The sequence below is a fragment of the Schistocerca piceifrons genome, chromosome 2 (genome assembly GCF_021461385.2).
Source record: "Schistocerca piceifrons isolate TAMUIC-IGC-003096 chromosome 2, iqSchPice1.1, whole genome shotgun sequence".
Taxonomy (NCBI): domain Eukaryota; kingdom Metazoa; phylum Arthropoda; class Insecta; order Orthoptera; family Acrididae; genus Schistocerca; species Schistocerca piceifrons.
In genome coordinates this window covers 2,453,495-2,597,673 of record NC_060139.1, presented here as the reverse complement: position 1 = coordinate 2,597,673, position 144,179 = coordinate 2,453,495, and the positions used below count along the sequence as shown (strand labels likewise).

The 144,179-nt window shown below is 43.2% G+C and overlaps 1 protein-coding gene across 1 annotated transcript; it reads left to right on the top strand.

Annotated features, from left to right (window-relative positions):
- The first annotated feature begins 31,990 nt into the window (after positions 1-31,990).
- On the top strand, positions 31,991-134,233 carry LOC124777736. The gene is made up of 4 exons (XM_047253235.1): positions 31,991-32,054; positions 84,929-85,170; positions 105,662-105,808; positions 133,771-134,233. Exons 2-4 carry the CDS (start codon positions 84,940-84,942, stop codon positions 134,134-134,136), a joined length of 744 nt encoding a protein of 247 aa, XP_047109191.1. The 5' UTR covers positions 31,991-32,054; positions 84,929-84,939; the 3' UTR covers positions 134,137-134,233.
- Positions 134,234-144,179: the final 9,946 nt, after the last annotated feature.

The following is a 144,179-nucleotide window of genomic DNA, read 5'->3' as shown; positions in this document are numbered from 1 at the left end:
ACGCGTTTGTGGGGGAGTCGTGTTAAATCCACGCATGTGGTCATCAGCCAGAGATGTCGGAGATGTGTGTTGCGTTGCGCTGACCAGCTCGCACTGTCTGCCTGCTTTGTCCTGTGCAGTACGGTGTGCGATACACTGTTGCCAAAATTCAGCGTAATGGTATAACTGCACTCGTGAATGCTGGGTGTTGCTTACTTGTGTCGGTGGTGTTTTAGTTCAGCCCTTTGCGTGTTTGAATGGTGCGGCTGCCACACAGATTCCCCCTGTGGAGGGTGGAGCTCCGTAGCTGTGAAAACGCGGCGATCGTTCTGTGGCGCACATGTGTTTAAAGTTTGTGCGCAGCATTGGTGGGGGTCAGTAAGCATTGGAAGGGCGGCGGCCCTCAGCGCACTGGACCGGACTGGGTGTTGGTCCGGCACCGTTCACAAACTAAGGGTGCGATAATCCCCATAGGGGCGCCATGAATTGTCTTTTTTTTGGTATTAAATGTAACACCGACGGCCATGGGCTGCTCAATGGTCGATGCCGCAGCATGGCCTCAAACTCTGTCTTTGCTCCTGTAAGAATATCAGGCACGAGTCGACGTGGGTGGTCTCGATGTGGGGGCTCCTGGTGTGGTTATTATGTGGCGCACGATCAAATATTTAATGTCTCTCGGTGCACCAGCTGGGTGGGTGAGGTCGGGGAATTTTTCAAGGATGTCAGCGTAAGGTCCAGGGCACTTCACAGGTTTAACACTGGAGAATGCGGCCTGGCAGCGCTGTCCCACTACCTTTAAATTTGCTATCGCATCGATGTGCTGGCCGTTTTTTATGTCAGCTAGCAGCCTGTAGTGGCTGAGAAAGTCTGCGCCCAGGGTCGGCTCATTACCATCGGCCACAGTAAAAGTCCATGAGAATGTACGGCATAGACCTAGATCTAAATTGCAGCTGGTTTTTTTTTGTTTTGTTTTGGTTTTAGGGCGCAAAACTGCTATGGTCATTAGTGCCCGGTCCGTGACTTAGGAAACAGTAAAAACCGAAAATGGAAACCAGCAGCAATGGGAACGAAACTCAAAAAATTGGAGAAACTAAAAACAGAAGGAAGGCTTAAAAATCCACTACAGAAAGGGGTTGGTTGTCCCCAAAAAAGGCTTCAAATCACTGACGTCATATCACTGGCACTAATAAACTCGAAAACGCGATCGGCCGAGCGCGTGTCATCTGCTAAAATTGACGATATATCAGGCGACAGCTGCAGACGGGCGCGTAACGGAGTAAAATAGGGGCACTCAAGTAAAAGGTGTCTTACCGTCCACAGCTAGAGCAGTGGGGACAGAGTGGGGGAGGATCGCCGCTTAAAAGATGTCGATGGCTAAAAAGACAGTGCCCTATCCGGAGTCTAATTAAAATTACCTCCTCCCGAAGAGGTCCAAGCACAGGGAAGAGCTTTCACGTCTCGCAATTTATTATGGGGAAGTGTCGACCAATGTGCGTGCCATAAAAGAACAACACGACGACATAAAACGCTCCGTAGATCGGCGAAGGGAATCGATTGAATAGCTGGCCGAAGAAGAGAGACTGCAGCCTTGGCCGCTATATCGGCCGCCTCATTTCCACAGATACCAACGTGTCCCGGGAGCCAGAGGAACGCCACCGAGACGCCCCCCAGGTGGAGCAAGCGCAGACAGTCCTGAATCCTGTGGACCAGAGGGTGGACAGGGTAAAGAGCTTGGAGACTGAGGAGAGAGCTGAGAGAATCTGAGCAGATAACGTACTGTATCCTCTAATGGCGGCGGATGTAGTGGACAGCCTGGAGAACAGCGTAAAGCTCCGCATTATAAACCGGACACTGGTCGGGAAGCCGAAATTGATTTGGGGTGTCGCCAACAATATAGGCACTCCCTACACCTAACGATGTTTTCGAGCCATCAGTGTAAATAAACGTGGCTTCCTTCATTTGTGCACATAGAGCAGCAAATGCCCGACGATAAACAAGTGAAGGGGGTACCATCCTTGGGAAATTGACAAAGGTCACGGAGCAGGCAGATCCGGGGACGGAGCCAAGGCGGTGCTGTACCCCAAGTTGTCAAGAAGGTTTTAGGAAAGCGGAAGGAAAGAGAATGGAGCAGTTGACGGAAGCGGACTCCCGGTGGTAGTAGGGAGGAGGGGCGGCCTGCATACCCTACATCAAAGGAGGCGTTGAAAAAAATGTCATGGGCTGGATTAGCAGGCATGGAAGACAGATGGCTAGCATAACGACTCAGAAGGACTGCTCGCCGATTTGACAGCGGAGGTTCAGCAGTCTTAGCATTAAGGCTTTCCACAGGGCTGGTTTAAAAAACGCCAGACACTAAACGTAATCCACGGCGGTGGATAGAGTCGAGACGACGAAGAATAGACGGCCGAGCAGAGAATAAACTATGCTTCCATAGTCCAATTTCGAGCGCACTAAGGTGCGACAGTGGTGGAGAAGGACCACTCGGTCCGCTCCCCAGGAGGTACCATTCAGGACACGTAGGATGTTGAGGGATCGCAGACAGCGAGCTGAAAGATAGGAAACGTGGGAGGACCAGCACAGTTTTCTGTCAAACATAAGACCCAAGAATTTAGCGACGTCCGAGAACGGAAGGTTGACGTCCTAGATGTAAGGAGGGTGGAAGAAACTCCTTAAGCCGCCAAAAATTAACACAAACGGTCTTACTGGGAGAAAAGCGAAAGCCGGTTTCGATGCTCCAAGAGTGGAGGCGATTGAGACATCCTTGAAGACGTCGTTCAAGAAGGCTGGTCCGTTGAGAGCTGTAGTAGATCGCAAAATCGTCCACAAAGAGGGAGCCCGAGACATCAGGAAGGAGACAATCCATAATTGGATTTATGGAAATGGCAAACAGTACAACACTTAGCACGGAGCCCTGGGGTACCCCGTTTTCTTGGGAGAAAGTACGGGAGAGAGTAGTGTTCACCCGCACTCTAAATTCGCGAAGAAAAAGGGGCAGCCGACCTCGAATGCCCCAAGAGAACAGTGTGCGGAGGATGCCTGTCCTCCAACAGGTATCGTATGCTCTCTCCAGATCAAAAAATATTGCTACTGTTTGGCGTTTCCGGAGAAAATTGTTCATGATATAAGTGGAGAGAGAAACAAGATGGTCAACTGCAGAACGATGCTTTCGGAAACCGCATTGGGCAGGTGTTAAAAGACTGTGGGACTCCAGCCACCAAGCTAAACGACAATTCACCATACGCTCCAAAACCTTACATACCCTACTCGTGAGAGAAATGGGGCGATAGCTAGAGGGGAGATGTTTGTCCTTTCCAGGTTTCGGAACTGGAACGACGATAGCTTCCCGCCATCGTCTGGAAAAAGTACTGTCGGTCCAAATTCGATTATAAATGCGAAGGAGGTAACGCAGACTATGGGTTGATAAATGCAGCAACATTTGGATGTGGATACCATCCGGTCCTGGGGCAGAGGAGCGAGAAGAATAGAGTGGATGTTGGAGTTCCCGCATGGAGAAAACAGTATTATAGCTTTCGCGATTTTGAGAGAAGAAAGCAAGAGGTTGCACTTCCGCTGCACGTTTCTTCGGGAGAAGCGCTGGCGAGTAATATGAAGAGCTCGAAATCTCAGCAAAGTGTTTACCCAAGGAGTTAGAAATTGCGATGGGGTCCACTAACGTATCACGCGCGACAGTGAGGCCAGAGACCGGGGAGAAACTAGGCGCGCCTGATAACCGTCGAAGCCGACTCCAAACTTCCGAGGAGGGAGTGAAGGTGTTAAATGAGCTAGTAAAGAATTTCCAGCTTGCCTTCTTGCTATCACGGATGACGCGACGGCATCGCGCACGGGACTGTTTATAGCGGATACAGTTGGCCAAAGTAGGATGGTGGCGCAAAACGCGAAGAGCACGTCGCCGCTAACGTATTGCGTCACGGCATGCCTCGTTCCACCAAGGAACTGGGGGGCGCCAGGGCAATTCGGAGGTGCGTGGTACTGAACGTTCCGCAGCTGTAAGAGTAACGTCGGTAATATGTGTGACCTCATCGTCGACGCTAGGAAAGTGACGGTCATCGAATGTCGCTAGAGACGAAAAAAGTGTCCAGTCGGCTCGGGCAAACTTCCAACGTCGTGGGCGCATATATGGCAGTTGAGGCTGCAGCCAAAGGACACATGGAAAGTGGTAACTCGAGTGTGTATCATCAAGGGCGAACCATTCGAAGCGCCGAGCTAGCGGAACAGTACCGACCGAAAGGTCCAAATGAGAGAAATTTGTCGTGGAGGCAGACAAAAATGTAGGGACCCCAGTGTTGAGGCAAACTAGATCCGCTTGGTGGAAGACGTCTAGCAATAGTGAGCCACGTGGACAAGGATGTGGAGATCCCCAAAGCGGGTGGTGGGCATTGAAGTCCCCAACCTGCAAATTGGGGGGTGGAAGCTGACCAAGAAGATGAAGGAGATCAGCTCGTGCCATTGGTGTGGATGATGGAATGTATACAGTACAAAGAGAAAAGGTATATCCAGAAAGGGAAAGACGAACAGCGACAGCTTGGAAGGAAGTGTTTAAGGGGATTGGGTGATAATGGAGAGTATCATGGAGAAGAATCGTGAGTCCTCCATGGGCTGCAGTGCCTTCAACAGAGGGGAGATCAAATCGGACGGACTGAAAATGGGGGAGAACAAAGCTGTCATGGGGACGCAGCTTTGTTTCCTGAAGACAGAAGATGACCGGCGAGTAGGATCGTAAGAGGATCGACAATTCGTCCTGATTGGCTCGAATGACGCGGATATTCCAGTGGATAATGGGCATAGGGTGAACAGAAAATGGAGGCATATGACCAAGGTTGCCATCAACTCAACGACTGATCAGAGCTTGCGACCGACACCATGGAATGGCATTCAGCCGAAGGCAGAAGATCCTGATCCACAGGTTGTTCAGGAGCAGCTCCTGCCACCAGCGATTGGACGGTTGATCGGCCACCAGCAGTGCGCCTTGGCGACACAGAAGACAGCCGAGGGCGATTTCCGCCAGGTGGTGCCGTAGATGGGACACGCCTTGGCGGAGAAGGAGATGAACTGGGTTTTTTATTAGCCTTCTTGGAAATATGATGTTTAGATGAAGGAGGAACTGATGGGTGTGAAGTTGGTGTATGTAAAAAATCTTCCTGAGTATGCTCTTTTTTCGAAGTCTTGGTGTCTGACTTTTGGGCTCGAGATTTAGCAGAACCCGATGAAGGGTGAGCCATAGAGTGGGCATGCGAAACTGGTGAGGTTGAACGGGCGATCTTTGCGCTGGGCGATCTGACGACCATGGCACTGAAGGTGAGGTCGCAAGTCTGCGTGGCCGCCTCCTTTGTTGGCAAGGACAGTGCTGTATTTTCCTGTCTGAGGCATGGTGGGCTGTCGACTGGCGAATAATTTTCGAGCAGCAAAGGTCTACACCTTTTCCTTCACTCTAATTTCCTGGATGAGCTTTTCGTCTTTAAAAATGGAGCAATCTCGAGAGGAAGCAGCATGGTCGCCCATACAGTTGATGCAGCGAGGGGATGGAGGTGGACAAGCACCCTCATGGGCATCCTTGCCACACGTAATACATTTGGCCGGATTGGAACAGGACTGGCTGGTGTGATTGAACCGCTGACACCATTAGCAACGCGTAGGGTTTGGGACGTAAGGGCGAACGGAAATTATCTCATAGCCTGCTTTGATTTTCTATGGGAGTTTAACTTTGTCAAATGTCAAGAAGACAGTGCGGGATGGAATGATGTTCGTGTCAACCCTTTTCATAACTCTATGAACAGCCGTTACGCCCTGGTCAGGCAGGTAGTGCTGAATTTCTTCATCAGACAATCCATGGAGGAAGCGTGTATAAACGACTCCACGCGAGGAATTTAAGGTACAGTGCGGTTCCACCCGGACAGGGAAGGTGTGTAGTAGTGAGGTACGCAGCAATTTTTGTGCCTGGAGGGCACTGACTGTTTCTAACAACAGGGTACCATTCCGTAATCTGGAACAAGACTTTACAGGACCTGCAATTGCGTCGACACCTTTCTGAATAATGAAAGGGTTGACCGTGGAGAAGTCGTGACCTTCGTCAGACCGAGAAACAACAAGGAACTGTGGCAACGATGGAAGAACTGTCTGTGGCTGAGACTCAGTGAACTTACGCTTGTGAGCAGACATAGTGGAAGGTTAGGAAACCATTGCGAAAGTATCCCCCACGATTACCGGCGTCTCCGATGGCGCGCTCCTGCCTTGTGGGGGCCCTCTCTGAGGGCACTCCCGCCTTAGGTGATTGTTCACACCTCAGGTCACACCTCCTGACAAACGGACGGAGGGACCAATCGGCACTTTCGGAAGGTATCAGCTCGGCTAATCACCATTCTCTGGGCCTGGCCATTACCAGGGAGTACGTACGTGTCCTACCTGTCTACCCGGGGCGGGAAATTACGCGTTACCCCATGACCGGCTATGCGCAAAAATGCTTGGGTCGGCCTTCAGACGCACACGGGGAGGAAGAAAGAGAAAGGGAAAAACAAAGAAAAAAGGAAAGAAAAGAGGTCTCAAACGCCGCAGTAGAGAAAAGGGTAAAGAGAAGAGGTAAGGAAAAGAGAAGGACAAAGGAAGGATGAAGACAGACAAGCAGAGAAGGCGAAGAATGCATTACATTTACGAGCGTCTGTCTCTGGACATAGGCACAAACCATACTCCCAGAGGGGGAGAAAGGGGAGGAAAGAGCCAGAGGTGAGGGGAGGGGGGGCGAAGATGGGGGATAGGGAAGGATGCGGAAAAGGAAGGTATGCAGCCCGGAAGGGAAGGAGGGCCACATTAGCTCGGGGTCCCGTGCTTGCTACGCACGTATCCACAAAAGAGTTGTGGACCCCCTGGGGGGGAATTGCAGCTGTGTGTATCGTAAGTATTAATAGCTGAATTGTTCGCTGCTGTGAGGGAGAGTGCCTCGACCTGCCTGCAATCTTGTTACATAGAACGGGGAGTATCGAAAGGTCTGAACTTATGTCGATAAGGTACCTCAAGCCTGCACCCCGTTCTGCAACAATCAGACGCTTCAATACCATACTGCAGCCGGGTGCGCCTAGGTCCAGCCGCAGCTGTGTGAGCAAGGAGCACGACACCTGGTTGCTTTGTTGCTGAAACGTGCGTGGTACCAGCAGTAGCCGCTTTGTGCGTGCTCTGACATCTGCGGGGTACTGTTGGAGCAGCTGTTGCCGTGTTGCTGGCTGCGCGAGCTACGCCGCCTGTACCGTGATCTGCTGCCGCTGCGAATCATGCTGTCCTCTTTCTGTGAGGGCACCAACCGGTCGACATGCATGGAGAGAGCTGCCACCTGTGTGGCCAAGTTTTGCACTAGCTGGTGCAGGTTGGCATCGGATGTGGGTGCAGGAGGCGCATGCCACCACAGGTTGGGGGGGGGGGAGACAGTGTCATAAGGTACCGCGGCTGCAGTGCTAGGTGCCACTGTCAGCACATGCACCCGGGTGGCCAAGTTAGTGACTGCATCCAGCTGCATCTCCGTCTGTTCTGCTATCGATGCCTGCGTCTGAGCTGGGAGGCTGCGCACCTAGATAGTGCATAACAATGAATCTGGACCATATCAGACTGCGCGAGGCTCTGCAAGTGGTGCAGGAACTGTGAGGGCCTATGGTGGCTGCATTCCTCTTGCCACAGCAGTTGGTGGACTCGTTTTTTGGATGACGAGATCCACCGAATCAGCTCTTCCTGCAGCCATTTGTAGGGTGGCTGCATCGGTGGGGTGGTGATCACATCCCGCTCTCTGACTGCGTTAATTCTGTTCGAGCTGACTCATCACATGTCCAAATTTTGCCAGGTCTCAGGTTACATGGTTGCTAATAAAGACCGCCTCCACTTGGCTGAACCAGATTACAGGGTGGAGCGACCAAAAGGGAGGCAGCCTGATCAACACCTGTCCAGTGCTTGTGGGCACTCCGGCGATTGTAGGAGGCGTCGGTGTGGTGGGGACTTGTGTGCCAAAATTGTACTTGGAGCTGCGCATGTAGTCTGTGCTTGTAGCTCACTCTCCAGCCCCTTGATGCGTGCGAGCAGGTCTTCAACAGTCTTTTGCAACTCTTCTAATGTCGCCATCTTAGCTTAGAGTCGAGTCCTGGCACAAGGTGAATGCACACAATGAAAATAACACGAGAAAGGAAAACACACAAAAAAGAATAACACTAGTCAGTTCGCGAATGAAACAAACACACAGAAAACAATACAAAAAAAGAGTTCACTAAAAAAGGAATAGTTTATAACTACGGAGTACTGTTTGGGTGCAGGCACGTATGCACCAGCCTACTCGCGGTTCCACGTTGCTTGTACCAATGAACATTCGTCACCATGTGTTTTTAGCCTTCGATCACTTTGGGGTCACCAATGAAGTGGAGATGTGCGGTATCACCACTTACAGTCTTTGATGTGCAGCAAACCGGCTTTCTTGCCATGCCCATGCACTATGTTCAAGGGGGAGGCTCGGTGACTGAAAGAATTAGAGCAGTTTTGGTCGTGACGCATTTATTCTTCACAAGTCTTACACTAAGTTACAAATACAATTCATCACTAATACTGTCTGTACAGGCGTGTTGCACTAGCGGTATGGCTCGATCACCGATTCCACTGACCGTGGAGGGTATACAGTCCAGTGATGAGCCATGGCATGACCGCATGGACTGAGAGAGACAAAACCACGTCACAGAATGTTCAGGCGACCGGAGGTGCCGTGAAAGGGAGAAAGGCACTGCCAAACAGAAGGGTGCACACCGCGAAACGTCTGACTGTGTTTAAGACTGCACTTACGTATTTGCGGGGGAGTCACGTTAACTCCACGCATGTGGTCAACAGTGGGAGAAGTCAGATACGTGTGTCATGTTGCGTTGACCAGCTCGCACTGTCTGCCTGCTTTGTCCCATGCGGTCCGGTGCACGACGCACTTTTGCCAAATTTGGCATAACAGTATAGCTGCACTCGCGAATGCTGGGCATTGCTTACTTGTGTCGGCTGTGCTGTAGTTCAGCCCATCACGCGTTTGAACGATGCACCCGCCACAATGTCAGATTGGATTAAAAAGTGTTCACATATGAAACTTTAATAAACAGAGCTAAATGCAATAAAAAAATGAACTAGTAAGGTGATAAAGCACAAATCTATTACAAAACATTATTATATAGCAGTATGAATCTGCAAATATAGTATTGATGGATTTAAACTCAGTCAATAGATAAGACAGAAGTTTAGAAATCACATCATCTTACATACTACATTCCTAACAAACAAAACACAATTATATAGGCATATGAATCTGCAAACGTAGTGTATATTTTCTCCCAGACGAGACATAATTATGCATCCATGTTCAAATATCTTGTCTTCTACACTAAAAGTTAACAGTACTTTAGATTTTACAAATTAGTTTTGCTTACCAGTCGCTCTTTTTATCTTTACACCTACAAAGTTCTTACTATGCCTAATCTTGTCTGTTAACTGTTCAGATATACCAGAAATCGGGGTTCCTCTATCAGAAAACAGTTCCCTTCCCACTGATCAGTCTTAATCTTAATGTAAGGGCACCCAAAATCTGAATCGTCATCTCTGTTGTCAGACACATCATGCAAAAGATCACTTTTAGTTCCATCAAATGCTACATCCACACTGTCTTTTCAGGGTGTAACCTCCCCCTCACTTGTCGACCTTCATTACAGTGAAAAATTAAACCGCGTACACCTAACGGAAATTTGGGAAAAGCAATCGCCACCGAAGTTAATCTGTCAGAAAAGAGGGAGGAAAGGGTTACATCTAAATGAAAGGAAAATTGCAAATGAAATTGGTAGAAATTAATTTTGAAAAGGGGTAAAGTTGATAAAGAAAGTAAATGTGCGGTCATTACGTTGCCAATTAACTGGTGTTAGATGTTTGAGATTTGTGGAAAATTACAGTAGCCAGTCCTATGGACAACTACTATAATACGAGGTGCATTCAAGTTCTAAGGCCTCCGATTTTTTTCTAATTAACTACTCACCCGAAATCGATGAAACTGGCGTTACTTCTCGACGTAATCGCCCTGCAGACGTACACATTTTTCACACCGCTGACGCCATGATTCCATGGCAGCGGCGAAGGCTTCTTTAGGAGTCTGTTTTGACCACTGGAAAATCGCTGAGGCAATAGCAGCACAGCTGGTGAATGTGCGGCCACGGAGAGTGTCTTTCATTGTTGGAAAAAGCCAAAAGTCACTAGGAGCCAAGTCAGGTGAGTAGGGAGCATGAGGAATCACTTCAAAGTTGTTATCACGATGAAACTGTTGCGTAACGTTAGCTCGATGTGCGGGTGCGTTGTCTTGGTGAAACAGCACACGCGCAGCCCTTCCCGGACGTTTTTGTTGCAGTGCAGGAAGGAATTTGTTCTTCAAAACATTTTCGTAGGATGCACCTGTTACTGTAATGCCCTTTGGAACGCAATGGGTAGGGATTACGCCCTCGCTGTCCCAGAACATGGACACAATCATTTTTTCAGCACTGGCGGTTACCCGAAATTTTTTTGGTGGCGGTGAATTTGTGTGCTTCCATTGAGCTGACTGGCGCTTTGTTTCTGGATTGAAAAGTGGCATCCACGTCTCATCCATTGTCACAACCGACAAAAAGAAAGTCCCATTCATGCTGCCGTTGCACGTCAACATTGCTTGGCAACATGCCACACGGGCAGCCATGTGGTCATCCGTCAGCATTCGTGGCATCCACCTGGATGACACTTTTCGCATTTTCAGGTCGTCATGCAGGATTGTGTGCACAGAACCCACAGAAATGCCAACTCTGGAGGCGATCTGTTCAACAGTCATTCGGCGATCCCCCAAAACAATTCTCTCCACTTTCTCGATAGTGTCATCAGACCGGCTTGTGCGAGCCCAAGGTTGTTTCGGTTTGTTGTCACATGATGTTCTGCCTTCATTAAACTGTCGCACCCACGAACGCACTTTTGACACATCCATAACTCCATCACCAAATGTCTCCTTCAACTGTCAATGAATTTCAATTGGTTTCACACCACGCAAATTCAGAAAACGAATGATTGCACGCTGTTCAAGTAAGGGAAACGTCGCCATTTTAAGTATTTAAAACAGTTGTCATTCTCGCCGCTGGCGGTAAAATTCCATCTGCCGTACGGTGCTGCCATCTCTGGGACATATTGACAATGAACGCGGCCTCATTTTAAAACAATGCGCATGTTTCTATCTCTTTCCAGTCCGGAGAAAAAAAAATCGGAGGCCTTAGAACTTGAATGCACCTCGTAACTGAAAATGAAAGATTAATGCACATATATTTAGCACTGAAAGCGTGGCAACTGAAGGTTGACACATGTTGTGTGAAAACAATGTTTGTCAGAAGTAATAAATTTCACTACACTCTGACTTAATTTAGCAAAAGAATTAATAAAACCAGAAAATTGAAAGTTAATTTAGTGACTGAAATTAATAGTGAATTTTGTTTCTGAAGCACTACGAAATTCAATAAAATAAGATTAGTCTTGGGCTACCCCAACAATCATTTCAAAAGCTACTTGAAGCTGCGCAATTTAGAAATAAGAGATTTAACTTTGAACTTGAATTAAATGTTTCTGAACAATTGACGATAGTAAAATTTAGTACATACCAAGCTGAGCTGCAGTAACAGGTAAGGTAAAATATGGTAACAAAACTCGCACTCTTAATTTCTGCTTGTGTAATCTAAATATTGTAGCCAGCTATGAATACTTTAACTGAACTTTGAAATTAAAGCAGTGAAATGGAATGATATTACTTTAATGCTGGCGTATGAATTTCAATGACACTCAGGTTCATTCCGGAAAAGGAAGGGGCTCTGCTTGGTAATGCAATTGGGACAATGAGCAACAAAGGTTCACGCTAAGTTGCTGTATTTTTGTGATGCAACAGTTTGTAAAGCTGAGGTCTGCCATACAGTTCTAAAACTTTACGTGCTTTTAGTCTTCCATGTTGGTTGATTGAAGGTTTGCAGTCGTCGATTGGGGAACTGGCGACAGTCACTCATTGTCGGCCGTCACTGTTGCAGAAGCTGGATGTTGGCGCGCCTTCTTCTCGACATGGTCACCAGGCAAAACGGGCTCTTGATGTGCGCCAGCTAATGCTTCCCATCCGCGACACCATGTCAGAAACTATCATATCAAGTCGAGCGCAATTATATGCTGCCAAACCCCGAAAACGCGGCAACTCGCGGGAGTGTTACACAACACACCTGCTCCACTGCCCTCCTCCAGCCAGAGCCTCCTCTGCCCGCACTCCACGCGGCAGAGTTAACACTACCAAAGATCCTAAACACTTTGGTTCTCCACACGACCTATCGATGTAATCATTCGATAGCATAGTTTTCCCTAGGCAAGGCCCAGTGTAAAAATACAAATAATATTTACAAAACAAACCAATTATACATCGACATAAATGCATAAATATATATATACAAATAGTAAAACAATTACAATATATATAGACACAGAAATGTCATATCTTCAGGTAACAAAATAAGGAAAAAAATTATAGTGAAATAGATGGAAAGAGGAGGATATGCATTTCCAGCGTTACAAGGGTTTTCTCAGCTTCACTGGTATCATAGCATGGTTACTCATGTTGTCAGGTGTAGATTGAATATAGTGAATGGATTCCTTGGCACAACTAACATCACTTGCTACAGAAGGCACACAAAACACATTACTGTCAAAATTACACTTCCTGCTTAGATCTTTCACTTCATTCCACCAATTTGGATACAAATTCTAACTAACCATAGCTAACTTATTGCAGAATGCACCTTTATCTTTGTTATCATGAATCCGGTCCCAAACAGACTTCAAAAAGTTCTCGCTTTTATTCTCTATGCTCGCATATAACTCACCTTTACTGTTTGGTTCACTGCTCTGCGTGACATTAATGAAAAACTGTTTTGACTGGACTGTTATTCCATGACTCTCACTTACATCACTTATCTTACCTGTATTGTCAACCTCATTCATAGATGACTCTGAAACTTCATTACTCTTAAACATCACAAATATCTAATACTCATCATCATATTCCTCCAAAATTCCCTCATCAGCAACATCACTAACTATACAAGTCACACCTCCATCAAAGTCACTTACCTCACCTACATGAATTTGAAATAAATTGCCAGTCCCAGACCTACCAGACTCAGCCATTTCACAGCTCTCATTCACATCTACATAAAAAATACCACCTATTTCCGATCCAATACATTCATCACCTGATTTACGAGTACATAAATCAATGACACTGTTTTCTGTTAAATCAATAACACTGTTTTCTGATAAATCAATAACACTGTTTTCTGATAAAAAGTAGAAATCATTAGTACACACTGATAGAAGTTACCATTGTCTCTGTTTCTGTAATTATTTCCATTATGATTTCTATAATTCCAATTATTACGGTACATAATTCTTTCTACTGCCCTATCCAGCATTTCAACATATAGTAAAAATGGTTCAAGACAGTTGTCAGATCTGTGTACTAAATCCCACTGCAACCTTTCTGGTAATCTTTTATGTGCATCAATCAAGGTTATTTAGTCAGATCATTTGACAAGGTGTGTTAATTTCTTAAGTCGGTTCTTACAAAACTCTTTCAAAGTACCATCCCTACTCCTATAATTAGGACCATTCAAAAATTCACTTTTAATTCTCCCCTGTTCAGCTTCCAACCAAAATTTATTTAAGAAACTTCTTTTAAACTTTGATATGTTTCCCACAGACTTAACTTTAAATTTATCTGTGGTAGAGCTTTGCCTTCAAGACATCTTTTAACAAATTTAAAAACAACATGAAGGGAGCTCCACAATCAGGGAACTGTAGGGTGAGCTGGAAGTCCAAAACATTTCGTCAATGATGCAGATGCCCATTACAGGAAAATGTGGTGCCAAAGCCATAAAACCTGGACTACGGGGCAAAAGAAGAAAGATGTTTGGTCAGATGAGTCTTGCTGCACACTGTTTCCAACTTCTGGCTGAGTGTATGTCCCAAGAGTGAAATATGGTAGGAGAATCTGTGATGATTTGGGCAGTCACATTGTTTTACTGCACTGGCCCCATGGTTACTGTGCAAGGTTGCAAAACTGCCAAGGATTATGCGATCATTTTGGATGATCAGTTCCATCCCAGGGTACAATATTTGTTTGCCAGTACTGATGCTGCATTCCAAGATAATAGGGCCTCTGTTTGGACAGTTTTCATCATCAAAAACTGCTTTTGTGAGCACAAAAATGAATTGTCGCATCTCCCCCAGCCACAACAGTCAACAGACGTCAATATTATTGAGCCTTTGTAGTTAACTTTGGAGAGAATGATACATAATCACTATCGACCTCCCTCATCTTTGCCTGAACATGCCACTACTTTACCAGAAAAGTGGTATAAGATTCCCTTGAAAACCATACAGGTGATTTATTCATCAATTCCAAAAAGGCTCTAATCAGTTTTGAATGCCAACAGCTTTCCTACTCACATTAGACATGGTAATGTGTTGTGTTTTTGGTATTTCCGTATTTTTTCTCAACAGAAACTTACACAAGAGATACAAACATACAGAAATACAGGGTTTCATATCCAAGGTTAAAGAAAAAATTCATCCACAAAATTGGCTCTACAGAATTTCAGAACATGTAGGTAGAGGTCCACTTCATACAGTTATCTCTTCATTATAGTAAGTGTGGGTAACATAGAATACTCATTCACAATATCTGTTGTTACTGCTGGTATTTAAAAGTGTGAGCTAGGATATTAAAATATTTTTATGTTACTAGTCTTGTACTGCTACCAGAGCCCATTACAGTGTATATTATACTATTTGTGGCAATAGTAGAAAAGTTTTCAGTTACACTAATGCTTTGAGAAATACTTTTCTTCTGCGGAATGCACCAGAAATAAATTTGCCCATTTGGTATCAAAATAAACCATGGAATAGGAAGGATCACTTGAATATAGGCAAATGTTCTTAGTTGTGATGACATTGATCGAGCTGTCAAGAATATTGTGCCACCAAATAGTATTATATACCTTTTTTATATTGAAAGATTTGCCTATTATGTCCCATTTCTGTAGGAAAGCTTATTGTAATGCCACCTGCAGCATTGTCAAATTGTTGATGTTGGATCCATACCTCCTGAACCCACAATGAGAGTGGCTAAGAAACTGACCAATCTCAAGGATCTATGTCAGACATTAATTTTTCGCAAACTCTGAAGTCTTCTCTACTCAGATATTTAAGAGGATATTTTAGTCATTCCACGGTTTGAAGAAGGAGACCAAAACTGCCTCCCTCCTTGAGTTTTGAATTATCTTATCTGCCATATTTTATTTAAAAGTTCTAGAAGTACTTCCTGATTGTGAGTGGAAAACAATATAAAATTCCTCACGATGTTTGTTGATATAGACATAAATATAGATCATATAGTAATATTTGCAGAGACTCTTCATTCCACTTTTTCTCAAAAAGTGTGCATTACACAAGTCATCAGTAGTGCAGATGTTGCAATTATTAAAAATATATTTTACACAATACAAAACAGTTATTCAAAAATTCAGATCATGTCGCAAAAACCTCTACAGATACTCCGCAGAGCTTCATGTAGAAATTACTTTCACAATGTGCAGGCAACATGTAAAAGTTAGTATTTGCAAACAGGCCACACCGGTACAAATCATTGTTTGCTTCCATTGTAAAATTTGAAGAAAAAAAAACTGAACTAACATTTTTTTTTCAAAAATACAATATAATGAAGAAATGTGTTTGCCCTGTAACCATATATACATACTATGTACTAATGATTTTTATGTAAGATTTTTTCCACTGATTTTTTATGTGTTTCTGCTACATCTGTCAACAAACATCTAGTGCGGTTAGAATGTTGCTCTGAAACTGAAGAGTGTTTCATCACTGATTCAAGTGAAGCCAAAACCTTGATCACAAATGAAAGCTGAAAGAAGCAGAAATTAACATAAGGAGAACAATGTCAGAATCTTTCACTGAATTTGAAAGTAAAAATTTGCTAACTGAGCCAACCAATAACCCTAAGAGGATTTAATCTTATACAAAATTAAGAAGTGGATTGAAATAAACTATTCAGTTACTTAGTGACCATACTGGTGTCGAAACGCAATATGTCACAGAGAAATATGAAGTACTGAATTCAGTCTTCCAACATTAAAAGGATGAACTGTCTTACTTATCTTCTATAGTGAAACAATCATGTTGGGGACTGATGACCTCACTTGTTAAGTCCCTTAGTGCTCAGAGCCAACAATCATGTTTTTGTGGTATTCAGTCCAGAGACTCGTTTGACGCAGCCCTCCATTCTACTCTATCCTGTGCAAGCTTCTTCATCTCTGAGTAACTACTGCAACTTACGTCCTTCGGAATCAGCTTAGTGTATTGATCTCTTGGTCTCCCTCTACGATTTTTACACTCCACGCTTCCCTCCATCACTAAATTGGTGATCTCTTGATGCCGCAGAACGTATCCTACTAACTGATCCCTTCTTCTAGTCAAGTTGTGCCACAAATTCCTGTTTTCCCCAATTCTATTCAGTACCTCCTCATTAGTTACGTGATCTACCCATCTAATCTTCAGCATTATTCTGTAGCACCACATTTCGAAAGCTTCTATTCTCTTCTTGTCTAAACTATTTATCATCCACGTTTCACATCCATACATGGCTGCACTCCATACAAATACTTTTAGAAAAGACTTCCTGACACTTAACCCTTGAACTGTTCTGGATGTGTTAACATGCAAGCCTTTGTACCTGTCCCTGTGTGCTCTGAACGTGTTTATGCACACCACCAGTCCTTCTACCTAGTACTCTGAACGTGTCTACATGTAGAAATGTTCAGAGTACCAAGTAGAAGGACTGGTGGTGCGCGCAAACATGTTCAGAGCACACAGGGACAGGCACAAAGGTGCACGCGTTAACACATCCAGAGCAGTTTAAGGGTTAAATCTAGACTCAATGTTAACAAATTTCTCTTCTTTAGAAACGCTTTTCTTGCCATTGCTAGTCTACATTTTATATCCTCTCTACTTCATCATCAATGATTGCAACAATCATATGAATGCAGGAATGGCATATAAAGAGGTACCAGTACCGTAAGTGATTGCATCATATAAAGTCAGCTAAAACTGCTCAGTGGTGAAAAGTATGTGCACCTGATCAGCTATCTGTGAGAGTCTACACAGATTATGTGAAAAAACTGCTAACAATTATTTATCAATGCACCTTGGAACAGCAGGCGGGTAGCAAGCGATTGGAAGAAAGCACTCATTACCTTTTTCAATTTGGATAACCTATGATTTAGTACACAGAGTACTGGATCAGATTTGTGACTGGATTTTGGAATTCCTTGCAGTTAGAGCTGAGTAAATCTTCCTTAATGGGATGAATTCAACAAATGAAAAATAATTTTAGGTGTCTAATAAGGTTTTAATGTTTGCAGATGTAACAACAGATGAAGATGGTAAAGACAATAGCTCCTTGAGCCTAATTGCAGACTGTACTGTTGTCAATAGAAAGGTTACCACCCCAAAGGACTATAATAAAATGCGGAAAGGTCTGTGGAGATTTGATGACTGGCATAGGGACAGGCAATTGATGCTGAACAAAAATTAATGTGATGTGTTGTGCACAAATAGGCAAAGAGACCATTACTGTTTGATTAGTTATGCTGTTGGTGAAAAATTATGGGAGATAGTTACAACCACAAAACACCTAGGAGTGTGACCTAAAATGAAATGTCCACATAAAACTAAATGTAGGATAACAGATTTCAGGTTGAGATTCAGTAGAAGAATGTTGATGACACCCTATTCATCCATGAAAGAAGTGATTGCAAATCACTTGTTTGACTGATTCATGAGTATTGCTTTACAGATTGGGACCCTTACCAGGTTGGATTAATAGAAGTGTTAGAGAAGATCCAATGAAGAGCAGCATGTCTCATTATGAGATTGTTTAGTGAGCATGAAAGCTTTATGAAGAATCTGAAAAAATTTCAGTGAAACAAGAGAAATTTTCTGCAGCAATGAAAAGTTTACTATTAAAATTCCAGGAGTGTACGTACCAAGAAGACTTGGGCAGTGTATTGTTTTCTCCTACATACTTTTCATGAAATGACCATGGCAGTAGCTTCTTCCATATAAAAGTTGCAAGTGGAAGAGGGAAGAAATAATAGTACCTTATCAAAAGTACCCAAGACTACACGTGGTAAGCTCACTTGTGGAGCACGGATGTACACTTTGGCATTCATTCCTCAAACACATACAGGAAAGAAAAGGTCATATTAATAGTGACAAAGTGTTATAAATGACCCTGAAATGCATTATTGTTACATTAGAACTTATTTCCTAACGCTCTTCACAGTACTTTACTAAAAAGAAACGTGTTGCAACATAACATACCTGCACTTTTTTCCCTCCCCCCGTATGGATGGACTGGGGTGGGGGGGTATGTCAGCAGATACAATTTGATTGTCTTCAGCCACATCACAGTGAAAATTTAAAACATAGTATAAAAATTGGACATGGTGCTTGACAGAAATGAATGTGGTGCACAATAAAAAGATGGAAACTCAGTTATGTAAGTTAAAGTGTAAAAAGGTGATGAACTAAAATATAGAGATAGATGAATGGAAAGTGAGTACTGCACACAAATATATAAAAACACATGGATAGTTGGCATAAGTTAAAAGGTAAAAGGCCAAGGTGGTGACTTGCTATAATAGATAAACAGATGAGTGAAGTGAAGAATGGATGTAGACTGTCAGGAATAAGGGTATCATGAGAATGTAGCATTCAAGAGTAGTGTGTAGGAGGGAGTTTGTGTGGATGGATATTTAGAGGAGGGATTTTGGAAGAGTGACAAGGAATGCAGTTATGAACCAAGACTTAGGAAGTGAGTGGAGGTGAAGGGATCCCTGACGAGGGGAGGGTGGTAGGAATCTTTTAGATCTGGTAGGATGGGTATATATCAGAGCAAATTTCATGGTTGGATAAGAGAGGGCGATTAAAGTTCGATTGGGAGAGGACTTGGAAAGTGTGGAAGCGTAGTGTTTGGCGGAATGTGGTGGTGGATGTGCAGCAGAGTACGACAATCAGTGAGCAGGGACCAGAACTAAGGCATGGATAGTGTCGAGTTCATGGGTAATGTAGGATATTTGGAAGCGTTGAAGATGGAAGGGTAGGGTGGCGAATTTTATAAGTTGGTAGAAGATGTGAGTGGGGGAGGGTAAGTTGATTGCAATGGTTACAATGTGATAAAAGGAGGGAGGAGCAAAATTCCATGCCATATCTGCATTGCAGAGGGTGGGTTGGATTAGCTGCATATCAAATTAAAATGTGTTTTACATAAAATGTTGAAAATGTCCCTTTTATTGCAACTGAGTTAAATTATTGAGGACTGTTTTTTTACAACTTCAGGTTTGTCCACCCAGGTTCAGTCAAAGAATTTACAATGCTTTCTTGGAGAATACTCCACCTGATTTGCTACATGTGCCTTTAACAGTGTGACAAAACTTCTACTGTACTTAATACATGATGGAGCTGTTGCTCATCATAGTATTAATGTCCGTCGACTTCTAAGTAACAGATAGAGCTGCAGTTCATTTCAGTGCCAATGTCTGTCGACTTCTAAATAACACATTATGTGACAGATGGATAGGAAGAAGTGGGCCAGTTCTGTCCTCTTTGTTCTCCAGACTTAATGCTATTACTATTATTTGCAGGGACATTTGAGAGCTGCTGTGTATCAAACGTCGGTACAAGATGCTGCGAGTCTGTGCATGTATTCTATTCAGGGCTGGTTTATGGCATGAGAGAAACAAGCCACTGCTTGGAGTGCAAAGCTGAGATGGACTCCATAGAGGTCACAGCTGCAACATTTCAATATAGGACATACAATTAGTAGTGGCTGCTTGGGTTGCTAAACTGAAGTGAGGTCATGGGTGCCAAGTGCAATATGTATATACTGTGCATATCACACTTAGTAGCATAAACCCATATGGATTAAAGTGTATGAAAGAAAAGAGGGAAAGGGGTGGGGCACCGAATGATAAGTTGCTTGTGTGGAAAAATGTTCTTGAACCGACCCCAACTGTACTCGTAGAAGACTGTGAAGCAGATAAACCTTGTAATACACCAGTGCATCAAGGACTCAACGTGCCAGCAGATTGATGCATTTATGAGGGTGACACAAATGAAAAACTTAAAAAGTGCTACAATGTTTTTAACTGTAACAATGAACAAAAAATTTATATGACAGTTTTTGACGTAGTCTCTGTGATGTTGAATGCACATATTCCACCACTTCGGAAGTGCATAGATACTACCATGATGAAAGAATTTTTCTGGTCATGTGTGTAGCCAGTCGTGCACCACGGTTTGCACGTCTTCGTCACTTCTGAAATGCCTGCCTCCAATTTCTTCTTTTAATGCACCAAGCAGATGAATGTCAGTAGGAGCGAGGTCTAGTGAACAAGTAGCATGTGCCAGACATTTATATTTAATTTTCTGAATAGTCTCAACTGTGTCATGGGCTGTATGTGATCGGGCATTGTCATGTGTAGCAATACTGTGGAATTCAGAAGTCCTCATTGTTTATTCCTGATTGCGGGATAAAGTTGATTTTTCAGCATGTATGAATAAGAAGTACTGGTTACAGTAACTCCACTATCGCTGGCCGGAGTGGCCGTGTGGTTATAGGTGCTACAGTCTGGAGCCGAGCGATTGCTACGGTCGCAGGTTCGAATCGTGCCTCGGGCATGGCTGTGTGTGATGTCCTTAGGTTAGTTAGGTTTACTTAGTCCTAAGTTCTAGGCGACTGATGACCTTAGAAGTTAAGTCGCATAGTGCTCAGAGCCATTTGAACCAACTCCACTATCCATGTAATGCTCCAAAATTACTCCATTCGCATCCCAGAAGAGTATGGAGCATAACTTTTCGAGCAGATGGTTGAGTGCGGAATTTTTTGATTTCGGTGATGAACTGTAGCGCCATTACTTTCTTGACCTTTTCGTTTATGGTTGGTGATAGTGGACCCAGTCTCATCGCCTGTAACAATTTTTCCCAGAAATGCACCACCTATAAAGTGAAAATGATAAAAAAGATTTCACGAGCATCAAGGGCTCTTCATGGGCATCAATGTGATGGTCTATCAGTTCAGCAAGCAACTGACAAGGCACCCATCTTGCAGACACCTTATTGAAGTGCAGTACATGTGAAAAATGGGCCTATTCTGCGCTGAACCCATCATACTCTTCGAACTTGTGGCTACTTCGTTCAGAGTAATATGTTTGTTCGCGTTTAAAGGCTCATCCACGAATGCAATGTTCTCGTCTGTTACTATGTTGTGAGTTTGCCCTGTCTTGGGACATCCTCCACAGAATTTACATCACTTTTATACTTCCTATACCACTCATGCACTTGCTGCAATGACAACACAAATCGCCACACTGCACTGTCTTTCTGCTCTGAATTTCGATTGGTTTCACAGATCGCTGTTCAGCCGCGGTCACTTTCTGAACCTCATGGAACACTATTTCCTCCTACGCATTCCATCACACAACTTTTCGAAATTTTATGGAGCTTCTAAGGTTTATATTTGAATCACCCTCGTATCACTGCTAGTGGAGAGCATTTTTAACATTTCATATGCGAAAGAATTTTTCTTTCTTTGTGATTATCGTCGACTCATTCACTCTGATGGGTTGTAGAACATGAGCTCTTCACATGGAAATAAAGTACTTCTGTACCCACGTTCAAGTGACATATTTTCTTCTTTTATGTTTTTTAAATGGGTGCTGAAAATTTGGCCGTGCTTTTCCGTTACACATGGTACACAATTGTGCTTGTACAATTGCGTGCATGAGGTGCTGGGCGTGGGTGTATCAAAAGCATAATAGAATAATTTTCTAACATAGCTGTAAAAAAACTGGGGTGGCATTTGTTCAGGATGTAATTTATTCCACAATCTGTCAAGGCAAACTGCTGTGCTACACTAGATGCATCCAATATCACTGTATAAAGGAGTCAGAGGTCCACATGTTGTATAATATTGGAATATATTGTGAGCTAATCGTAATGAAGTGTTTCGAACAGAATGTTCTTGTCTATGACAGTCAGCATAGATTTCAAAAACATTTGTCGTGCGAAACCGTGGTTTGCTGACAGACATCCTGAAAGTCGTCGGGCGCTGATAACCTCGCTGTTGTGCGCCCTAAAACACTAATCATCATCATCATCTGAAAGTCGTGGATTGAGGCAATCAGGTGGATGCTGTGTTCCTTGAATTGCGAAATGCATGTGACTCAGTATCACGCTGATAGAAGTACGATCATATTGTGTGTCTAGCGAAATTTGTGACTGGATTAACGAGTTCTTTTGTAGGCATGTTGTCGAAGATGAAGTGTCATCGACAGATGTAGAAGTAAGGTCTGGTGTTTCCCAGTGCATGCTGTTCGTGTGCCACTGCTCCTTTAGACTCCGTGGAACTTGGCAAAAGGGCCGTGAGCACACCTTCACTTGCACACGTTTTAAGGAGGTTTTGCGCATGCGGGACTTGCGTGATGTAATTGCCTTACGGGCCAAATACATATGGATTTTATACACCGTTCGCTCGGCATAAATCCTGCTGGATGATAGCACACTCCTCAGATACCGGTATGCTAATTCTCTCACTATATAGTAACATTAGATCGTGTATACGTTAAAGTTGTACTGGCAATAAACCTATTTTGTGAGTTTCTGAATGAGTTATAGGATATTTAGTTATGAATTTTGTCATACTGTAATCCATTTCAGGCGCTAAGAATCATAAAGGCGTAAAGCATGTCACCGTCGATTGTGAGATTATGGCATTTATTCATGCTTCTGAAATCTGTTGATCTTATGATGAGTTAGGTTTATCTGTGTTGAAGGCCCACATTTTGTATATGAAAATTCACGAAAAGCTGTATCACTGGTTTCTCTAATGTTCACTTAGATGTGGGATCGATGGTGGTGTGCTTTAGGCCCTTATGGACCTCAGCGTCTCATTTGTGACAATGTTGGTAGACATTACTATTTGAGTTTAATCATTTCCATAAATGGCAGTTTGTGTATAGAATTTGTTGTTTATTGTGCTGGAATCGGCCTTCGTGTGCCGTGTAAACATGAACGATGTTGAATGTATTTTAAATGCTAACAGCAAAATAAAGCTGTGGGGACAGGTCGTGAGTGATGCTTTGTGTAGCTCAGTCGGTAGAGCAACTGCCCGCGGAAGGCAACGGTCCCAAGTTCGAGTCTCGGTCCGGCACACAGCTTTAATCTGCCATGAAGTTTCATATTAGGGCACACTCCTCTGCAGAGTGAAAATCTCGTTCTGGGAACGGAAAAATAAGTTACCAGTAAAAGTCAGCCGCAAAGGAACTAGGGTCTCCAATAACAGATCCTATGATTGAGAGAGTGACGAAATGAAATAAGTGCGACTATAAGCGAACGCTTAGCAAGGAAGTGCACAGTTAGCACAAGTTGTTGTTTGGGTGCAGCGCAAAAATATCTGATTTTCAGCATGGGAGTAAATCCGTGAACTAATACATCTGTTAGGGATCTTGTACATGTGTCTGAAAAAATAGAAACGCACGAAAACTAGCATTTATACAAAAATGCGAAACAGAGAGTTGCGAAATCTTACACATTATTTCAATATCGCCATAAACTGTACTTAATTATGTATAAAAAACAAAAACCCACAAGAACAATACTTTCTTTCGTCAGATAAGTTATGCATCTTATTGTTATTATTACTGTTATTATTGGCAGTGCCTGCAGTGGTATAAACTTGTTGATAAGCATAACTGTTATACAGCATATGCTATTAATTTCACATTCTCAAATTTATCTGAATCTAAAAATTTGTGAACACCCAGAATGTATACTCACTTGCCGCCACTGACGATAACATAGGCACAGTCGCAGGTTAAGCAGACTTCGGTCCACTGCTAAGATACTGGGAAAAAGCAATCAGCCTGCAAAGAGTAACGGTTATAAAACACTTGTGCGACCAATCCTAGAATATCAGTGAAGTGTGTGGGACCCGTACCGAATAGGACTAACAGGGATATCGAACATATACAAAGTAAGACAGTGCGTATAGTCACAGGTTCGTTTGGTTCTCGGAAATTCTGAGAAACCTGTTATGTCCAATGATTGAGGAAAGGCATCCCCACCCCCACACACACATCTCCCCCCCCCCTCCCCCCCCTCCCCCCCCCCCCCCCCACACACACACACGCGCGCACGGGCGCCCTTGCAACAATCGGAACAAGTTTTATTTCACTTCTGTTCGAGGTATCCATCGTACCATCAACATAATTGATGTTTTCGAAGGAGCGCCACACATACCAAATCTAAATGGCAAAATAACACAATAATTGTCCCGGTTTTGGTTTTAGCACATGAAAATTTCGGGGACGTAGGCCTATAACCTTTCAACCAGTTCAGATGTATAGTCTGATGTTTTGGAACAGAGTTCGTGTCTTAACAGTATCGAATGAAAATGTAACCTCCTTAGCAGCGTACTCGAGATCACAATTACCATCTTTGGCTTTAAAAAGGTCTCTTATGTTTGACGAAGCAGTAATATTAATAGCAAGGGGTCTGTGGCGCCCTATAATTGTCACAAACAGTGAACGGAAACAAAAAAATACTGTAATTAGCTGTTTTTCTTTCAAGAAAATGTTTTAAAAGTCGTTACTACATAGGGTTTTGATAGGGACAGAACTAGAATTTTGTTATGGTTACTTTCAAGTTGCCATTCTTCTCCCAGAACATTAAAAATGCACCTTATGGCCGGTCGTGCGGCCTCCCCCTCCCCACCCCCCACCTGCCCCCAACTACAAACCATCGTATGGGCGCACTTGATTGATACCACTCATATGTTTAACTTGTTTCATGTCGTCTTTTCTTTATGTGCAGTACAAAACTCCCTCGCACATAACGTGCAATAAAGACGTACATTGTTACTCTCATTACACAATTTCGGAAATTTGTATTCCTGTCACAGGTTAACAGTCAACACACATTCTTTTGGCCATTGATAAAAGAAGAATCAGAAACCGAATACGAATAAAACGATCAGAAGCGTGTGAACAGAGGCACGGCTATAAGAGTAAATTTAAAAACTCGGTGTCGAGCGTATAGGAATAAAATTAAAAAATCTTCGAGATACATAAAACTCTCAAACCCCGGACATTTTTTCAGATGCGGACACTACACTGGACAGAGCTGAGAAACCAGGACTGTGCGGGCTAAAACCGGACTTACGGGTAAGCCTGCACGTAGAGGCTCATACGCAGTCAACCAGCACTCCACACGCGAACGGAACGTGATGCAACCGTACTGTATGACACAATGGGAAGTAGCCTCTAGCAAATATTTCTAAGTGGTTTACCGAGTATGTGTAAAAATGTCGGCAAACAAATTAAATACATAAATTACGGAAGCAGGCGCTTTCCCTTCTCCAAACTCATTTAACCTGGTCACGAATCCAGTGCAACCAGAGTTCAGCGATCGTCCTGCGTAATATCAACACTTCCGTGCAGGCGAACCAACGAAGTCTGTCAAATTCAGTCTCACTTCTGAAGTAGATACCACGCTGTGTGTGTCGTGTCGCGAAATATTTGATACTAGTGGGCATGGCCAGATCTACGATATTTCCGAATCGGGGCAAAAGCTTGAGAGTGGTGCCCCCCCCCCCCCCACCCCACCTTAGCTCCTCGTGCGTTTGAAATAGGACGACAAAAATAAAAATAAAAGTTTTTCAAAAATACGTTGATTTTGTAGCGCAAATCTTTCAGAAGAATTTGATATATAAAACGTATATGTTCGAGGAATAAATGTAAGACATGTTATTTGGTCTTAAGTGCGCCAAAGTGCAGTGCCAGGCCACTTCACAAAGCATTTTTCTATCGCACGTTACTGTATTCCGCGCTGTGGAATTCAAACGCGTATATTTTGTAATGGATGCCATCAAACCTGCATTCAGGACAGTAAAATTAAAATGTTCTGCGGTGCTTCTCCTGCTGTCAGTCGCCTGGTTTGATATCCTACACCTAGACTCCTCAAAAAAAAAAAAAACTCAAAAATTAATACTGGGTGGGATTATTTGTACCCGGGAGAATAAGAACCCCTGAAAATTTGCACTCTTTGTTGCCTATTAGCTAATAACTTTCTCATTTGTGTGACGTAAAATTGAATATAAGAAACATAAAACCTGTAAAGACAAGAGAGAAGCAAGACGGTACACATTTCTTCCGTCCTTAGATCCCAAAAATTTTTTCTCTTTAATCTTGCTACAGCTTTACATTGCGTGCTTTCCTGTCTGCGAAAGACTGTATTCCCTCATCAAAGTTCGTCAAACGTTTTGCTAGGTGAAAAATCAAAATGTCGTTCTCTAATACCGAAAAAGCTGTTAAGACGAATAGTACCCAAGACTGGTGTGGTTTCTCAAGTTGATTACGTCTGTTTTGTCACTGTCTGTTAGATAAAACGAAATAGGCCTTTCTAATATTGCAGCAATTGTAACACACACTAAATAAGTTAGACTATTTTGGCACATATGGTCATTTTTATGTACCTCATTTACAAAAATAACACAGCATATAATTCGCGAAGTACCAATATCAAATGCCTATTAGGGCTACTACAAGCAAAAGGTTTTATGTTAGCTAATAGTTTCAAATTTCATTTACACGCTCCAGTTTCTCAAGCATGGGATCGAAAAGCTGTAGTACGAAATTTTTGTATAAATTTGGAATCGTCATGTTGTTCCATATACTTTGCGCGCTGTCCCCGTTTCTTCTCCTTCCTCGTTCTAACAAACAATTTTGTCATCACTAATTCTCTAGCTATTTCTGCCATTTTTAAAACTTATTCTCCGGTTAACTTGACTAACCCTTCCAGAATCAACGTTTTAGTTACCCCGCGTTTATTCTCCGGTTGGGCGTTATTACGCGTTCGCACAACGCGTTTTCCGCGCTATTCCGATAACTGAGCTTAAGCGGCTGCTAACCGGGGACTGTACAACTGGCCCTTAGTAGTGTAGCGATCTGGCAAAAATTTTCTGTCAAAAAAATTTTATTTTCTTGGCTACACCGAGAAGAAAATATGTAAACTTTGTCACATGTTATTCCGTTTCTTATGTGTTATTCCCCCCCATGAACCATGGACCTTGCCGTTGGTGGGGAGGCTTGCGTGCCTCAGCGATACAGATAGCCGTACCGTAGGTGCAACCACAACGGAGGGGTATCTGCTGAGAGGCCAGACAAACGTGTGGTTCCTGAAGAGGGGCAGCAGCCTTTTCAGTAGTTGCAAGGGCAACAGTCTGGATGATTGACTGATCTGGCCTTGTAACAATAACCAAAACGGCCTTGCTGTACTGGTACTGCGAACGGCTGAAAGCAAGGGGAAACTACAGCCGTAATTTTCCCCGAGGGCATGCAGCTTTACTGTACGATTACATGATGATGGCGTCCTCTTGGGTAAAATATTCCGGAGGTAAAATAGTCCCCCATTCGGATCTCCGGGCGGGGACTACTCAAGAGGATGTCGTTATCAGCAGAAAGAAAACTGGCGTTCTACGGATCGGAGCGTGGAATGTCAGATCCCTTAATCGGGCAGGTAGGTTAGAAAATTTAAAAAGGGAAATGGATAGGTTGAAGTTAGATATAGTGGGAATTAGTGAAGTTCGGTGGCAGGAGGAACAAGACTTCTGGTCAGGTGACTACAGGGTTATAAACACAAAATCAAATAGGGGTAATGCAGGAGTAGGTTTAATAATGAATAGGAAAATAGGAATGCGGGTAAGCTACTACAAACAGCATAGTGAACGCATTATTGTGGCCAAGATAGATACGAAGCCCACACCTACTACAGTAGTACAAGTTTATATGCCAACTAGCTCTGCAGATGACGAAGAAATTGAAGAAATGTATGATGAAATAAAAGAAATTATTCAGATTGTGAAGGGAGACGAAAATTTAATAGTCATGGGTGACTGGAATTCGAGTGTAGGAAAAGGGAGAGAAGGAAACATAGTAGGTGAATATGGACTGGGGGACAGAAATGAAAGAGGAAGCCGCCTGGTAGAATTTTGCACAGAGCACAACATAATCATAGCTAACACTTGGTTTAAGAATCATGAAAGAAGGTTGTATACATGGAAGAACCCTGGAGATACTAAAAGGTATCAGATAGATTATATAATGGTAAGACAGAGATTTAGGAACCAGGTTTTAAATTGTAAGACATTTCCAGGGGCAGATGTGGACTCTGACCACAATCTATTGGTTATGACCTGTAGATTAAAACTGAAGAAACTGCAAAAAGGTGGGAATTTAAGGAGATGGGACCTGGATAAACTAAAAGAACCAGAGGTTGTACAGAGATTCAGGGTGAGCATCAGGGAGCAATTGACAGGAATGGGGGAAATAAATACAGTAGAAGAAGAATGGGTAGCTTTGAGGGATGAAGTAGTGAAGGCAGCAGAGGATCAAGTAGGTAAAAAGACGAGGGCTAGTAGAAATCCTTGGGTAACAGAAGAAATATTGAATTTAATTGATGAAAGGAGAAAATATAAAAATGCAGTAAGTGAAGCAGGCAAAAAGGAACACAAACGTCTCAAAAATGAGATCGACAGGAAGTGCAAAATGGCTAAGCAGGGATGGCTAGAGGACAAATGTAAGGATGTAGAGGCCTATCTCACTAGGGGTAAGATAGATACCGCCTACAGGAAAATTAAAGAGACCTTTGGAGATAAGAGAACGACTTGTATGAATATCAAGAGCTCAGATGGAAACCCAGTTCTAAGCAAAGAAGGGAAAGCAGAAAGGTGGAAGGAGTATATAGAGGGTCTATACAAGGGCGATGTACTTGAGGACAATATTATGGAAATGGAAGAGGATGTAGATGAAGATGAAATGGGAGATATGATACTGCGTGAAGAGTTTGACAGAGCACTGAAAGACCTGAGTCGAAACAAGGCCCCCGGAGTAGACAATATTCCATTGGAACTACTGACGGCCGTGGGAGAGCCAGTCCTGACAAAACTCTACCATCTGGTGAGCAAGATGTATGAAACAGGCGAAATACCCTCAGACTTCAAGAAGAATATAAGAATTCCAATCCCAAAGAAAGCAGGTGTTGACAGATGTGAAAATTACCGAACTATCAGCTTAATAAGCCACAGCTGCAAAATACTAACACGAATTCTTTACAGACGAATGGAAAAACTAGTAGAAGCCAACCTCGGGGAAGATCAGTTTGGATTCCGTAGAAACACTGGAACACGTGAGGCAATACTGACCTTACGACTTATCTGAGAAGAAAGATTAAGGAAAGGCAAACCTACGTTTCTAGCATTTGTAGACTTAGAGAAAGCTTTTGACAATGTTTACTGGAATACTCTCTTTCAAATTCTAAAGGTGGCAGGGGTAAAATACAGGGAGCGAAAGGCTATTTACAATTTGTACAGAAACCAGATGGCAGTTATAAGAGTCGAGGGACATGAAAGGGAAGCAGTGGTTGGGAAGGGAGTAAGACAGGGTTGTAGCCTCTCCCCGATGTTGTTCAATCTGTATATTGAGCAAGCAGTAAAGGAAACAAAAGAAAAATTCGGAGTAGGTATTAAAATTCATAGAGATGAAATAAAAACTTTGAGGTTCGCCGATGACATTGTAATTCTGTCAGAGACAGCAAAGGACTTGGAAGAGCAGTTGAATGGAATGGACAGTGTCTTGAAAGGAGGATATAAGATGAACATCAACAAAAGCAAAACAAGGATAATGGAATGTAGTCTAATTAAGTCGGGTGATGCTGAGGGAATTAGATTAGGAAATGAGGCACTTAAAGTAGTAAAGGAGTTTTGCTATTTGGGGAGCAAAATAACTGATGATGGTCGAAGTAGAGAGGATATAAAATGTAGGCTGGCAATGGCAAGGAAAGCGTTTCTGAAGAAGAGAAATTTGTTAACATCCAGTATTGATTTAAGTGTCAGGAAGTCATTTCTGAAAGTATTTGTATGGAGTGTAGCCATGTATGGAAGTGAAACATGGACGATAAATAGTTTGGACAAGAAGAGAATAGAAGCTTTCGAAATGTGGTGCTACAGAAGAATGCTGAAGATTAGATGGGTAGATCACATAACTAATGAGGAAGTATTGAATAGGATTGGGGAGAAGAGAAGCTTGTGGCACAACTTGACCAGAAGAAGGGATCGGTTGGTAGGACATGTTCTGAGGCATCAAGGGATCACCAATTTAGTATTGGAGGGCAGCGTGGAGGGTAAAAATCGTAGAGGGAGACCAAGAGATGAATACACTAAGCAGATTCAGAAGGATGTAGGTTGCAGTAGGTACTGGGAGATGAAAAAGCTTGCACAGGGTAGAGTAGCATGGAGAGCTGCATCAAACCAGTCTTAGGACTGAAGACCACAACAACAACAACAACATGTGTTATTCCGTTTACTTCCACTCTGGTAGTCTCAATCTAAGGATTTCGCTAACAATTATAACAACGCCGATCGCTCGCACACCCAATAAAACACATAAGCAAGCAGCGATTGTCGTCCACCGTGCGTGTTTATTCGGCTCAGCTCGTATAGCCCCGTCTCCTTTTGTCTGCGGGAAAGTTTATTATTTATAGATGCGACGGGGACTCCCCTGGCAGAGGCATCACGTACATTACGCACGCATTCAAAAATCAACTTATGATTCGGTCAGAAATCAACTTAGACTTTGTTCAAAAATGTTCGAAAACCACCATGGTGTTTGAAAGTCAACGAATAATAGACAGCCAACGTGGGCTGGATGCTAGGCGCTTCGTGTCACAAGGTTCTTTTCTTCAAGAATATGAATTTAGCGCCCCCTGGAATTGCTGCTCGGGGCAGACACCCCGCTTTGCCCCTACTAGATCAGGGCCTGGGAATGTCTAGCAATGTAGACAGAGCATTTCTTGGGTTGACTTTAGCGCTGTGTACAATGAAAAGATAGAAAACAAGACGCTGGTCCAGGGAATGGTTGAAAGTTAGAGATAAATACATCGATGAAAACGCACCGAAGGAAATATTGAACTCAGACCTTGATGATTACATCAACTTCCTCCGCAAGTACAGTCACTCTTTTAGTAACTTTGTAGAACTACCTAGCAGTTACACTGAAAAAGGGGAACACAGTTATGCGAAATCTGGTGTCTTCTATTTGTTTCCCTAAGGAAAGTTCATTAAAAAATACACTTGGGAATTATATACGTCGTTCATGGAAGAATAGGAGATCATCGATTTTTTTATTATTTTTTTATTTTACGCACTCCCGCTTGCATGTTGTGTCTAGAATATTCATTTTCTTCTTCACGTATTCCTGCGTAATATAAGGCTGGGAAAGACGCAACACCTCTACCATTTCGGTTATTGCCAGTCCTCTTTTGTTTTTATCTTTGATCGTGTTTTCCACAATTGTGGAAACTCACAATACAATGAGATAAAATTGTAATAAAAAGTCTTTCTCGCTAAACATGCGCGACGAAACATTAGCAGAAACAGCGTCCGCCCTCTTCAAATCGACCATCAATCACAATGTCTTTCAGATACGTTAAACGAAATCTTTCAAAGACACACGCTGCCAAATAATTTGACAAAACTGATGAAGTCTGAACTAGGAATATTTTTCAAATTGTTTGATCGTTTATAGGGGTCTTTAGATACAGCATGAGTTAGGTGTGTTATTTACATGCAAGGAAAAAGTGGAGCCGCATCAGGTTTCGAGCCACGGCAGACAGTGACGTCACTCATCGGGGCGCATCGTATTTAGCTCTCTTCTGGCGTGGTCCACTGCGACGCACGGGCGGGAGTCCTGTGGAGGGGGCAAGGTCACTTACGTCGCCTCCCGCGTGAGTCTGCACGTGACCCTGTTCTTGTTCAGCGCCTTGGCGTGTCATCGTGCCTCTCTTGTTAAAAGGTAACTACAGTTCTGCTAGTCATTTCCTCTTTACTTCCGTACTGATTAAATTCCTATAAGTCTGCATCTCAAACACCTATGTGCTGTTCTGCATAGCGTGATACATACGGATGGAACAACTCTTCTTAGCGCCTTTGTGCTAGTGCTGTAACACTCATATCTTTCGCTCTGCTTGTTGAGCCGTGTGCCAACAATCGTCCTAAGACCCGGAGACCCTGCACTATTATAAATATGTTTCAATACGCTTCTTTTCACTAATCTAAAATCGTGTGGACAGTCGAGACCCGCGACGGCTTGCAGGTTCAGCATTACTCTACAGGGCACAGGTATTGCAGTAGACTAAGTGGAATACAGCCGGCTATACTTAATCCAGAAGTCTAAACGCTTCAGTCGAAACGGAGAATTCCATTTAACGCTCTGGAAGTGGGGGGAAAACGTGAAACCTCAAGGTCGAAAAGATGACCTCACCAGTAATTTGAAATCTCTTGTCTGTCGGGCTGCGATACAGCGCCACATGCAATCATCGAGCTACCAGTATGAATTGATCGGTCGAGTTGGTATGACTGTACGATAGTGTAAGGTGCTTTTCCACTACAGTCGCAGGTTCGGATCCTGCCTCGGGCATGGATGTGTGTGATGTCCTTAGGTTAGTTAGGTTTACGTAGTTCTAAGTTCTAGGGGACTGATGACCTGAGAAGTTAAGTCCCATAGTGCTCAGAATCATTTGAACCATTTGCTTTTCCACGCTCACCTAATCAGGTACAGGCCGTTGGCTAATCTTTACATAACCAAGAAAAAAATCGTTTTGAAAACGTATTTTGTTCAATTTTAGTTGTGCAAGTAAACACAGGGTCGACCTCTGTCCCTTTATATCGCGACCGCCACCATTACGGACCATCTTGTCCCGTTATCCCGACAAGACCCTATTTTGTCCTGATTTTGCAAAATACTATTACGAGCTCGCCCCAAGTACTGAAATAACACCATCTGTTAGCGCAACATGTAAATAAAGCCTCGGTTAATTTTATCTCAACAAGTTTATGTTGACGAGGTTGTCTCACAGATGTGTATCCTACATTGACGATGCAAGCAACTTCTAGATGTAGTGCTATAATTCGAGAAACTAGCAGACTTCTCCATTAGTAAGGGGTTGGAACTATTTAAGCAGCGCCACGCGAAAGAATCGAGCAGTTCCCATTGGAACAGCGATCTGCTAAGACCATTGTTTCGAAACGTAATGCGAACAAAGAGTGAAAGTTACTAATATCATAGATAGGGCATGAAGTGTACAGTGACTTGTACTTTGATGACTAAAGTGTTATTGTCTATTGTTTACCGTCTAATCAACTTATCATAGCTTACGAAAATGCCAAATGGTGGAAAGAGGAAGTTTCACTTTATGGAAGATTACTCCGAAGAGTGGTCTTTTGTCAGGAAAGGAACTACGGATCAGCTTATTAAGCTGTCAAGCATCATCAGTCCAATTCTCCTGACCGTACCGTAAATCTGAGTGCCGCGATGCATCATGATTCCAAAATCGCCGCAAAATAGTCTGTAGCTAGGACCAAAGCTGTAACGATTGTTAAAAATAAGTGTCCCAAAACAAGAAGTTTCATTTTACGGCATAGGCCCCGACACATCGAACCACAAGTCAGAAAAGGTATTTCCTTAAAATGTTCAGCACTTTACTGAATCTGACGGAATCCAACACAAGCTGTTGAAGTTTGATTCGCTGAATAACGAAACATCGGAGAAAACTGCAAAGTTTTGTCTAGACACTGTAAAACAACTGCGAATTCTATTAGATGAATTAACCGCTTTATATGGAGACAGTACCATGCCATTACTGGAGGGCTTCATTGACACGGCCAGCGGAATGTGTTTCACCAAATTAAAGAAGAACAAGGAAAAAATGTAGAATATTGAATGCCATGCCAATATTCTCCACAATGCTATATCAAGCGCTGCTGGAGTCTTTAACCACCGACGTTATAATAATGCTATGAAAACATTTATTTTTAATATACACGGTAAGGACAGAGAAGCTTAAAGTTTTCAGCTTTACGTTGATGTCAATCGTCAGACTCTTCTATCTCACCTAAAAACAAGATGGGGGCCGGTAATGCTCGCAGTTGAGAGAATTCCATTAAAACAAGGTTTGATACCGAAGACAGGCCATCTAAAAGAATTTCAGATTTTTTTCCAGTACTCCGATCACTGAAATTTACTTCATGTTTCTGCAGTCATATTTTGAAAAGAAATATAAAAATTTAGCAACAGATATCTGAATGAAAGGAAGACTACCAATTTTATTGGCATGCGAGCCAAGATGAATTCGAACAAATTAAAGAATGAGAACCCTAACCAAGAAATAATTAATTTAATGTCGAAATCTGAGGAAGAGAGAATGGCTTTCTATATCATAGCATTTGATTACTTAGAGAAATTGCCTGCTTCTTTTAATTAGTAGAAGGATGACGCTATATGAAACCCCAGATTGGGTGATGACTGAAAACACTGTTCTATACCTGACTGAAAATGGTGTGTCGGCTTTTAGTTGACAATTGTTTTCAGGAATATACGTATCTGAAGAGCTTTTTATAAACTAAGCGTGAGTCGGAAGAATGGAAGTCTAAACACTCTGTGGAAGAAAGATGGATTTACTTTCTTAAGGAAACTGAGAATCCAGACAGCAAATGCCAACTGCTAAAATTATGCGAGTATTTGTTTCCTATTCGCGCCCACAACGCCAACATGAAAGAAATAATCGAATGCTGCCAGGGACTGTGGAATTAGTCTTACACTGCCCGTTTAACTATCAGCTGGCTTGCATGGAGTTTTATAAATATATAAAAGGGAAAAAAGCCTCACTGAAAAAGGTGAAATCTTCTGGAAATGATGCACCAGCTACGTCAGACGTAACAAGTTCCATGCAGTTGTGCTCTAAATTTTTTACTTCGTTTCTACAACCCCATCTCAAAGTGTCCCAACGAAGTTCCAGATAGATATGGCAAATGTAAGTGAACATAAAAAAAGAGAAAGCACGAAACTGATGTAATACATCCATTAACGTGATAAGATGTGTTTTCCAAGGAAACAGCATGTCGTAGATGACATCAAATCTAATAGGGGAGAATAGCACAGAGTGAAACAAAAATTATAATTTTGATAATTTTGTGCAAATTACTTCTTACAGAAAAAACTTCGTATTTGTTTAAAAGAATAATTCCTTATCAATATTTTGGAATGAAACAAAAATAATTTGGCAACTAATTAACAAATGAACTTACAGTTTTAAAAATGTGCCGCAAGTGTTTTGCTGTGTACTACTCGCAGTACACTGTGAAACACTTATGATTTTTCGCATCATTAATGAACAGCCTATGTCACACATAGAACATTAATGCAATGTTAAATACGATTACAAACGTTTAAACTACAATTGGAGATGAAGAAGCTTGCGCAGGATAGAGCAGCATGGAGGGCTGCATCAAACCAAGTCACTGGACTGAATACCACAACAACAACAACAACAGGCTACAATACGTTTCCCTTCAGTGAACATCAAGTCTACCAAAACTGATTGGACGTAGAATATAATCTTTTGGTAGCCGTAGACAAAGCTGAAGTCAGAATCATTGCAGTGTCCTTATGTGATACACAAACTGTGCCTTCTGCTTCTGGCTACACAAAACCGTTTTTTTTCTTTTTTTCTTTTTTTTTTACTTTTGTATGGTATGAGACCATATATTCTTCATCACCACCTTCAACATTTTAGTTACTAAAAACATGTCATTTTACCAAAATATAATTGCTACTGACAAAATCCCAGTTCAAATCAAAAAGATTTTAGTATCCTGCCCACTCATCTAACATAGTGTGCCTAGGAAGCTGTTTCCTCAGATCGCTAGACAACAATTCAAGCAAATCGTATTAATGCAGTTTATTACAGTAAGATAAATTGATAGATTAGATTAGATTAGATTAGATTAATACTAGTTCCATGGATCATGAATACGATATTTCGTAATGATGTGGAATGAGTCGAATTTTCCAATACATGACATAATTAGGTTAATTTAACAACATACTTAAGTTAATATAACAACTTTATTTTTTTGTGTTTTTTGATTTTCTTTATTTTTTATTTTTATTTTTTTCAATATTTTTGTTTTTTTTCTTTTTTTTCTTAATTTATATTTAAAAATTCCTCTATGGAGTAGAAGGAGTTGTCATTCAGAAATTCTTTTAATTTCTTCTTAAATACTTGTTGGTTATCTGTCAGACTTTTGATACTATTTGGTAAGTGACCAAAGACTTTAGTGCCAGTATAATTCACCCCTTTCTGTGCCAAAGTTAGATTTAATCTTGAATAGTGAAGATCGTCCTTTCTCCTAGTATTGTAGTTATGCACACTGCTATTACTTTTGAATTGGGTTTGGTTGTTAATAACAAATTTCATAAGAGAGTATATATACTGAGAAGCTACTGTGAATATCCCTAGATCCTTAAATAAATGTCTGCAGGATGATCTTGGGTGGACTCCAGCTATTATTCTGATTACACGCTTTTGTGCAATAAATACTTTATTCCTCAGTGATGAATTACCCCAAAATATGATGCCATATGAAAGCAATGAGTGAAAATAGGCGTAGTAAGCTAATTTACTAAGATGTTTATCACCAAAATTTGCAATGACCCTTATTGCATAAGTAGCTGAACTCAAACGTTTCAGCAGATCATCAATGTGTTTCTTCCAATTTAATCTCTCATCAATGGACATACCTAAAAATTTGGAATATTCTACCTTAGCTATATGCTTCTGATTAAGGTCTATATTTATTAATGGCGTCATACCATTCACTGTACGGAACTGTATGTACTGTGTCTTATCAAAATTCAGTGAGAGTCCGTTTACAAGGAACCACTTAGTAATTTTCTGAAAGACAGTATTGACAATTTCATCAGTTAATTCTTGTTTCTCAGGTGTGATTACTATACTTGTATCATCAGCAAAGAGAAATAACTTTGCCTCTTCATGAATATAGAATGGCAAGTCATTAATATATAATAAGAACAACAAAGGACCCAAGACTGACCCTTGTGGAACCCCATTCTTGATAGTTCCCCAGTTTGAGGAATGTGCTGATCTTTGCATGTTACGAGAACTACTTATTTCAACTTTCTGCACTCTTCCAGTTAGGTACGAATTAAACCATTTGTGCACTGTCCCACTCGTGCCACAATACTTGAGCTTGTCTAGCAGAATTTCATGATTTACACAATCAAAAGCCTTTGAGAGATCACAAAAAATCCCAATGGGTGGTGTTCGGTTATTCAGATCATTCAAAATTTGACTGGTGAAAGCATATATGGCATTTTCTGTTGAAAAACCTTTCTGGAAACCAAACTGACATTTTGTTAGTACTTCATTTTTACAGATATGTGAAGCTACTCTTGAATACATTACTTTCTCAAAAATTTTGGATAAAGCTGTTAGAAGGGAGATTGGACGGTAATTGTTGACATCAGATCTATCCCCCTTTTTATGCAAGGGTATAACAATAGCATATTTCAGTCTATCAGGGAAAATGCCCTGTTCCAGAGAGCTATTACACAGGTGGCTGAGAATCTTACTTATCTGTTGAGAACAAGCTTTTAGTATTTTGCTGGAAATGCCATCAATTCCATGTGAGTTTTTGCTTTTAAGCAAGTTTATTATTTTCCTAATTTCAGAGGGAGAAGTGGGTGAGATTTCAATTGTATCAAATTGCATAGGTATGGCCTCTTCCATTAACAGCCTAGCATCTTCTAATGAACACCTGGATCCTACTATATCCACAACATTTAGAAAATGATTATTAAAAATATTTTCAACTTCTGACTTTTTGTTCGTAAAGTTTTCATTCAATTTGATGGTAATACTGTCTTCCTCTGCTCTTGGTTGACCTGTTTCTCTTTTAATAATATTCCAAATTGTTTTAATTTTATTATCAAAGTTGCTGATTTCAGACATGATACACATACTCCTGGATTTTTTTAATAACTTTTCTTAATATAACACAGTAGTTTTTATAATTTTTGATAGTTTCTGGGTCACTACTCTTTCTTGCTGTCAGATACATTTCCCTTTTCCGGTTACAAGATATTTTTATACCCTTAGTAAGCCATGGTTTGTTACAAGGTTTCTTACGAGTATATTTAACTATTTTCTTGGGGAAGCAGTTTTCAAATGCATTTACAAAAATGTCATGAAATAAATTATATTTTAAATTGGCATCAGGTTCACGGTACACCTCATCCCAGTCTAACTGCTGTAGGCTTTCCCTGAAATTTGCAATTGTTAAATTGTTGACTGAACGTACTACTTTGGAGGACTGTTTAGTATTGCTGAATGGAGCTATGTCATATATTGTAACTAGCTGTGCACCATGATCAGAAAGACCATTCTCAACAGGCTGAGCATTTATCTGGTTAAACTTATCTTGGTCTATAAAGAAGTTATCTATCAGTGAGCTGCTGTCCTTTACCACCTGAGTAGGAAAATCAATAACGGGTGTCAAATTGAAAGAACGAAGTAATACTTCAAGGTCATTTTTCCTATTACCCTCTTTCAGAGAATCTACATTGAAGTCCCCACAAATAATAATTTGCTTCCCCCTGTCTGACAGATAGCACAACAAGGAGTCCAAATTTTTCAGAAATAGATGAAAATTTCCTGATGGGGACCTATATACAGTTACAATTATAAATGTGCCTTTATTTAATTTAAGCTCACAGGCACATGCTTCTATATGTTTCTCTACACAAAACTTTTTTGTTTCTATACTTTTTGCACAATGATAACTTTTGACATATATGGCAACTCCTCCTTTCTCCATATTTTCTCTCATTACATGTGCAGAGAGCTTATAACCACTTACATTTACCTTATCCATATCAGTAACAATGTGATGCTCAGACAGGCATAGTATATCTATTTCATTCTCAGCTTCTAAATCTTCCAAACAAACCAGAAGCTCATCTACTTTATTCTTTAAACTCCCAATATTTTGATGAAATATACTTACATTATTTTTAATTATACTTTTATGAGAACCTTTCCTTATTCTAACATTTGCAGTACTCTCCTGTCTGAGTTTCTCATTGTGCTTAGGCCTAGTTCCTATACCAGTGGTCACATGGTGTTCAGAGAGGCAGATTATGTCAATTGGGTTGGGTGACTTTAGTTCATCAATGCAATTACCTAGGACTGAGATACAACTTGGTGGAGATAAAATTTCTGGTGATTGATGAAAATTTATAATTGATAGCTGTGATTGGTGATCCAATGTGCTAGAATTGTGCTGTTGAATTTCTTCCCTAAACTGAAGATTTGTTTCAATCCTGACCTCTCGTAGAACTTGACATCTTTCTGTCTTACCTATCCTAAAAAAGGTGCTGCTCCAACACGTGTAACCACTGGTATTTTACCATTCATGGCAGTGCCTCCCCCCCTTAAATTTCCTGCTATTACCCCAGCCAATTTTCCCTTCCCTTTCCTGTTGAGATGTAGGCCGTGCCTGGTATAGTCCCACCTACTGAGATAATCAACAGGAACCACACCAATATGAGCCCCCGCACCCGACACAAGCAGCCGTTCCAACTCCAAATTAACTCTCCCAACAGAAGAGTTCAAATGAGGCCGGTCATGGCGTCTCAGGACAGATACAAATTCAACATTGGTGTGTCTCGATGCCGACGCAATCTTTACCAGGTCACACTCTATACTGTACCCAGGATCTCTGTCGATGCTGTTCCCTGACCCTCCCACAATAACCACGGTGTCTTCCCTGGTAAATCCTTTACAGAGTGAACCTAAATCCTCTGTCACCTGATCCAGACTAGCACTTGGTTTGAAAAAATTTGTGACCTGGTATTCTGGTCCTAATTCCTCCTGCAGAAGTTGGCCTACACCTCTGGCATGAGAACTGCCGAACAACAAAACTTTCTTCCTTTTCGATGACTTTCCTACATTCTTTTTCAATTTCCTATTGAAAGTTTGTTGTGTCCTGTCTACACCTACCTCTGCTTGAGGCTCATCAGTTTCTAACTGAAGCAACAGGTCAAACTTATTTTTGACATTCACCACAAAACTGTCAGACTTAGTTCTAGGCCTGTTCCTTCTGCTACCTGTTGCCACTTCCCACCTCTCTTTGCCCTTCTCCCTCCTTAACCTGTCCAGATCTTCCCTAGCCTGATCTAGCTCAGCCTGAAGGGCAGCAATTTTCCTCTCCTGTTCCACTATCTTCCTATCTCTGCTGCAAATCCTACATAACCACTGATGAGTCTGATCCACTTTCCCAACACCCACGCCACTGCAGTCCCCCCAGTGAAAAAAACTACTGCATCCATCACACCAAACCCCGGAACTAACAATTCTACGGCAAGTCAGGCACTTCTCACTCATGGCAAAAATAATACTTTAGCTAGAATAAATCAATTAAATTACCGAAAATCAAAAAAAGACGTTACAAGAATTAAGCCTATTCACAAATGTATATAAGCAAGTTTCTGATTTAAAATTCCGCTGGTTTTCTGAGATCTGTATTAAAACAACGAAGGTATACGCTATTTATTATATATTTCACTCGATGGAATGAAAAAAGGGCAATTAAACGAGATACTTTAACTTTGATTCTCCAAAAACGTTACGAGAATAGGCCTATAAACAAATGTATATAGGCAAGTCTCTGATATAAAGTTACGCTGTTTTTCTGAAATCTGTATTAAAACAATGAAGTTATACGCTATTTACGGTAGTTTACTTATTTGTTACCGAGAAACTAGTTAAATTACCTTGAAACAAGAAACAAACACGTTTACAAAATTTAAGCCTAAGCACGACTTCGCGAAGTTACGATCTTTTCGTGTTTCCTGAAAAAAATACGCAAATAAAAGTCAAACCTTTAACGGCAAGACTAAACGATGCACTAATGCACGTATTTAATTTGTTGTCGGTGTTAAACTAAATTATATTCCTGTCTAAATCACTTAACTTTCTGGAAATGGTTTCTGGCGTCACTTACTCGGCGGCCATCTTGGCGTATTCACAATGGTGTGTCGCAAGCAAGTGGCGACAGGCAAATAACCAGTGTCCTTCGATGTATACTATTTCAATGTAAGCAAAACAAAACACTTCATAAGTCACTGCTGTAGCCTTGTAAGACGGCTCGTCTGCCACTGCGGCCGCGCCTAAGCTGCGCGTCTCTTATATTCTCTTCATGTAGAGACCGCTCCTGTCTTGGTGTCGTCCTAGTCAGCGTACTATTGGCTGACATCTCACAGCCGACTCTGCTGTAACGTTCCAGACCGGCGCTGCCGTCACAAACATCTAGTGATGAACTGCCCTCAGACTCATCAGATGAGACATCTGTATTACCTCGTTCGTAACTTTCGCTTGAAACCCTTTTACTTACACGTTACTTAGTTTTCTGCTTGTTAGTCTCTTCGTACGTTTTCCTCTTTTTCTTTTAGCTTTACCCTTTTCCTCAAAGCTTTTTTTCTTCAATAGCCGACATCTCAGGTGTTGAAGTCAATATGATGCTTCTGGGATATGAGTGTCTAAATCGGAGGATCTTCTGGGAAGTTACGAAACTCGTTCGATGAGATATATGGGCTGCTGGTTCTAGACTTATCAGTGTATAAACTTCAACTGACTGCCTCAACATTTTGCATATCGTCTTTCTAAGTATTTGGAGGGGTTACTAATCACTTTGAATCCAATGGCTCTACTGGATTAGGCACACAATGAGAATTTAGAGAGTGGTCTGAAACTGCAGTCACAAGGAAATCCGACTCGTCGATGATCTTGCCATTCAGTGGCTACATTCCACATCTTCTGAAATCAGAAGTTGCATTTGTTGGTGTCATGCCTTAAGCAAGCTTTCACCAGCAAATTCCGCAACTTCAGAAATTGCCGTAGGCATCTGCGAGTCTACACTGTTTCACTATGTACTGTATGCAAGTGTTCAACTGTGTACTAAAGACACGATAAACCAAAAATATTTTTAAGTTTCATAACCTACGTATGTACCACATCTGAAACTGGCCGTTATATAGCTAATAGTGTATATAAGATCACAAAATAACAAATTCTTCTTACCTGTGAGTATTACGGAAAATATTAAGTTTATAAATAGATGCTCATTGTAATTCCTGACTACCAAAAGTACCGTGCTTTACTGTATAGTACTCTCCTCTACGCCTTTTCTCAAAATTTGCAGCAGCCTTTTCCTCCACTTCGATCACTATTAATATTGGTTATTTTTGTACATGTCCAACAGAATTTTCAAAGTCGTTTCGATTTTTTTTCTGATGTAGATTTTTGGTTTTCGTTTCATACCACAATATGGGGCAATAAATAACGTTTTTGTAAATTGTTCTAGCTTTTTTCATAACTCTTTGCATACACTGGAATTAATCATATGAGCATGAAATATTAGATCGTTGAATCAAAGAGTGGCAACCTTATTAATATTAATAACATAAAAGATATAATTTGCACGTACAGTTCAAAGTGATTACCCTTTAAATATGAAGGTAATCTATCTTAAAGATGCTAACTACGTAAGTAGTAATCATTTGAGGTATAATAAATTTTGTGTGCTTCTCGTCAAATTTAGTTCCTGGCGCACGACACGTTTTCAGACGCACGTAGCCAGTTATTAAAGAAATTCAACTTTCAGAATTTTGCCCCTTGGAAAATTTCTGCGGACGCCTATGGACGTGTTGATAGTAACTGAAACAATAGTGATCCTTGTGTTGTGTTAGCCCATTACAGGGGAATCCGCATTTTCATGTGGATTCCGAACCGCGGTGCTACTCGACAATTTCACTAAGACAAACAATCCAGAGGTGAATGAAGTGGTAAGTTGCAGGTAAAAATACTAGGAGCAACCAGAGATAGAACCGGAGACGTTTGGATCTGTAGTCTAGCACTTTACTATGGAGGTAATAAATTACAACACGTAAAAATAATCGTCTTTAGTTCTTTTCGACTCATGCTATCATTTTTAATTTCTCGATTTTATCCTGAACAGTTTTCTCAGTTGTAAGGAGTTTTTGGCAAGTCTTACCTTTTGTGGTTGGTTGGTTGGGTTAAAAGGAAGGGGAAGGGACCAGACTGCTTGGTCATCGGTCCCAACCTTTCGTGCTATTGGTTTGTGATGGCGTGGAGCTTGTGTAAGGCTGAAGCAGATCACCTGTAAGGCGCGAAATGGAGGAGTTACACCATCAGAGAGAAAGGCTGGCCAATATACTGTATCGGACAACCACTCATCCAAATAAAAATTTAGAAAGTATTGTAAAAGAGATGTGAATTTCATCCGTATCGCACAGAAAATATTTCTGTAGTGAACTTAAACAAGATGCAGTGCGGTACGATAATTCCGTACTTGTCACAACATGCGACATAGTTGTTTTCTAAGACTAATAAACTTTGCCTGTATCATCTTAACAACCACATCTTTATTCCACCCCCGTACTGCACTTAGGAGAAAATATTTGCCTATTATGCGTTGACCTTTCTAGAACACAAGTAGCGAACTCTACTAGAAAGTATAAAGTCTTCTAGACAGTAGAAACTCTTCATTGGGATAACCGTAGATGACATGCTTAACATGCCGGCATTAGTTCCTTGTTTCCAGTGTAGTGGATTGATGTTCGTCTTTTGCAGATACTATTTGATTGTGCTTTGTCAATGTCAGATTAATGCACAAACACACATAACAACAGCGAATCCATTGTAGCATGCCTGTACTCTTAATCTAAATCAGCCAGCAATATCTGACTTAATTCGATGGAACTCCATTAGTCTTTTGCTTGGTTTATTCATCTTATAACATCTTTCCAAGACACTATCGATTCCGCTCAAAAGATCCAAATTCATTGCTGTCTCTGGTAGAACTAACTCGTCGGCAAACCTTAAACTTTTAATTTTTCTCTCCCTGAATGCCGGCCGGTGTGGCCGTGCGGTTCTAAGCGCATCAGTTTGGAACCGCGTGACCGCTACGGTCGCAGGTTCGAATCCTGCCTCGGGCATGGATGTGTGTGATGTCCTTAGGTTAGTTAGGTTTAAGTAGTTTTAAGTTCTAGGGGACTGATGACCTCAATAGTTAAGTCTCATAGTGCTCAGAGCCATTTGAACCATTTTTTTTCTCCCTGAACTTTTAATCCCGTTTATCAGTATCTCCTTTGTTTGCGTTGTGATTGCTCAACGTACAGATTATTAAATAACTGTGGACATAGGCTAGACTCATGTCTCCGTCTCTTCTCAGTTACTACCTCTTTCCCATGTTCTTCGGCTCTGATCGCTACAGTCTGGTTTCAATACGTGTTGTAGATAACCAACCGCTCCTGTATTTTGTACCTGCAAAACGTCACAGCTGCAAACCTGTTATAAATATATTCTTCCCGTCTTTTAAAATGAGTCGTTCATTTCTTCGAAACCATAATTATTCTTCTCTCAAGTCCCCTTCTGCTTGTTTCTGCAGAAAATTCGTCTCAGTGTTTTACAACCATACTTAGTGAACGGTTGATTCATTAATGGTCACAACTGTCAGCACTTCCTTTTATTGGTGCTGGACTGCTACAAAATTCTCGAATCTGAGGGCATTTCGCCTGTCTCATACTTCGTGCGTGCAAGCAGTATAATTGATGAAGGAGGAGGAAAACGTAGTGGGCTGTGTCACTTGAATGCGAGCAGTCTCGGTCTTTGTCTTAAGTGATTTAGGAAAGTCAAGATGACGGGCTAGAAGTTGGACCTCATTACGTTCTGAAAGCGCCGCAGGTGAGATTCAACAACGAGGAGGATATCAACATAATGTGCCGCTTGACGTCGATGTTTAGATCTTAATGCTCTTGAAATTAAAGGTTTCATTTACACTGATGGAGGCAGGTAATGTTTGGAAAGACTTCTTTAGTGTCGATATTTTTGACCATAGTCTTGTACATCCATTTCAGACGTCTTGTCATTGTTATCACTGTTGACATGAACTTTACTGGTTAACCAAGAGCTTTAAGTCGTTACTCTCTTTTTTTAATACCTCGCAGAATACTGACTGACTAGTGCAACTAGTCTGTTCGCTGTTTCTTTGCCATAGTTGGGTATACACTGTACTACCGCTGTTGTTGGCACTGTAGATCAGAGGGCGGCAAGTAATATTAGCTGGGGTCCGGAAGTTTTGAAAATTTGTATCGAAAAAGAAACTCATATTCCTTACTAATTTTTGTTTTGATTTTCACTCACAAAATTTTATGAGATACGATAGATCGGCATGACTGTATTAAAAATCAGTGGAAGAAATTACATTTGCGGCCTTTAAGCCAGTTTTCTAAAGTTAGGTTCACGCAGGGAGCTTATGGGAAGAGTGTCTTTCGAGATGGATGGCCGTTAATCTTGAGCAATATTATTTCTGTAAAAAATCCGTTTTTGAAAATGAAGTTTCACTAATGTGTTTGGAGCCGAACTTAGCAGCTAGGTAAACAGCAAATTTTTTGCAAATTTCCAAATTTGTCTGTGACATGTTTAAAATTCTTTGGAGGATGTCTTAACGCAAGTCTGTTATCTGCATCTGGAGTAAAGGCTTTGAAAGACAGAACAACTTCGCAGCCACGTCGGTCCATTCTGCCGCTGTAGAATATTCAAAAGACGATTTTAGGAATCCCGGTAACTTCTCCAACGTTGCGAATTCTTGTAATCTTGCTGCAATCTCCTTGCTAACTGTAGTATCTGACATAGAATCTGAAAATACTGCAGTGTCTATTTCAGATTTATTTTTATATTCAAGAATTGTTGAAAATTGAATAAATTCTTGACTTGCAAAGTCTTTTTCAGATATGTATAGCTTGCAAAGGACAGAAGATACACATTTATCAGACAACGTACACATTTCCTTGTAGTTCGGTACTGAGCGCCTTTAAATGTTTGAGAATGACTTTGGAAAGGAAGACGTTACTAGGAACTCCACATGCTTCCTTGATTCTTGCAAGTTGCCGTAGAAGCAGGTCACTTCTTGTTTTATTTGCCAGAACGTTCAATCACTTGACCTGTATTTAGCAACGAACACTGTTGTGCTGCAGTAAGTCAGAAAGCGCCGAATCACACTCGGATAGAAACTCTGAACTGTCTGTGCTGAAGGGACCAAACTGTCCTTTACTTCTTTCAGAGTGGACTAAGTTTCCTGCAAAGGAGTGCCTGGTGAATTATGCACTAACGAGATAGTAGCCCAGGATCCTTATCCTTGATGCCCTGTGCTAGTCCCTTTCTTCGCCGATTATCGCTGGGGTCCCTTCCGTTGAAAGAGACACAATTTTATCAAAACTAATGTTTGATTTTGTCACGAAGTGATCAGAAGTGCTGAATAAATCTTCTTAGCGAATCTGTCCTTCAGACGGCAATATTGCTAGCAGTTCTTCCTTAAATGCGTCACTTTCAGTATCCAAAAATCGCCATTTGTTCTTCATCAGCCGTCTGACGTGGTTCAACAAGTGATGGCGTATCAAGGCGTCTTCCGCTGAAGCTCGCGTGAATTACTTTTGTTGTCGACAGGCAAAATTTGGGTTCTCTTGTGTTGTGGCGACAATTGAATACCTTGAACTGCTTCGGCAATATCCTTTTTCTCTTTAAAAAGTGCCATAACAACTTCCAGCGTACATTTCTTTACTATCCCAGCGTCAGAAAATGACTGCTGGTGTTTATTAAGCGTCCAACACACAGGTAACGCTGCTTCGGTAGATTTTTGTTGCTCACTCTTAGGGGCGATTTAGTAAGGCTAAAAAGGAGTTAGCTATGTCTGGAGTATTTCCTACCGAGTTCCACTACTCAGAGGAAAATTTGTATGGAACTACAGATGAATTGTTTCGTAGTGTCGTCTTAAATTGACGCTTTTAACAAAAGCGACAGTTTTGTTGCATATGAGGCAAACTGGAACACATCCTGTTCTATCACGCAGCGTAAAACAATGCTGTTCATTTCACTAAATCAAATACTTCCTATTTTCACAGCAAATTTCACGCGTTTTACGCTTCCGTACCTCAATCGGTAAAAATGGAAACTTTGTAGGACCACTTTGCTGTGCGCCTGTCAGTCTGCCTCTCTGAATATTAATAATTTACTTTCTCAGGAACAGGTAGACGTGTAAAGTCGAAATTTATGTCACACGCTGAGGTCTGCGACGGAGGGGGAGAACACGGCGAGTTCCCAGCAAGAGCGAAAACAAGCGAACACGTGTCTCGGCGTATCCGTAGATAAATACCGTTTCTTAATTTTGTACCCCATTTTATTTTATTTTTATTGTTTTCATTTATCTACCTATGTCCGTAGGAGATGACTAGACAAATGTTTCTTTTCAGATTAAGGAATGTAAGGGCATTATTTCAACCGTAAAATTACGACTACGCATCACAATAGGTGTCATACATTTATTATGCATGTATGTATCGTATATTGAGTGTTACAATCTTTTTAAATTCTCATACTCTCATACTTCATTCTCTTATCAGTTCTCACATCTTTTATTCACATGTTTATTCTGGCGAATGATTTGGTGCATTTTCTTGGATGATGCCGATCGTGGAAACATTTGGAACACAGCTGTTTCGAACACCACGAGCATTGCCCGAGGGCAGGTTTGCCACGGCGTCGGGAAGGAGACGTCGTTAACGTTGTCGAAGATTTCTCGCGTTTGTAATAATTTCGCAGCAAACCATGCATAACGGGTCCGCCCCGGTAGCTGAGTGGTCAGCGTGACAGACTGTCAATCCTAAGGGCCCGGGTTCGATTCCCGGCTGGGTCGGAAACTTTCTCCGCTCAGGGACTGGGTGTTGTGTTGTCCTAATCATCATCATTTCATCCCCATCGACGCGCAGGTCGCCAAAGTGGCGTCAAATCGAAAGACCTGCACCAGGCGAACGGTCTACCCGACGGGAGGCCCTAGCCACACGACATTTCCACTTCTGTGGTGGCTCTGTAGCCGGTCATAGTTTCAGAAGTGTTACCAGTACACAATTTTGTGTACGAAGTGGCCTCTAGATTATGTCTCCTAGACGTCCAGTGGGTGACCATATCATTCGCTCGAACTGTTGTAAGTAGGCTGTTTATGTTTTCTTATTGCCAACGTTACGTAGCGCTCTGTATGAAAATCACTGGCTGTGCTGTGTGCAGTCTGTGGCTAGTTTGCATTGTTGTCTGCCATTGTAGTGTTGGGCAGCGGCAGATGGATGTGAACAGCGTGTAGCGTTGCGCAGTTGGAGGTGAGCCGCCAGCAGTGGTGGATGTGGGGAGAAAGATGGCGGACTTTTGAAATTTGTAACACTGGATGTCATGAACTACTATATATATTATGACTGTTAAGGTAAATACATTGTTTGTTCTCTATTAAAATCTTTCATTTGCTAACTATGCCTATCAGTAGTTAGTGCCTTCCGTAGTTTGAATGTTTTATTTAGCTGGCAGTAGTGGCGCTCGCTGTACTGCAGTAGTTCCAGTAACGAAGATTTTTGTGAGGTAAGTGATTTGTTAAAGGTATAGGTTAATGTTAATCAGAGCCATTCTTTTGTAGAGATTTTTTGAAAGTCAGATTGCGTTGCGCTAAAAATATTGTGTGTCAGTTTAAGGACAGTCGTGTATAATTGTTCAAAGGGGACGTTTCACTGTTCAAAATGTGCTTCAAACCAATGGCGAAAAATTGTGGCCCAGTGACATGACGTATTGTGATCACAAAAATTCTACCGTTGTTTGGGAACATGAAGGCCATGAATGGCTGCAAATGGTCTCCAGATAGCCGAACAGAAACATTTCCACCCAATGATCGGTTCAGTTGGACCAGAGAATCCATTCCATTCCATACAAACACAGCCCACACCATTACAGAGCCAACACCAGCTTGCACAGAGTCTTGGTAACAATATGGGCCCATTGTTTCATGGTGTCTGTGCCACACTCGAACCCTACCATCAGCTCTTACTAGCTGCCATCGTAACTCACCATAGGGTCTAACCAATGTGGTCACGAGCCCTGGACAGGGTCTGCAGGTGTTGTCGCGCTGCTAACAAAGGCACGCCTCGCATCGGTCGTCTGCTGCCACAGCCCAATGATGCCAAACTTCGCCACGCTATGCTAATGAATACGTTCGTCGAACGTCCCACATTGATTTCTGCAGTGTTTCGTGACTGTCAGCGCAGTAGCACTGACAACTCTAAGCAAATGCAGCTGCCCTCGGTCATTAAGTGAAGGCCGTCAGCCACTGCATTGTCCGTGGTGAGGGGCTATACCTGGAATTTGGTATTCTCGGCACAATCTTGACACTGTGGATCTCGGAATATCCAATTCTCTAACGATTTCCGAAATTGAATGTCCCATGCATCTAGCTCCAAGTATCATTTTGCATTCAGGACAATCTGTTAATTCCCAGGGTGCACCCACAGTGAGGTCGGAAACTTTTCCACACGAATGACCTGAGTTCAGATGACGTCTCCATCTGTGTGCTGCCCTTTTATACCTAGTGTACGCGGTACTGCCGCCAGCTTCACGTTTGCCCATATCTATACCACACTTTTGTCGCGTGTCCATCCACCGTGATGTTATATGCTGAACCGATACTCACCTAAGAGGCGACGTTGTGCCGCTACTGTGTCCAATTTGGTCGTCGGTCGCACAGCTGTCGGCTACTTCTCTCCGTTGTCACATCTACGGAAGCCGCTACGACCACCTCTGTGCTGACAGTCCGCGGTCCTCCAGAAGTTGTCACAGTGTCGATGTCGATACTTAGAGTGCTGTAACTAACATAAGTCAACTTCCTTACTCACGGTTGGTGACAGGATTTGTGATGGAACACGGCTGAGGGGCCGAGTAAACGGTATGTCTGCCCTCTCTCGGCCTGATCGCTTAGAGCCATTACTGTCCAGCACAGCGTTGAGTACGGCTCTCTCTTAACCCTTCGATTACATATTCCCGCGACAGGCCGATGGACAGACCGTCAAATTTGATTTGTGTGTAGTCATTTTGACTGACAGCCGGTCAGTTATGAGGATTTTCCTTGTTGGGATGTCGGTCGGTTCGGCCTAAACGACAGCTGGCCCCCTCCCCCTCCCCCCCCCCCTCCTCTCAAATTCACCCAACAAATTGTGTCTTGTGTAAAGCCGTCTTTTGTCACTGCGCGTGAGATTTTCAGTCCTGTTATCTCCTCCTTTTTTGGTCATGCTTATTTATTTCGAACATGTCATAACAGATGTTTGACAAATGTCGATCCTTAACGTTCCAGCTTGTTTAATGATCCAGAATATCAGTATTGGCACCATCATTTTAGCGACACAAACTGATGCGGCGCCAGGTCCTGTGAAATTTTCCGAAGCATACACAATGTGATTTGTGTGACTTCCTCGCTTACCACCATGTTTCAATTTGTCAGCAGTCTGGTACCATTGACTGGCGACATGCTTCTTATTTATTCCCCACGGGTAATCGCCGCATAATGTCAGATCTGGACTTCTTGGAGGCCACTCGATCGGCGCTGGCAGATACACCTCCAGGATAACACATCATCCAGGAATTCATGAACACCGAGAGCGTAGTGGACTGGAGCTGGAGCTCTGTCTTGTTGTAGCCACCTGTCACTGAGAATGTTCACTCTCTGGGACTCTGGAATAAACCGTCCACTGAACATTCGCAAGTAAGAACATTGATTCATTGAACCATCAAAGAAATACCGACAGAAGTAGGACTACCTTTGTATGGGGACACCCTGCATTGTTGCCAAATTTATTCAAGATGGCGGCGATGACGTCATCAAAGATGGCAGCGTGTAGACTTGGGAACAGTACCTGACATCATTCAAGATGGCGGATTTTGGTGGGAAAATAGACCAATTGGGCTACATCCACTAACCTAACTCCTATAAAAATGGCGGGAAATTTGATTTTTGGTGGGAAAATAGAGCAATGCGACTAACCTATCCCTCCAGAACAAATTGGCGCCAAATTGAAATTCCAACAGGATTGGCTGCAAAACCATACTTGTCTTTATTATTACTCATTATTATTCATTACCATTTATTATCATTTATTATTATTATTTATATGATGCACATGTGTTTGCTACGAGGTCTGGATTCCAACTGTGTTAGTTCATACCCCTGCCACCTAGGAGCGCCGCCATGACGTCATTCAAGATGGCGGATTTTGGTGGGAAGAAAGCCAGTTGGGCTGCCTCCACTAACCTAACCTCCCAGAAAATTGGCACGAAATTTGAATTTTGGCGGGAAAATAAGTCAATTGTGTTATGTCCACTAACCTAACCATCCAGAAAAAATTGGCGCCAAATTCAAATTCCAACACGATAATGGCTACAAAAACCTTACTTGTCTTTATTATTATTCATTATCATTTATTATCATTCAATATCGTTCGTTATTATTAATTATTATTATTATTATTATTATTGTTATTATTATTGACCTACCTCCACTAGAACATTGCGCCAAATTCAAATTCCAACACGATAATGTCTCGAAAACTGTACTTCTATTTATTATTATTATCATTTATTATTTATTCAAGATGTCCGATTTCGGTGGGAAGAAAGTCATTTGCGTTACATCTAAAACAAAAATCTGTCAAGTTCCAACACCATAATCAATCACACGTACATAATAGTCCACATGCTACGAACTTTGACTGTCACTCATCTTTTTTCACTGCTAACCTATCAAAATCGTGTCAAATAATACACTGCACTTGTGCTAACATAATTCACATCCTCTGATTTAGCAAGGAAAAAGGACTGAAGTGTTTATTTCAAGCAGTACAGTCATCACTTGTTCTCAAACTGACTCAGTACACATCCTCGAGATCGCAGCAGGTCCCAGTGCACTCGCCACTAGGTCCAGGCTCCAACTGACTTAGTTCAAATCGTCGCCAGCAGAGGAGGCTACCCCTGGCGCCACCAGTCAGTGGTAGCCCGCCACAGGTCCAGTGGCCGCCCGGACTGCGCTAGTTGCTGGACCCTGTAAACATGTTTCCGCCGGACACACTGGAACCCGCCGATGCCGACATCACACACACAACCGCCCTTCCGTCCACGATCCACCATGTGGTCGACATAGAATGCACTGCTACACTTTTGGCGCCAAATTTGTTTTGCTGGACAGGTTGGTGCCTGTCCATGCCTACCTCACGACGGCCAGTCGGCAGCTCTGACCACTAAACATGTTTTGCTTGTTCGAACCCGCCGATTCTGACGTCACGCTCTCCGAATGTGGATGTGACTGGATACAGTCGAGTGCAGTGCTATATTACATGTCCTGATCAATTCATTTGGGTTAGGTGGTGGCATCTGTGCTACATTTACAATCAGTTTTAGAACACAGAACGAGATGTTATGTCATGATCGCATATATAGATCTGACTTCAAATCGATAGAATTGCGATAAGTGGCCAGGGAATAGGTATATGTCGACCGAATATAGAGCCTGATGCGGTGAACTTGAGAAGGTACTTTGCCATCTTCTGGTTCGTATCGAACAATTTGTATATCGGACCAAGTATGCTCCAACAGGAGGAATCCTGGAAAAACGGGGACATCGAAACGAAGGGAATAAGGGAGGCAGTCAATTTTTTTTCCCATTGAGGGTGCATTATGCTGTATGTCTATTGAGGTACCAGATGCATCAGTCACGTGACATAGCCTGTGTTCTACTCGTATACAGCTACGTGTCCCATATGTGTTTTAAAGCACTGTCTACTTGCGATCGTTAACGGTAAACCTGTCGGACATCAGAGGACTTCCATCTTATGTGTGAATAAACTTGACACACTCCTCTAAAGGAGCTTTCATTTATGCGTTCAACCCTGTTGCATCTTTGGTGTAAAATCGAGACTTCAGGGTCATAACTAACTTAGCGGTAAGAGCTTGTGACGCGCTGCAATCGCTGTGTATGCATTGCCCGACTGATGCGCTGGTTACAGACTTAGTGACGGAATGAGTTGTAATTTCCACATGTCTCATGCTGCTGCTTTGCGTTTATCTGTCTCCTTGTAGGATGTATCCCCCGCTAGTAAGCATCATTTTATGTAGGCCTTATAATTTCTAAACCATGATCGGATGTGAACAATGGACACTACACGTCTCCGCAAAGCTATATTGCGCACGTATCATGAACAGGAAATGTTTTACGATTCGATAAGATAATTCAGCGTAGAGAAACTATGAAGAAGGAGGTATGTCTGAAAGGGGTGAAAGGTTTTCGATCTAATATTGTAGACAGCTTTTGCCGGCCAGAGTGGCCGAGCGGTTCTAGGCGCTTCAGTCTTGAACCGCGCGACCACTACGGCCGCAGGTTCGAATCCTGCCTCGGACATGGATGTGTGTGATGTCCTTAGGTTAGTTAGGTTTAATTAGGTCTAAGTTCTAGGGGACTGATGACCACAGAAGTTAAGTCCCATATGCTCAGAGCCATTTGAACCATTTGTAGACAGCTTTTAAGTGCAGAACATCGTAGTCTTAGGAGCGTGTGTGTGTTTATGTTCTCTATCTTACGAATACCTTCCAAGTACAGATCCTAGACTCTAGAACAATAATTTAGAGTTGATAGCTTCGTTGATTTAGGTAAACATGTATCCAACTCAATTCGTCTCGAAGTCCATTGCGTATAAAAATAAGTCTTGTCTTGTCTTGTTCTTCTTAATTGTATGCTATTACATTACGGCACTTTGAAATCTGTTACTATACATCGATAAGGAGGGCTAAGCTCCTCGACATGGTAACATCTCGAGAAATCTCGGCTTCTTGGATGGTTTGGGGCTTGGAGAGCTATATTCATTCACGAGACGTGGAGTGTAGCGCTCTTTTTCTAATCGCTTGGAGTTTAATTCTCTAGCGGTGCTGCAGGGTGTGTTGGTCAATGACTGTGTGAGGTTGGTCTTTTACCCTGAGTCGGGGAGAATGGTCTGTGACACATACGCTGAGAGATAGATCGTAAATTAAACACTCTGCTCGAATTGTTACAAATATGTAGAGCGTTGTCTGATGCACTTTGATCATGTATGTGTTCGAGAATTAACAATGAATGCACGTGCTGCATAGTAATCTACCCACATTCGCAATCATACTGTAAGTAGGCTGTTTATGTTTTCTCTATGTAAGTAGGCTGTTTATGTTTTCTCTATGTAAGTAGGCTGTTTATGTTTTCTCTATGTAAGTAGGCTGTTTATGTTTTCTTATTGGCAACGTTACGTAGCGCTCAATACGAAAATCACTGGCTGTGCTGTGTGCTACAGTGGAAAAAAACTATTTTTGACAGAGGATGTGAACAGAATACAGAAAGCAGGCTTAGATAGGACTTTTTGGGAATAATGATGAGCGAAGGGAGATCTCCATGCAAGATACGGCAGAAAAACAAACCCTGTCCTTTCCCTTTCTGTTATTCCGCTATATGTTTGTGTACCCTTGTGTATTTGTGTTCATCCTGTCTTTATGTGTTTAGCTGATGTTGTTATGTTGTAGAATTTTTCAAATACTATGTTATTTTCTTTGTAAAGATGTTTAGACATTATTTATTCTGTTTTGTTTTAATGCTCATGTGTGAAGTTGATGTTTCAAAAGTTATTGTGATCTTTTATGTATGTACTCATGTCATAATTCCACTGATGTATATGTTAGTTCGATTCTTTTGTAAAGCCTGTACTACAAATGTTATCTATATTGTTATGTTTTTAATGATGTATTTTGTACCTTTATTGTATTCTTATGTTATAAAATTGTAATTGTCACCAGTTCATGATATTATTAACTTGTTAGTTACATTTCACTGCACACGTTTCTGTTGGTCATAGTATATGGACAATATGTGAGAAGTAGGGACTGTTAGTGTTTGCACGTGTGTTAATAATTCAGCAAGGGACTGGATAACAGCATTGTTGGTTCTAAGGACAGTTCCGAAAACTTTGTGAGTGCACAAGTGGTGGTTTATGGACTTGCTATATTATCCGCAAGACTCTTCAATGGTGATTGTGCACCTGCACAGTCACAACAGATGGCTGCTGGCCATCTCTACAAGGACTACAGTGGGTCTACATCTTTGATGACCCACCAACGCCATTATTTCTACAAGGTCTGCAGTGGGTCTTGAAACACGTATGTAACGCAGCAGCGATGGCGAGGCATTGCAGCGTCTCTGACCAGAGAGTATGCGCTTGACCGCGCGAGTGTTGCGAGCAGTTCGCTAGTTGTCGCTATGCAGAGCAGTACTCTGTCTGTAGTCGTGGCAGTCTGTAGCTCGATTTAGTTGCGAGCAGTCGGTCAGTAGTAGCAGCCCAGTGCGGTTGTGTGATGTAGGCAACACTGGTCAAGATGCTGACTGAGGTATACTGTTAATTAATATAATCATTAGATAATGTAAAATTTATTTATTGTAATTAATCTCTAACAAGTCCCCCAATAATAATTTTGATTTCAAAAGCATTTTTCAAAAAAAATTTTATTTTTTATTGAACTAAAGATTTCGTTGCACTTCCCTTTTCATTCCATTTCCGTTAAAGAAAAATTTCAGTAAAATCACAAAAAAAAGGAATATTATTATTTGCAATGCAGTTCCTCCAAGCCGTGCGCATGAATAAGAGCAGAAATTTGACATCCAGTTATTCTGAGGTAAGACTTTAATTCTGATTGTTTTGCACAGGGCCAAAGACCGATATTTGGGTTTAATTGAATTTTCTTATCACTGAATAAACTTAATTTTTTTGTAAAGAACTTACATTTGAGTCAGATTGCGAATTTCACATTTTTGTTGCCATTGTCAGTACATTTCATTGTGGGCAGGTTACGCTTAGCGCAATGTCCATTAGCATTTCTGAATAATATTGACGATCCTTTTAAATTTTTGTGGGGAGGTTACACTCGGCTCCCATTTGTATTAAGTATTGTGTCTTTTCCTTTTAAATTACGGTGGGGAGGCTACACTTGGCGACACCCAGTCCAGGATCGAATTTCGTTGAGAGTCTTTTGAACAACAGTCAGATATCTGCTCTTATTTGCTTAGATATAATTAGGATTTGGCGCTACGCTTTTACTAATCTTGTGACTTTCTTTCCACAGATCAACGACAATTCGTTTGCTCTGTTGTATTTGTGTGTTGTTTTTGCATTGTGCTTATTTGTTTTGTGAATATTTGTGACTATTGTAAAAATGCCGCGAAAGACTGTGAATAGTGTATCGCGAGGTATTACGAACGAAATTACCGGCTCAAACGACTTTACCGATAGGACATGTGACACGCAGTGTAATGATGACAATCCTGCGTTCACTGACAATCAGTGCGTTCCAACCATTAATAATGATGTAGACCTTAATGATGAACAAACGAACTCGATTGTGTCTTGTGTTGATTTGACGACAATCGATGACGCGGGACGCTCTATTATAATGAGCGCTGCCCAGCTTAACACACCCGATTTGGAAAATTCAAGTAGCATACAAACAAATTTTTCGAATGAAAATGGTCAGTGTAGTGAAAGTACGACGGATTTATTTAATTCCGAAATAGGGTCTGACAGTGTATGTTTAACTGGCAAACCTTTTTGTAAATTACAGAATGACCAAATGGTCACGCAAAACGAGACAATTCCAGATCCAGCATTAATTAGCACAGAGAACAGAAATGCTAATTTTTTATCGGATCCAATTATGGCATTTTTGCTACACAATTTCAAACAACTTAGCGAACAGGTCAGACAACAGAGGGAAGATAACAAACAAGATAACGAAAATCTCAAACAACAATTTAGTGAACAGAACGAAAATTTTAGACAACTTAATGAACAGGTCAAACAACAGAATGAAAAACTTGACAATAATGACAAAAAACAAGACAAACTTAGTGAACAGGTCAAACAACAGAGTGTAGATAACAAACAAGATAACGAAAAACTCAAACAATACTTAAATGAAAAATTAGACGACAATTCCAGACAGCTTGGCGAACAAATTAGAGCCGTTGCCGCGCAGTGCCATGACACTAAGGAACAGTTGCGCGCGGAAATTGAGGCTTGTTCAAAAAAAAATAGCGAAGAAATTAGGTCTGTTGCTCAAGAATTAAGGGAAATGCAAACAGCCGCAACAGAAACACTCAGAGACGAAATTAGCGGAGTCGCTAAACAATGCTCTGAAAAAGCTACACAATTACGGGACGAGTTTAAAGCAATGACAGCGAAACTTTCGCGCACAATGGACGCAAAGATAGACGCGAAATTCGTACAGCAGAACACTCAGATTGACGAACGCTTTAATCTTCACATACAAAACAGTGATACGCGCTTCCGCAAATTTATTCAGGATCAAAACAAAGTAAAACGACAAGTCATGGAAACAATCACGGCTCAGAGACAAGAAGACAAACGTAAAATGTTTGCGAAGGCAAAAACGTATGTAGACAATAATATTGCTACAGTGTCCGACGAAATTAATTCCATCAAACAGTCGAACACAGAATTACGTGACGAAATTTCCAATCTTAAGTCGAATACAGACACATACACAACCGACTTTCAAACAGTGACCGACAGACTAGAACAATTAGAACTAGCACAGGATTCCGATGTCGTCAAATCTGACGTTAAAAAACTGAATGAAACTACGCGTAAATTGCAAAAACAGATTAATGCTACTGACACTAAAACTGACGATCAGGCAAAAATACTGACTGAAAAATATGATGAATTGGCCAGTCGTATTGATGCTATCGAAAGTGCTAATGATAATAAATCAGACGATACTGCGCCGATTTCATTTAACCAAACACCTGAATTTCAAAACTTACAACAGACAATTAATGAGATCGATTCATCTAACAACACGTTACGTAGGAAGTTGTCAAGTTTACAACAAGAAGTAACAGAAATGAAAAACACTTCAGTTAATAACATACAACAGACACCACTTTATGAACATTTGTCAGATACACGCAGCGCGTATAATTTGGGTAATCTACAGAGAGTACGGGACTTAGATTGCGATCAACCACAGTTCAATAGATTCTCTTACGATCCTGAACATGTTCCATCACACAGAGATGATAGTTTCGACTACAAACATTTTCTGTCAGTGAGAAAGTTTAAAGTTTTTAAAAACGATAGAACGCAGATTCACCCACTGGATTGGATTCAACAATTTAGCTTTGCTCTTCCACCGAATTGGCCTGTAACACACAAACTTGAATTTATTTGCAGTTTTTTGGAAGGCGAACCGGCAACTCGTATGAGACCGATCGCGAGGCAATGCTATTCAGTAGAGGAATTTCAGAATGCTTTTCTGTCAGCGTACTGGTCGAAGACGACACAGCGCGGAATTAAAGACCAACTAATTAGTTTGCCAAACTATGAAAACTCAAATTTTCCCAGTGTAACGCAATTTTTTGAGCACATGGTACAACAAAACCAGTACCTAAGTGAACCGTACAGTGAATCCGCACTTATACAACTATGCATCTCTAAATTACCACGGTCATTACGAGTGTCACTTCTAACGGGCCAGCAAAAAGAAAACATTTCAGCATTCAGAGATCTTTTACAGCTCTGGGAAGTACAGCAATCCGATTATTCTTTTGTAAACAAAAACTTTTCGAGTAACAACCAAGGTCAACAACAGTACTGCAATTATGATCAGGGACGTAATTTCAATCGGAAAGATAACAGACGCTTTAGGAACGACAACTACCAAAACTTTAATAACAGGCAAAATTCTAATTATCAATACCGTCAAAATTTTCAGCAACAGGAACAACACTTTAGTAACAATAGAGGTGTTTCACAACAACAACATCAAAACCAGCCGGTTAGCATACCTAACCAACAATGGAATACACAAGGTCAACCAGGCTTTAATGTTTCGCCGCGTGCACGTATAGTCCCTGGTGCAACAAATAGTAACGCACGGCAGCAAGGAAACAACTACGTACAAAGAAGGCAGTATTTCAATTCCTATCGCAATACACCGTATAGGAATGACTATTACGACAGACGTAAAAACGATGAGCACAATTACCAGCGTACATATAATAACAGTCGGTCTCACCAACAGCAAAATCATATGCAAGAACATATTCTCATGAATGAACCCGACAGTAGGTACCATCCAGAGCGTAACACGTCTGGAAGAAGTAATAGGACAGTTCAAATAGTCGAAATGCCACAGAATCCTCCTAATAATAATAACACGTCAGATAGAATCTGACTAGATAATGTACAGGACGCATCTTCCAATAATACAAGCACTACCTTAGACACGCAAAATGTTGTTCACGAAAATGTAATTACTTTTGACGATATCAGAGACACTCTCTTGCAGGAAAGACCAGTTATTCAGAAAACCATTTCACATCCTGTTATCGAAATTAAAATTGGTTCATCGAAATTCTCAGCAGTAATTGATTCCGGATCACCTATATCAGTAATAAATGAGGAGACTTTTAATGAGTGCAACAAAGAGAATACCTATCCGACATTACCTTTAGGCAAAACAAAAGTGAAGGGAGCAGTATCGAGTAAAGGAGTAGACGTTAAATTACAGACGCATTTATCATTTTGTATTGCAGGTCATACTTTCCACTCAAATTTTTGGATTGTTCCTTTATTGACAACAGACGTTACTTTAGGTACGAATTTTCTGGTACAACACGACGCAGTCATTGATTTTCAGAATTCTTATTTAATGTTAAAGGATGAAAATGTACAATTGGCTTTAGAAATTCAGCACTCTTTATCTGCGGAAGAACAAACAATTAACCGCACAGAGGTCATTTCCGCAACACGTAACATAGACTGCAATCCCACATTGTTCACGGATACATACGTACACAACTATAATACTCCAGACGAAGCTGACTACGACGTAATGCAATTGATTTCTGATAAGGTTAAAGAGAGCAGTGCAACTACAGACGACGAACGAACGCAATTACACGAAATTCTCTTACAGCAAGCTCCAGTTTTTGACAACATTCCTGGTACTATGTCCGGCTTTATGTATGAATTTCAAGTGAAACAGCGCGACACATTTAAAGCAAAGCATTATCCCATCCCATATATTCACAGAGAACAAGTTAAAAAGGAATTGCAGGATATGCTTGACCAAGGAATTATAGAACCGGCAGTTAGTCCATACATAAACCCGCTACATATTGTTAAGAAAAAAGATGGCTCACTTCGCCTTGTACTTGATTCACGTCACATTAATGACATTATTATTAATGAAACAGATCGACCACAGACATTAGAGGAACTTCTACAGAAATTTCATGGTACTGCTATTTATTCTACATTAGATTTGAAATCGGGATTTTGGCAAATTCAACTTCATCCAAATTGCAGAAAATACACAGCTTTTCTCTGTTTCGGCGACTGTTATCAATTTTGCAAATTACCGTTCGGCTTAACTATTTCCTCTGCAGCTTTTATTCGCGGTTTGAACACAATACTTCCGACAGAACTTAAGGACAGAATTACGACGTACGTAGACGATATTCTTATCGCAGAAGCTAACTGGTCTGAACACAATCTGATTCTTGAACAACTGTTACAAACTTTCCATGCACAAGGACTTACAGTTAATCTTAGTAAATCGCATTTTGGCAAAACTTCTATAAAATTTCTTGGACACGTAATTTCAGCAGAAGGCATTGCACCTGATCCGGAAAAACTTCAAGCTCTACGTGACATTACCGTTCCTACGACGAAGAAGCAATTACGCATTTTTTTAGGCTTAATTAACTTTTTTCGCAAATTTATTCATCACTCTGCTTTAGATACACCCAGATTATGCCAATTAACAGGTAAAAACACTATTTGGTCTTGAGATAAGCAAGCACATTCTGAATTCATGAACCTGAAAAATGCTCTGTTGAATGCTCCACTTTTATCGCACCCAGATCATACCAGAAATTTTTCCATTGCTACCGACAGTTCCAACACCGCTTTAGGCGTACATATTTTCCAGGAAATTGAAGAAGATGGTTCTACAGTAATTAAAAACATCGCATTTGCAAGCCGCATTTTGTCACCTGCTGAACGAAATTACTCCGTTACAGAACTTGAAACATTATGTGTTGTATGGGCTTTCACGAGATTTAGGCACTTTCTTTATGGCAGACATACCACCGTTTACACAGACCACAGAGCGATACAATTTTTACTTTCGGCCAAATTCACTCACGATAGATTAAGTAGATGGAAACTGTATTTACAGGAATTTAATTTTACGATTGTTCACATTCCCGGCACGCAAAATGTTATAGCAGACGCACTATCGCGTTCTCTCGGCAACAATCAGCAAGACGTAGCAACCAACTTCTGCAAAACAAATTTCAGTGTCATGTACATTCAACAAGTTGCATTTGAAAACTTTATTTCATCATCATTACAGGACATAGCACAAGAACAAAATAAAGACAATGTGTGGAAAGAAATTAAACACCTTTGGGAAGATAGGAATAATGTTACGATTAGAAACCATTACACTGTGCGCAATGACATTCTGTTTCGCCGCTCTCATCCTGACAGCAACAATTGGTTATTATGCATTCCTGACGAACTGGTTAACAAATTAATCTGGTACACTCATTTAAGTTACGCACATTACGGAGCACGAAAATGTTTTCTTATACTGAGACAGAACTGTTATTTTACCAACATGGAGAAACGTATTCGACGAGTTTTAGCGTCTTGTAAAATTTGCCAGAAAGCTAAATCAGACACCACTTCACATATTCCTCCTTTATATCCCATTATACCTGTTAAGACACATGGCCGCTGTAGACATTTTTGGTCCGATTCCGAGAACTAACAGAGGTTTTTGCTACATATTTGTCGCTGTTGAGCTCACTTCAAAATTTGTTACTTTCACTCCATTACGCAAAGCTACTGCTAAAACTGTTTCAAAAGCATTTGTAAAACATTTTCTATCTCAGGTAGGGCATGTGATGAGAGTAATTTCTGACAATGGGTCTCAATTTCGTAGTACCGTATGGACACGCATGTTACGAGCCAGAAACATTTCTCCGATCTATATATCCAAGTACCACGCTTCTTCGAACCCCTGTGAAAGATTAATGAAAGAAATTGGTAAGCTGTGCCGAATATACTGCCACAAAAGACATATTGATTGGGATACACACATACTCTCATTCCAAGATGTAATTAATTCCATACCAAATGAATCCACTATGCTATCTCCGTCTGTTATACTGAAAAACGTTGAACCGCCAAACAAAATTAAAGAATTAGTAGAATTCCCCAAAAGTCGTCGCCTACGACACCACGAAATAATTGACATTGCGCTGAACAACATCAAACGTGCCGCAGAGCGCCGGAGAAGACAGCAAAAACAGGTTTGTACACGCCGCGACTTTCAAGTTGGACAGAAGATACTAGTACGTACACACTATTTATCCAGTAAATTAAAAGGTAAGTGCAGTAAATTTGAACTTCTATACGCAGGTCCATATCGGATTCGCAGCATTCCTCACCCCAATGTTGTACACGTCGAAACTTTGAGAACCAGAAAATCGAAAGGCAATCACCATATCTCAAACATTAAACCGTTTATTGAGTGAAACCACTGTATGATTCAACACACTATGATGCCATTTACTAATGCAATTATTTCACCTGACTAATTACTGATGATTATCGTATTTTTTCTTGGCAAGTGCCCGGCAAGGTAAGGTTAGCAGGTCGCTTTTCTTGTCGTTACACATCAGATCGTGCATATTTTTCCAGACGAACTTACGTATTTTATGACTAATTATGCAATGTTAGCTAATGACATGTTAATTTCATTACATTTTTTTTCATTAAAGTCTTTAATTCTCGCCTCTATTAACTACACTACATACAAGCTGAACACAACGAACGTCACATTTGTCTTTTTTATGTACGATTGTATTCCAGTTTTGTTTATATGCACTGTGAAATAGTTAAGATATAACACACACCAGTTGACTTTGACATTTTTTTTGCCCTATGACATCTCAACATCGTGACTGTTTTACATTTTTTGCTGCTGCAGTGTATTATTCTGTGTACATTTTCACATCTGAACACTGTCAATGTCTTTGACATATTACGTTTTCTGTCATGTTATGCTGTATGGTTAATTATGTCACCATAAACCAGTCATTATTTAGTGGGTATATGATTTAAATGCAAGACATTAATCTTTGTTCATGAATTTCAGAAAGAAATGATGCGTGTAAGAGATAAATTCAACAGAAATGGGAATTTCACCTACGGAATAAACGAAAGAAGGTGCAATAACTTTATGAGGAAGAGTAAATGGATCAGGATTGGCAGGCATTAACAAGAATATACTATACTCATCATAGAATAGCAGTCTTAACTAATTTTTTCTTTCAGAATACAAGGTGGTTGATGCAGGCTGTCAGATTGAACTACACATCTTAGTTTTAGTGATGAAATATGCTAGAGATAAGGAATAGTTGTATAATGAGTAATGAAGTGATTTTTGCAGATGATAATGAATACTGATGAATAAGATGAAGAATATGCTATTATGAATAATGAAGTTTTTCTTTACAGGTGATGATAATAGTGAAGTTATGATGATATGGATAATGAAGTTTTCTTTACAGATGAGGATATTGTTGAAGTTATGTATTTATGCTACGTAGTTATTTAAGTATTTGTTGCAGTTTGTTTTGACAGCAGGTGTTATATTGCATAGTAGGATGACGGAAAGTTTTGGAAGGGACAGCTATGGAACACAATTTTATACACATTTCACTACCTGTTAATTCGAAGTTCACTACTTTTCAGCATAGTGTGCGTTTCTTCTTTCAGGTCAATAATCCATTTTGTATTTTTTCCAGGAGAAGCTTTTCATGATACTTACTAAACCTGTTACTTATTATACCTGTTCTTGTACTTGCATTTTTATTTTTTACCCATTTGTGTTTATCATTTATAAATGTGATCACATATACTGCCTTGTTACATAACCTTGCTACAGCTGACTCATGACGAATGACGTTACCTATCCTCATTTGCAGCAATAGGTCAAAAGCAAATATTGTTATGCCTCAGCAATTAATTATCGATCCCAACGCAATGCATTGCTAACAAAAAAAAATGTATTACCAGTCCCACATAATGTCACTAGTTTATGATAATTCTGAGTAATACTGATTAGCTCTGAATAGTATGTCGCTTGAGTAATGACTTCTTAATGAGACAAAAAAAAAGTATATATTTAAGATAATGCTTTGTCACTAGCTAATAACTGCCACTGTTTATTGTAATGAGACTACTTATAATGCCCATGATTATTAATGCTATGACTGTAATTAACTGATTTTAATAATGACTTTATAATGATCTGAATAATACTGAATGATGAACTATGTTTTATTCTATTCAATACTTGCTGGCCACTGAGTGCCAATAATTAATGTCACTCCACGAATTGTTATTAATTATGCCATTAATTAGCTCTTGTTTTCAATGTTCATACTTTGTTATTGGAAATGAATGTGACTGTTTCATAATGCTTTGTAATTAGGAAAAGGCTAATGATTCTTACTACATTGAAATGACAAATGATTAATTAACTGACACATAATTAATTAACTATGCTATACTTTGTAACCGGAAAAGAATATGATTCTTACTATATTGAAATGACAAATGATGCTATGTTTTGTAATTAGAAGGCTAATGAATCTTAATTACTGTTTAATAATGCTTTGTAATTAGGAGAAGACTAATGATTCTTACTATTGAAATGACAAATGATTAATTAACTGACACATAATTAATTAACTATGCTATACTTTGTAACCAGAAAAGAATATGATTCTTACTATATTGAAATGACAAATGATGCTATGCTTTGTAATTAGAAGGCTAATGAATCTTAATTACTGTTTAATAATGCTTTGTAATTAGGAGAAGACTAATGATTCTTACTATTGGAATGACAAATGATTAATTAACGACAAATGATTAATTAACTGTAATTAGGAGAAGGTTAATGATTCTTAATTATACTTTGCAACTGGAAAGGAATGTGACTGTTTAATAATGCTTTATAATTAGGAGAAGGCTAATGATTAATACTATATTGGAATGACAAATGATTAATTAACCATGCTATACTTTGTAACTAGTAAAAGAAGGGTACTGATTCTGTGTAAAACAATTAATGAACATTTTTCTGTAATACTACATACTTGGTACAGAAATGTTCAATAACTGAGCTATGAATGCCACAAACTGCTAATTAAGTCTGTAATTGTCAATATTATGTGACTTGATGTCCTTCACTTCATAAGCTGACTACCCTGAATTACTGCAATGTCCATTTGTCCTGTTTATCCTAGTGATCATGGAGCACTATCTTTGGTTTTGCACTAATTCTACGTTGGTGTGCCTTGTAAGAGCGTGGTGTTGACACGACATGCTGTCCACTACCGTGAGCGATGAAGACGTTATTATGGTCCCACTGTTTGGTGTACCTAATGTACTGCCAAAATGAAAACGTGGAACATTACTACGACAGTTCAGTGTCTTGGCTACACTGATAAATTCTGATGGGAAAAGAACTTCAAGTTGTGTCACTTGGTGTTGTACTTCTGTGGAAAGATATGGACTTTCAGAACAGCTGTGTGCAATCTAAAGTGCTACAACCATGATGCAATCCTTCCCTTTCCTATCCTAATTCTTGTCACATAGTGAAAATCATTATTTTGGTAACATCATTTATGTTCATGGCTATACAATTTTTTTCGATTCGCTGAACTCCAGTGCGAGTACACTTATGGCACTGGTCGACATGATGTTTTGCCGTTATGTTTATTTGTTGTGAAAATGCTAAAGACATTTCTTCAGTGCGTGTGTACTTTTTCTGAAGTACAGTATATGTACACTCTTGTCTTTTATATTGTATATACATTTTTATTTTAATGATATGTTCTGAACTACAGTGCATGTGCACTTATGTTAGGCGTTAATATGTTTTCTATTGAACTTCAGTGCCTGTACACTTTTCTCATTTTTCAATATAATTTGTACTATTCTGTATATTCAATACTTCAATGCGTATGCACTTATGTCATTTGTTACTAATTGTATATACATTTCATCATTTACTGATATGTTCTCAACTGCAGTGCATGTGCACTCATGTCACTTGTCAACATAATATTTTTTGCCAGTCTGTTTATTTGTTCTGAATATGCCAATGAATTTTTTCAGTGCCTCTGCATTTTGTTTTCTGTCAAATAATTTGTATATACATTTTTCTGATTTGCTACTATGTTTTGTACTCACATCTTGTCTTTATCTTATATATTTTGTACTTAGTGCGTGTGCACAACATTTAATTCATGTACTACATCTAAATATTCTGTAAATTGTAGAAGTTTATTAATTAATTAAAAATTTTGCCGCGATTGGCAAGTCCAAATGACTCACCATCGCTGCCAAATTTTTGCCCCCCCAGTGGAGGGTTATGAAACACGTATGTAACGCAGCAGCGATGGCGAGGCATTGCAGCGTCTCTGACCAGAGAGTATGCGCTTGACCGCGCGAGTGTTGCGAGCAGTTTGCTAGTTGTCGCTATGCAGAGCAGTACTCTGTCTGTAGTCGTGGCAGTCTGTAGCTCGATTTAGTTGCGAGCAGTCGGTCAGTAGTAGCAGCCCAGTGCGGTTGTGTGATGTAGGCAACACTGGTCAAGATGCTGACTGAGGTATACTGTTAATTAATATAATCATTAGATAATGTAAAATTTATTTATTGTAATTAATCTCTAACAAGTCCCCCAATAATAATTTTGATTTCAAAAGCATTTTTCAAAAAAAATTTTATTTTTTATTGAACTAAAGATTTCGTTGCACTTCCCTTTTCATTCCATTTCCGTTAAAGAAAAATTTCAGTAAAATCACAAAAAAAAGGAATATTATTATTTGCAATGCAGTTCCTCCAAGCCGTGCGCATGAATAAGAGCAGAAATTTGACATCCAGTTATTCTGAGGTAAGACTTTAATTCTGATTGTTTTGCACAGGGCCAAAGACCGATATTTGGGTTTAATTGAATTTTCTTATCACTGAATAAACTTAATTTTTTTGTAAAGAACTTATATTTGAGTCAGATTGCGAATTTCACATTTTTGTTGCCATTGTCAGTACATTTCATTGTGGGCAGGTTACGCTTAGCGCAATGTCCATTAGCATTTCTGAATAATATTGACGATCCTTTTAAATTTTTGTGGGGAGGTTACACTCGGCTCCCATTTGTATTAAGTATTGTGTCTTTTCCTTTTAAATTACGGTGGGGAGGTTACAGTCTGCACCTCTGGTGGCCCACCAATACCGTAATCTCTACCAGGACTACAGTGGGTCTGCTCTGTGATGACCTACCCACCAACATTCTTCAAAACGTCGACTGACTCTGCTGTGGGTTTACTCTGTTGTGGCCCATTACCTGTCTGCATGTCAAGAGTCAGCACTGTCTTTCCGTTGGAAGGACAACACTACTTCTTCAAGACTGCATGGAAATCCACTACTTCCGTGTGCATTTTCTACTACTGCTCAGACTTTGAGAAAAACACTACTATTTTACCGTAATGAACGATCAAGACTGTCTTTATGGACTGTGAGAAAATTTGGGCTTTTGACCAACATTGTATCATTAAGTGTGTGAATTTGATTTCTTTGTTATTGTAATTATGAAAAATTTTTTCAAATCTGTATTGGCCACTGCCCAATTCAATTTGTAAAACTTTTTGTGGGGAGCATCGGGGCTACGTAAGTAGGCTGTTTATGTTTTCTCTATGTAAGTAGGCTGTTTATGTTTTCTCTATGAAGGAGGCGGTTTATGTTTTCTCTATGTAAGTAGGCTGTTTATGTTTTCTTATTGGCAACGTTACGTAGCGCTCAATATGAAAATCACTGGCTGTGCTGTGTGCAGTCTGTGGCTGCTTTGCATTGTTGTAATACTCGCCATTGTAGTGTTATGCAGCTGGGTGTGAACAGCGCGTAGCGTTGGGCAGTTGGAGGTGAGCTGCCAGCAGTGGTGGATGTGGGGAGAGAGATGGTGGAGTTTTGAAATTTGTCATGAACTGCTATATTTATATATGATGATATCAAGGTAAATACATTGTTTGTTCTCTATTAATATCTTTCATTTGCTAACTATCCCTATCAGTAGTTAGTGCCTTCCATAGTTTGAATCTTTTATTTAGCTGGCAGTAGTGGCGCTCGCTGTATTGCAGTAGCTTGAGTAGCGAAGATTTTTGTGAGGTAAGTGATTTGTGAAAGGTATAGGTTAATGTTAGTCAGGGCCATTCTTTTGCAGGGATCTTTGATAGTCAGATTGCGTTGCGCTAAAAATATTGTGTGTCAGGTTAAGCACAGTCATGTATAATTGTTGAAAGGGGACGTTTCAATACTCGCAAAGTGATGTAAAAGGGGTGGTGTAGCTGTGATACTGAAATTGGGGGGGGGGGGGGGGAAGCATGCCTTCACGTCAATGGCCGGTGCTGAACTTAGTGTAAAATTCTTCGCACTATCAAGTCTGTTGCTTAATATTACAGTACATCAAAGGTGTCTTTTCCATCACATCCACACATTGGTTACCACATAAAAATTGAGTGACATAGCTTATTTGAGTTGGTGGGGGGGGGGGGGGAGTTTTGTGGGTGGGAGACAACTTCTGGGGGCTGCTAGCAACTAAACAACGATCGCGTACGTGAGTGCAAATTTACCAATGAGTCGAAATGGAACGCCGAGCCACCATCTGTTCTGTCACGGCGACATATGAACTTAAATGCAGAGGTCATGAAAGACTTTCGCACGGTAGTTTGGAAACCCCGCACAACGCTGCCAAACTCTTCTACATTCCTTATGTTGTAAGTGTGTTTTATTTAAAAATAATTCAGTGTTATGCTATCCGCAGTAAGAATATGATTTACATAATGTGATGTCTAGGTTTCAGTGAGAGGCCATGGATCAGAGCGTCTTAATGCCAGTTTAGAATGTGACATAGAGGTCTAAGTCGTGGCAAAAAAAAGAAATGTTTGGCAGTGTACAAAGCGCGTTAGAAAACAGTGTTTCAAACAAGTAAACAGGTTCACACTGGGCGTTTCTTGGGATTTACAGTATAGGACGAGGGATACGATCATTCTCCTAGAGTAGAGGTGATGAAACTTTAAACTACCCTCTGTAGTGTATCAATAAGTGTGTATTTAATAGGTTTGTTCGACCCAGGAAGCAGCAGCGGCCGTTTGAGGAGTAAATTCAGTGAGGGGTGAAGTATGCCGTTAGGGCTGCGCGCTGTGCTATTTTGCGAAGCATTGCGAAATCTCTCTATCTCCCTCTTTCTGTCTCTGTCTCTCTCTCCCCGCTGGACCCCCAACGCAGCTTTGCGTCAACGCGCGAGTAATGGTGTCTATGTGAGTTCTATGTCGGATGAAGTTATTTTAGCTTCTATCGTTGTTAATGTTTGTCTGTTGGGGAGGTAGAGAATAACGATGACAGGATGTTGGGCTTATAGATTTGAATGGATGTGGATCTGTAGTGCTTGTATGTAGTTTGGGGACGCACCACAATGCGCGCATTTCCGCCGAATGGTCAAAACACGGTCCTGTCGCAGTAACTCAGTTCGCTCTGTTTCTAGACGGGCTGCAGAAGGTGGTGGATACAGCTTTGTCCGACTTCTCCTCAGTCTCGACTTAAAATGGTGTGATCACATGTGCAAAGCTGTATAAACGGGAACAGTTGCAAGATGTGTAGGGACTGATTAAGACCATGTTGCATTTTTACTGTTGCAGATAGGTTCGAGAAAGGTAACTTTATCATGTTCTAGACGACCGAATAGCGAACTAAGTACGTCCTGGGCTGCTTTCTTGATCAAGTGTAACTTTGAGAAGGTGGCGCGTTTGCGGTGGAGCGTTATTCCCTCCCATGTAAATTGTTCAATCAACTGGTTCTGCACATTTGATGCCTTTATTTAGTTGAGGGAATATGGATTGTGGTGTGTTGGACACACGTTTTCCTGTTCTCTAGACGTGGGAACGACCTTAGTTGGTTTGTAGAGAATATTGATTAAAAAAATTGTTCAAATGGCTCTGAGCACTATGGGACTTAACATCTGAGGTCATCAGTCCCCTAGAACTTAGAACTACTTAAACCTAACTAACCTAAGGACATCACACACATCCATGCCGAGGCAGGATTCGAACCTGCGACCGTAGCGGCTGCGCGGTTCCAGACTGAAGCGCCTAGAACCGCCCGGCCACTCTGGCCAGCAGAATATTGATCATCTCGGATCTGTTAGATGGCCGACCTCGGTATTCGAGAGTGCGAATATCAGATTACTCTACTTGTTTCTAGTTAGTTAGTGGTTTACAGCACGCTGCGCATTGCTAAAGTTTGGTGTTTGTGGAGAAATAATTTACAGTGTATGTGCTACGTTAGCGATCAGGAGGCTAGTGCGGTGTTCTTGATATCGAGAAATACAGCCAAAATTGACGGCACTCGGTGATATTCCCTGGTTGGAGTTCGGTTTGACGGTCCAATACTCTTGCGAGTATGGTTTATATTTGATGACCTGTACACAACTTTGCGACGTTATAGTTGTCTGTGAAAAATGGTGATCGGTGTAAAATAGTTTATTACCATAGAGTGTAGAGTCTGTAGAAAGAAAGAACAGGTTGGCGGTGTATAGATTGAGGGAACTGTCCGTGCAAATTAGCAATCTTTGCAAAATAACGAGTGAGCGCCAGAAAGAAAAAGTGGGTGGTGCTTCGATAGCGACGGCGTTAGTAATTCGACCGGTAAATTCGATAAGAGCTAATGAGAATGATCGATTGATTGTGATGTGATATAGGAGCGGTGAGAACGTTTGCGTATGTTGCTAACAGGAAGGCTATCACGTTATGTCCGGGAGGAAGAGTGCATTAGGCGATATTTCGGTAAACAGGTTCTGTTATGGGAGGAATTTCCGTGCATACAAGCTGAGGCATGAAGAAAGCAAGCGTTAACTATTTCTAGGACACTATACAGTCCCCGAGAGGTCGACTTGGTTCTTATTTTTTGCAAAGACATGTGATGTAAGAATAATGTTGAGAACGTTTTAGATGGCGAGTCGTCATGCAGACGTTTTGCGGCGAGGCGAGAGCCCTGTTGGGTAGTTAAGTATGGTTATGGTTAAACGTGTGTGTGTGTGTGTGTGTGTGTGTGTGTGTGTGTGTGTGTGTGTGTGTGTGTGTCAACACGGCTTCATTCAACAGCAGAGACGTGCGGCAGCTGGAGATGTGTCAAATATGAGACTGGTGTGAGCGCTGCTTGGAGTGAAACTTTCACCGGTGTTCGGTGGCGGTGGCAGGCGGGGTTGTGGTGTGCGCGGTGAAGCGTCAGTCAGTCGACACTTATGGTCCGTTAGAATCGCTAAGGGGGGAAAGCAGGTTCTGCTATTGCTGAGTGGATTTCGGAAGCGCCTTGGCCGGATCGCAGTTAGATTGAGGAAGGCCGAACGCGCGCGTCTCTGCTTGGAGTGCGCGATGTGTGTAAATGAACGTTCGGTCATTAACGGCGCCTACATACAACTTTGGCCTGCGTTCGGCTGCAGCTCGCGGTTGCGCTCCCACCCGACCACATCAGCACGTGTGTGTAGGTGAACACGTATTTGGATGGGAATTTCTCAGGTGTTACGTATGAACGGGAGATGCTGCCACCTCATGTTTGCGGAAGCCGAGCAGGGGCTGTGCGCGGTTTGACATATACGTCACTTATCGCTGCCTCCTTTGTATTCAAGGGACAGTGCTTGCGCGCGTTCATTGGATTATTTCGGGAGCGGGTCTGTAGGCCTTCATATGCGCTGTTTGAATAGTTCACGAGTACTTACTGTGTCTACAGGTCATTGTGCTATATCATTTAGCAGTTTGCAGGTCTGCACTGAAATTATTTCCGAAAATTAGGAGTTGTTTGGCTATTTGGACGTAAATGTTTTGCATTATTTACGAGCAGTTCGCATGTCTGTAAGCTGTGCGATGCGTTATTTTTAACTGTTTACGATTAGCAAGCATGTGTCTAGAGCATTATAAATGACTTATGTAGGAGTGGTTTGGAGGTCTGTATGGTGTGGGGCATGTCAGTACGTGTGTTCTGTGATGCATATACTCCATCCCTAAATAAATTACATTCGTTTTTCCCTCCATGGTCCTAGTGCAGGGTGAGTCCTTTTAACAGAAACACATAGGAAGACATTGTGTCCTGGAGGCTTAGGTTACTGATCATGAGCTTTGTTTGCAACAATTTTCTTATGTTGGTGGTGGAAGTGCAAGTGACTTTTCTTTTCTGGCAGAATTCAAACTTGGCGCTGGTTCCTAGGAGGAAGTGGCAGTCGGGTGGCTGAGGTTAGTACAAGTGTCCTTTCTTTCCAACAGTTTTCTTAGGTTGGTAGAGAAAGCACTAGTGACCTTTCTTTACTGCCCGAATTCAAACTTGACTCTGGTTCCTAGGAAAAGGTGGCAGTCTCGACCTTGAAAATAGTTGAAATTAGATAATTGAACCGCCATTGATACTTTTATACTTTTATGAAATTGTGGATTGAATTACACTCCTGGAAATGGAAAAAAGAACACATTGACACTGGTGTGTCAGACCCACCATACTTGCTCCGGACACTGCGAGAGGGCTGTACAAGCAATGATCACACGCACGGCACAGCGGACACACCAGGAACCGCGGTGTTGGCCGTCGAATGGCGCTAGCTGCGCAGCATTTGTGCACCGCCGCCGTCAGTGTCAGCCAGTTTGCCGTGGCATACGGAGCTCCATCGCAGTCTTTAACACTGGTAGCATGCCGCGACAGCGTGGACGTGAACCGTATGTGCAGTTGACGGACTTTGAGCGAGGGCGTATTGTGGGCATGCGGGAGGCTGGGTGGACGTAACGCCGAATTGCTCAACACGTGGGGCGTGAGGTCTCCACAGTACATCGATGTTGTCGCCAGTGGTCGGCGGAAGGTGCACGTGCCCGTCGACCTGGGACCGGACCGCAGCGACGCACGGATGCACGCCAAGACCGTAGGATCCTACGCAGTGCCGTAGGGGACCGCACCGCCACTTCCCAGCAAATTAGGGACACTGTTGCTCCTGGGGTATCGGCGAGGACCATTCGCAACCGTCTCCATGAAGCTGGGCTACGGTCCCGCACACCGTTAGGCCGTCTTCCGCTCACGCCCCAACATCGTGCAGCCCGCCTGCAGTGGTGTCGCGACAGGCGTGAATGGAGGGACGAATGGAGACGTGTCGTCTTCAGCGATGAGAGTCGCTTCTGCTTTGGTGCCAATGATGGTCGTATGCGTGTTTGGCGCCGTGCAGGTGAGCGCCACAATCAGGACTGCATACGACCGAGGCACACATGGCCAACACCCGGCATCATGGTGTGGGGAGCGATCTCCTACACTGGCCGTACACCACTGGTGGTCGTCGAGGGGACACTGAATAGTGCACGGTACATCCAAACCGTCATCGAACCCATCGTTTTACTATTCCTAGACCGGCAAGGGAACTTGCTGTTCCAACAGGACAATGCACGTCCGCATGTATCCCGTGCCACCCAACGTGCTCTAGAAGGTGTAAGTCAACTACCCTGGCCAGCAAGATCTCCGGATCTGTCCCCCATTGAGCATGTTTGGGAGTGGATGAAGCGTCGTCTCACGCTGTCTGCACGTCCAGCACGAACGCTGGTCCAACTGAGGCGCCAGGTGGAAATGGCATGGCAAGCCGTTCCACAGGACTACATCCAGCATCTCTACGATCGTCTCCATGGGAGAATAGCAGCCTGCATTGCTGCGAAAAGTGGATATACACAGTACTAGTGCCGACATTGTGCATGCTCTGTTGCCTGTGTCTATGTGCCTGTGGTTCTGTCAGTGTGATCATGTGATGTATCTGACCCCAGGAATGTGTCAATAAAGTTTCCCCTTCCTGGGACAATGAATTCATGGTGTTCTTATTTCAATTTCCGGGAGTGTATTTAATATGATTAAAATTGAAATGAAATTAAGTACTTAGGCAATTGATAGCTTAGATGTCTGATGTGGGTGTTAGCATATTTACAGAAGACTATGACCGGCGCGTGTATAGAGGCAGCGATCGAGGCTGTGTAATGTAAGTGGTCGGACACCCGCGGGGCGGCGGCACGTGTCCAGTTATAACGCGCGCGCGACAGAGAGAGAGAGAGAGAGAGAGAGAGCAGACAATTTTGTGCCAGTTAACTTAGCGAGAGCATTCTTTGTCGAGCACGCCACATGATGGACCAGCGGTTGTGTGACGCCAGGGCAGATTCCACTCTCCAGCAAACAACTTTGGCGCAAAGCGTATTCTTTGTCCGCCACAAAACCACGTGGTGAATTGCTAACCAATGGTTGTGACATCACAATTGGCAGATTCGACCGAGCAAAACATGTTTAATGGTCCGAGCGGCTGACCGACCGTCGTGAGGTAGGCATGGACAGGTACCAACCTGTCCAGCAAAACAAATTTGGTGCCAAAAGTGTAGCAGTGCATTCTATGTCGACCACACGGTGGATCGTGGACGGAAGGGCGGTTGTGTGTGTGATGTCGGCGTCGGCGGGTTCCAGTGTGTCCGGCGGAAACATGTTTACAGGGTCCAGCAACTAGCACAGTCCGGGCGGCCACTGGACCAGTGGCGGGCTACCACTGACTGGTGGCGCCAGGGTTAGCCTCCTCTGCTGGCGACGATTTGAACTAAGTCAGTTGGAGCCTGGACCTAGTGGCGAGTGCACTGGGTGTTGCTGCGATCTCGAGGATGTGTACTGAGTCAGTTTGAGAACAAGTGGTGACTGTACTGCTTGAAATAAACACTTCAGTCCTTTTTCCTTGCTAAATCAGAGGACGTGAATTATGTTAGCACAAGTGCAGTGTATTATTTGACACGATTTTGATAGGTTAGCAGTGAAAAAAGATGAGTGACAGTCAAAGTTCGTAGCATGTGGACTATTATGTACGTGTGATCGATTATGGTGTTGGAACTTGACAGATTTTTGTTTTAGATGTAACGCAAATGACTTTCTTCCCACCGAAATCGGACATCTTGAATAAATAATAAATGATAATAATAATAAATAGAAGTACAGTTTTCGAGACATTATCGTGCTGGAATTTGAATTTGGCGCAATGTTCTAGCGGAGGTAGGTCAATAATAATAATAATAATAATAATAATAATAATAAAAATTAATAATAACGAACGATATTGAATGATAATAAATGATAGTGAATAATAATAAAGACAAGTAAGGTTTTTGTAGCCATTATCGTGTTGGAATTTGAATTTGGCGCTATTTTCTAGTGGAGGACGGCCAATAATGATAAATAATAGTAATAATAAATAATAATAAATGATAATGAATTATAATAAATGATAATGAATGGTAATAAATGATAATGGATTATAATAATAAAGACAAGTACGGTTTTTGCAGCCATTATCGTGTTGGAATTTGAATTTGGCGCCAAATTTTGCTGGATGGTTAGGTTAGTGGACATACTACAATTGACTTATTTTCCCGCCAAAAATCAAATTTCCCACCATTTTTTTAGGGGTTAGGTTAGTGGACATAGACGAATTGCCCTATTTTCCCACCAAAATCTGCCGTCTTTAATGACGTCATGCACTGTTGCCAAGTCTACACACGGCCATCTTGGATGACGTCATCGCCGCCATCTTGAATAAATTTGGCAACAATGCAGAGTGTTCCTGTACGAAGGTAGTTCTACTACTATTGACCTATGAGGTGCCTACTGGAAATTGCAGGCCAATTCATGACATGTGGCAGATTACTCTCTAACTCTAGATAATAATATGGATTTTCCTTTCTTCAGAAAGAATGCCTCTGTTCTGACAGGACTGGTAAATTGCACAGTCGTCTGAGAAGAAAACCATGCCTCTCTTTGTGAGTGTCACTAACACTTCGAGAGAACTTGAGCAAGCTTCATACTTTCGCCGCGTGTCCTCGTCCTTAACTCATGTACGAATTTTGACCTGAAAGATTTTCATTCCAGATCTTCTTTCATGTGTGTCAGCATAGTGTTTATGGAATTCCAAGTTCAGCAAATCTTTTCCGCAATGATTTTATGGGAGATCTGGTCAAAGAATCTGCCACTGCTGCACGTTTCTACTGTCGTGTTGATGGTCGATCTGTCCTCTTTCCCTGATTTGTAATTTAGTGAGAGAAACCTTATTTGTGAAAATAAATTGTATCACAAGGTATAATATGCACATTTTTTCACTTTTCGACATGCTCACCGTGAACATTTAAAGATTTGTCAACTCGTGGCTCCAGCTTCTAGATGCCAGCATCAAAGAACTGTGGTGTCACCGCCAGACACCACACTTGCTAGGTGGTAGCTTAAATCGGCCGCGGTCCATGTAGTACATGTCGGACCCGCGTGTCGCCACTGTGATCGCAGACCTAGCGCCACCACCAAGGCAGGTCTCGTGATACGAGAGAGGACTCGAGCCCCAGTTGTACGAGAACCTAGCTACCGCCCAGTTGTACGAAGCCTTTCTCTCATTAGCCGAGAGACAGAATAGCCATCAGCTAAGTTAATGGCAACGAACTAGTAAGGCGCCATTTGTATCAGTGCCTATAGCTTACGAGTATTCAAGAGAGATGTATTCCAAAGAACAATTAAAAGATAAGTAATAAGCATCTACATACTTTTCTTCTTATTCATTTATAAGTTCTCATGTTCCAGACTTCACGCCCGTCTGCTTTAGCCGTGCGTGCCCTATCGGCTACCGTGTTAGTCTAGATTGCCTTTTCAGCCATCAACTTCACGGTGTCGGCCCAGCTACCGACACAACATTTATTGGCGACGAGCAAAAGAGTTTGTATTACTTCATTTGTAACATTGGCGACGATTTAAAGTGTTTTCTGATTGCTTACATTTAATTGTGTCATGGCTTCGCCACATTCTCCAGATGTACTAGCCGAATTTTATCGCTTGCAGAATCAGCAGACGCAGGCGTTATTGGATGCCCTTGGACAGCTCGTCCAGGGTCAACGTGCGCTGCACACCGATGCGGCCGCCGCCGCTTCTTCGCTACCGCTGCCACTAAACGCTGTTGCACCTCCCTTTCGACCATACGTGGCAGCCGATGAGACCTGGCACGAGTGGTCTCGCCAGTTCAACTTTCATCTAGCAGCCTACAGAATTCAAGGTAAAGAGCGGCAGCCGTTTTTGCTTTCTTGTGTCGGTGTGTCCACATACCGTGTGATAGTGAAATTGTTTCCCCGACGAGACGTAGCAACTCTGTCCTACGAGGAAATTTTGTCTGCATTAGATGCCTATTTCAAAGACACAGTTAATGTGGTTGCAAAACGGTATACGTTCTTTCGTACAAAACGTACGGCCGGTCAAACTAATAGGGAGTGGGTAGCAACATTGCAAGGACTTACTAGGGACTGTGCCTTTGAATGTGACTGTGGTCTTTCTTATTCAGATACAATGGTGCGTGATGCAATTGCACAGAACGTTTCTGATGTTCGCATACGGGAGCAAATTTTGAAACTAGTTAATCCCTCCCTTCAACAAGTGATAGACATATTGGATAGACAGGACACACTTGACTGTGCTCAGGAATCTTTTGAAACTTCGCCAGCCGTGTGTAACATTAACCGGCCCGCTGGACGCGATGCGCGGCCCGGTAACCGGGCCTTGCGCACGTCGACACAGCGACCGCCGCGTGCTAAGCCAGGTGTGCCGCACCAGCCCGCAAATGTAGTGAAATCATGCCCGCGGTGTGCTACTAGACATTCGCGTGAACATTGCCCGTCACGCCAAGCTATTTGCTTTTTCTGCAATAAGAAAGAACATGTTCAAAGTGTTTGCCAGAAAAAGCTCAGATCAGACACTCACAATCATTCCAGGCCCTTTGCTTCGCGCCGGAATCGAACCAAGGACACTCAGGCTCGTGGACCTTCGCCTATGGACATTCATGTCGTTAATTCCGCTTCGTCCAGTGACACTTTCTCTAACAGTGACTGTGATCGTCCCACAAAAACTGTGCGTCGACGTCGCCGGAAATCACGTCAATTAGCAAGTGATTCTGTACCAGTGTCTGTTCCAATTGCACAAAACAGTCGCTCTTGTCGTCAGCAGAACAATAAACTTTTTGTGGACTTAGACTTTGACGGCCAAGTGATACCATTCCAGCTCGATACCGGAGCTGCAGTTTCATTGCTCAATCACGACACGTACAAACAACTGGGCAAACCTCCGTTGCGTTCCGCAAATGTTAAGCTAACTACATATTCCGGACAGAAAATTCCTGTGTTAGGACAGTGCAGCCTTCTTGCAACATACAAGGGACAAACAAAACTTGTGTCATTTTACGTTCTTCGTTCTTCTTCTGCAGTGAACTTGTTTGGTCTAGATTTATTTACGTTGTTTAACATGTCTATTGTAAATCAGGTGCTATCAGTGAATCAGACTGTGCCTACGGACAGTGTTTCTCGGCTGTGTGACGAATTTGCAGACATTTTTGCACCGGGCTTAGGTTGCGCTAAAAACTATGAAGCACATTTAGAACTGAAGGTAAACGCGCAACCGAAATTTTTCAGGGCGCGCAATGTTCCCCACGCATTGCGTCAGGAGGTCGCAAGAACATTGAACAATGTCGAATCACAAGGTGTGAGTGAATGTGCGCAATGCCTCTTTCATTTCAGCTCCGCTTCAACGCTTACGCCGTAAAGGTGTTCCGTTCGTCTGGACGACGGAATGCGAACGCGCCTTTCGCCAGTTGAAATCGGCGTTGCTTTCTAATACTTGCCTTACGCCATTCGATCCCCAGCAACCCCTTTTGTTGATGGTAGATGCATCGGATTTCGGGATCGGTGCTGTGCTTGCGCACAAAGTTGGCTCCCATGATCGCCCTATTGCCTTTGCGTCCACATTGCTCTCGTCTGCGCAAAGAAATTCTTCACAGATAGAGAAAGAAGCTTTGGCTCTCGTGTTTGGTGTTACTAAGTTCCATGATTTCTTGTATGGTCGTCACTTTACCATCATCACAGACCACAAACCTTTGACATCGCTTTTTCATCCGACCAAGCCTGTACCTCCACGTACAGCGCCGAAATTCATTCGCTGGTCTATTTTCCTCTCGCAGTACCGCTACGATATCTTGTATCGGTCCACTGCTAAGCACGGAAACGCCGATGCGTTGTCCCGTTTGCCTGTTGCTGAGGATAAAGCATTCGATTCTTCCGAACTTGCTTGCATGTTCATTGATTCGGAAACCGATGAAGTGGTCGAATCGTTTCCGATTGATTTTCGTCGTGTCGCTACAGCCACAGCTGCTGACCCTGTCCTTGCTACTGTTTTACGTTTTGTTGCTACGCAATGGCCTTTGTCAAAGTCTCGGATCGAGGATCCGTTGGTTCGCCGATTTTTTGCTCACAAGGAGAGACTTTTTGTTCGACGTGGTGTTTTGTTGTTGCGTTCTGATAATGATCAGTCCAGAGTCGTGGTCCCACGTTCGTTACAGTCCTCTGTTTTACGGCTTCTTCACCAAGGACATTGGGGTATAGTGCGAACGAAACAACTTGCTCGTCAGCACTGTACTTGGTTCGGAATCGATGCTGCGATTACGAATATGTGTTCTTCGTGCCCGGCGTGTGCCGAACAACAATCCGCACCGCCGCGGAAAGCCTTTGCGTGGCCAAAAGCCACTTCCCCTTGGCAACGCTTGCACATTGATTTTGCTGGTCCAATCTGGAATGCTCGATGGTTGGTTCTGGTCGACGCCTTCAGTACTTTTCCTTTTGTTGTCCGGATGTCTTCTACGACGTCCTCCGCCACCATCCAAGCGTTGTCTGCTATCTTTTGCATTGAAGGTCTTCCGCAGACTATTGTTTCCGACAATGGCCCACAATTCATGTCCACAGAATTTCAGTCATTCTGCCAGGCCAATGGTATTCAACATCTGACATCCGCGCCGTTTTCGCCTCAGTCCAACGGTGCCGCTGAACGTTTGGTCCGGACTTTCAAGTCACAGATGTTGAAATTGAAAGAGTCGCATTCTCGGGAGGACGCATTGTTGCTCTTTTTGTCTTCGTATCGCTCTCAGCCCCGAGATGGTCGCTCGCCGGCTGAGTTGCTCCACGGTCGTCCTCATCGCACCTTGATGTCTTTGCTGCATCCGCCGCATCAGTTTCCTGTGCAGCGGCAGACTCCTGCTTTTGCTCCAGGCGACGTTGTATTTTATCGCAACTATCGAGGTTCACGGCGTTGGCTCGCAGGGCGCATTCTTAGCTGCCTCGGCCGCGTGATGTATTTGGTTTTGGGGGCCTCTGGTGAGGTGCGTCGGCATCTCAATCAGCTGCGCCTCTGTCGTCGCTCGGGTTCTGCCGCTCCCCGTCTGCTTTCAGCGACGGTGCCGTCCGCTCAGCGCCCTGGGGACCCATCTACTGGCTCGCCTCATCCCCAGGTGTTACCGACGATGCCTTCCATTTTGCCCCATGGCGACGCGCCGCCGCCGCCGCAGCAGCAGCAGCAGCCGCCGCCGCCGCCGCCGCCGCTTGTTCTCCCGCCGGCGCCGCCAGCATTAGACGCTTCGCTGCAGCCGCCAAGCGCCTCCCAGGGTCACGCGCCGCCGATCGCTTCCCGTGACCAGCTGTCCTCCGCCATGGAACTCCCGCCCGCTCCGGACCACATGACGTCATCGCGCGTCGGCTACCCCGACGCCATGGAAATCGACCCTTCGGTCCCTCCTGTCTTATTACGGGCGCATACACCGCATGTTGACGTGCACCCTGGACTAGTTTTGCAGGCGTTTCCTAGCTCCCCTCGGACCGGATGGCCGGGTGCGGGTGGCACAGCCTCGCCTGTTGTTAGGCTCCCCACCTCATCGCATACGTCAACATGTGGTCCTCCCCACGGCGGGCGGAAGCCTTATCTCACGACCGTTCGCCGATTTGCGGGGGAGGAATGTGGTGTCACCGCCAGACACCACACTTGCTAGGTGGTAGCTTAAATCGGCCGCGGTCCATGTAGTACATGTCGGACCCGCGTGTCGCCACTGTGATCGCAGACCTAGCGCCACCACCAAGGCAGGTCTCGTGATACGAGAGAGGACTCGAGCCCCAGTTGTACGAGAACCTAGCTACCGCCCAGTTGTACGAGAACCTAGCTACCGCCCAGTTGTACGAAGCCTTTCTCTCATTAGCCGAGAGACAGAATAGCCATCAGCTAAGTTAATGGCAACGAACTAGTAAGGCGCCATTTGTATCAGTGCCTATAGCTTACGAGTATTCAAGAGAGATGTATTCCAAAGAACAATTAAAAGATAAGTAATAAGCATCTACATACTTTTCTTCTTATTCATTTATAAGTTCTCATGTTCCAGACTTCACGCCCGTCTGCTTTAGCCGTGCGTGCCCTATCGGCTACCGTGTTAGTCTAGATTGCCTTTTCAGCCATCAACTTCACGGTGTCGGCCCAGCTACCGACACAACAAGAACACTGCCGCCTGACCGTTAAACCAGTTAGTAACATTTTCTTCCAACATGTCGCCCTTCCCCGTCCGCATTTCACCAAGAAATCCCCTCAGTTTTGGAAACAGATAAAACTCTGCTGATTCTAAGTCAGGGCTGTATGGCGGATGATGCAGTAATTCCCAATGAAACTTGTGCAGTTGCGTCTCTGTCCTCGCCGCAACCGGAGGCCGGGAATTGTGGAGCAGGACGACGCAGCTGGAGAGCAGTCCCGCCGCCGATTCTGAATGGCGCGCCTAAGCTTTGATAGTGTTCCACCGTACCTCTCAGCATTTATTGTCATTCCTCTTGGCAAAAAAAAGGTATAACAAAAGAATGCCTTTCCGGTCCCAAAACACCGTCCACGATTTTCCTTGTTGAAGGTTCTTGTTTAATTTTCTTGATTTTGTCGGGGAGTTTGAATGATGATCACTCGATTGACGTTTACTCACTAGAGTGTAGCGTGCAATCCACGTTTCACCGCCGGTCGCAATGTGACGCAAGAACTCGTCACCATCCTTGTGATAGCGCTCCAAAACGGACAAACAATGTGTTATTCACTTTGTTTTGTGTTCTTCTATCAACATTTTCGGCATCTATCTCGCACACACTATTTTGTAGTGAAATTGTGAAATAATAATGATTTTGAAACTTGTGGAAATTTCTGATACAGCTCGTCGACAGTGAAGCTCCTGTTCTGATGAATTGCCCCGTCAAGTTTTCGTGTCAAGTCTTAATTCATAACAGTAGGCCGACCAGATCGTTCTACATCATGAACATTTGCCCTTCCTTCATAAAGCAACCCACACCATTTACGCACATTTCCATCACTCATTTCACCTGCACCATAAACTTCAACAAGCTGCCCGTGAATGGGCATGGCGACAGGCGGGGCAGTATAAGCGTACAACCAACACCGGCAGAGACGTGAAACGTAATGCCGGCCTAGTGAGAGACTATATGCTTATATGGATATGGTGTCTGTTCTTTCGAACATGTCCGAAAGAACAGACACCATATCCATATAAGTATATCGTTCTGGCAATACCTCTTCTGTGCTGATGCACACATATTACCCGAACTCTTATGGGAATGTCTTCCACGAGTAATGAGAGTGTTGGATGGGGCACTACGAATGTACTGTGTGGACATATAAGGTGAGAATGTGGGTCTCGCGGGAGGCATGCGCGAGATAGTCCCTGCAGTCGCCCTATCCTCTGTGCCCTCGGTGGCTCAGATGGCTAGAGCGTCTGCCATGTAAGGAGGAGATCCCGCATTCGAGTCCCGGTCGGGGCACACATTTTCACCTGTCCCTGTTGATATATATCAACGCCCGTCAGCAGCTGGAGGTATTAATAAATAATTTTAATTTAATTTAGTGAGAGACTGGCCAAGAGTGCCCGTCCGTGAACGGACATCACGGGACAGGATGCGCCGCTATTGGTTCTTACTTAAAAAGTGATCCTAGTAGATTCAGTTCTGAAGAGTTTCTGTTGGCATCGCAGTATCGTTCGCTTTGGTGGAGCTTCTTTACGGAATCGTGCAGCAAAATCCTGTTGCACATTTCTAATAGTTCTCAAGCTGTGTGCACGTTCATAAGCCCATGCAGTTGCAGGAAGACGTTCTCGCACACTGTAGGTACTTGAGCCCGCCATCTGAAAAGAAAAGAAAGACATAAGGAGTATAAGGAGTATACATCGTGACCAAAAGAGGGAGGAGTGCCGGGGCTTTCGGACCTTACTGTGCAGAGTGTGCGGCGGGCGGAACTTTGACAGAGGTACTGAAGAAATTTAAAGACTAGAAATGTTTGAGTGACATGTCGTGTGAGGAGTACAGGAATAGAGGTGCACGAAATTTTTTTAATTTATCCATAATCGTTAATGTGCAAAATGGTTCAAATGGCTCTGAGCACTACGGAACTTAACATCTGAGCTCATCAGTCCCCTAGAACTTAGAACTACTTAAACCTAACTAACCTAAGGACATCACACACATCCATGCCCGAGTAGGATTCGAACTTGGCGACCGTAGCGGTCGTGCGGTTCCAGACTGTAGCGCCTTTAACCGCGCGGCCACTCCGGCCGGCTCCCGTTTTATACTAGATACACAAATAAATTAATAAAGTTTACATACACAACTTTTGTTTTATTTATTTTGCTTGACCATGACGTATTTCTTCAGGTAACTATAAATCACGTTGCACGTTTTAGGAATTATTATAGACAATGACTGTGGAGATGGAAATGATCGCATGGCACTGTTGGCCGGGAGGCCCCATTCGGGGGAGTTGAGCCGCCGTATTGCAAGTCCTTTTTAGGTGACGCCACATCGGCGACTTGCGAGTGAGTGATGATGAAGGACACACAACACCCAGTCCCCTGCCGGGAATCGAACCCCGGCCCCCTGCGTGGTTGCCGGTAACGCTACCGCTACGCTACGGAGGCGGACATTGTGGGGATACGAGAGGACGAATTTGGGGTCCTCTGAACTTCCGTCAATGGCTAGGAACCGTGAAGTAGCAAACATCCTCTCCTCGCAGATTAAAGCCTCTCTCAGGATTGTATTCTTTTTCGTTAAGAATTCTTTGACGATGTTCAGCAACTCTGAAATGCATGTTTAATCTATTATTACGTAATCACGGAAGTCAATGTCTCCCACCTCCTTAAGTAACAGAGCGCGGCTGAATTTCTTTGCATCAGCCATTTCTTTGGCCACAGCTTTCTCTCGGCCTTTTTTTTTTGCGTTGTTAACTCTGAAACAGCCAGGTCAAGCCCCAGTTTTTGTTATGTGCAAAACAAAAGATAATCTCGTAAAACACAGACTCAATGAACTTCAGATAAACAAATCACAACAACAGGTAGGCGCTGTAATCTGTGAGTGCAGTCGATCAGGACGTGTGTAGGCTGCCACGAAATTGGTGCGTTCATCGGTCGGCCGGACAACTTCGTGAGTGTGAAGGGGCCAATAGCGACCAACGCGAGCAGCAGTATTGTGAAACGATAAACTAGAGTCTCTGTAGCCCACTATCCTTCCACTTTCGAATTCCGATACATGTTGCGAGATATTTCTTCTTCCCACAGAGGCATATCATAATATTCTGACGAACTTGTGTAAACCTTTCTCTTACACATAACGTAAACGGCATTACACCTACCTATTTTTGCGATGAAGCAGTTAGTCAGTTGGTGCCAGTTTGACATTCCATACTTGCTTCCTTCACGATGCTGTAATTTTAATGGCCATCAGCGTATTTTATATTACTGGCAGGTGGCAACACGATGTCGGAGGTGGCGCCGTGGGCGCGGCCCGAGTCGGTGCCCTTCCCGAGCGTCGTGCAGCGGCACGTGGGCCGGCGGCCGCTGGAAGGCGCCGGAGGAGACGCACTGCCCGCCTACCTCGTCCAGGAGCTGCCCGGCGACCGCCACGAGGAGGCCGTGCGCCTCATGGCCGACGTCTTCCTGCGTGAAGAGCCCATCACGTCGTGCTTTGGCTTGCGCGACGATCCAGAGGTACGCTATTCTTCGACGTTGAGTGTTGCTCAAATTGTTCGACCCGTGGACGTCGGCGGCCTCCAGCTCTAGCGGCCCAAAACTCTCGTGACTGCAAGTTTTTGACGTCAACACATTACTTTCGAGATCGGTACGTAGTCACGTCCCCAGGTCCATCTGAAGTACTCGCTCACTCACAGGGGTCAGCGCTTAGCCCCCATTTAGGAGACAGGAGCAGGCAAGTCGGTGTTAGCCTCGGGAACGGGACGAGCGGCAGCGGTGGCCCTCTCAGATGGAAGTGGATGGCGGACAGCGTCCTGGTGAGGCGCGTCGAGCGGGCTTGCAGGGTGACAGTGGCCTCTGGGCCCCAGCTGCAGTGGCCAGTACGTTGTGAGTGCGTCTGGCAGCAGAAGCATCCTTCCAGCTGGACTCGCGGCTCCACAGACGATCGAAGACAGCTAGACACGCCGAAGGTCGACCTCCGTAGCCTTTCCTCTCAGTGGATAGCTGCAGCTTGACACAAGGACTGAGACTGCACACCGGACAGTCGGCAGTCAGACATTAGGTAAGATGGGTAGGGTATTTATGTTCGCGTGTGCTCTGCAGCAATGGGGATGGCAATGATGTCATGTGCCCTGGTTTTTCCTCACTGTAAGCTCTGCTAGTGAATCCGGACTTTCGCAACTTCGCCTTACAAAGGCTATTTTCTGCTGGTTCGACACCTGAACACTTATTGTTGCGTTGCATGTACGCCTCCTTACACACTCTGCTTTGTCACTAATATGATGGTATCACTAGATGTCATTATGCTTCGCATGGAGACTTGAGTACTTGGTCATTCCCATGTGCTGCAATAGCTTCTGTGTCTGCCACAACTTGCTCGGTATTTCCCCCTAGCTGACAGTGTATCCCTCATTGACACAGGCAGTTCAGCTTCCGGAAGCTGCCAAGGAAAAAATTAGACAAATTTTTAGCTTCTGCTGGGGATACTATCTAGGGACGTAACAGATGACAATGAAGATGTCACACTAATTTACGTATTTCAGTTTCTATTACTTAATGTTTCTATGACATTATACAGTAATGGAAACGGGAAGTTTTATACCATGAATTATCAGTCGTTTGTGAGATTTTCATCACATAACTTGTGTTTAACCTTTCATTCCATTTGGAACTGATGTCCATCACGAACATCAGAATGAGTTGTGACCCCTCCCCCCCCCCCTCCACTCTTTTCTTCATTGGGGCACTAAGGCAAATAGCTTCCGAACCTCGTCTTGAGGAATTTCTTGCCATGATCGAACACTTAGTGTGTCAATTCATCAAGGTTTCTCGCTAGTGGATGGTCTTCCCATCTCATCCCAGACAAATTGGGGGACTGGGCAAGCCAGTCAAGCATCCATTCATTGCTCCAGGTATACTGCATTTGGTGAGAAAAGAGTTTGGGAGCTTCCATTATCATGCTGGGATAAGCCAGTTGATCCACTGGTCATGAAGGCTGTCGCAGCATAGGTTACTATTCAGCCTCCGTTCAACAATTACCAAATCAGTGCTGTTGTACCAACTACAGGGGTGGACAAACTGCGGAATCGCCAAAAACACACCGGCATACCATGCCTAGCACGGCGTAGGAAAACGACTGGCGGTCAAAACAGACTCTAGTCCTTTCGGATTGGAGAAACACAGGTCATGTACGATTTTCAAATATCGGTTTTGGTGAAAAACTGTGGCAAGTGCAGATAACAACGCTGGAGGTAGGTAGCGATTACGCATCGTTTTCTCTAAAGCCGCGCCGGGTAGTCGCGCGGTCTGAGGCGTCTTATCACGGCCCGGGCGGCTCCCCCCGTCGGAGGTTCGACTCCTCCCTCGGGCATGGGTGTGTGTGTCGTCCACAGCGTAAGTTAGTTTGAGATAGATCAAGTATCGTGTAGGCTTAGGGACCGATGACCTCAGCAGTTTGGTCCCATAAGGCCTTACCACAAATTTCCAAATTTCTCTAAAGCAGACCACAAAGCCTCAATAATGCTGAGATCCGGTGACTGTGGTGGCGATGGGGTGTACAACAGTTCATCCTCGTGCTCATGAAACCAGTCCTGGGTGATTCGAGCTGTGTGAACAGAGGTCCTGACTTCTTGGAGTACCAGGGAGTAATAAACATTGTACCATGCGATGGACTTGATCAGACAAAGCGGTCACAAAATCATTGCAAGTAATGCGACGTTGCTGAGTAACTACGGGGCCCATGCAATACCGCGATATGGCTGCCCAAATCATTGGCCAGTAGCTGGAAGTAGAGTGAAAGACTCACCTCACGAAATTACTTGCTTCCAGTGGTCCATATGGCTTTGGCACCACGCTTTCCTTTTACAGCATATGCATCAGTGATGACTGGTTTTGTAGTTCCAACTCGCCTTGAAATGCACTGCTGATGGAGCAGTGTTTTGGAGCTGTCAGGATTTGCGAGCGCGACATGTAGCTCTGCTCTGACTTAGCGGATGGTTGAAATGGTTCAAATGGCTCTTAGCAGTATGGGACTTAACATCTGAGGTCATCAGTCCCCTAGAACTGAGAACTACTTAAACCTAACTAAACTAAGGACATCACACACATCCATGCCCGAAGAAGGATTCGAACCTGCGACCGTAGCGGTTTCGCGGTTCCAGACTGAAGCGCCTAGAACCGCTCGGCCACACCGGTCGGCTAGTGGATGGTATTTGAGCACTTTCCCTGTATGCTGTGTGAATCTTCGATTCGGTACCTCTTGAAACATCAAACACTCAGGCTCCCTTGGTTACGGAAGTGCCTACCGTACGAGCACCTACAATTGGCCCACATTCGGATTCACTCAGTTCTGACGTAACGCTCTCACAACTACACCAGCTGACACTGCTCTGACCTCAGCTGACACTTGTGACGCACTGAGGACACGGCACGCGAGCCGCTCGTGGTCAAATTCAGCAGCGCAACCTGCAGGCTCGGCTACCGTCTGGATTTACGCCCAAGCACGCGTTTCTCGCGGTGTTTCCATATATTTATTCCTCCCCCCCCCCCACCCCCTCTACCCTCCTTTCCCCTGTAGCTCCCAATATCACAATTCCAGTGGCTAGATGGAGAGGCATGAATCTGTGAAATCGCTGCTTCGCTTCACCTGTCGCCAGGTCGTGAATCTGACCGCCACGGACAGAAGCAAGACTCGCTGAAGAATTCACTCTGGCTCTGCAGCATTTCAGGCTGTTGTCTGCGGCATGTTGCCAGCTGTAAACGGTACATGGCAACTCGAGATTTCAACCCAGGTTGCAGTAATCTGTTCCGGGCGGTTTGTAAAATTTTCTTGGATTTCAGCTGTTGTGATCCGTCTCTTTGCCTTGTGATATTATTGTGGTTCAATTTTCTTGGAAGGGCTCGTGTTTGCTCTTCGTATCGCGCTATTGTCCTGACTCCATCTCGCCTTCATTCGTCCTGCAATAATTGCACTACAGCCAACTGCTTATGCGATCTGTCGGTACGATACTCTCATGTCAAACTTTCACAAAATTCGAAAGATGGCGATAAGGTACATATGCTCATCCTCCGGATATCACGTCTTTCGATACCCATCTGTTCCACTCATTAGACACGTTTAGTAGGTATCATGAACACTCACCATTCATTACCTGTTGATATACCTTTTTCTGTAATTAAAACACACAAAGTAAGCAGTAACCTTTCACAATGATAAAATTTTGATCAAAATATCCCACAGTCATAGAAATACTAGAGTATTAGTTTCGCACCTTTCCGTCAAGGCTGTGAACTACATGTGTGGTTTGTGACAAGACTCTCTGAATCGTGTTTAGGGAACAAAAGAGATCTATCTCGAAACGAAAAGTGAAAAAATATTTGAAAAATAATTACCGTAAAGTTTAAGAGGACTGAGAAATTCCATTTTCAGCCTTAATACACTGTCCAATACTGTTACTGTGACCGCCGATCAAAAGCCTGAATAATCACATATTGCCTCCCGAACCACTGCGAGTCGTGCAGAGAGAGGGAGAGACATTTAGGTTCTGGAAGGTATCGAAAGGTATGTGGAGACATTCCGACTCCAGTGCTGTAGCTAGCTGCGCTAGGGTTTTCGGTTGATGATCCATTTCGCCAACAGCTCGATCGAAGTAGTCCCACATATAGCCCATTGGGTTTAACTCCGGGACGTTTGCTGGCCAGGGTAGTACATTAAACTCATTCTGGTACTCTCTGAACGACGCAGTGCACTGCGAGGTGTGTGACGCGTTGGATTGTCCCGCTGATGGAGACCATTGTGCCGAGGAAAAGCAAACTGGCTTGTGGGTGTGGGCACGGTCCCCAAGGGCGGACGCACACTTGTTCTTAACCATTGGCCTTCCAGACCGAAACGTATGCAGCGTGTTTGCTTTCAGACCTTTGACGCTGTACATCGTTCACCCCTGTAATCTATGGCCTGTAGTGCCCCAGTTGCCTCGGCGCTGGTTTTGAATGGTGCCGCTTCGCCATCCACGATATACTTTAACCACGACGGTGTAGAAACAGTTTACAAACTTAGCAGTTTCGGACATGCTTTCACCTTTAGACCCGCACTTTTCTACTCTGTACGCGCAGAACAGGCAATCAGTGATCATAAGGCCGTTGCAGCATCCCTGAATATGGAAGTAAATAGGAATATAAAAAAAGGGAGGAAGGTTTATCTGTTTAGCAAGAGTAATAGGGGGCAGATTTCAGACTACCTAACAAATCAAAACGAAAATTTCTGTTCCGACACTGACAGTGTTGAGTGTTTATGGAAAAAGTTCAAGACAATCGTAAAATGCGTTTTAGACAGGTACGTGCCGAGTAAAACTGTGAGGGACGGGAAAAACCCACCGTGGTTCAACAACAAAGTTAGGAAACTGCTGCGAAAGCAAAGAGACCTTCACTGCAAATTTAAACGCAGCCACAACCTCTCAGACAAACAGAAGCTAAACGATGTCAAAGTTAGCGTAAGGAGGACTATGCGTGAAGCGTTCAGTGAATTCGAAAGAAAAATTCTATGTACCGACTTGACAGAAAATCCTAGGAAGTTCTGGTCTTACGTTAAATCAGTAAGTGGCTCAAAACAGCATATCCAGACACTCCGGGATGATGATGGCATTGAAACAGAGGATGACACGCGTAAAGCTGAAATACTAAACACCTTTTACCAAAGCTGTTTCACAGAGGAAGACCGCACTGCAGTTCCTTCTCTAAATACTCGCACGAACGAAAAAATGGCTGACACAGATATATATGTCCAAGGAGCAGAAAAGCAACTGGAATCACTCAACAGAGGAAAGTCCACTGGACCTGACGGGATACCAATTCGATTCTACACAGAGTACGCGAAAGAACTTGCCCCCCTTCTAACAGCCGTGTACCGCAAGTCTCTAGAGGAACGGAAGGTTCAAAATGATTGGAAAAGAGCACAGGTAGTCCCAGTTTTCAAGAAGGGTCGTCGAGCAGATGCGCAAAACTATAGGCCTATATCTCTGACATCGATCTGTTGTAGAATTTTAGAACATGTTTTTTGCTCGCATGTCATGTCATTTCTGGAAACCCATAATCAACTATGTAGGAATCAACATGGATTCCGGAAAAAGCGATCGTGTCAGACCCAACCTGCTTTATTTGTTCATGAGACCCAGAAAATATTAGATACAGGCTCCCAGGTAGATGCCATTTTCCTTGACTTCCGGAAGGCGTTTGATTCAGTTCCGCACTGTCGCCTGATTAACAAAGTAAGAGCCTACGGAATATCAGACCAGCTGTGTGGCTGGATTGAAGAGTTTTTAGCAAACATAACACAGCATGTTGTTCTCAATGGAGAGACGTCTACAAACGTTAAAGTAACCTCTGGCGTGCCACAGGGGAGTGTTATGGGACCATTGCTTTTCACAATATACATAAATGACCTAGTAGATAGTGTCGGAAGTTCCATGCGGCTTTTCGCGGATGATGCTGTAGTATACAGAGAAGTTGCAGCATTAGAAAATTGTAGCGAAATGCAGGAAGATCTGTAGCGGATAGGCACTTGGTGCAGGGAGTGGCAACTGACCCTTAACATAGACAAATGTAATGTATTGCGAATATATAGAAAGAAGGATCCTTTATTGTATGATTATATGATAGCGGAACAAACACTGGTAGCAGTTACTTCTGTAAAATATCTGGGAGTATGCGTGCGGAACGATTTGAAGTGGAATGATCATATAAAATTAATTGTTGGTAAGGCTGGTACCAGTTTGAGATTCATTGGGAGAGTACTTAGAAAATGTAGTCCATCAACAAAGGAGGTGGCCTACAAAACACTCGTTCGACCTATACATGAGTATTGCTCATCAGTGTGGGATCCGTACCAGGTCGGGTTGACGGAGGAGATGGAGAAGATCCAAAGAAGAGCGGCGCGTTTCGTCACAGGGTTATTTGGTAAGCGTGATAGCGTTACGGAGATGTTTAATAAACTCAAGTGGCAGACTCTGCAAGAGAGGCACTCTGCATCGCGGCGTATCTTGCTGTCCAGGTTTCGAGAGGGTGCATTTCTGGATGAGGTATCGAATATATTGCTTCCCCCTACTTATACCTCCCGAGGAGATCACGAACGTAAAATTAGAGAGATTAGAGCGCGCACGGAGGCTTTCCGGCAGTCGTTCTTCCCGCGAACCATACGCGACTGTAACAGGAAAGGGAGGTAATGACAGTGGCAAGTAATGTGCCCTCCGCCACACACCGTTGGTTTACTTGTGGAGTATAAATGTAGATGTAGATGAAAGCCAATGATCGTACGTTTTTGAACGTGTGATAAATCGCTCAGTTTCTACATTACGTTGGCAACTCCAGTCTTTTCGGCGTTCCCCATAAACACCCTCCACTGCCAGTGCAGCCACCTGTCATTTATGTGTGGTTATTGCACGTTGACGTCGAACATAAGTGGTTATCACATCACTGTGAGTCGACTGTGTATTAGCCTAGGCACTGAGTTTTGTCGAGTAAATAAAGAAGTATTTTACACGGACTTGAGAGTAAATGAGAGAACAAAACTTTGTAATAGACCAGGAATAAAACCGTGATTTTTGTTTTCCATCGTAAAAGCTCGAATGACTGATTGATCACACCACACCCAGTCATCCGATTGCCAGCTTCAGGTTACGTGTAGCTGTCTCCTTCTCTTCCAGTCGGCGCACAGGCTCTCCACCGTAACTGACTCAGTTGGCACTCATGTAATGCACCGCTTAGGTGTTACCCCGTGTCTCTTGCCCTCTGGAGAGAAATGTGCGCTGGTATGAAAATTCAGGATGGAGCAAAACTGGCTGTCTTTCACAGGCAACACTTTTTTGTCTCTGGTGAAAAGGACTGGGGGAGAGAATAGTATATATACTTGAATATTTCTGGTATCTCAACTGCAGATTTTTCAGCGCTCATTTAACTTTAGGACTCTGTATCTCAGAATTAGCAAAAATGGACTTGTACCACTATTGAAATAAGCCCTTCATATCTAATTAATATATGTATGTAAATTAAGGGTAGTTAGTAAGGAAATCCGTCCGTCATCCATGTGTAATCTGTGAGGAAGCTTTACTACAACATAGCTTAAAGGGAAGGAAAAAAAATTCCAGTCTGGATTTGATATGCTCTTTGTTAACAATGAATACGGCTCGAGAAGCAAAATACGGAGGAAGTTACTCTGATTTAAAATCAAGCAAGAATGTGAAGCACCTTGACGGCGTCGTTTGCCATTTCTTCGGGATAAGAAGCAAGTTCAAATCTCTGTGATCGGGAGAACATTAGAAAGAGACTCGTGATAAAATATTTTACCGAAATTCTTTTATCCTCGCGACGATTATGTGTCGATCTGTGACGTCCGTAACGACTCTCCATCCTACTGCAGGTTCAACGGGCTAGCAGGTGTTCCATCTTGACACACAGATGCACACTATGTGTGTTGCTACAGTTTTCGTAAGATTGCTAGTGAAGGTGGAGAGCTGATTTTGTTTTAAATGTAATGCAACAGAATGAGAGGCAGTTGTCAGTAGCCAACCGTTAAGTAAGGTAGGTAAATTTTATGACTTGCTGTCTACGAAAGCGCCGTGACGTGAGGGGAGAGAAATAGACATAAACGAGGGAGTTGCCCAACATAAAATCAGCTTATAGCTACCATCTGAATCGGTGAAACTAAAAGTGCAAATTGGCCACACGGTTACATGATAAACTCAGGCTGAGCTTTTCTGAGGCTAGGGGAAATGTAGGAGACAGACATTTTCTTCAACACTAAGGTGGAAATCTTACTGTAGTTTGACGTCGAGCAAGACATGAGTTAGCAGACCTCCGCACACTTCTCAAGACACTGGTCATTAACGTGTCTACTGTGGTTATTACCTAGGAACTTCTGATGGGCTCTGTATGTTGAAAGCCAAGCTTTCAGTGTCCATATGTGCAGGATGACTTCGGAAGACAATATTCATAAAAATTTAACCGAATCAACTTCAACTTTATGAAACATAACATTGTATTACTATTCACTTTATATTGTTGTTGTTGTTGTCTTCAGTCCTGAGACTGGTTTGATGCAGCTCTCCACGCTACTCTATCCTGTGCAAGTTGCTTCATCTCCCAGTACCTACTGCAACCTACATCCTTTTGAATCTGTTTAGTGTATTCATCTCTTGGTCTCCCTCTACGATTTTTAGCCTCCACACTGCCCTCCAGTACTAAATTGGTGATCCCTTGATGCCTCAGAACGTGTCCTACCAACCGCTCCCTTCTTCTTGTCAAGTTGTGCCACAAACTCCTCTTCTCCCCAATTCTATTCAATACCTCCTCATTAGTTATGTGATCTACCCATCTAATCTTCAGCATTCTTCTGTAGCACCACATTTCGAAAGCTTCCATTCTCTTCTTGTCCAAACTATTTATCGTCCATGTTTCACTTCCATACATGGCTACACTCCATACAAATACTTTCAGAAACGACTTCCTGACACTTACATCTATACTCGATGTTAACAAATTTCTCTTCTTCAGAAACTCTTTCCTTGCCATTGCCAGTCTACATTTTATATCTTCTCTTCTTCGACCATCATCAGTTATTTTGCTCCCCAAATAGCAAAACTCCCTTACTACTTTAAGTGTCTCAAATGGTTCAAATGGCTCTGAGCACTACGCGACTTAACTTCTGAGATCATCAGTCGCCTAGAACTTAGAACTAATTAAACCCAACTAACCTATGGACATCACACACATCCATGCCCAAGGCAGGATTCGAAAATGCGACCGTAGCTGTGGCTCGGTTCCAGACTGTAGCACCTCGAACCACACGGCCACTCCGGCCGGCTTAAGTGTCTCATTTCCTAATCTAATTCCCTCAGCATCACCCGACTTAATTCGACTACATTCCATTATCCTCGTTTTGCTTTTGTTGATGTTCATCTTATATCCTCCTTTCGAGACACTGTACATTCCGTTCAACTGCTCTTCCAAGTCCTTTGCTGTTTCTGACAGAATTACAATGTCATCGGCAAACCTCAAAGTTTTTATTTCTTCTCCATGGATTTTAATACCTACTCTGAATTTTTCTTATGTTTCCTTTACTGTTTGCCCAATATACGGATTGGATAACATCGGGGAGAGGCTACAACCCTGTCTCACTCCCTTCCCAACCACGGCGTCCCTTTCATGTCCCTCGACTCTTATAACTGCCATCTGCTTTCTGTACAAATTGTAAATAGCATTTCGCTCCCTGTATTTTACCCCTGCCACCTTCAGAATTAGAAAGGGAGTATTCCAGTCAACATTGTCAAAAGCTTTCTCTAAGTCTACAATTGGTAGAAACGTAGGTTTGTCTTTCCTTAACCTATCTTCTAAGATAAGTCGTAGGGTCAGTATTCCCACACATGTTCCAATATTTCTACGGAATCCAAACTGATCTTCCCCGAGTTCGGCTTCTACCAGTTTGTCCATTTGTCTGTAAAGAATTCGGGTTAGTAGTTTGCAGCCGTGACTTATTATGCTGATAGTTCGGTAATTTTCACATCCGTCAACACTTTCTTTCTTTGGAATTGGAATTATTATATTCTACTTGAAGTCTGAGGGTATTTCGCCTGTCTCATACATCTTGCTCACCAGTTGGTAGAGAGTTGTCTGGACTGGCTCTCCCAAGGATGTCAGTAGTTCTAGTGGAATGTTGTCTACTCGCGGGGCCTTGTTTCGACTTAAGTCTTTCAGTGCTCTGTCAAACTCTTCACGCAGTATCATATCTCCCATTTCATCTTCATCTACATCCTCTCCCATTTCGGTAATATTGTCCTCAAGTACATCGCCCTTGTATGTATAGACCCCCTATATACTCCTTCCACCTTTCTGCTTTCTCTTCTTTGCTTAGAGCTGGGTTTCCATCTGAGCTCTTGATATTCATACAAGTGGTTCTCTTTTCTCCAAAGGTCTCTTTAATTTTCCTATAGGCAGTATCTATCTTACCCCTAGTGGGACAACGCTCTACATCCTTACAATTGTACTCTAGCCATCCCTGCTTAGCCATTTTGCACTTCCTGTCGATCTCGTTTTTGAGACGTTTTTATTCCTTTTTGCCTGCTTCATTTACTGCATTTTTATATTTTCTCCTGTCATCAATTAAATTCAATATTTCTTCTGTTACCCAAGGATGTCTACCAGCCCTCGTCTTTTTACCTAACGATCCTCTGCTGCCATCACTATTTCATCCCTCAAAGCTACCCATTCTTCTTCTACTGTATTTATTTCCCCCATTCCTGTCAATTGTTCCCTTATGCTCACCCTGAAACTCTGTACAACCTCTAGTTTAGTCAGTTTATCCAGGTCGCATCTCCTTAAATCCCCACCTTTTTGTAGTTTCTTCAGTTTTAATCTACAGTTCATAACCAATAGATTGTGGTCAGAGTCCACATCTGCCCCTGGAAATGTCTTACAATTTAAAACCTGATTCTTAAATCTCTGTCTTACCATTATATAATCTGTCTGATACCTTCTACTATCTCCAGGCTTCTTCCATGTATACAGCCGTCTTTTATGATTCTTGAACCAAGTGTTAGCTATGATTAAGTTATGCTCCGTCCAAAATTCTACATGGCGGCTTCGTCTTTCATTTCTTAGCCCCAATCCATATTCACCTACTACGTTTCCTTCTCTCCCTTTTCCTACTGCCGAATTCCAGTCACCCATTACTATTAAATTTTCGTCTCCTTTCATTATCTGAATAATTTCTTTTATTTCATCGTACATTTCTTCAGTTTCTTCGTCATCTGCAGAGCTAGTTGGCATATAAACTTGTACTACGGCATGTGAACTGTAGTAGGCGTGGGCTTCGTGTCTATCTTGGCCACAATAATACGTTCACTATGCTGTTTGTAGTAGCTAACCCGCACTCCTATTTTTTTTATTCATTATTAAACCTACTCCTGCATTACCCCTATTTGATTTTGTATTTATAACCCTGTATTCACCTGACCAGAAGTCTTGTTCCTCCCGCCACCGAACTTCACTAATTCCCACTATATCTAACTTTAACCTATCCATTTCCCTTTTTAAATTTTCTAACCTACCTGCCCGATTAAGGGATCTGACATTCCACGCTCCGATCCGTAGAACGCCAGTTTTCTTTCTCCTGATAACAACGTCCTCTTGAGTATTCCCCGCCCGGAGCTCCGAATGGGGGACTATTTTACCTCCGAAATATTTTACCCAAGAGGAAGCCATCATCAATTAACGATACAGTAAAGCTGCATGCCCTCGGGAAAAATTACGGCTGTATTTTCCCCTTGCTTTCAGCCGTTCGCAGTACCAGCACAGCAAGGCCGTTTTGATTAGTGTTACAAGGCCAGGTCAGTCAATCGTCCAGACTGTTGCGCCTGCAACTACTGAAAAGGCTGCTGCCCCTCTTCAGGAACCACACGTTTGTCTGACCTCTCAACAGATACCCCTGCGTTGTGGTTGCACCTACGGTACGGCTATCTGTATCGCTGAGGCACGCAAGCCTCCGCACCAACGGCAGGGTCCGTGGTTCATGGGGAAGTGCTATAATTAACCCTGTAGTCAACAACATTGCTATCAAACAATACTGATATATAGTAACCGATGTACAAGGAATAATACTCTTAGTACACTCATGCTCATAAATTAAGGATAATGCTGATACATGGTGAAACAATGCTCTGGTGGGCGGTCTGCGGGTTTAAATATCCTCGGGGTACAACCATGAGGTGCATTTGACCTGCTGTTGTCGCACGGTGGCGCTGGCAGCAGTCCACATACGCAGAGGTGTGTTGGTGCATGTCAGAGTACGCTGCAGCGAGTAAGTGTGCAGACGTTTTCAGACGTGCTAATGGTGACTGTGTGTTGAAAATGGCTCAAAGAACACATATTGATGACGTTATGAGGGTAGAATACTAGGGCGATTGGAGGCTGGTCAAACACAGGAGGTCGTAGCACGGGCCCTCCGTATGCTACAACGTGTGGTCTCAAGATTATGGCAACGATTCCAGCAGACAGGAAACGTGTCCAGGCGCTACAGTACGAGACGTCCACAGTGTACAACACCACAAGAAGACCGATATCTCTCCATCAGTGCTCGCAGACCGCCACGGAGTACTGGAGGTAGCCTTGCTCGGGACCTTACCACAGCCACTGGAACAGTTGTCTCCAGACACACAGTCTACAGTCGACTGAACAGACATGTTTTATCAGCAAAGTGCATTCCACTGACCCCTGTTGGGCATTGGAAGAGTGGTCTCAGGTTATGTTCACGGACGAGTCGAGGTATAGGCTGAACAGTGATTCTCGCCGGGTTTTCAACTGGCGTGAACCAGGAACCAAATACCAACCCCTTAATGTCCTTGAAGGAACTTGTATGGAGGCCGTGGTTTGATGGTGTGGGGTGGGATTATGATTGGTGCACGTACACCCTTGCGTGTCTTTGACAGAGGAACTGTAACAGGTCTGGTGTATCGGGACGTCATTTTGCACCAGTATGTCCGCCTTTTCGGGAGTGGAGTGGGTCCCACCTTCCTCCTGATGGATGATAATGCACGGCCCACCGAGCTGATATTGTGGAGGAGTACCTTGAAAGAGAATATATCAGGCGGATGGAGTGGCCTGCCTGTTCTCCAGACCTGAACCCCATCGAGCACGTCTGGGATGCTCTCAGTCGACGTATTGCTGCACGTCTTCAAACCCCTACGGCACTTCAGGAGCTCCGACAGGCACTGGTGCAATAATGGGAGGCTGTACCCCAGCAGCTGCTCGACCACCTGATCCAGAGTATGCCAACTCGTTGTGCGGCCTGTGCACGTGTGCATGGTGATCATATCCCATATTGATGTCGGGGTACATCCGCAGGAAACAGTGGCGTTTTGTAGCACATATGTTTCGGGACGGTTTTCTCAACTTATCACCAATGCCGTGGACGAACAGATCTGTGTCATGTGTGCTCCCTATGTGCCTATGCTATCAGCGCCAATTTTGTTTAGTGCCACATTGTGTGGCACCACATTTTGCAGTATCCTTAATTTATGAGCATGAGCGTACATTTTAACTTCCAGTCAGCCTATTGGCTGCGCACATTTGGCAGGGCCTACCGTTCGAATTCCTGTACATTACTGTGGTAAATTTTGGATAAATAACAACGTACAGTAAACGTGTTCTCCCACAGTGACCACTCGGAATGGGACATACATCCATAAGTATTGTGCTCAAAATTACCAATACTACCAACCCCCAAACCACTAAATTTTCCCGTTACTCACCCTGTGGTAAAATTAATTGATGTAAATACTTTATTGCATAAAGTTGGGCCCATGTACAGGGTGCCCATAAGGAAAGTATCCATTTTCATTTTCCAGATGTTCTACAACACAATAAACATTATATTTAGAGAGAGTAGTTAATATTGTTCAACATGTCCACCTTCGTTGGCAACACACTTTTCCCATCGCCTCGTGGTTGCGTGGAACCCGCGCTTATACATTTGAGGGGTTATTAGCAAGCCCGCCTCTCGTATTCGCCGTTTCAGTTCAGTCAAATGTGGCACCCTGGTAGCATAAAATCGGCTCTAGATGAAACTCCACGCAAAAAAGTCCAGGGGAACTGTGGCCCCAAGAACAACTGCAGCATGTCCAGGTAGGTTGCTCCGGTAATAGATCCTATCTTTCATGAGACCACGCCACACATTGACTTTGGGAGAGTCCTTTTGCCACTCAGTGCATTCAGGGGTTGCTCGTCTGCCCAGATCCGGCAATTGTGTTTGTTGACGACGCCACAGACATGAAATGACGCCTCGTCGCTGAACATAACATCATTCATCAGGTCCTCCTCGGCTACAGCCTCCAACAGATCATGACACATGGCTGCTCGTGCCGCATGGTCTTCATCCTCTAGCTGGTGAAACATCTGGACATGATATGCCTTCTTGTTAAGGGTGTGGTGAAGCACTTTCGACACTGTGGATTTCGGCATGGATAGTTCACGACTCAGCCGGCGGGTAGATGCCGTTCGACTTCTTTCGACAGCTTCCCTCAGACGCTGTGCAGATTGTGGGCTGACCGGTGACCGCGCAGCGCGTCTCTCATCAGCTACAGGTCCTGTACGCCGAGATTTGTTGACAAGCTTCCGAATAGCAAGTCTTGTAGGGGAATCCTTCCGATACTTTCTCTCAAACGGCCTCTGGACCTCAGCATAGGTTTTGCCACGTAAACGATGTTCCAGAATTGTGATTCTTTCGGCAATTGTTAACATTGTGATGTCCCTTCACGGTACCTCTAACACTCCACATGTACGTTTCCCAAAAAATGGATACTTACTTTATGGGCACCCTGCACTTCGCGTTAACAAGTTATAAACACATTTATTAACAATAGAATTGAATAAGTCAGAGCCCATGAATTAAAGTAAAACATAAGGAATATGATCAGCACTCAGTCAGCAAGTACGCGTTAACTGAAAATGTAGCATACAAATGTCAAACCATAAAATTCCCGACTTTCAAAATAATTTTAACTTTATAATTTTAACTTTAGAATAACAAGGAGGGCATCTAACAATGGACAACTGTATCACTAATAACTATACATGCTGGAAGGAATGACAAAAAAAATAACAAGTTTCTACCTCAGTACACCATATCCAAAACTGGACCAACTGGAGTGGACACTCCATCCCTCCCCCCCACCCCCCACCCCCCAAAAAAAACAAAGACAAATAGTACTAATGAACAAGAGAGACAGTAAATAGATAATTAAGGGACACTGAACCAGGCCATACCATGCTGCCTGCGGGACGAAATTATCAGGCCAGGAATTCAACTGAGGCCAGCCATCTTGAAGTCAGGAAGCTAAACAGCGAAACAAAATTGGCAATAATACAAGGTGTACCCTTTGGGTTCAATTCGCGCAGAATCTTCTCATATATTCTTATTTCAGAAAACATTAGGCCTCGCGGCAGCCCTGCTGTTACGGCAACGTAATAACCAGCACAGCTCAAGCTGAAACACAGCCAGACACAGGCGTCTGCGCAACTAGAGTTTTCTGCCGAGCACAACCGGCACAACACCTTTCTTGTGCGCTGTCGTCCACTAGCACACACCGCAGCAAACATCTGCTTGGGTCTCATCAGCCCGATTTTCCTAGGTACTCTCTGCTCGCGTGGAACATGAAGTGATCCCTCATGTTGATAACAGGTGTCTGGTACCTTGGACCCAAACTGCACCAGGCTGCCTCCATTACTGGCTATACGAACTTGCCGGTGTGTTGTCTAGCTGACTCCTTTCTCAGTTGCTTGCTTGTTGTTGTGCTTCCTCGCTTGCTCTTTGCATGCTGTCCACATCTCGTTTAGCTTCCAGTCCCCACGATGACAGCGGCCAACGCATCCTCCATACACACGGGCCACTACCAGCGGCTGCCAGCAACCAGCTGCCGCTACCCTCCAGCTGCCTGAACCGTCCACTCCAGGATGTAAACAAGACTGGCCGGCGCCATCCACGCGGGACTCGAGATCTCGACCTGCAGCTGCCGTCCACGGCCCCCAGTGCGAGTTCAAAGTTACCGTCGCTCTCTTGTCCCACACCAGACGCCTCTGCGCTGTCACTCCCGGCTGCTCCTAGCCTTGCCGTGGCACTGCGCTCGGCTATTCTGCAGTTTTGCAGTTTAGATTATCAAACTACTACACATTGATCTTGACAAAAGCCGAGAAGCGATTCTTCTTAGTGTTGTAGTTCCCTGGGTCACCCTGGGATTCTCCCTGGGTCACTCTGGGATTCTCTCTGGGGTTCTCTGGGATTCTCTTTCTTACTCTAGGTGTACTCTGTGTATTCTTTTTAGTTGTTATCAGTTCGTTCTATCTCGTGAGATTTTTTTTTAAAAGCTTAAAACACTTAACTGTTTATTGTTGTTATCAGTTCGTTCTATCTCGTGAGATTTTTTTTTTTTTTTTAAAACCTTAAAACTCTAATTCAGCTACTGAAGCTTTTATATCTTCTATGGGTTGCAGGGGTTACGACCCCTGGGGAGGTGGGTGGGTGTTCACGCATGGCTGTCTTCATTTGGCGCTGCAGCTACGAAAGGCGGTTGACCTTTAGGTTTAAGATCAAATGTATGCATGGCTGTCTTCAATTAGCTACTGCTGCTACGAAAGGCGGGTGACCTTGAACGAGCTTTGCCTGGCTGCCGCCAGAGCCGGACGGATCGCGCTGTAGTTCTAACAGAGCGCGATCCGCTGAGAAAAATACTTCCGGCACGGGCACCGCCCATCCGGCCGCGCGCTGATTGGCTGCCGCGCGTTCTTATCAGCAGCGGCGCAAAAATTTTATACAATGCCAAATAAAGTGCTAATACTTATGGGAACTGTTTATCTTAATAATTAAATAATTTTCCTAAGGATGTTACACTACTTTCATAGAGCACTCTTTATTTTTCAGAGTCTTTTCTGTGATACATTCCTCTTCAGAGTAGACAACATTACTAAAGTCTCGTGCTCTACTGTGCCGGCCGCTGTGGCCGAGTGGTTCAAGGCGCTTCAGTCTGGAACCGCGCTGCTACTACGGTCGCAGGTTCGAATCCTGCCTCGGGCATGGATGTGTGTGCTGTCCTTAGGTTAGTTAGGTTTAAGCAGATGTCTAGGGGTTGGTTGGTTGGTTTTTTGGGGAAGGAGACCAGACAGCGTGGTCATCGGTCTCATCGGATTAGGGAAGGATGGGGAAGGAAGTCGGCCGTGCCCTTTCAGAGGAACCATCCCGGCATTTGCCTGGAGTGATTTAGGGAAATCACGGAAAACCTAAATCAGGATGGCCGGACGCGGGATTGAACCGTCGTCCTTCCGAATGCGAGTCCAGTGTCTAACCACTGCGCCACCTCGCTCGGTAGATGTCTAGGGGACTGATGACCTCAGATGTTAAGTCCCAAAGTGCTTGGAGCCATTTGAACCATTTGAACATGCTCTACTTTGCTGTATTCACATAATCATATTAACATCTACATCTACATGATTAGTAGTAGTAGTAGTAGTAGCAGCTTTATTCATCTATAGATCTCTTTTTACAAGGATATAGGACATGTCAAAACATTTACAAATTTAGATCAATTTAAAATAAGCTAATTCGTATACGCACATATTTACAGACTTCCAGTTAGAGACAATCATTAGATTTACTCTTGGTATACAATACTCTTTTACAAAGAACTTATTAAATAATGTAATGCCGCACTGTTCACTCATATCTCACTATCAGTCACTACACGCACTATACACACATTGTTTCATAACACTTCACTCACTACACACACACACACACACACACACACTGGTGATCTCTGGTCCATTTTCTGTACCGCAACTTCCCATTTGCAATCCTGAAAACCTGAGTCAGCATCCCTCCATAATGAGTGAGATGTTGAGCTCAGAAAGTGGAAGAGGTGTTAGTATTGTGCTATGCATAGCTTGGGGGTAAGTATTTCTATAAAGGAAAAAAGAAGGAAAAAACATAAAGTTAAGAAAGTTAAGGTGTTATGTGGAATTTTGGATGTTTTATAATCATTATTACTATTATTTATTTGTGTAGTGTTTTTTATCAAACCCCTGCTGTGTTTTATATAAGTAATCCTTCAATGTATAAAATGTATTGCATAACAGGTACTTTTTAGTTGCCCTTTTAAAGAAGTATATTTTTGCAGTTTGTTTAATCTCTTTCGGTAATTTATTGTACAGTTTTATTCCTTGGTAGAAAATGCTGTTTTGAGTTTAATTTTTATTTTCTCTTGGTAAATGTAAGTTGAGTCTAGCTCTTGTTGCATGGTCATCTGTTTGTGCAGTAGTTACCAATGTTATTTTTGATATGTACACCTGAGTGGTAAATCTATTCACATGGAGCAGTTAAAATCCCCAGTGTTTTTGAACAGAACTTTACAATGAGCTCGACTAGTATTTTCGGTTATTATTCTTATGGCTCTTTTCTGGAGTTTGAAAATTGTGTTCATATTTTGTGCATTTGTTCTCCAAAAAAGGATATAGCTAAGAATTGAGCGTACATATGAATAATATGTAACTAAAAGACATTGCATGTTAAACACCGATGATAGGATTCTAAGGGCGTAATATGCTGATAACATTCTGTTTGCAAGTACCTTTGTGTGTTCACACTACTTCAACTGAGAATCAATATTCATTCCTAGAAATTTTGCATTTGTTACACAGTCAATAGAGGTGCTATCTACATTTAATTTAACAATGACATTTTTCCTCTTCAAACTGAAATTCATGGCATTAGTTTTCTTTATGTTCAATGTCACTTCATTGCTTATAGACCAGTCATAAACTTCCTTGAGACTTTCATATGCTTTCTCGGCAAGGAGTTCTTTTGTTTTCTCAGTGGATTACTCTGCAATTCACAATTAAGTGCATTGAAATTTTTCGAGAAGATAATGCGGCAACGAAAAACACCATTGCTTTAATGATTGCCACCCAAATTCAAGTATCATATCCGTGGCACTCTCTCCCCTATTTTGCGACAGTACAAAACGAGATGCCTTCCTTAGAACTTATTCGGTGCACTCCGTCGATCCGATCTGATGTGGATCCCATACGGCACAGCAGTGCTCCAGAAGAGGACGTACAAACGTAGTGTGGGCAGTCTCTTTAGTACACCTGTTGCATTTCCTCAGTGTTCTTCCAATAAATCGTAGTGTCTGTTTTGCTTTTTGCACAGCATTACTTATGTGATCGTCCCAACGTAAGTTTTTTTAACTGTAATGCCTAACTATTTAGTTGAACTTACAGCCTTTAGATTTGTGTGATTTATCGCGTAACCGAAATTTAGCGGATTCCTTTTGGTACTCACTTATTTAGAGGCAGCTGCCACTTCTCACACCGTACCGTATCGTGTATAAATCGTTTTGTAATTTATTTTGGTCACTTCATGACTTAATAAGACGGTAAATGACAGCATCATCTGCAAACAATCTAAGAGCGCTACTCAGATTGTCTCCTAAATCATTTATGTAGATCAGGAACAGCAAAAGGCCTGTAACACTTGCTAGGGGAACGCCAGATATTGCTTGTGTTTTACTCGATGACTTTCCGTGAGTTCCTACGAGTTGTGACCTTTCTGAGAGGAAATCACCAATCTAGTTACACAATTGACACGATACTCCATTGGCACGCAATTTGATTTGATGTCACTCTTGAGGTATAGTGTCAAAAGCCTTCTCGAAATTTAAAAATTTGCCGTCAATTTGAGATCCTGTGAGGCGCGCGGAGTGGCCGCGCGGTTTGGGGCGCCATGTCACGGACTGCGCGGCCCCTCCCGCCGGAGGTTCCAGTACTCCCTCGGGCATGGATGTGTGTGTTGTTGTTAGCATAAGTAAGTTTAAGTAGTGTGTAAGTGTAGGGACCGATGAGCTCAGCAGTTTGGTCCTTTAGGAATCCGCACACATTTGAACATTTGAGATCCTTTGTCAATAGCACAAATACCTTTGTGAGAAGTCAATGAGGAAAGTGAGTAGACTATGCTAATAGTTCTCTTTAAATGGCGCATTTTTTATGCTTCAGACTGCAAAACTACTCGCTCGCACAGCCGAATGTGCAATGCGCAAACTTACGAGACAGGAAAGTCTGCCAGTTTTGGCTCGAATCTACGTGTGTTGTTAACCACCATAAGTCCGGTATACCAGCGTTTTCAGTTTGTTTTACAGCTCGTCTCCCACGCAATTTGTGGCGTGGTTCCCAAACTCGGTGCCACAAAATTTGATACGGAATGATTGAAGTACAATAACGCACACCATTCACAGACAGATGGAGCACACGAGACTTTCATACATTACATTTACTGGAGACTGTGGGGGTACAGTGGGCATGCAACAACAAAGTTAAAACAAATTTAAAAAAAAATCATGATTTGTTCGACGGAGCATTATTTTTTTTGTCCTGGTACTGCCCCTATTTTCGGGTTCACTGTAGTCCATAATCTGCGTTGCAGGCGTTCGCGGAGCTGCAGGAGGTGTGGCGGATGGTTCTGTCGGAGCGCATCACCCTGTGCGCCCTGGTGGAGCAGCCGGATGGCAGCCTGGGGCCGCTGGCCGCCTTCAACATGCTGATGGTCGTCCGGCCCGGCGAGAAGTTCGAGGTGGGGGGCTGCACTCGACAGCGTCGTCTGCAATGTGCAGTTTTATGTTCCCGATCTGCGTACTCTTGCATTCTGCAGGGCACTCTCTCTTTAATGTTGGTTCTACATCTACATCTACATCTACATACATACTCCGCAATCCACCATAAGGTGCGTGGCGGAGGGTACTTCGTACCACAACTAGCATCTTCTCTCCCTGTTCTACTCCCAAACAGAAAGAGGGAAAAATGACTGCCTATATGCCTCTGTACGAGCCCTAATCTCTCTTATCTTATCTTTGTGATCTTTCCGCGAAATGTAAGTTGGCGGCAGTAAAATTGTACTGCAGTCAGCCACAAACTGTGGTTCTCTAAATTTCCTCACTAGCGATTCACGAAAAGAACGCCTCCTTTCCTCTAGAGACTCCCACCCGAGTTCCTGAAGCATTTCCGTAACACTCGCGTGATGATCAAACCTACTAGTAACAAATCTAGCAGCCCGCCTCTGAATTGCTTCTGTGTCCTCCCTCAATCCGACCTGATTGGGATCCCAAACGCTCGAGCAGTACTCAAGAATAGGTCGCACCAGCTCTCTATAAGCGGTCTCCTTTACAGATGAACCACATCTTCCCAAAATTCTACCAATGAACCGAAGACGACCATCCGCCTTCCCCACAACTGCCATTACATGCTTGTCCCACATCATATCGCTCTGCAGTGTTACGCCCAAATATTTAATCGACGTGAATGTGTCAAGCGCTACACTACTAATGGAGTATTCAAACATTACCGGATTCTTTTTCCTATTCATCTGCATTAATTTACATTTATCTATATTTAGAGTTATCTGCCATTCTTTACACCAGTCACAAATCCTGTCCAAGTCATCTCGTAGCCTCCTACAGTCGCTCAAAGACGACACCTTCCCGTACACCACAGCGTCATCAGCAAACAGCCGCACATTGCTATCCACCCTATCCAAAAGATCATTTATGTAGATAGAAAACAACAGCGGACCTACCACACTTCCCTGGGGCACTCCAGATGATACCCTCACCTCCGATGAACACCCACCATCGAGGACAACGTACTGGGTTCTATTACTTATGAAGTGTTTGAGCCACTCACATATTTGGGAACCAATCCCATATACTCGTATCTTAGTTAGGAGTCTGCAGTGGGGCACCGAGTCAAACGCTTTCCGGAAGTCAAGGAATATGGCATCTGTCTCATACCCTTCATCCATGGTTCGCAAGATATCATGTGGAAAAAAGGGCGAGTTGCGTTTCGCAGGAGCGATGCTTTCTAAAGCCGTGTTGATGCTTGGACAGCAACTTCTCTGTCTCAAGGAAATTCATTATATTCGAACTGAGAATATGGTCGAGAATCCTGCAACAAACCGATGTTGAGGATATTGGTCTGTAATTTTTGAGGATCCGTCCTTCTACCCTTCTTATATACAGGCGTCACCTGCGCTTTTTTCCAGTCGCTGGGGACTTTGCGTTGGGCAATAGATTCGCGATAAATGCAAGCTAAGTAAGGAGCCAATGCAGTAGAGTACTCTCTGCAAAACCGAATTGGAATCCCATCAGGACCTGGCGATTTATTTATTTTCAACCCATTCAGCTGCTTCACAACCCCAGGGATGTCTGTCACTATGTCCTCCATACGGGAATCTGTACGAGGCTCAAATGGCGGTATGGTTGTACGGTCCTCCTGCGTGAAAGATTTGTCAAATGCTAAATTTAAAATTTGAGCTTTCGTTTTCCTGTCTTGCGTTGCCAGGCCAGACTGATTAGTGAGTGACTGGATGGAAGCCTTCGACCCGCTTACCGATTTTACGTAAGACCAGAATTTCCTTGGGTTTTCAGCAAGATCTTTTGCTAAGGTATGACGGTGGTAGTGGTTGAATGCTCGCGCATCGCTCTTTTTAGAGCAACACGAATCTCTACTAACTTTTGCCTGTCCTCATTCTCCCGATCTTTCTTGTACCGCGAGTGCAACTGCCTTTGCTTCCTGAGCATTCTCCGAATTCCGCTGTTAAACCACGGTGGGTCTTTTCCGTCCGTAACTCACTTTTTCGGCACATACTTGTCCAATGCGTGATTTACAATGTGTTTAAAATTTGCCCATAATTCTTCCACGTCCATCGTACCGGAAGTAAACGAAATCGATTCATTTACTAAGTGGGATGCTAACAAGTGCTTATCTGCTCTTTCTAGTAGGAATACTCTCCTAGCCTTCTTGACCGACATTTTAACTTTCGTAACCATATTCGTAATGACAACATCATGATCACTAATCCCTGTCTCAACACTTACACCGTCGATGAGGTCTGGTCTGTTCGTGGCTACCAGATCTAAAATATCTCCATTACGCGTTGGCTGTCGATTTAGCTGCTCAAGACAGTTTTCGGATAATTTGTTCAAAAGTAATTCACGCGACGGCTTGTCTGTTGATTTGAGGGGTGGGGGGTGGGGGGGGGCAAACAGTCTCTTTAATGTATGAATGTCCATATGAAGCAGATGTTTTATACTATGCCTCGCATATTTATGAATAAAAGAAAACAACTGTATGGTCGTTTGAGATCTCCACATTTCTTTTACGCAAGTCACAAGTAATTCGAGGCCTATTCGGAAAGTAAGGCCTGATGGGGTGTGAAATGGAAACCACAATGAAAATCCAACGAAGCTTTGCACACATGCGTTGGGCGGTGCCTTTAGTATGCCTGTCGATCACGTCACGTCGCTCTGTTCAGTTCTGAGCACACAGGGAGCACGTGGAGATGCTTAGAACAACAGTGTCCCCCACGAGGTTTCGCCTGATGTCATGCAGCCCACATAACACAGGTGTCATGCTTTTGCTTCTGCATGACCGTTCTCCGCCGCACTCTGCAGGGTCAATGAAGATGCTCCACAGCATTTTAGGTGGGAAGTGTTTGCTCACCCACAATTGAGCCCATAACTGATTCTCCCTGATTTGCTTCTCCGCTCACATGAAGCACTGGTTATGAAGACATTGTTGTGGCAGAGGCAACGAGCTGCAACCAGCGTAGAGAATCGGCAGGAAGCACGGGCGGCTGCCTTCTATGATGAGGGTACAGGAATGTTGCTACAACGCTGCGGCAAATGTCTAAATCGGAGCGGCGACTATGTAGAGAAGTAGTTTGGAATGTGTAGCTAACTGTTGCAAATAAAACATTTTTGATTGTCACAGTGGTTTCCATTTTGTGACCAAACTGACCTTACTTTCTGAATAGGCCTCGTAATTTTAAAATAAGAAAGATGCAAAAGTATATACTCTGGTACAAAGAGACCATCTGTAAATCGATTTCATTATATTTGGCTACTTTGCTGCAAAGTATAAGAATGCTACCATAAGATAGTAAAAAATGCGTATTAATATATTGTACGTTGATATTTCCTTACTGTTATGTCTTCTAAACATATCTGAAAATTTTCCACAATTTTTGTTTTGTTTTAGGCCATCTTTCCTAATATCTCCTTCTAAAATATTCTCTTTCAGAAATCAGTCTTTTCTATGACACTATATAGAATTTCCTGTAAACTGTCGGAATGAGAGATCTAGAATGTACACGAGTGTTCAAATAGTTTTGTCATACGGCCACAGGAGCACTATGTATGCTTCATATTTAGGCTAGTTGGTGAGAACAACGAAGAGGTGCGGAAGGAAATGTGTAGACCACCTAAAGCACGACATACACTACTAGCCATTAAAACTGCTACACCAAGAAGAAATGCAGATGATAAACGGGTATTCATTGGACAAGTATATTATACTAGAACTGATATGTGATTACATTTTCACGCAATTTGGGTGCATAGATCCTGAGAAATCAGTACCCAGAACAACCACCTCTGGCCGTAATAACGGCCTTCATACGCCTGGGCATTGAGTCAGACAGAGCTTGGATGGCGCGTACAGGTACAGCTGCCCATGCAGCTTCAACACGATACCACAGTTCATCAAGAGTAGCGACTGGCGTATTGTGACGAGCCAGTTGCTCGGCCACCGTGGACCAGACGTTTTCAGTTGGTGAGAGATCTGGAGAATGTGCTGGCCAGGGCAGCAGTCGCACATTTTCTGTATCCAGAAAGGCCCGTACAAGACCTGGAACATGCGGTAGTCCATTATCTTGCTGAAATGTAGGGTTCCGCAGGGATCGAATGAAGGGTAGAGCCACGGGTCGTAACACATCTGAAAGGTAACGTCCACCGTTCAAAGTGCCGTCAATGCGAACAAGAGGTGACCGAGACGAGTAACCAATGGTACCCCGTACCATTACGCCAGGTGATACGCCAGTGTGGCAACGACGAATACACGCTTCCTATTTGCGTTCACCCCGATGTCGCCAAACATGGATGCGACCATCATGATGCTGTAAACAGATACTGGATTCATCCGAAAATATGACGTTTTGCCATTCGTGCACCCAGGTTCGTTGTTGAGTACACCATCGCAGGCGCTTCTGTGTGTGATGCAGCGTCAAGGGTAACCGCAGCCACGGTCTCCGAGCTGATAGTCCATGCTGCTGCAAACGTCGTCGAACTGTTCGTGCAGATGGTTGTTGTCTTGCAAACGTCCCCATCTGTTGACTCAGGGATCGATACGTGGCTGCACGATCCGTTACAGCCATGTGGATAAGATGCCTGTCATCTCGACTGCTAGTGATACGAGGCCGTCGGGATCCAGCACGGCGTTCCGTATTACCCTCCTGAACCCACCGATCCCATATTCTGCTAACAGTCATTGGATCTCGACCAACGCTAGCAGCAGTGTCGCGATACGACAAACCGCAATCGCGATAGGCTACAATCCGACATTTATCAAAGTCGGAAACGTGATGGTACGCATTTCTCCTCCTTACACGAGGCATCACGACAACATTTCACCAGACAACGACGGTCAACTGCTGTTTGTGTATGAGAAATCGGTTGGAAACTTTCCTCATGTCAGAACGTTGTAGGTGTCGTCACCGGCCCCAACCTTGTGTGAATGCCCTGAAAAGCTAATAATTTGTATATCACAGCATCTTCTTCCTGTCGGTTAAATTTCGCATCTGTAGCACGTCATATTCGTGGTGTAGGAACAAGACTTCTGGTCAGGTGACTACAGGGTTATAAACACAAAATCAAATAGGGGTAATGCAGGAGTAGGTTTAATAATGAATAGGAAAATAGGAATGCGGGTAAGCTACTGCAAACAGCATAGTGAACGCATTATTGTGGCCAAGATAGATACGAAGCCCACACCAGCTACAGTAGTACAAGTTTATATGCCAACTAGCTCTGCAGATGACGAAGAAATTGAAGAATTGTATGATGAAATAAAAGAAATTATACAGATTGTGAAGGGAGACGAAAATTTAATAGTCATGGGTGACTGGAATTCAAGTATAGGAAAAGGGAGAGAAGGAAACATAGTAGGTGAATATGGACTGGGGCTAAGAAATGAAAGAGGAAGCCGCCTGGTAGAATTTTGCACAGAGCACAACATAATCATAGCTAACACTTGGTTTAAGAATCGTGAAAGAAGGTTGTATACATGGAAGAACCCTGGAGATACTAAAAGGTGTCAGATAGATTATATAATGGTAAGACAGAGATTTAGGAACCAGGTTTTAAATTGTAAGACATTTCCAGGGGCAGATGTGGACTCTGACCACAATCTATTGGTTATGACCTGTAGATTAAAACTGAAGAAACTGCAAAAAGGTGGGAATTTAAGAAGATGGGACCTGGATAAACTGAAAGAACCAGAGGTTGTACAGAGTTTCAGGGAGAGCATAAGGGAACACCTGACAGGAATGGGGGAAATAAATACAGTAGAAGAAGAATGGGTAGCTTTGAGGGGTGAAGTAGCGAAGGCAGCAGAGGATCAAGTAGGTAAAAGGACGAGGGATAGTAGGAATCCTTGGGTAACAGAAGAAATATTGAATTTAATCGATGAAAGGAGAAAATATAAAAATGCAGTAAATGAAGCAGGGAAAAAGGAATACAAACGTCTCAAAAATGAGATCGACAGGAAGTGCAAAATGGCTAAGCAGGGATGGCTAGAGGACAAATGTAAGGATGTAGAGGCCTATCTCACTAGCGGTAAGATAGATACTGCCTACAGGAAAATTAGAGAGAACTTTGGAGATAAGGGAACGACTTGTATGAATGTCAAGAGCTCAGATGGAAACCCAGTTCTAAGCAAAGAAGGGAAAGCAGAAAGGTGGAAGTAGTATATAGAGGGTATATACAAGGGCGATGTACTTGAGGACAATATTATGGAAATGGAAGAGGATGTAGATGAAGATGAAATGGGAGATAAGATACTGCGTGAAGAGTTTGACAGAGCACTGAAAGACCTGAGTCGAAACAAGGCCCCCGGAGTAGACAACATTCCATTAGAACTACTGACGGTCTTGGGAGAGCCAGTCCTGACAAAACTCTACCATCTGGTGAGCAAGATGTATGAAACAGGCGAAATACCCTCAGACTTCAAGAAGAATATAATAATTCCAATCCCAAAGAAAGCAGGTGTTGACAGATGTGAAAATTACCGAACTATCAGTTTAATAAGTCACAGCTGCAAAATACTAACACGAATTCTTTACAGACGAATGGAAAAACTAGTAGAAGCCGACCTCGGGGAAGATCAATTTGGATTCCGTAGAAATACTGGAACACGTGAGGCAATACTCACCTTACGACTAATCTTAGAAGAAAGATTAAGGAAAGGCAAACCTACGTTTCTAGCATTTGTAGACTTAGAGAAAGCTTTTGACAATGTTGACTGGAATACTCTCTTTCAAATTCTAAAGGTGGCAGGGGTAAAATACAGGGAGCGAAAGGCTATTTACAATTTGTACAGAAAGCAGATGGTAGTTATAAGAGTCGAGGGACATGAAAGGGAAGCAGTGGTTGGGAAGGGAGTAAGACAGGGTTGTAGCCTCTCCCCAATGTTGTTTAATCTGTATATTGAGCAAGGAGTAAAGGAAACAAAAGAAAAATTTGTGGTAGGTATTAAAATTCATGGAGAAGAAATAAAAACTTTGAGGTTCGCCGATGACATTGTAATTCTCTCAGAGAAAGCAGAGGACTTGGAAGAGCAGTTGAATGGAATGGACAGTGTCTTGAAAGGAGGATATAAGATGAACATCAACAAAAGCAAAACAAGGATAATGGAATGTAATCTAATTAAGTCGGGTGATGCTGAGGGAATTAGATTAGGAAATGAGACACTTAAAGTAGTAAAGGAGTTTTGCTATTTGGGGAGCAAAATAACTGATGATGGTCGAAGTAGAGAGGATATAAAATGTAGACTGGCAATGGCAGGGAAAGCGTTTCTGAAGAAGAGAAATTTGTTAACATCGAGTATAGATTTAAGTGTCAGGAAGTCATTTCTGAAAGTATTTGTATGGAGTGTAGCCATGTATGGAAGTGAAACATGGACGATAAATAGTTTGGACAAGAAGAGAATAGAAGCTTTCGAAATGTGGTGCTACAGAAGAATGCTAAAGATTAGATGGGTAGATCACATAACTAATGAGGAAGTATTGAATAGGATTGGGGAGAAGAGAAGTTTGTGGCACAACTTGACCAGAAGAAGGGATCGGTTGGTAGGACATGTTCTGAGGCATCAAGGGATCACCAATTTAGTATTGGAGGGCAGTGTGGAGGGTAAAAATCGTAGAGGGAGACCAAGAGATGAATACACTAAGCAGATTAAGAAGGATGTAGGTTGCAGTAGGTACTGGGAGATGAAAAAGCTTGCACAGGATAGAGTAGCATGGAGAGCTGCATCAAACTAGTCTCAGGACTGAAGACCACAACAACAACAGCAATTTTAATGGCCAGTAGTGTAATAGTGTAATAATGGTATGACAGTACATATCTTTGGATGATGTTATGACTAAAGATAGTCAGATGATTATTTTAGAAGATTATTTACAAAAAGTTATTGAAAAAGTCGGCGTCAGGTTGATTTATAAATTCTACCGGGATGAAGTAAGGCTGTTTTCAGCCCGCTGGTTGCTTGCAACAGTGTAGCGTTTTGCTTTGCATAATCTTCTTGGAGACGGTCCTCTTTTTAACTATCTTATCCGGTCTCAGTTTTATGTGCATCTACAAACAAAGGCTCTGAACAAGGGTGAAGCTTGGGGTTTGTTAATGTGAAGTAAGTCGAGTTTTATTTGTAGTTCCAGGTTATGAAGGCGGTTTCAAAACAGTAGAATAGAAGACTCCCATTCAGGAGAGCAAGGAATTAATTTTGTTTAATGTGGTTGCTCTAAATCACAATGTAAGTATGGTGGAATAGTTTCTTAACAAAGATACCGACTAAAGAGCCTGTGTGCGGAGTATTTTTACAAACTGCAGGAGAGTAAACTGGAGAGAATAAGGACATTTTAGGTCTAACGCACGTATCTCCAGAAATGCGTGGTTTCTATGCTACGTACCAGTTTATTCATATGATGCAGCACCCAATACAGTTGATTTCAGTGGAACATGCACCGTCATTCTCTCAGCGGAGGCGCGTCGTGTACGTACTCTGCGTAGGAACACATTACCAGCATCTACATCTACATCTACATCCATACTCCGCAAGCCACCTGACGGTGTGTGGCGGAGGGTACCTTGAGTACCTCTATCGGATCTCCCTTCTATTCCAGTCTCGTATTGTTCGTGTAAATAAGGATTGTCGGTATGCTTCTGTGTGGGCTCTAATCTCTCTGATTTTATCCTCATGGTCTCTTCGCGAGATATACGTAGGAGGGAGCAATATACTGCTTGACTCCTCGGTGATGATATGTTCTCGAAACTTTAACAAAAGCCCATACCGAGCTACTGAGCGTCTCTCCTGCAGAGTCTTCCACTGGAGTTTATCTATCATATCCGTAACGCTTTCGCGATTACTAAGTGATCCTGTAACGAAGCGCGCTGCTCTCCGTTGGATCTTCTGTATCTCTTCTGTCAACCCTATCTGGTACGGATCCCACACTGCTGAGCAGTATTCAAGCAGTGGGCGAACAAGTGTACTGTAACCTACTTCTTTTGTTTTCGGATTGCATTTCCTTAGGATTCTTCCAATGAATCTCAGTCTGGCATCCGCTTTACCGACGATCAACTTTATATGATCATTCCATTTTAAATCACTCCTAATGCGTACTCCCAGATAATTTATGGAACTAACTGCTTCCAGTTGCTGACCTGCTATATTGCAGCTAAATGATAAGGGATCTATCTTTCTATGTAATCGCAGCACATTACACTTGTCTACATTGAGGTTCAATTGCCATTTCCTGCACCATGCGTCAATTTGCTGCAGATCCTCCTGCATTTCAGTACAATTTTCCATTGTTGCAACCTCTCGATACACCACAGCATCATCTGCAAAAAGCCTCAGTGAACTTCCGATGTCATCCACAAGGTCATTTATGTATATTGTGAATAGCAACGGTCCTATGACACTCCCCTGCGGCACACCTGAAATCATTCTTACTTCGGAAGACTTCTCTCCATTGAGAATAACATGCTGCGTTCTGTTATCTAGGAACTCTTCAATCCAATCACACAATTGGTCTGATAATCCATATGCTCTTACTTTGTTCATTAAACGACTGTGGGGAACTGTATTGAACGCCTTGCGGAAGTCAAGAAACACGGCATCTACCTGTGAACCCGTGTCTATGGCCCTCTGAGTCTCGTGGACGAATAGCGCGAGCTGGGTTTCACACGACCGTCTTTTTCGAAACCTATGCTGATTCCTACAGAGTATATTTCTAGTCTCCAGAAAAGTCATTATACTCGAACACAGTACGTGTTCCAAAATTCTACAACTGATCGACGTTAGAGATATAGGTCTATAGTTCTGCACATCTGTTCGACGTCCCTTCTTGAAAACGGGGATGACCTGTGCCCTTTTCCAATCCTTTGGAACGCTACGCTCTTCTAGATACCTACGGTACACCGCATCAAGAAGGGGGGCAAGTTCCTTCGCATACTCCGTGTAAAATCGAACTGGTATCCCATCAGGTCCAGCGGCCTTTCCTCTTTTGAGCTATTTTAATTGTTTCTGTGTTCCTCTGTCGTCTATTTCGATATCTACCATTTTGTCATCTGTGCGACAATCTAGAGAAGGAACTACAGTGCAGTCTTCCTCAGTGAAACAGCTTTGGAAAAAGACATTTAGTATTTCGGCCTTTAGTCTGTCATCCTCTGTTTCAGTACCATTTTGGTCACGGAGTGTCTGGACATTTTGTTTTGATCCACCTACCGCTTTGACATAAGACCAAAATTTCTTAGGATTTTCTGCCGAGTCAGTACATAGAACTTTACTTTCGAATACATTGAACGCCTCTCGCATAGCCCTCCTACCACTACATTTCGCTTCGCGTAATTTTTGTTTGTCTGCAAGGCTTTGGCTATGTTCATGTTTGCTGTGAAGTTCCCTTTGCTTCCGCAGCAGTTTTCTAACTCGGTTGTTGTACCACAGTGGCTCTTTTTCATCTCTTACGATCTTGCTTGGCACATACTCATCTAACACATATTGTACGATGGTTTTGAACTTTGTCCACTGATCCTCAACACTATCTATACTTGAGACAAAACTTTTGTGTTGAGCCGTCAGGTACTCTGAAATCAGCTTTTTGTCAGTTTTGCTAAACAGAAAAATCTTACCTTTTTTAATATTTCTATTTACGGCTGAAATCATCGATGCAGTAACCTCTTTATGATCGCTGATTCCCTGTTCTGCGTTAACTGTTTCAAATAGTTCGGGTCTGTTTGTCACCAGAAGGTCTAATATGTTATCGCCACAAGTCGGTTTTCTGTTTAACTGCTCAAGGTAGTTTTCAGATAAAGCACTTAAAAAAATTTATATGGATTCTTTGTCCCTGCCACCCGTTACGAACGTTTGAGTCTCCCAGTCTATATCCGGCAAATTAAAATCTCCACCCAGAACTATAACATGGTGGGCAAATCTACCCGAAATATTTCCCAAATTATCCTTCAGGTGCTCAGCCACAACAGCTGCTGAGCCAGGGGACCTATAGAGACATCCAATTACCATGTCTGGGCCTGCTTTAACCGTGACCTTCACCCAAATCATTTCACATTTCGGATCTCCGCCAATTTCCTTCGATACTATTGCACTTCTTATCGCTATAAACACGCCTCCCCCTTCACTGTCCAGCCTGTCTCTGCGGTATACATTCCAACCTGAGTTTAGGGTTTCATTACTGTTTACGTCTGGTTTCAGCCAACTTTCTGCCCCTAGTACTATATGGGCGTTGTGACCGTTTATTAATGAGAGCAGTTCTGGGACCTTTCTATAGACGCAGTTTACTATTAGCACATTAATGTTGTTATTCGCTGTTGCATTTTGTCTACTCCTACCCTCGTATTAGTACCAGAAAGATTAGCCGCTAGTATGAAGTAAACATGGGGAACATGTGGCACAACCCCCATGATAACTGTTGCTATCCCTTTTTTAGCATTACCTGATTATGTCCAATATAGTCAGATCTACTTTGCGTCACGTGAGTGTAGGGGAGTCGAAACAAGTAGTGACCCATGACGTCATATCAACTTGAGATTTTCTTATACATGTAATTCATTTCTAAAATTTTTGATTATTTGCAGAGTAAAGAATTTAATTATGTACCACATTTAAAAGGTAATGAGTTTTAATGAGATAGATATAAATATGCTTTGAGCTAGCAAATCACCTTGTTGCATCATGCTTGATATGTTTTCTCTTCGTAAAGGAAAAAAAACTTCCGTGTTGCTCGAGTGCGCGATCGAGTAGTCGTCGAGTGCGGATCTTCTGTAACTTTCATGAATGGGCACAGAATTGTTAATTTACAACCGGAAGTTGATTTAAAAACTATTCTAGGGAACCACGGCCCTACTTTGGCGCGGATTCTCAAATATCGGCACGGAGTTTAAGATACGCGGCTGGATATCGGGCGTTTGGTTCAGTAACATTAACTGCAATTTACGGACATTAGCTTGATAATAACTATCAAAGACTTATATGAACGGCATAGTAATCGTCTTGATGCTTCAAGCAAGCGAGAAGCAATTTACTGTCGGGATACGACAAATATAATCATTGCATAGTCAGCTTTTTGATATGTTGCTTAGCAACTCATAAATGGACAGTGATACAATTACTGAAACGATCTTTTAAATATCAGTGGCCACTACACCGCTACGGTCGCATGCTCGAATCCTGCCTCGGGCATGGGTGTCTGTGATCCCCTTAGGTTAGTTAGCTTCAAGTACTTCTAAGTTCTAGGGGACTGATGACCTCAGATGTTAAGCCCCATAGTGCTCAGAGCCAAATGAACCATTTTTTGTTATATCTGTTTTTTGAACTTACACCAGTGCTGGTGTGTGAAATGTGTTTTTGGATGCCTTATCGTGTGTAGTCTGATGGAATCTACCGTACAGGCGATCAACGATATGAGTAAAATGACCTTTAGAATCGGAACGCAAACATTTTCGAAAAAAAATAAATTATTAGAGCTTATTTGTTCTTTAACCTTATTTTTTTCCTAGTATTCAAAATTATACTACAGAGACTGTCTAAACATATTTGATCCTTTCTCTTTCCTACTTTGTTAAATAGAAATACATTGCTGCAATGACGGTTACACGGTGGCCTGTCATTATACTATTATGCAATTCTCGGCCATCCATGGCGTGTAAGTGAGCTTAGGGGGCATTGAGACACCACAGTGGAATAGGGAGGTATTGTACCAGCCTATTTACTCATAACTGCGTATATAGGGATAACGTATATTCATCATAGAAACGTTTCATATACCGTCTAACACTGATCACAGATTTATAGAATTAAACTTTTGAACTGTTTGTGAACGTAATACTTTTATACGATTCGTATACATTTAATTATTTGTCTGCACCAAAGTAGGGCCGTGGTTCCCTAGAATAATTTTTAAATCAACTCCTGGTTGTAAATTAACAATTCTGTGCCCATTCATGAAAGTTACAGAAGAATTTAGTTAAATATTTATTCTCCAGATAAAAATTAAAGCTGAACACCCAGCTGAAGTAACATCACATCAAAACTAGCAAACGAGCTCACAGAGCGAGCGATCAAAACAAGCAAAAAATGAGATCAAAAAATAAGATTGAGGAAGGACTTTTGTGCAGTGGTTTTTTTAATCACTTAGGTCGATTACCTTTTCTGTATAGAGGTTACATTTATGGTTACAGCTCTGGTATCTCTGATACAGTTCATATATTTTTAAAATTTTATACTTTTCGTTTCTGCACTTTACAATGTCTGTTTCCACACATTTATATTAATAAAATTAAGGGGAAAATTTGTAAAGTTCGGCCATGACGCCACAACTCCTTCCCTCCAAAGAAATCATACTGTTCACAGTTGCCCATGTTCGTCTACCCCCATGTTGTCTTATTGATGACCACCAGCGTACTCGCAAGCCAGAAGAAGTGCGGCTGCACTGAGCCACCTGTGGAAACCAGCAACACCATCTGATGACGACCGTAGGCATTACTTTAGTCTATCTTCACCCATATATCAAACACATTTCAAACTGCTACTTTGCAGAAGTTTTAAGGGGAGTGCGAATCAGTTGAACAAACAAAGTAGTAATCATGTATCTGACATCGCACTCGCGAAATAATAATTTTCATATGTTTTGCATTGTTGTTGTTGCTGTTGTTGTTGTTGTTGTGGTCTTAAGTCCTGAGACTGGTTTGATGCAGCTCTCCATGCTGCTCTATCCTGTGCAAGCTTCTCCATCTCCCAGTACCTACTGCAACCTACATCCTTCTGAATCTGCTTAGTGTATTCATCTCTTTGTCTCCCTCTACGATTTTTACCCACCACGCTGCCCTCCAATGCTAAATTTGTGATCCCTTGATGCCTCAGAACATGTCCTACCAACCGTTCCATTCTTCTAGTTAAGTTGTGCCACAAATTTCTCTTCTCTCCAATACTGTTCAATACCTCCTCATTAGTTATGTGTTCTACCCATCTGATCTTCAGCATTCTTCTGTCCTCCTGAGTAGTCCCCGCCAGGAGATCCGAATGGGGGACTATTTTACCTCTGGAATATTTTACCCAAGAGGACACCATCATCATTTAATCATACAGTAAAGGTGCATGGCTTCGGGAAAAATTACGGCTGTAGTTTCCCCTTGCTTCTAGCCGTCCGCAGTACCAGAACAGCAAGGCCGTTTTGGTTAGTGTTACAAGGCCCATAAGCTTTATTTATTTGTATATCAGTCGCAACGTATATTGTTATTCTCCAGGAGGAACTGATGGTGTAAATTTTTACGAAAGATATGAGCTTTCCTCGCTGTTTCCATGCCGTCCTATACATTTTAATGGGTCTTGGGTCTGGAGACTGAGGTCAGATTTTTGGAATGCTAGGAGTGGTACATACTTTACAAAGACAAATTATTTCAAAAGTTGTTAGAGCCTCCGTGATGAATTCTCATTCAAGCTGATAGAGCAAAACAACTGAGACACTGAGGACCATAAGGTCTAAAGCACATCGTCGTCAGTTTTGAGATTTTAGCATGAATGCATGCTCCTAATACTTCTTGGTCTTATGGTGAACCACCTTTAACTTTATCTGTAGCCCCTCATTGTATATATGAACATTCACGAAAAGCTGTCTGACTGATTTCTTGCATATTCGTTTCCATATGGGCCCAAAGCACAGAGCATATCTTCGTTGCTCTGCGCTGCTCAATTGTTGTTCAGGGTTCACAAGCTAATTTAGTGTGTAGATCGTGTAGGTAGTAGTTATACTTCATAATCGGAATTGTATTGACAGTTTTATCTGAACCACAAGCCACAGAACGTGCTTAACGAAAGTAATGATAACGAGAACCTTGAAGTGTTGGAACAGGTCATAAATGTGTGTGTGGTGTATTTACTATATGTTCTTTATGTTCCGATTGTTGTTTCATATTGCTCACAGACTTTACACAAGTCAAAAGCCACTATTGGCACCAGCTTACGGAGGGACAGTGTGGCGAGATTTTTCGTTAACGGTCTGTGGCAGCAGACGACCGACGCTAGTACTTCTGCTGATGGCACGACGTCACCTGCAGTCCCTCTCCTGGGCTCATGGCGACGTCTGTTGCGACTTAGGCTGCTGGTAAACCGTGACCTGGTCAGATGAGTCCAGTTTTCAGTTAGTAAGAGCTTATGGCAGGCGGCGAGTCGAATGTGGCGCACACCTCACGATGCCATGGACCTAAAAAAAGCACTGTGCAAGCTGGTGATGGCTCCATAATAGTGTGGGCTGTGCTTACATGAAGTGGACTTAGTCCTCTGGTCCAACTGAACCGATCATTGACTCATTTGCAGCCATTCGTGTATTTCATGTTCCCAAACAACGATGGAATTTTTATGGAAGACAATCCGCATTGTCACGTGGCCAGAATTGTTCGCGATTGGTTTGAAGTACGTCCTGGGAAACGTGCGAATTTATTTGACCATCCAGGTCGCCCGGCGTGAATCCCGTACTACATTTCTGGGTCCGGTTGTGCACAAAATCCGGCACCGGTTACACTTTCGCAATTATGGACGGCTATAGAGGCAGCTGGCCTAGTATTTCTGCAGGGGACTTTCAACCACTTGTCGAGTCCGTGCGACGCCAGACAAAAGGAGGTCCGACACGGTATTACGAGGCAGCCCGTGATGGCTTTTGTTACTTTACTGTAGTGAGTGTTGCAGCGTGAGCCGTCAGGCGTCAGGCAACACTCAAGGGGTATCTACATGTACATGTGTACTCCGCAAATCACAGTTAAGTGCCTGGCAGAGAGTTCACCGAACCACCTTCACAATACTTTCTTTTTATTCCAGTGTCTAAAAGCGCGCGGAAAAAACGAACACCTGTATCTTTCCGTGTGAGTTCTGATTTCCCTTATTTTATTATGATCATCTTTTTTACCTATGCATTTCGGCCTCAATAAAATATTTTCGGATTCGGAGGAGACAGTTGGTATGGAAATTTCGTGAGAAGATTCCGCCGCAACGGAAAAGTTACTCATGTTGGCAGCTGTTCTTAATTAGTATTCTGGAATATTTACTTCGTCTTCTGTGGTGGAGGAATTTCGGAAGGCTGTGTTTAGTAACTCTGCTTTGGCAGCACTGTCGTCGATAGTATCTCCATTGCTATCGCGCAGAGAAGGCATTGATTGCGTCTTGCGGCCAGCATACTTTATGTATGACCAGAATTTCTTTGGGTTCTCTGCCAGGTTTTGAGACAAAGTTTTGTTGTGGAAACTAATATAACCATCTCGCATTGAAATCCGCGCTTAATTTCAAGTTTGTGATAAAGATCGCTAATCTGGAAGATTTTGCGTTCGTTCGAGTTTGGCTTGCTTTTTTTGGTTGTTTCTGCAGCAGTGCTCTGACCATTTTCTGATACGCTGGCCAGCCACTAGGGCTCTGCCAGCTGTGCGATGCGACAGTGCTGGCGCAGCCGCCGGTCAGTGGTCGACATGGTTGCTAAATGGCGTGGAGAACACAGCGTTTCCACAGCCGATTACATGGCGAGAGTGTAGCCGCTGTCATAGCACACTTCTGGTGGCAGGGTTCCTTTGGCGTCGTGCATTAGACAGCTACAACGTCCACACCAGTCATCGGTCGAATGTACAGCTAAGCTAGTCAAGGCTCATCCAGCTTCACCGTCAACTAGACGAAGCCGCTGATTTAGGAGGTGTCAGCTAGCCACGATGGCTGCAGGCTTCGAAATCGATGTCGTGGTCTGACACTCCAGCCACCGTCGATGGTCCTGCGTTCGACGTGATGCCTGCACTCTTTCTGCCAGTTGCCACAGACCACGGTTGATGGCACCTACCCACCTAGCCTTGGTGCGCCACGAAACTTCACACACGACACGGACAGCAAGGTCTTTGCACATTGCCAGCACCTACTGTCTCAGCATACGGCACTCATTACATACCTACCAAAGCTGGCGCCTGGGTCGCTACTGCCGAGCTACTATACGGGAGGCAACAATCAATAAAAGTGTTCCATTCAAACAGTTTCCTGTTGAGGGCAGCCGCAACTAAAGTAAGTCATGTTTCCGGAATAAACATTTTTAGCTGTATATTAACTTTTACAGCAACACAACCAGTTTTGTCATGTCAGAAGTATTTCATTTTGAGAAGGTCGAGTCCCCCTCCTTCCCGTATCAGGACTTAAATCTTTTACTGACGTATGGACACCAGAAGATGCGATTTGACATCACGAAATCGGTAGTGTTCCTGTAAATCTTTATATACAGCTAAAAGCGGTTTATTTCAAGAAACATCGAAAAATATTCCTGTTGAGTAAGCATTTTTGACTCTTCACTCGCCTCGTTACTTAAGAAACCTATCACACTTATTTCTGCGCACGCAATTCTGCAGCCAGAACCGGACAGCTCGCAGCAAAGAACAGGTTGCGCTGCGACATGGGGAAACATACATACAGTAGTGGAAATTGGTGTAAAGGCAATTTGTTATTTGTGGAAAAAACATGTTACTTGCGTATATGGAATTGCACTTGAAACTTCCTGGCAGATTAAAACTGTATGCCAGACCGAGACTCGATCTCGGGAACTTTGATTTTCGCGGGCAAGTGCTCTACCATCTTCTTTTTCCCTTCATTATTGATCGTTGTGTTTGGTCGTTGCGGACGTCGCAAGACATCCTGTTCAGGTCCGGTGGTTGATCCTTCCGCTCAGTTTTTTACTACAGAGGCCAACCGGCTCTCTGACAGAACACGCTGAGCTACCGTGCTGGCGCCATCTGAGCTACCCAAGCACGACTCACGCCCCGCCCTCACAGCTTCACTTCCGCCAGTACCTCGTCTCCTACCTTCCAAACTTTACAGAAGCTCTCCTGCAAACCTCGAGCTCACACTCTGCTGCAGAGTGAAAATCTCGTTCTGGAAACATCCCCTAGGCTGTGGCTAAGCCATGTCTCCGCTATATCCTTTCTTTCAGGAGTGCTAGTTCTGCAAGGTTCGCAGGAGAGCTTCTGTAAAGTTTGGAAGGTAGGAGACGAGGTACTGGCAGAAGTAAAGCTGTGAGGACGGGGCGTGAGTCGTGCTTGGGTAGCTCGGATAGTAGAGCAGATGCCCGAGAAAGGCAAAGGTCCCGAGTTCGAGTCTCGGTCCGGCACACATTTTTAATCTGCTAAGAAGTTTCATATCAGCGCACACTCTGCTGCAGAGTGAAAATCTCATTCTGGAAGTATTGGACGTATTTTTCCCGTGAAGTCTACAAAAAAGCAAAACAAAATACATTCACATTTTACGAGTGGCATTGATACTTAAGAAATATAAATAAACAAGACAACCTTAGGGGTTTAAACTGATGTAAAGGCACTTATGAATTGTTGTCAGAGTAACCTAAAGTGCACAGTAAACAGAATACAACTATGACCTAGTATTTGGTGGAACCTACACCGTTCTTAATAACTGAGAAAAATTCTCTTAGGCATTGATTATATAAGGGCAGTGATGTCTTCCTACGAAATTGAGATCCACTAGATTCGAACTGGAGTTTTCAGCTGGGCCACAGTCTCAAACTGTCATCCACTGTAATGAACACGTCGCGCTAAGATCCCCCATAGACACTGCCGGCCGCGGTGGCCGAGCGGTTCTAGGCGCTCAGTCCAGTCGCAGGTTCGAATCCTGCCTCGGGCATGGATGTGTGTGATGTCCTTAGGTTAGTTAGGTTTAAGTAGTTCTAAGTTCTAGGGGACTGATGACCTCAGAAGTTAAGTCCCATAGTGCTCAGAGCCATTTGAACCCATAGACACTTCTCGATGGCCAATTCAGAAGTGTAATTCCTTCAACTTCGTCGTGATAGACCACTGAATCGCAGCGTTATCGTGTTGGAATACGAAATTATCATCCTTAAATTCCTCATACGTACGAACCAATTCAGTTTCCAGCATTCGTGTATAATCTTCGGACTTCATTTTGCGGTGCAGCCATTCTACGTTGGACGTGTCTTTAGCTCGTAATGCTACCCAGATCGTAACGCTGCCACTGCCAAAGTTTCTACTCATCCGAACGTGTTCTTCAGTACGGAGCGCAATTAATACTGAAAACCGTCTGGCCCATCCAAATTACATTTCTTCTCCGCGCTGAAAATTACTTTGTTCGACTCTTCATTCCACGACATATGTTCTTCCGGAAACTTCAGTCGAACGACCTTGTCCGCATTGTTTAAAGGTGGGTTATGGAGCCTTTTCCTGAATGCCAGGTTCGCCTCTTGAGACAGGATTTGTCTAAAGCGTGTGGAAATGACTGATAACTGGAAATCAGCCACGATTTGAGAGTAACACAAGCTGTTGATTTTTTGCTTTAAGCAGAATGAAACGCACATCTGATGCTGACAGTTTTCGTGACCGGCCATATTCGCAATTTTTGTCATACTGTGCAGCAAATCTGACAAAATCATCAATAACAGAACCGGAACGCCCTAATTTCTTAGCAATCTGTCGACTGGGTATGTACATTTCCTTGTACGCCTTAATACCTGCTTGCTCGTCACCCGATGGAGGCTTTCCACGGAACATTATCACAGTAACTGCCGTACGACGTCAGCAGCCACAGCTCCAAACTGTTAACTGTAGCAGGCTGTTGATATCCACCACGGCGCGCATCATCTAGCGGACGTGCGTTTGTATCAACTTCCGTCCCGTCCCGTCCCACCGGAAAGACCGCTTTTTTATCAATTTCTAAATACTCGGCCTAATTCCAGTTGTGAAGTGAGAATATATTTTGTTTTGCTTTGTGGTAAACTGTACGGGAAAAATGCGTGCAATGCCAAATACGTAAATAAACATGTTTTCTCCATAAATAACCACGTGCCTTTATACTAATTTCCTCCAGTGTACACCGGCACTCGATATCCGGAGCAGTGATTATAAATATGAAACCTATTTTTCGAGACTTCAGTGATAAAAGTCCTTTAGGAAAACACCGCACACAAAATCCAAACGAACGCTTGCAGTTTTTGCAATGTCTCACAAGTTGGGTTTTCATAACTTTAGGTATAAGTTTTTTTAAGGAACTGCTTGCAATAGGGAGTCAAAAATTAGCATGATGTTGCATCTAATGACGTACTGCAAGAGGTGTATGTAACTGCTCGTGGCTCTGTCTTGTCAAGAGATTATCGTTCACGGCGATAGGTGTGAAGAAACTGGGGAAGTACAACTTGTGTTACCGCTTGCCTTGCCGTGGCTCGCCTCGTGTGCGACTGAATCATTCGCTGCGCGTGCGAAGGTCACCCAGAATCCTGCTTGGTTATTGTGAAACGTTTAGGCCTCACACTTTTTGTAATGAAACTGACCAATAAACAAATAAGTAATCGCAGTGGAAATGCTCCGATTAGGTGCAACCGTGCAGTGACGAACTTATGCCCTTTCATTACACACACTCCTTGATAGTTTACAGACACAATATAAATATGGGAAACGAAATCTATGTGCGTGACACTTAACTTGTATTAAAAAAAACTTTAACATTTGTTATTCAAACTAAACATTGAGTGTAACATGACCAAGACACTGAGTATCTTACGGCAGTATAGTCCTGTCATTATTAACAGAGGAAGTGAATACCACTGGGATCCAGAATGAATCTCTTCTAATTCCTCATGGGGTAATTATATGCTTCGTGACTCGATATCGGGCATGCACACAAACAAGGAATCTGTAAAAAAAAAAAACTACAGAAATTAGCAAGGGATGGAAACTGTTGTAACTGCGACCGGGACAGTCGCGGGGGTCCGCAGCTCGTGGTCGTGCGGTAGCGTTCTCGCTTCCCACGCCCGGGTTCCCGGGTTCGATTCCCGGCGGGGTAAGGGATTTTCTCTGCCTCGTGATGACCGGGTGTTGTGTGTTGTCCTTAGGTTAGTTAGGTTTAAGTAGTTCTAAGTTCTAGGGGACTGATGACCATAGATGTTAAGTCCCATAGTGCTCAGAGCCATTTGAACCATTTGAACAGTCGCGGGGTTGAAATGACGGAAAGCGCGGCGGGACCCGCGGAGAGGCCCGCGAACAACACAACGGGAGAGGACGGACAGAGCAACAGAGGACAGAACGGACGACAACAAGATCGAACAACGGAGTCACAAGGAAACCTAACAAGCACGTCCTCTCGTACACAGAACAAGAAAGTAAGCAAGCTGTCTAACGCGAGGCGATGTGTCCACAGACGTACGCGACATTAGACTGGCTGGCTGAGCCTTTTTTTTTCCTTTATTGTATTTCAATTCCCCTTCGCGGGCTGGCAGCAGCATATGCGCTGCTCTTCAGCCGAAAGACATAGAACAAACAATAGAAGACATTTAAAAATAACAAAGGAGAAAACATGGTTAACATACACTCCTGGAAATTGAAATAAGAACACCGTGAATTCATTGTCCCACGAAGGGGAAACTTTATTGACACATTCCTGGGGTCAGATACATCACATGATCACACTGACAGAACCACAGGCACATAGACACAGGCAACAGAGCATGCACAATGTCGGCACTAGTACAGTGTATATCCACCTTTCGCAGCAATGCAGGCTGCTATTCTCCCATGGAGACGATCGTAGAGATGCTGGATGTAGTCCTGTGGAACGGCTTGCCATGCCATTTCCACCTGGCGCCTCAGTTGGACCAGCGTTCGTGCTGGACGTGCAGACCGCCTGAGACGACGCTTCATCCAGTCCCAAACATGCTCAATGGGGGACAGATCCGGAGATCTTGCTAGCCAGGGTAGTTGACTTACACCTTCTAGAGCACGTTGGGTGGCACGGGATACATGCGGACGTGCATTGTCCTGTTGGAACAGCAAGTTCCCTTGCCGGTCTAGGAATGGTAGAACGATGGGTTCAATGACGGTTTGGATGTACCGTGCACTATTCAGTGTCCCCTCGACGACCACCAGTGGTGTACGGCCAGTGTAGGAGATCGCTCCCCACACCATGATGCCGGGTGTTGGCCATGTGTGCCTCGGTCGTATGCAGTCCTGATTGTGGCGCTCGCCTGCACGGCGCCAAACACGCATACGACCATCATTGGCACCAAGGCAGAAGCGACTCACATCGCTGAAGACGACACGTCTCCATTCGTCCCTCCATTCGCGCCTATCGCGACACCACTGGAGGCGGGCTGCACGATGTTGGGGCGTGAGCGGAAGACGGCCTAACGGTGTGCGGGACCGTAGCCCAGCTTCATGGAGACGGTTGCGAATGGTCCTCGCCGATACCCCAGGAGCAACAGTGTCCCTAATTTGCTGGGAAGTGGCGGTGCGGTCCCCTACGGCACTGCGTAGGATCCTACGGTCTTGGCGTGCATCCGTGCGTCGCTGCAGTCCGGTCCCAGGTCGACGGGCACGTGCACCTTCCGCCGACCACTGGCGACAACATCGATGTACTGTGGAGACCTCACGCCCCACGTGTTGAGCAATTCGGCGGTACGTCCACCCGGCCTCCCGCATACCCACTATACGCCCTCGCTCAAAGTCCATCAACTGCACATACGGTTCACGTCCACGCTGTCGCGGCATGCTACCAGTGTTAAAGACTGCGATGGAGCTCCGTATGCCACGGCAAACTGGCTGACACCGACGGCGGCGGTGCACAAATGCTGCGCAGCTAGCGCCATTCGACGGCCAACACCGCGGTTCCTGGTGTGTCCGCTGTGCCGTGCGTGTGATCATTGCTTGTACAGCCCTCTCGCAGTGTCCGGAGCAAGTATGGTGGGTCTGACGCACCGGTGTCAATGTGTTCTTTTTTCCATTTCCAGGAGTGTAGATACAGAAAAGGGGGAACAATAGACAAAAAAGGGGCGACTGTAAAATGGAGATAAAAACCGTAAAAAGTAGCACACAGGAAAAAAAAACGACAGGCCGGCCGAAGTGGCCGTGCGGTTAAAGGCGCTGCAGTCTGGAACCGCAAGACCGGTACGGTCGCAGGTTCGAATCCTGCCTCGGGCATAGATGTTTGTGATGTCCTTAGGTTAGTTAGGTTTAACTAGTTCTAAGTTCTAGGGGACTAATGACCTCAGCAGTTGAGTCCCATAGTGCTCAGAGCCATTTGAACCATTTGATTTTGAAAAAAACAACACACTGGGACAATTAAAAGAACACAAGGCGCAGTATGCGCAGTATGATTGGAGCATAAAAGTATCGATGGATGGCGTAGCACATAACGAACACTGATAATAACACTAAGTACACTAAACACAAAACTGACGTGGCATACTGATGATGATCAAAACGGAGGATCCGCCAGGTGCAAGGAGATGAGGGAGAAGGGAAGAAGGGAGGGAGGGAAAGAGAGGGGGAGGTTTGTGGGGGGGGGGGCGCCAGAGAGGGCCAGGTAGGGAGGGATGTGGGAGGGAAAGAGGCAAGGATTGGGGCAGGGGCTCAGGGGGGGGGGAATGGGTGGGGGGTGGAGAGGAAGGACGAAACCAGGGGGTGGGGGGGATCAAGCCTGCGGACAATGTAAAGGATGCAGAGATGTTGGAGGAACAGGATGAGGTGGGGAAAGGGGATGAGTTCATACAGGAGCCATGTGGGGGAAGGAAGGCGGATAGGGAAGGCAAGGCGGAGTGCATGGCGTTCGAGGATTTGGAGGGCCTCGTAAAAGCGGGTGGGGGCGGAGATCCAGGCGACGCTGGCATAACAGAGGATAGGACGGATGAGGGATTTGTAGCTGTGGAGGATGGTAGAAGGATGCAATCCCCATGTCTGGCCACACAGGAGTTTCAGGAGGCAGAGGCGGGAATGGGCTTTCTGCTGAATGGTCTGGAGGTGAGCTGTCCAGGTGAGGTGACAGTCGAGGGTGAAGCCAAGGTACCTCAGGGTGGGGGTCAGCTGGATGGGGCGACCATAAAGGGTGAGGTAGAAATCATGGAGACGGAAGGAGCAGGTGGTGAGGCCTATGATGATTGCATGGGTTTTGGAGAGGTTGTGATGGAGGAACCACTGGTTACACTAAGTGGTGAACTGGTTAAGGTGGGTTTGGAGGGTGTGTTGGGACCGTTGAAGGGTAGGATAGATAGCCAGGAAGGCGATGTCATCAGCATACTGGAGAAGGTGGACAGGTGGGGGCTGGCTGAGCGAGAGGCAGGCGCTTAACTACTGTATCGGGGGTGATGCTATTGGCTGCTGGAACTACGTGTTCCACTGTGGCGCCCTCACACTAAAAGCGGGCCAGGAGGCGCGCGCCGCCACAGCTTATGGCCCGATGGTGCAGAGACCTCTAGGGATCTTCGACATCCATGACAACTGGCGCGGATTCAAATTCCGCGGCGCGCGGTACCAGAGAAACTGTAATTCCACTCTGATAGATCGTAGCGAAGTGGGGAGGTAAACACCTATTGCAAGTAGTCATCTCTTAAACTCGCATCTCTGGGTTCCCTCTGTCACTAAGCAAGCTACTGCTGACAATTCGGAAATATACAGCCACGTGGCGTCCGATATCATGCTTAAATCAAACTGCGCATTTAAATAAGCGCTGTTGCAGGATAGTGGGAATTAATGATTCACGTTGGTAGTTGCGGATGATAACTTACAGGCACGAAACCGCTCAACACTCGTTACTTACGCCATAGCGCTACCACCTTAATGGTTTTGAACTAACACAACCATCCGAACGCTCAACCACGTGATCACTGATGAGGCACGGTCGCCCATTACGCTGTTCATCACGGGTACACCAGCGACGCAGCATCTGTTTGCTCATCGTTTCTGACCATAGATCGGACAGAACTGGGGGTGAATTCCGATGGACACTATGTTTTGTGCATTAAGGAACCTTATCACTGGCCGAAGCTCGCAGGCGGCTGGAGAACGAACAACAGACGCGATTTTGGAGCACTGCTGCTGCGGACCTGCCCAGCCGGCACGTGACTGCCACGTCATACATCTGCTGCGCATGCGCAGTTTTCCTAGCTACATACGTCTACTTTAAAGGAAACAACGTAAGGAAACACTTTCTGGATGCGCCTCGTAAAATCAGCGCTGAGTGAGATCTAGTAGAGGACAGCCGTTCAAAGTTGTAGGACATTGTTATTTAATTAATCTAACAGAAATATTTTTTGAACGGTCAGTGTGACCCTGGAGTACACATTGTGTAACTGTTCTGTCGCCGAGCTTGAAGTTCATTTATGTGAAAATGGCATGTAGGAATGATATTTGACTAACAGAAGACGCTAATCGGGAAGCGTTGTTAGAAGAACTGAGTTACCAAAGTGACGTAAGTGATTTTCGTGATGACAGTGATTTTGAAACTGTTAGTCCAATAGCAGTTATGGACAATGGCGAAACTGATCAACCTAAGAAATCTTCAGATGGCGATGAAGAAAATGCAGATGTCCATGGCAAGAATGGTCATTATTGGCAAACAGCTTTCCTTAATAGCTCTGACCTGCCAGTTGCCGATAACTTGAAGTCATATTCCAAGAGCGTGGAAATAATAAATGAACGGATTCATGAAAAACTGAGAACACCCCAGAATATTCTTGTAACATGTGCACTGAGTAAATGAATAACATCTTCATCTAATTAAATTGCAATCGAAGTCTTTAGATCCAGATCACTATCAGGTTTCTTCACTGAAAAGTTTCCATGATAGTTTTTACTTAGTCACAAATTTTGGATGCATTAAATCAAATATTGATTGAAAAAGGACATGACAGAGGTGACATGAAATCGGTTCAGTACACGAGACTCCAATATCATTATAAAATATTCTACTTTCAGGCAATTTCTCCAACGGATAAGTGACTCTGGTTTACTTTTCCCGTGAGAATGTCAGAGGTGTACACTACTAGGATTAATTTGAGGAAGAAATTTATGAGAATGTACGTTTAGAGCACAGCATTGTATGATAGTGAAACATGAACTGTGGGAAAACCAGAACACAAAAAAATTTGATATTTAGAATAGATTAGATTAATTATTCATTCCATAGACCCATAAAAGAGGGAATCCTCCTGGGTGTGGAACTTGTCAGATAAACATTACAAAAATGTAATTAGAAAAACTTGAGTTTCATTAATTTTAATGATCCTCAGTCAATAAACAGTAAAATTATGTACATGAACTTAATCTAAACTTCTAATATTTACAGGTTTAATACTTACATGTGCTTTCATTAAATCCATCATTCAGACATTTGCTAGTTTCTTGGCTATTACAACCAAGTATTGTCAAAAATTAAAGTAAATTATTCATTTCACTGATCCTCAGTTAAGAACAGTCACATTATGTAGGAGATTTAAAATTAAACTTCCACTATTTACAGTCTTGAGACTTACATCTGCTTTCCTTACATCCATCATTCACACAGTAGGTAGTAACTTGGCTGTTACAACCTAGTATTATCAAAAATTAAAGTATAATGAATTTTCATTAAAATGGTCTACTGCACTTGTTGAGAAACTCATTGATTGAATAGAAGGAGATGGCCACCAAAAATTCTTTTAAGTTATGTTTAAATTGTGCCTTGTCTGAAACTAAACTCTTAATGGTTGCTGGTGACTTATTGACAATATGCGTTGCTGAATACGGACTCCTTTCTGGGCAAGAGTAAGTGATTTTAAATCTTTATGTATATTGTTCTTATTCCTAGTATTGATACTGTGTACTAAGCAGTTAGTTGGAAAAAGAGACATTATTTATAACAAACTTCATTAAGGAATAAATTTACTGAGAAGCTGTGGTTAATATGCCGAATTCTTTCAATAGGTTATGAAATGATGTTCTTGGATTTACACTACCTTTTAGTCTTGTTATACGCTTCTGTAGTCTAAAAAGTTTTTCTCTGTTTGTGGAGTTACCCCAAAATATGATACCATATGAAATAATGGAGTGAAAAGAAGCAAAATATACTAGTTTTTTTATATTTATATCTTCTGTGTCTGACATCATTCGCATTGCAAACATAGACTTGTTTGGGCGCTTTAGCACTTCGTTAGTATGTTGCTCCCAACTGAATTTATTATCAAGTTGTAATCCCAAGAATTTTACACTCTCAACTTGTCCTATTTCCATGTCATCATATTTTATTCACACACCAAAAGGAAATCTCTTGGAAGTTCTCAACTGCATATAGTGGGTCTTTTCAAAGTTTAATGACAGTGAATTGGCTTTGAACCACTTATAAATGTCAGCGAAAGTTTGATTAGCTGCCCTTTCTATATTTATATTTGATTTACTATTTATTGGATGTTTGTATCATCTGAAAATAAGACAGACTTGGCATCTGGTAATGTAACAGATGACAGGTCATTAATATGCACAAGAAACAGTAGTGGACCTAGTATGGAACCTTGGGGAACACCACAAGTAATTTCTTCCCAGTCAGGTGATGTCTGATTGCCTACTGCTGAAGTTTTACTTAATTGACACCATTTGTTTTCTATTAGTAAGATATGACTGAAACCACTTTGCAGCACTACCAGTGAGGCCATAATATTTTAATTTACTTAAAAGAATGCTGTGATTCACACAGTCAAACGCCTTTGACAGGTCACATTTTCGCTGTAAGTGTGGTGCTACAGAAAAATGTTGAAAATATGTAGACTTGATAGGGTAAGAAATGAGGAGGTTCCCTGCACAATCGGCGAGGGAAGCACTACATGAAAAACAATGACAATAAGAAGGGTCAGGAGGAAAGAACATCTGTTAAGACATCAGGGAATAACTTGCATGTTACTAGAGGGAGCTGTAGAAGATAAAATCTGTAGAGGAAGACAGGGATTGGAATACATCCAAGAAATAGTTGACGATGTAGATTGGAAGTGCTACTCTGAGATGAAGAGGTCGGCACGTGAGATGAATTTGGAGTGGTCCGCATCAAAACAGGCAGGAGATGATGACTCAATAAATAAATAAATTTAAAAGTCACAGATACCTGACACTAAAGGTAAAAGCGATCGCTCGCTGTATGTTGCAGTTGAAAAACGAGAAGCTGGCGGATCTACTGAAGACGGTGAAGGAGGTGGAGGCGCTGGTGCAGCCGGACGTTTTCGAGCGCTTCGGCGTGCCGGAGTACCTGTCGGCGGTGGGGCTGGTGGTGGCGCGCGAGCACCGCGGCCAGGGGCTGGGCGAGCAGCTGCTGCGGGCCCGCTGGCCGCTGGGCCGCGCCCTGGGGCTCAGGGCCACCTCCACCATGTTCACGGGGCCCGCGTCACAGCTGCTGGCGCGCCGCGCCGGCTTCCAGGCGCTGGCCGAGGCCAGGTACGCCGACCAGCCGCACCCCGCCTTCCACACCATCACCAGCTCGCGCAGCATGATCTTCATGGCGGCCGCCCTGGAGTGAGCAGCACGGAGAGTGCCTGGCTCGGAAACACACGTTTTTTTATCTTTTTTGTATGTACTTAATCAAAACTGTAAACTACAGACTATTACTGAATAAATTGTACGGAATGATAAACAATTAGAGACTAACTACACTGATTGGCTCCTTTACGAAAAATTCAAGCGTTCTATTAGCTACTCGGAGGTCACAAAAGTCACGGGATATTCTGTAATATCGTGTAGAACCTCCTTTTGCCCAACGAAGTTCAGCAGCCCGACGTGGCGTTGACTCGGCGAATCGTTGGAAGTCCCTGCAGGAATGTTGAGGCGTGCCGAGTCTACAGCCATCCGTAACTGCGAAAGAGTTGCCAGTGTAGAATTTTGTGTATGAACTGGCCTCTCGATTAAACCCCATAAAAAGTCCGATTGGATTCATGTTCGACAATCTGGATGGCCAAATCTTTGACTCAAATTGTACAGAATCTTCTATAAACCAATCGTGAATAATTCTGTCCCCGTGACACAATGCGTTGCCATCCACAAAAATTCCATCATTGTTTGGGAACGTCAAGTCCGTCAATGGCTGCAAATGGTCTCCAAGTAGCTGAACATATTGATTTGCAGTCAGTAATAGGGCAAACTATGTTCTGGGCCATTTCGTTTGCGCGGGATCCATATATTCAGGGGCAAACTTACATTCGAGGAAAACTTGACTGATTTACGACCCCCTCCCCCTCCTCTTAACGTATTGTTCTGTTAATCGACTTATGACCCCCTGGTGATAATATGTGCTACTGAGAAACCACCCACCCCTCCCTTCCATCTCCCCCAACCCTCAGGGAAACACCGTATCTCATACAAAGACAACTTTCACATCAAACTAATTGACTAATTCCTTAAATCGATAAATTAACAAACTCCTTCCCCTCTGATAAATTCCTCAGTCTCCCTCCCATCCCCCTTCTGAAAGTAGGTGGGACAAATTGCTCAGTTATTATTAGATTGTTGGACTGGAAGGATCTCACAACAGTATGCTAATATATCGTCAATCAGATTGCATGAAAGAAAAGGCATTGAAATATTGTTTAGACAGTGTTCTAGGATATTGTTTGTTTAAACAATTTCCAGGAGCCAAGGAAGTGCAGAATAGTATTTATTTCAGCAATTTTCAGGGATGGTTTCCACGAAATTTATTTCCAAAATCACAATGGAAATGGAAATGAAGTCCCATGCTTCTTGACGGGCTGTAGGGGAACTGCGTGGGTGACCTCCACTGCTGTACTAGGCAAGGTCCTAAGGGAGGTGGTTTGCCGTCGCCTTCCTCAGACCGTAATGGGGATGAATGATGATGATGAAGAAGAAGACACAAGAACACCCAGTCATCTTGGGGCAGATGTAAATCCCTCACCCCGTCTGGAATCGAACCTATCATCCCGAGATCGATAACCAAGAACGCTACCGCGAAACCACGAGCGACGGACTAAAATCAAAATACAACTCGAAATTGACGATGTCAGACAGCTGAAGTTATCCTGCCGAAAAAGATTCACAGTATCACTTAAAACTATTAACAGGCAGAGTCAAACTTTACAACTCGAAATAAATAAATATATCTGTAACTATAAATAGGATGTTCACCACTTTTCGAGTTTTGGCTGCTTGTTTGAAGGCACTGTCAGAGAGACAAAAATTTCTTACACCTACAGTCGGGGTGGTGTTCATCACTTTTCTGAAAAGCTGAGTGGCCTTAGCTCTTATCTTCTGCTGGAGTCAGGAATGTTAATGCAGTTTCCCCCCTCCCCGCTTTTAGAAGCGCAATGGTGTCTAAGCATAGACAGAAAAATCGGAACAGTTGGGTATCTAAAAATTAATGACACATTTTGAAACTCATAACACATTGGGGGAAAAAAACACAGACACACAGCAGATCAGATGTCTGAAAGATTCTCCTAGAGTTCGAAGCACCGTCCCACAGACGTGGAAAATGACTGTAATTTTCGGTAAATTTTCGATGTCCTGCAGCTGCTGGTATGGAGATGCTCTAAAGCCATAATGGCGGATGGGGGCAGCATCCCACCTGCTGGAACCAGAGGGACTTGGTCTGCCTGGACTTGTCTCTGAACACTCGAATGAAGAAAATAGCATGTGACTCTCTGACGTCACAGAACTTTCCGTAGACATCTTTTTCTGCGCCTGTCTTGATCGAATCAGTCTGTAGAGACTCCTATGCCCGCCACAAAGGATGTCTTGTGACACTCTGGCATCATGTAACTTCCTGTGAATGGAGTATTCTGAACGGTTTTTACTGAATTTTCCCACCCAATTGCTTATGCTGGTGTGGGAGCACTATCTGCCACGTTCTACAGACATACAAATTACAAGAATTTCAATTGGAAACTATTTAGTACAAATCGAAAAACATGCAGCAGTGATATTGCACTGACAGTTAAACCCTGCAACAGTGGTCTGCATGTCATGAAATACGGAAACTATCCCCAAAGATACTTTGTCAGTTACAATGCTCTGCCACTGCTGAGGAAAGCTTGAATTTTTTGGAATGAAAATGATCTCCAACCAGATATATCACAACAAACGATTGTACTACCATACCATATAGTTGTAGTAAACACAATTCCTATCTTGCACAATACAAAATCATCACTTCTGCATCCTGCATGTAGCTATCGACCACGAGAGACTCATACATACGCGGCGAAGACACACAGATCCCAAAAACATAAGCACATGCACCGTATATAGTCGCAGTATTAGATATCCCCCATGAGGTCGGTTGGTCATCCATCACGGCCAACCATCATAAAGCAGCTGCCCCCACACCCTCTGGCCTGATGCATGATCAGAGCGCTGTTTGCGGACAGTTACCACTCTCCAGAAATTTTAACAAAAAAAAAAATTCGCCAAAGAGATTTCGAACTTGAGAAGTTCAATATGCCATCTTCAGACCCCATGTGCACCTCTCAAAAATTATCAATGTTGGCATGCTAGGGCCATCTGTTTCTGGATGTCGTGAATTCTCAAGTGCTTCCTTCTAAGACTTGACTGCAACTCTTCGAAGGAAGCAGTTGAGAACTCACGACATCCAGAAACAGATGGCCCTAGTATGCTAATTTCGATCATTTTTGAGAGGTGTATATGACGCCTGGATATGATATATTGAATTGCCGGAACTTACAGCGAAAACGAAATAATATAACTGCTCATTGTACTTGGCTCTGTGGTAAATTTCTTTGTTAAATAATTGACCAGCCACTGTCCCATGTCCGCAATGGATCAACAGAGACTCCCCAAAATTTCCTAAATTCCACGTATTTCACTTGGTTTGCAACAATATTATACAATTTACGTGACTGTTCTCGGTATCAACCACATATCAATATGCTACCGATTGCTTGCACGTCCTCTGACTCAGAGTTGGAATATTAAAAGTTATGACTGGTTTCGTTGTCTAGGGGCTGGGATACATAGTTGCCCCATTACAAGCCAAATACTGCTGCGTCTACAGTATACAATATGAATACACACATGAATCGAATGGTCGAAGGTTCCTATCACTTAGCAATTGCGAATTAATATAAAAATTTATAAATGGCAGACTGCAATTAAATAAAATCTGCACGTACTATCTTAACAACTTTAAATGATGAGTATGGCAGCAGAAGTACTTTTGAGAATGCGGTATATTTCTGCAAAACACAGCAATGAAATGAAACGTAAGTTGAATAACAGGGAAACGTAGATTCCTACTGCATGTAATTAGTTATGAACGAGAACATAGTTCGCGAGATATTCACTTGTACATGCACACTACGTCTTCACTGTAGAAGCCACGGAAATCTCACAAATGCACAAGTCGGCACTCCGAAGTATTTCTGTCTGTCGCAACCACGCGCAAACCGCTGCACATTCTCCAAGTCTCTGCCGCGATCGTGCGTCCGTCTTGCCGCCACGTGTCCTGCGCGGCTGTCCCTCGCGCCGCGCTGTCCAGCCTTCCAGCCTCTCCTCTAATCTCGAACAGAGGCTCTTCTCTTCTCCCACTTCTATCCAGTCTCCCCACTAACGGGCGCTGTGGTTGGCTAGAGCGCTCCCGCCATATCTTGAAGCCAACGCACATTCACAGACGTAATGAAACACTTTCGAAAAACTGGATTTACATTTAAATAACTTGAAATTAAATAAATATTCCTATGGCTGGACCATAAACACGCTCTAACAAACGTTATTAAATACATAAACAAATTAAATAAAGATTTATCAAAAGAAATAGAACAACAGGTAGGCCAGTAGCTTAATGCCACTGTGCTTTCCAAAACATAGTAAATATTTGACCAATTTCGTCATGAATAGTATACATCGGATACAAACAAAGACATAGATGAATAAATGTATTTATAAGCATGCTGCTACAGTTTTTTCGTGTAACTGTGGAGTACTTATGGCCTGAGGCGATCGATGGTAATCAGCCACTTTGACCTCCAATACCTCATGTAGTATTCAAGTTACATGCCTGTAATTCATACCAATTTAGGTTTACACTAATAGCTTTCTAAAGACATGTCGATCGACAAAATCGGATGAACCGTTTGGATTTTGGAAATTCGTTGCTGGGTGTTACTTGTATAATTTACAGTCAGCTACTAAACTTTAAACTAATAAAGATATTGAAAATCTGATTACACCACCAGAATCGTCGTGCAAATAATAGTAATGTACATGTTTCTTTTTGAGGTATCATGATTCATCTGGGTACTAAATGGTTCAAATGGCTCTGAGCACTATGGGACTTAACATCTATGGTCATCAGTGCCCTAGAACTTAGAACTACTTAAACCTAACTAACCGGCCCGGACCACGTGCTCTGGCCACCCCTCCTGCTCGGCTGACGCTCGGCGCCACGTGTTTGCTGCCGGGCCCCGGCTGGCCGCGCGACGCCAACTTGGAATATTTTCAGGCCGCCGCAACTCGCCTGTTACTTCACAAAACGTATCTCGTCTGCGAGGATTTTTACGCGAAAATTCGAAAATAGCGGGAACTGGTAGATCATTCTTCCATTTTAATGAATAGAGGTGTCAAATATAAAACAGATTGCAGATCGTCCTTGCGTTTTACGAAGTTAAGTAAGCTTTTAACACTCATAGTTGTATGTTTTTCTCATGTCTAGAGATCCAGCAAATGCCTCTTTCACCTGTGTTCCACAATCTCGATGCAAACAACACATCACAATGTATGTTGTTTCACACAAATGAAGACAGTAAGTGTGCAGAATGACAGTACAAGCAGTCAACCGATCACTTTACATGGGTGGGAAATAACTGTCTAGAGCAAAGACTCGCTGTAGTGAATCTTCTCAAATTTACGCGTGAAAATGGGAGAATACTCGCAACACACACGATCACAAATTATGTCCAGCACGTTGTGAGTATTGCCTCGCTATTCACCCGACCAGAGAGCGACGCGGTTAGGTTAACTGCAGCACCGTTCCCCGACTGAGCGGTTCGGGAAGCTGAGCGGCGGACTGGAAATGTCCTTTCGTTCCAGCCACTGGCTACCTCCGCCATGAGGGCCACTAGGTGGTGTCGTCCTAGGAAACCAGACACATACGCATCAGTTTAATTAGAATTAACCATTATGATTGCAGCAACCATCTGGTGACATACAACAATGAGTAAAGTATCGGAAATACTCCTCCTAACGACTGTGGCTCTGCAAACATCATTTTCCCACGAAAGTCTATGTTTTTCTTATGACTGGACATAATTTTCCACATTAAATCACTGATACGTCTTACAGCTATTGCTGCATTGAAACCACAGTTTCCGACGTCAAATATATATATCTGTTTTACGGACCTAGACAGTAATTTTCTATGAACGTGCCGGAACACTAATCACAGTAACGTTAAGTTCCAACAGCAATACATTCCTAACATCTATAGTTGTACAGCGTCCGAAAATTTATGGTATGTCCACCTTCTGACCAGTCGGGTGTCGTTTTGCACTAACTTACAGGTAGAAAAACACTCCCACCACATCGTATTTGTCGAGGAATAAAGGGCATAATTACAATTAAAAAGCCTCCTCGTCTTATATTCATGTTACTTACGTTCTTGAACGACAGCCAGCGTTTGTCAGAGCAGTCAAATCACAGACTCCTCTAACTCTCTCAAATTCCATCATCTCCCAACAGCACTGTTTCACAGTTAGAAGGCTGTTTAGAACAGCACACCAACGTAGACGAGGAACTTCACAACCCAGCACAGTATATGTGGGGTACACAGATAAATTCAGATAACACTTGCAGTCCATCGACACCGAGTGACACTCTATAAATATCCCCCTGTACATGTCCTAATCTCCTTTACTGTATTCCTATGATCACCACGATAGAATTACGACAGTGTAGTGGTGTCAGAGTCGTCGTTGACACCACAGTCTCTCTCTCTCTTTCTCTCTCTCTCTCTCTCTCTCTCTCCCCTCATTATTTTTGTAACTGCCAAAGGAGTAAACTTACGAGCTGTAAAAACTCCACTAATGTCACCTCATAGAGAATCCAATAAGAATTTCGAGCGTCTTTCTCTTCCGATATATCGGAAACAATACTGTCTGCGCGTTGTCATCGACCATACGTGGTGATCCCTATAAATAAACATGTGTTGGTCCACTGGAGTAGGCGGCCAGTGATTGCAGTCACTTCTGTGGACCTGTGTAAAGTTTTTTCGCTTGTACTGGAGGAAGATCATGTCCCACACACTATCAATCACAATAGAAGGTTCTGCTTGTGTTGTTGTTTCATAAGCTGTTTGATACTTTTTTTCTGTAGCACATCGAGGAACTGTAAGACTACAGAAGTGCACAAATCCATAGATTTTATCTTTTTCTTTGAGGTTTGTGTCAGTTACTAAACCGACATTAATAAGTTTCAATCCATTTACTCTCACAGAAAGCTGATCATCGCTAAGTATAAACTAAGCTGCTCCCACACACACAGAAAGGTTGAAAAAAAGACAGAGGCGGAGTTTCTTATTGACAGAAATGTGGAAGACACCTGAGTATATGGTATGGAAGAGTCTGCGGCATTGTGGAGCGTTTCCTATCTGCTATCTGAACGTGATCACCTTCATATTTTTAATCTCAACTTCCGCAGTGATGGGGAAGCAGATGTCTCGGCGTTCCGTTCTCAAAGAGACCCAAAGCATTGATTCCTCATACTGGTGGTGAATATTGTAGCCAGATATGTGGTCAATGTTTCGGTGTCCTAGCTGTTAGGCATCCTGACCCCCAAATCTTTGGACACTGCGTCTACCATTTTTATGATTTACAATGGGTAACTGCATGTGAAACAAAGGGGTATTCTGCAGGACTTAAACCCATAGAGCATGGATAGTATGCAACATCAATCAAATCAAAATACTTGGACATCTAGTGTCAAACGAAGGTGTGCGGCCAGACCCAGAAAAGGTGAGATCTATAACGGAATTTCCTATTCCTAAAAATATTAGAGATGTGAGAAGCTTCCCCGGATTATATTCTTATTACCGTCGTTTCACCATAGATATCTGTATCAAAGCTAGGCCACTCCAAGAGTTGTTAAAAACTGATGCTAAATTTATCTGGGGTGGTGCTCAACAAGATTCTTTCGATGTGCTGCAAAAAGCTCTGACGACTGACCCTGTACTTGGTCTGTACGATGAGAGAGCACCCACAGAACTACACACAGATGCCGGCGGGTATGGGATCAGTGCTGTTCTGATGCAAATTTCGGGTGGCAAAGAGAAGTTTATAGCCTATGCTTCTAGGACACTTACAAAATCCGAGAGAAACTACTCAACTACAGAAACAGAATGCGTTGCCGTGATCTGGGCCATGTGCACATTTCGACAGTATCTCTATGGAGGGCCTTTCACAGTTGTTACAGGCCATCATTCACTTCGTTGGTTGACAGGTCTTAAAAATCCAACAGGACGACACGCCAGGTTGGCACTACGCCTTCAAGAGTATGACATTACCACAGTGTACAAAACTGGAAGAAAACACCAAGACGCCGACTTTCTCTCGAGAAACCCTGTGCAAGACCATCAAGACTTTGATGAAGATAGTGACTGTCTCGCTGCACTCCAGGATCCCTCTGCTGAGCAGAAGAAGGACGCCGAGATATCTCAAATTATACTTGCCTTAAATTGGTCAGAGGATGTGAAAGGATAATCATGGCGTGTAGGCTTTCACGGCCGGCGTCTTCAGTAATTAAAACTTCCGGGCTAAGAGGCCGTGGTCCAATAGTAGAAATACTTGTCCCTGACGTTTCGTTGCCAGCTGCGGGCAACATCATCTGAGGTGAGTCTACGACAGGATAGTTTAAGGTAGTTAATGGATTACTTTGCGAAAAAAACTTTGATCCGTTTGTAAAGAGGTGGCTACCAGTGATTCCTAAACACGTGCACTTAATGTTCTACAGAAATCCCATGAGAAACCTGAGGCCGGACATTTAGGATTTGTTAAGACCTGCAATAGGATCCGCAAGAGATTTTTTCTGCCCAGGTTTATTTAGGAGTGTCTGTCAGTATAATAATAATAATAATAATAATTATTATTATTATTATTATGGCGTGTGATGAGGGCCTCCCGTCGGGTAGACCGTTCGCCTGGTGCAAGTCTTTCGATTTGACGCCACTTCGGCGACTTCCGCGTCGATGGGGATGAAATGATGATGGTTAGGACAACACAAAACCCAGTCCCCGAGCGGAGAAAATCTCCGACCCAGCCGGGAAACAAACCCGGGGCCTTAGGATTGACAGTCTGTAGCGCTGACCACTCAACTATGTGTCGCACTGTCGAGATTGCCAGAGGAGAAAGGTGCCGGCCGGTGTGGCCGTGCGGTTCTAGGCGCTACAGTCTGGAGCCGAGCGACCGCTACGGTGGCAGGTTCGAATCCTGCCTCGGGCATGGACGTGTGTGATGTCCTTAGGTTAGTTAGGTTTAAGTAGTTCTAAGTTCTAGGCGACTGATGACCTCAGAAGTTAAGTCGCATAGTGCTCAGAGCCATTTCAACCGTTTTTTATGGAGAAAGGCAGTTCCTCAGAAACCACCTGGCCGACTCATACCAATTCCACCAGCCGAAACGCCTTTCCAGCGTGTTGGGATTGGCCTCCTCGGACGATTTCCAACGTCTGCTAGTGGCAATAGATGGATTATTGTTTGCACTGATTATCTGCTACGCGATGCCTTTAAAAAAGCAGTGAAAACAGCCGAAGCATCCGAGGTAGCCAAATTCATTGTGGAAGGCATTGTATTAAAACACGGTGCCCTCAGGTCGTTAGTTATGGATCGAGGGAAAGTTTTTCAATCGAATCTTGCGACAGATAAACCGTCGGTGCAACATTACTCATCACATGACGACTGCCTACCATCCACAGACTAACGGGTTTACTGAACGCCTTAATAAGACCTTGGCCGACATGCTATCAATGTTCGTCAGTGTTGAGCAGAGCAACTGGGATGAGGTGCTACCTTTCGTGACGTTTGCCTACAACACCGTCAAACAAGACACCACAGGATTTTCGCCATTTTTCCTGCCGCATGGGCGTGAGGTGAGTACAACGATGGACACTGTGTTTCCGTTACATCCTGATGACGTGGACGACGACTACATCGGCCAGGTGTTAACCAGAGCTGAGGAAGCTCGGCAGTTAACTCGACTGCGCACGCTGCAGGCTCGAGAAAGCGATCGCCGAAGGTATGACGCGAGCCACCGCCCTGTTGTGTACCAGCCTGGTGACCTCGTCTGGATCTTCACTCCTGTTCGGAAGGTTGGTCTCTCTGAGAAATTCCTCAGGCGCTTCTTTGGACCTTATAAGGTTGTAAGACAGTTGTCTGATGTTACTTACGAAGTTGAAGTTTTCGACCTCGACACAAGACGACGAAAGATCAGCGATACGGTCCACGTCCTTCGAATGAAGCCCTATAAGGATCCTGCAACCCAGGCTAAATTCGAAGCTCCAGGGACAGGCAGCAAGCGGAAAGGTGACGAAGAGTGTAGCGGCAAAGGAAGTTC

Excerpts from the sequence above, each read along its gene's own strand:
- LOC124777736 (XM_047253235.1), top strand. The coding sequence starts at position 84,940 with ATGTCGGAGGTGGCGCCGTGGGCGCGGCCCGAGTCGGTGCCCTTCCCG. Across the intron at positions 85,171-105,661 it reads GCTTGCGCGACGATCCAGAG|GCGTTCGCGGAGCTGCAGGA; the intron begins GTACGCTATTCT and ends TCTGCGTTGCAG. Across the intron at positions 105,809-133,770 it reads GGCCCGGCGAGAAGTTCGAG|TTGAAAAACGAGAAGCTGGC; the intron begins GTGGGGGGCTGC and ends TGTATGTTGCAG.